Here is a 142,855-nt window from a genome sequence, read left to right as displayed (position 1 = left end):
TAAGTTGGGAAGTTTCCTCCTTTACTTTCTGGAAGAGTTTTTGAAGGATTAATTATATTTCTTCTTTAAATGTTTGCTAGAATTCCTTAGTGAAGCCACCTGAGCCTGGAATTTTACTGTGGGAAGATTTTCAATAAAAGCTACTTAGCATAGTTCTGTATAGATTTTTCTATTTATGTCAGTTTTGATAATTGGCGTCTTTCTAGGAATTTGTCCATTTCAACTAAATTGTGTCATTTGGGAGGATAAAGATTGTTTACAATATTCCATCATGAGGCTTTTAATGTCTGTAGGGTCAGTAGGGTCTTCATTCCTGATTTTGTTAATTTCTTGTCTTCTCTTTGTCCGCCTACCTAAAGGTTTTCAATTTTGTTGATTTTTTTAATGAACCACCTTTTTGTTTCATTGATTTTTTTTTTATGTTTTTCTGTTTTTTATTTCAATGAATTTTGTTCTAGTCTTTATTATTTCCTTTCTTATCCTTGTTTTGGGATTAGTTTAGTCTTATTTTCCTGCTTTATTAACGTGGAAACTTAGGTTATTGACGTCTTTCTTTTTTTGTAATAAGCTGTTTAAAGCTATACATTTTCCTCTAACCATTCAGTTTAGCTGTGTCACATTGATTTTTATATGTAGCATTTTTATTTTCATCTAGTTCAAAATATTTATGTTTTTAAAATTTAACTTGTAATTTCTCTTTTCACACCTAGGATATTCTGCAGTGTGTGGCTTAATAAGTCTTTCTCTATTGAATCTGCAGGGCCATTATCACAGAGTGGGAGGAATGCTTTTAATTTTTCGTCAAGGGCCCAAGTGTTATACAATTAAGGGCTTGAAATGGAGAAAATCTGTGAGTTAGTAGAAATACTTTCTACTCTGAACAGTATTTTGAACAGAGCTGTCCAGTGTTTAATGTAGAAAGAGTAGCACCCATATCTACCAGGGATTGATGAGGATGACCATCTGTTGTTAATTCATCTGGAGTGCTTAAGGATATGGCAGGTTATTGGGCACTTTTTCCTTCCTCAGAGCACCCTCATTGATCTGAATCGAAGGATTTTCTTTGTCTTGGTTTTTCTTTCATAAGATGGGACCATCTTTTTTCCAGTGTCCCTTCTATTTACAGTATGTTCAAGTGTCCTTGTCAATAGTTGGTTGGTTGGGAAATAGTTCCCTTAGCAGTTTGATCTGCAGGGATTCAATTTATCGTGGGTCTTATTTTTATTCTAAAACCCTTCAAAATGTACTGTCAGGTGTTTTAGTTAAGTAAAGGGGCTATTTTATTATTCTAATTTCTGTTTTCCAGTTAGGTCTCCAATTCAGGTTTAATACCATTGATAAAATGACATGAAACAGCTGCTGTTACATCAGCACCTCGTACTCCCAAATGTTGCAAGAAGATATTTTTCTAGTGTTAACTGAAATGAGCAGCTTTACGAGGCAAGGTAAAGTTTTAAAGAAAAGAGAGGCTTTATGAAAGGTTTGCAAACTGTGGATCTACACCTCAGCTTCTAAGTTGGTGAGTGAGCCTGCCCCAGTCTTTGAGTGGCTGGGTTTGTAAAGGCAAAAATTGCAGAGTATACAAGGCAGAGTCCATTTTCTGATTGATTGCCCTTTCCAGTTACAGTTTATCTTATGCTGGGGCTTTCTAAATGTCCTAACCACAGGAAGAAAAAAAACTTTTGCAGTGTTCTCTGGCCATCTGGGAACAGTCAAGGTTAAAATGCAATTTTCTATTTCTGTTCATAGTTCAGCCTAAAGTGGTCATGGTAACCATCTTGTCATCTCTGGTCTACTTCTTATCTCTTTCTTTTATCATTTCAACCTTTTGATCATAGGTTCGCCACTGTGACACCTTTTATCAATTTGGGGAGTATTCAACTCCCTTGATTCCCAAGTGCCCCTCAGCTGCTTGGGTTCCATCCAGTCCCACGTAGAAGGCACCAGAGGGTGGCATGGGCTGAACATAGGTGGTGACGTGAGCCAACATCATGCAGGTTGCCATTGGTGAGGTGGCATCCAGACACCGCTTAAAGCATGCAAAAATAAGTTTAAAGAGGAACCAAATGCTGAGTCCCAGAATAATAAGGATCATGATATTGGAGGCCTGATTGTAAGAACGAGCCTATTCCCTCAGGAAGCCAACTGAAAAGGTCTCCCGGGCCGGCCCCATGGCTTAGCGGTTAAGTGCGCGCGCTCTGCTGCTGGCGGCCTGGGTTCGGATCCCGGGCGTGCACCGATGCACCACTTCTCCAGCCATGCTGAGGCCGTGTCCCACATACAGCAACTAGAAGGATGTGCAACTATGACGTACAACTATCTACTGGGGCTTTGGGGGAAAAATAAGCTAAAAAAATTGTTTAAAAGGTCTCCCAACATTCCCAGTCCATTCCAGGTGTATGGTTTAGTTTTTTCCAGTATTTTATGTGCTTTTTAAGTATTTCTGGGGCACAAGTTTCCCCTGCTTCAGCTGTGAGTGTGTTAGGAGCTCCACAGTTCCGGAGGACTACCTCAGCTAGAGTCTATCATTGCTTGCTGATGGGTTATAGCAGAGCTTGTGGTTTTACAACATTGCTGAACCAAAACAGAAATGTTTCTTCTTGATTTTTCCAATTCTGGGATGCCTATGAACCAAAAGAATCCTGTATAGAAGGTGTGTCCTAGGCCACTTCTATCTATGATAGGGTTAGATGTGGACAAGATTCCAAAATGAAAGTCTCTTTTTCTCCACTTTTGTCACTGTTCACTTAGGGCCATAGAGAGAAAAGACCCGAAATTAGGGATGTGGGCTGAGAGTCCAAGAGAGGTTAAGTTATATACTTCAGTGAGCAGTGAGATGACAGTAGAGCTTCCTCTCCATCTCTTTGTAAGGACCATGTGAATGTTAGTGCCTCATAGAAATAAATAACCTGATCCCTGCAGAGATATGGCCAAGGTAGATCCCTGGGCCCAAACCTTTCTGTGGGCGGTATTAATTTGGACAGAAGCAGGAAGAATAGCAAGGTCCCGAGACTGCCAGGTCAGTTATCAGAGGGGTTTGTGGGTGGGTATATAATCATCAGCACCAAGTGGGTGGAGTGGCCTGTGACATTCGGTTTATGGGAGTGATTGAAAGAGGGGAGGGCCGGCCCCGTGGCTTAACGATTAAGTGCACGCTCTCCGCCACTGGCGGCCCGGGTTCGGATCCCAGGCGCACACCGATGCACCACTTCTCCGGCCGTGCTGAGGCCACGTCCCACATATGGCAACTAGAAGGATGTGCAACTATGACATACAACTATCCACTGGGGCTTTGGGGAAAAAAAGGAGGAGGATTGGCAATAGATGTTAGCTCAGAGGCGGTCTTCCTCAGCAAAAAGAGGAGGATTAGCATGGATGTTAGCTCAGGGCTGATCTTCCTCACAAAAAAAAAAAGAAAGAAAGGGGGGAAGATTTCTGTATGGAAGGATGAGAAGTTTTGGGGAATGCAATACGGTGGTGGAATTAGTAAGGTTATAGGAGACTGGTTGAATTGACCATCAACCAGTGGTTTCCTGAATGTTGATCTATTCCCCAGCTTTCATTAGTATTTGGGTCTGTAAAGGTTAATAGTTCAGGCATCCAGGCACCAGAAGCATTCACCAACAAGTTTCCCAAAAGAAGGGTAACAATTGAATCCGATTTGGTGACTTCATAATTGGTCTGATTGTTTACAGAAACTAAAGATATGTTCTATGGCATTGTATTCAGTAGTGTTATTGCAAAGCAAGATATGGTTGAGAAAACCTAGGAGTGGCCCATAGCCATGTACATTGCAAAAGCATAAGGAAGCTTTATAAGTATGCACTTGGCCTAAAATCTCAGGGTGCGAAGCTGCAGGGTCAGCCAGATTCCAGTCAGCATATCTGTCTTCCGTATGTGGCCTTGGTCCTGAACTACTCTTGTATGATCATGTAAGCTGCATAATCAAACCCAGTATATTTGCCAGAGGCCTTATTCAAGGTGGAGAACCACAGGGGCACCCCTAGGAGGTCGGGGTCTTCTAGGGAATGATTTCGATGTGTACAGATCCAACAGGAGGAGAGATTGGTCCTGACAGCAATGTTCTGTATGGTAGGAAGGTAAGGATGGGCAAAAAACAAATGTGGAGGGTGTATGGGAGTTAGGGTAGGAGTCAGAAGACCAGGGCATATGCAGGTGAAAAGGGTAGTTAAGTATGCCACTTTAAGGGGGGCCATTGAGGGGTCCATTATTAAGGGATTCAAACCAAGGAAGATACCATAGGTCCCAAACAGTCTCGGGGAGCTTTTGCTCTACTCAAGATGGATCCTACTGTAGCCTGTTTACAATATCAGGATTGTTTTTAAAATAATCTAGAATGACAGAGCAACAGTTAGGCAAATAGCATCATCAAGTCAATCTTGGAAAACAATGAAGAAAGGAAGTACCAGGAGGGCACAGGAAGATAAGAACAATAGCCAAAAGGAAAAACAACAGGAAGAGCATGTGAGCAGATTAAGCTGTTTTTCATATGAGGTCACGAGGATAGGGGGTTCCAGGCCTAGTCTGGAATCTTGGGTAAGCTGTCTCCAGATGTCGTCTGCTTCTGCTCTGATGGCAGGTCTGTGGCAGGGGTCTTGGCATGGGAAAGCTGAGGCCAGGTGTAAGATAAGGGAGTGGATTCCCATTGGAGTAAGGTAAGGAAGTTGATTCCCATTGGAGTGGGAGTCCCTCCGTTACTGAACCAGGTTCATTTTGCCTGCTGCACGATTATGCCAATCACGGAGACGACAAGTTTGCAAAGAGAAAGGATTTAATCACAAGGTAGCCAAGTGAGGAGGTGGGAGAAACAACGTCAAATATGCCTCCCCAAGAAATGGAGATTAGGAATATTTATGGGATAAGGGGGCAGGGTGGTCTGAAGTGGAGATAGATGATTGGAGGTGAGGAGAAGTGAGGTAATTGATGATCTGTGCAAGCATAGTCAAGCTTCATGGCTCTTCATAAGACACATGTTCACAAAATGGCAGTGTTACCATGCCCTAAGGATGGAGTTTTTGTCTCCTTGACATCAAAGGGTCATTTATCACTCATCCATGCAGGCCCAGTTGATGAGTTGGTGGTCTCAACTAGCCTGAACTGGGCAAGGAGTCAACTTTCAGTTCCTGAAAAATTTAAGCACCCCACCTGTTACCATGGTGACCCAAACATCAGAGGTGTTATCTATAGAGTGGGCTTTAGTAATGCATTATCTAACTACTTTTGCAAACAGACGACTAACTGAGTATAGTTAAAGCAAGTTGGTCCCCAGTTTCAGTTCCCCCTTGTCTTGGTTCATTCCTCAATCTTGAGGGATTTGGGGCAACAACTGCTCTGGCTACTTCCTGCTGGTAAGGGATGTAGGCATAACAAGGGCTTGAGGAATGAAATTCTTTAGCACTCATTTGGAAATATTCCCTTGTTCCTGGTTTTGGGTTGACATTTTGCATTATTAGAATTTTTCACCTCATTCAACAGTTTTAGTACAACATGTAAAATCACATTTTATAATCAAATATCTGGCCAGAACGATAAGAAGTATCAACAACCCAAATTTTAATAGTTCCTGAAGAACAGATCTAATCCCTTGGGAAATCCAAGATAACAGTTCTGAAAACCAGTCTAGACCTGGCACCTCTGGGAATACTTGCTGTAGCCAGGTAGCTTGTTGTCTGATTGGTTAGATGGCCCAAATGGACTCTGTATGTGACATGTTTATAGGTTATATTTTTAATTTCTAAGGGAGAAAGTCCAGTGACATCATAAACTGGAATTATCAAGGGGTCCCCATGGTCATAAGCTGAATAAGATTTGGGGTGATATATCCAACATCCGGAAAGATCACCTGCTTTTGCCAACATTTGAGAAATTCCAATCATTGAATTGTCCTTCCAGGCTTGGTGAGTCCAAGTCAACAAGGAATTATAACAGAAAAGGAAAAGGGCAATCATGTTTATAGTCCAATGTGTGATCTTTATCTCGCTGAAGCTATAATAGAATCTATTAATTAGGTTTAAATAGGAAATGGTTTAGCCCTTTGGGTAGTACACAATAAGTCATAAGCAAGTAGAAAATTAAGAAAAGACAAACAAATAGTCCAACAAGTAAGGTAAGAACCTGGCAGTCATTCATTACTTATCTTTAGGAGACCATCTTCTGAACAGCAACTTGAGGTCTGTCAAGGGTTCTCTTGTCCATTCAGAGAATTCAGTGTCTGGAGTATGTATGGTGGATCCGTGGCTTAATTCCTTTCAGCTTCATTGAGGAGTGGGTTATCAGCAGCACTTCACAGGGCCCAGTCCAGCGGGGATGAAGTTGATCTTCTGGGTGCTTGTGCTTCCAGGATTTCAATATGACCCAGTCTCCAAGACAAGGATGGTGCAGAGGAACATCTGACAGTGTCTAGTTCTTTAATTTGAGTTCCCCAAGGGTCTCCTGGATCAACAGGAAGGGTCTCCCAAAGTTAGGCCATTATTCTATAAGAAAGTAACCATGTATTTAATAAGAAGCACTTCTAGAAAAACAAAATAAAAACAAAGTTAATTGTTGGAGCAAATACTAAACCAGTTTCTGAACCCAGGGGACGGCCAGTCAAAATTTCTAGATATCAGGGTTGAAGCATCTTTTGCAGTTTGAAACGTCTCTGATGGTGTCACTGCGTATCTTTTTGAGTGGCTTACACAGCAACAGGCATGACTGTCTCTTAAGTTTATATCACTTTGTCCAGCTTCAGTTTGCAGGGCTTAATGGAAAAGAGTGGTTTTAGTTCTCAATGATTCCAAATGCAAAGGATTGAAAATGTTAGTTTGGAGATTTGTAGCTAGATATTTCAGGAGACTGGAAGAATTCAGGATCCAGTCCAGTTTACAGATGGAAAACGAAAACCTCAAACACAATGAACAGAACTAGAATCTAATATCCATGAATGTGTACTAAAGTTTTTATTGAAACATAATTTCTCTAAACTCACCCTCATTTTTAACAAAGATAGCCAAATTAAGACTCATTTGTTGGCAAAATAAATCTAATTTCAATAAACTTGGTCCAGTCATTTACATAAGGACAGCAAGAATAGCAATTGATTGTACAGGCTCTTTTAAATCTGCTTTGCTGGAACTTTTTATAATGAATGTCAGATTGAACTTTAAAGGCCTCTCGAGCCCAGGCCAAGCCAAGGACTTGTCATCAGACTGTGCCTGCATTCCCTATAGATTTGGGTGAATTCCTCTCCTCTTGAGGTTCCCCAAAACATCCTGAGATTCTTTGCACCTCCAGGGGAGTGACCTTCTTTACTCACCTGGTAAAGTTTCTGGGAACCCCAAGGTACCAGGCCAATTTCCAAGTGGCTTTATTTCATAAAGTCAATGCTTGTTCCCCAAAGCTCTGGTCATTTCTGAGTCTATGCATGTTTCTCTCAAATATGACATTCCAGTCAAAGCCTTGGCAATATAACCAGTGCTTCCAATTGTGTCCTGCTATAAGGAGAACAGATTCTTATTGAACTTATGCAAATAAGTATATTGCCATGAAAATAACAATATTCACTGACTAGGAGTTTCCAAGTTCTGGAGGGATCAGGTAGAGAGAAAAAGATAAATGTTTCAATTCTGCTTACAGAGGTATAACTTACCAAGTTGCTATAAGTCATAGTTAGCTTAAGAGAAAAGAGGAAAAGGTTTCCTTAAATCTGGAAAAACAAAACATTAATAATCAGCAATATCTCAAACAAAAAGTCATAAAAAATTATATAATCATCCTCATTAGTTTATTCAGTCCCACATAATCAACTATTGATCTTGATCTTCTGTTAGGAGTTTCATGAAGTCATCAGTTTCTCCATAAGAGTTTTGTAATTTTTTACCCAGTTCAGTTTTATGATCTGAAAGTTTATCAGAAACCTGTATTCTAGGGTAAGTGTCAGAGTCCTTTCCATGAATCTCTCTGAAGAGGAAACATTTGCAAGAGCATCAGAGTAAAACAATAACTATCTGTAAATGACAAAAGACTCGAAAAGGGCAATTCACAAAGAAACTTGGCTATTTCTGGGACATACAACACTTTATGATACTAACTAGAATTATGATTGATAACCAGGACAGATTGGAATTTTAAGAATATTATAGATATATATATATAACACAATATAACGTAAGAAGTTTTATCATCATTTATTTGACGTTTCCCATGTAATTTAACATACTGAATAAGCCTAATTAGTTCAATATCTTCCTCTTTATAGGAAAAGAGAACAAATTCTTTGAGAAGTCCCAGGGGAAGTTTGTCAAAAATATCAAAAAGTTTTAAAACACTTGGTCAAATAGGATCATAGGTTACTGTGAAACGATGCTTTGTTGTCCATAAGTGACAACAGAAGGTGTTAAAGGCAAACGTAGAGAGTTAAACAGTAAAAAACAAAAAACAACAAAAAAAGAAACCTTAGTTTCTTTAATAGAGACCTCAGCCTTTTAGAAAGTATGAAATTATTTTGACAAAACATAGAATTTCTGTCTTTTAGGTAGACTTACTCAAAGGTAAAGAAAAACCTTTTATAATCTCTTTATCAAGAGCAGATTCAAAGTCCAAGAAAATTATCCTTTTAAGAGAGAGAGAAAACCAAATTCTAATTTTTGCACTGTAACCACAGGCCCTCTAGGACCAGTTCAACTGACCCCATCTTATCAACAGTAATTAAGAGTGGTTTTTCAGGAACTGAGACCCCCTTGTCCAGTTCAGGCCAGTTGAGACCACCAACCCACAACTGGGTTTACACAAATGCCTGATAAGTGACCTGTTTGATGTCAGGGGGCTGAAAACTCTACCCTCCAATCATGCAAACACTACCATTTTATGAACATGTGTCCTCTGAAGAGCCATGAAGCTTGACTACCCCTGTGTAGATCATCAATTATCTCACTTCTCCTCACCTTCAATAATCTATCACCACATGTTTCCCCAAGCCATGGATTGGGAAGACAGATCTGAGAACATATGCCTCCTGTCTCTTTGCAGATCGATCTTGCAAATAAAGCTACTTTTCCCAAAGGCTGATGCTGTAATAATTGGCTCTTTATGTGCATTGGGTAGTGAACCCTTGCTTGGTAACAGCACTAGCTTCCTTTTTATATTAAAACTTACTATTTAATTAAATTCATTTTGATCTTAGCCAACTTGACCATGCACAAAACTCTTTCCTCAGGGTTCCTCTTCCACAAACCTTCTATGACCTTCATTTTAGCTTCAGAATTTTTCCCATGCCTTCTTTCTTCCCTTCTAATACTTTAGGACAAATTTATCTTTCTCAAGAAAACAAACAAAATTTCCATTCTTTATACCTCCTTTACTGAAGACATACGTCTTACTTTCCTTGAATACAAAGATGTTGTCCTTATTAATTTTTAGTAGCTTTAATCACATATATTAGCTAGAATTCTTAACCCTTACAGACCTTAATTTTTAGTGAAAACCAAGAAGTAAGCAATTATAAACTGTCTTTTACATTAGCATTCTGTGCCATGGCAAATTTACAAATACTTTTTATAATTTTAGAAACATGCTACTTCATAGTACAATCTTTTAATAAAATACATGACATAATTTACTAATAGTTCCAAACATCTTTTAGTTTCTCTGTAATAAGTCAAAAGTAGATAAACCTATATTTAGTATTGATGTCTTATATTTTATCTTATTTAGACATGATCTAGGTATTAAATGAATTTTCCATCACTTAATTAAATCTAGCAAAATTTCAAGGTTTCAAGTTACCAAGGAGATTTTGGAAGTTATTTTAAATACACACGCCATAAAATATAATTATCGCTAAAAGTTTATCTATAAACTCTTATCTCACATCTAAATAATTTGCTCCCACGAAAACTTCATGAGACATTAAACAAAATTAGCTTATCATTTTAAGTAATTACTTTTGCTGACAAATTTTGGAACAGAGATAACATGAGCTTATTTGACTAATAAAGCCTGCATGTCTACATCATATCTGATGTTTATGACTCTGATGATATGCTTATTTCAATCAAACAAATTTAAATAAGCTTTCATTTACCAAAGATTAATTTATATCATGTTAGCTTGAAAAACATTTGGGTTAGTTTCTATTACATTTAGGAATAATTTATATAAGTGCTTAGTTTAAGCCAATTAAATAGAGCTCTTAATTTTGGCCATACTATCTGGAGGTAGAAAAATGTCTCTCATTTACAACATATACACATAGACACACATGAGCACACAGGTAGACACAGACAGATACCTTATAGCTTCTGTTAAATTTTTGCTATGAATGAGGAGCAATGCAAAACTCACTAGTTTATAAAAGAGTTAGAGCCAAATTCTGTTTTGGCAGCTGGACAGGTTAAGTTTACCTGCTTAAATGGCTAAGGTTTTTTTTCTCTCTCTCTCTTTCTTTGAAATTTGCATTTCAAAGAATGGCTCTCAGGTGCTACAGAAGATGGGAGCAGAACATCTACATCGCAAAGGCACAGAGAAAGCATTCAAGTTTTCTCCAACATAGAGTTTCTGGAGCATATTTGCCTGATCAGTTTCTAATGTCCCAGTATCTATGAGCATTTTGAGAAGAATAGGGGAGGCTTTGGGATTGGCAAATGGACAAGTGAACTTTGAACTGCTTTCTAGAGACATACCTCTGGCCCTGTAGAGATTTGCAAGACAAAGATGGTTGTTTCCAGTTCCCCAAAGAACTGGATTACAGTCTAAATGATAAAAGAGATTGACCCACCCTTTCAGCTACATTTTTCCAATTGCTTCTTTATTTCAGGGATATTTTTAACTTAAGAGGTAAATCAAAAGACTTTTACATTCTAAAACTTCAGGACAATGTATCACACCTTTAAAAAGTCTGCACAAAGTGTTTAATAAAGGCCCTGTTTCCAAGTGCAGCTTTCAACTCTAGACCAATTTCCCCTGGGGGAGGTGGAGCTTTCATTAGCATCTGTAAGACCATGAGAGGAAGCTGAGACCCAAAATCTGATTAGGTTCTTAAGACTAGTCATTATGAGAGCTCTCTAAAAATTTTTTACAATTTAGAAATTTTTCCAATTTAAGGATCCATCGTCTGGCCATTGATGAGTAGCATCTTAATAGTGACTCAAACCAATAAATCTTTTATGGCTTAACCATGGACACAAGAATCATTCTCAAAAGAGAGTTCAAAAGAAGCAGCCTTCACAAGATCCAGAAAGTTAACTCCCCGAAATAGTCTAAGAAAGCCAAGGCCTTTGTTGCAGAGGCAGTAGTGCACTAACAAACAAAGAAGGTTGAGACGACAAAGGCTCCTGAGGGACTGCGACCCCTTATGACAAACTCCCCTGAGAGCTGACATAGCCAGACAGAGAGAGTATATCTCAGAATCCCAGTCTATTCGACTGGCCATCATGATGCACGTTGGTACATGCATCCTCTGGATGATGGAGACCAAAGAGGTCACAAAGCCAAACCCTCAAGACATAGAACAAGACAAAAGAAAAAAAACCTCATATGCACATTAACAGCTTTAGTGAAGCCTTGAGTCTCTCGGAGCCAAACTAATACCTGGGAAGGAGGTGCCGTGAGGTTGGGGATTATGTGTGTTTTACAGATTACCTTCTTGCACAGAAATTTTCTTGAGGTTGGTGGGGGCCCTGTGTCATTTTACCCTGTTCCGTGACCAACTTATCCTATCATGGGAGTCTTCTTGAGGTGGTGAACACCCTAATGGCTCTTAACTGCTCGGCCCATGCCCACCAATATTGTGGCCATTTTGGCTTCCAAAATGCCCATTAGCAACAGCTTTCACCTCATACACATATTAACCCACAGCAAAGATTTCTATGGGACTGGCCCAGACAACAGGCTTATAGAGATGCCTGTGTCTTGCCCTATCGCTTTTCTTTTTTATGACAAATGACACAAAAGATAGAGACAAGGAAAAATAGTGACCATCTCTGGGAGGAGAAGGACCAATAAACCAATGAGTACTCAAGCCAAATTTTCCAGAGTCACTGAATGATCCATCATCTGGCCATTTTCTCTGGAGTCTAAAGAATATTGTGGCCATGCAGTATTATAAAAGAATATCATCTTTTCCTTTTTCGTGGGCTCATAGCTAAAAGTCACCCAATTTTGGAGAATGTAGCCTAGAGGGCTACAGGTTGGGATTGAATTAGTGTTTCCCATTGTTTCAGAATTTATGCATGGCCAGTCAAAAGCATAAATATATATGCTGCAGCTAGAACCAGATCTTGAAACCAAACCAAGCCAAGAGAATTTCTGTGAGCGGATCCCCTAATTCTTCCTTAATATCGGCATCCCTGAAACCAAGACCCTCACAATGAAAGCCAAACCAAGGCTTCCTTTTCAGAAGTTGAACCAGAGGAAGAAGAAATAAGAATCTGATCATTTGTACCAAAGTTACTCACTGAAAAGATGTCTTCCAAACCCAAAAACTGTTTCTCTATTGCAAGGTGAAATTATACGCCAGACTCAGTGGCACCAAGCCAGGGAAGAACCACAGAATGGTCCCTAGGACAAGCAGTCCCAGGCAGCTGCTGGACAGATCCACAAGCTCTCCACACCAGTAAGGGGCCAATGAACTGCAGGCAAAAGGGTCCATCTGGACTTTCCTCCTGGCTGGCTTGCCAAATTATTACCAAACCAGGTTCATTTTGCCCACTGCACGATTATGCCAATCACCAAGATGATGAGTTTGTGAAGAGAAAGGATTTAATCACAAATCAGCCAAGTGAGGAGGCGGGAGAACCAATCTCAAATCTGCCTCCCTGAGAAATGGAGATTAGGGATATTTATGGGATAAGGGGGCGAGGTGGTCTGAAGTAGAAATAGATGATTGGAGGTAGGGAGAAGTGAGGTAATTGGTGATCTGTGCAAGTGTAGTCAAGCTTCATGGCTCTTCATAGGATGCATGTTCACAAAATGGTGGCATTACCATGATCTGAGGGTGGAGTTTTTATCTCCTTGACATCAAAGGGTCACTTATAGGTCATCTGTGCAGGCCCAGTTGATGAGTTGGTGGTCTCAAGTAGCCTTAACTGGACAAGGAGTGGACTCTCAGTTCCTGAAAAACTTAAGCACCCTATCTGTTACCATGGTGACCCAAGCGTCAGAGATATTATCTATGAGGTGGGCTTTAGTAATGTATAATCTAATTACTTTTGCAAACAGACAACTAACTGAGTATAGTTGAAGCAAGTTGGCCCCCAGTTTCACTGGTGCCCTTTTTAAACGAGAAACATGGGCTGGCCCTGTGGCTTAGTGGTTAAGTGCGTGCGCTCCGATGCAGGCTGCCCGGGTTCGGATCCGGGGTGCGCACAGACGCATTGCTTCACCGGCCATGCTGAGGCCGCGTCCCACATACAGCAACTAGAAGAATGTGCAACTATGACATACAACTATCGCCTGGGGCTTCAGGGGAAAAATAAATAAATAAAAAATTAAAAAAAAAATAAATAAACGAGAAACATGGATTCATGAGTCAACACCTTCTACTTTGACAGCATAAGGATTAGTCAACAGTACCTGGTAGGGTCCTTTCCACCAGGGCCATAATAAGTTCTTAAGCTGATGCCTTTTCCAGTAGAGTAGTCTCCTGGGTCAAGTTTTGTAGATCTTCATCTCACAGAATCTTGTAAAAAGAATCTTTGACTACTTTAGCTCTTTCAGTAATATTTTGTGTTAGGTTCTTTCAATAGTATTATCATCTCCCCTTTCAGGAGGGAGGGTGAATATAAGCCCTCAATCAGTCTCATAGGTCATCCCATGATAATTTCAAAATGAGACAAATGATATTGCCCTGTGGGAGTAGATCCGAGATTAAGAAGAACCAGGGGAAGGTCCAAGGCCAGGCTGGATCAAAGGCAGTTGCGAGTTTAGCCAATTGGGCTTTGATAATACTGTTGGTCATTTCAACTAACCCAGAAGACTAGGAGTAATAGGTGCAATGGAAATATTGGCAGATTGGCCAGATCTTACATATTTCTCTAACAATGAATCTCATGAAATGGGTTCCCTGATTGCTATGCAATTCTTTGGGGAGCCCCCAGCTGGGAATAATTTTTTCCAATAGAATTTTTGCTACTGCCCATGCTGTTGCCTGGCAGCAGGGAAATGCCTCAGTCCAATGTGAGAACATACAAATCATAACTAGTACGGATTTGTACCCCATAGAAGGGTGGAGCTGGATCAAGTCCAGCTGCCAGATTTCAAAAGGGCCTTGAAGTAAGGGGAAGTGTCCTGCTGCTGTGTGTGATTTTCCTGGATTGTACTGGGATATATAAGATACATTAGTGCACCTCTAATATATGTTATGTGCTATTTTAGGGGAAAGTTTCCAAAAATAGTCTGGCCCAAGAGACAATTTTATCGGTATTCTAGTGTGTTAGATTGTGCACATAGTCCAGTAGTGGTCTCTGCATGCTTTCTTGGAGATTGGTTTAGAGTTGGGGCCCAGCAAAATAGATTTATCCCTACGGTCCATCTGGCAGCCTTGCTTGATCCATTTCCCCCTTTCCTTAGATGACATGCCTGCTATGCTACAGGTAAAGTGTCTAAAGAACTAAGTTTTCCTTTTTTTGTTAGGTGAGCACAAAGAAGTGGGGAGGACTGTGAGGATGCCGCATTACTATCTGTAAATACAGTTAGGGTTTTACCAGAGGCCAGAGTGCAAGCCCAAATGAGGGTGTGCAGTTCTGCCTGTTGAACTGTGCAGACTTGGGGTATTGATCTAGATTCGACAGTTTCCTCCAGGGAGACCACAGTCCATTGGATTGTTCCATTTGGTCCTCGGAAGTAAGAGCCATCCATGAACCAGATGTCATCAGGGTTTTTGAGAGTGTTCTCCTGTAGGTCTGGTCGGAGGGTTAGGAATAAGTCAGTAATAATAATGCAGTCATGGTCCTCTGTCTCCCTCTCTGGCAGGGACATAAAAGTAGCCAGATTCAGAGGGCCACATCGGGCTACTGAAATGTGAGGGGAAGAAAGGAACTGCAGTGCAAAGTTGGCCAGTTGGCTAACCAAGAGATGTTGCGTATGATGAGAGTCCCAGAGTGTTTTGACCCCATGTGGGACAAAGACAGTCAAGGAGCAGTCAAGAACCAGTTTTTCTGTTGCAGAGATAAGGGCTGAAGAGGCAGCTAGTGATCGAAGACAGGGTAATAGCTGTCTTGCGACTGAGTCAAGCTGAGAGCTATAATAACAGGTCTATTCTGGCCTCCATGTTGTTGGTCTAGCACCCCCAAGGCATTTCCTTGTGTCTCATGGACAAAGAGGGAAAGAGGAGGATGATAACTGGGATGGCCAAGAGTTGGGGGTGAGATCAGCTGTTGTTTGAGACTATCGAAGGCTTGTTGTGCCTCTGGGGTCCAAGGCAAAGGTTCAGGAGTTTCCTTTATTAAGAGCCCATAGAGGGGTTGAGCAATCAGTGAGAAATTAGGGATCCAAGTGTTGCGGTAGCCTATTAGACTTCAAAAGCCATGTAGCTGGCATTTGGTTGTGGGGACAGGAAAATGAGATATCCTTTGGGTACGAGCCTGGTCTATATGAAGTCCATCAGGGGCTAGCTTGTGCCCCAAGAATATGACTGTGGGGTAACAGAGTTGTAGCTTGTCTTTGGAGTCTTTTTTTTTTTTAATTTTGTTTTGAACTTCACTTTTTGTGTGTGTGTGTGAGGAAGATCAGCCCTGAGCTAACATCCATGCTAATCCTCCTCTTTTTGCTGAGGAAGACCGGCTCTGAGCTGACATCTATTGTCAATCCTCCCCCTTTTTTTCCCCCAAAGCCCCAGTAGATAGTTGTATGTCATAGTTGCACATCCTGCTAGTTGCCATATGTGGGATGCGGCCTCAGCATGGCCGGACAAGCGGTGCGTCGGTGCAGGCCCAGGATCCGAACCCAGGCCGCCAGTAGCGGAGCACGTGCACTTAACCACTAAGCCACAAGGCTGGCCCTGTCTTTGGAGTCTTTATGCTCCTTTTCTGCTGGCTGCTGTAAGAGGTACAGGGTGTCAGAGACTGAGGAAGACTACGAGTTAGAGCAAAGTAAAAAATCACTATGAGTTAGAGCAAAGTAAAAGATCATCGATATATTGAAGGATAGTAGAGCTCCCAGGGAAGACAAGAGATTGGAGATCCAAATGTAAGACCTGAGAAAAGTAGGTGGGACTCTCTGTATACTCCTGAGGAAGGACAATCCAGATATACTGGCGATTGTCCCATGTAAAGGCAAACAGATATTGGCTTTCTTTAGCTACAGGAACACTGAAAAATGCATTGCAGAGATCAATAGCCAAACAGAACAGAGTATCGGAGGGAGTATGAGACAGCAAGGTATGGGGATCAGGGACTCAAAATTAGCCACCTCAAAATATGTATGTTTACCTTGATTATTTTCTCTGAAGGCCATTTGACCTTTCCCTCCCAAACTGCCTAAACAATTTAACATAGAAGGCCTGTTCCAGGAAGGAGCTGCTACTGTATGATAGCTGTAGTGTAATGTAAAAGAGGTGCAATAAGAAAGACACTAACAAGCCCATCTTACCAAAAATTCTGTCTCTCCAGCCACATTCTCTATAGGTGGCCCTGTAAAGAGTCATCTGACAAACATTTGCATTTCCATCTCCATGTGAATTGTCTTCTTCCCTTCTGAAATCCCAAACCACTACCCCAACAGCCTCCTTATCTTGAGCTGAAAAAGACTTAAGCGAGCAACTTTGTCAGAATGATGAGTTGCTCAGTTTCTATTTTCTGAGTTTCTCCCATGTATACATGTTATAAAGCTTTGTTTGATTTTTCTCCTGCTATTCAGTCTCATGAATCAATTTAATGTGTAGCCCAGCCAGAAAGGACCTAGAGTGGGTGGAGGATAGCCTTCCTCCCCTTCAGTTTGTCGTGGTATTACAATGTTATTAATAGCATGTAGGTCTTCAACGAAATGCCGTCCTCTACCATTTTGTTTTTTAACAGGTAGGATTGGTCTGTTGCAGGGACTGGTGGTGGGTACAATGAGCCCTCTTTCTATAAAATCCTGAACAATAGGTCTAATTCCTTGGTTGGCAGCAGGACTTAAAGGGTATTGCTTGATGTTTGGGAAAGGCTTGGAGGGATCTAGATTTATGGTTAGAGGAGCAGCAGAGATTATATGGCCTAGATCAAGTGGAAGAGGAAGCCCAAAGTTGACTGAGAAGGCTGGGAGACTATTTGTCGAAGGTGCAGTCAGGAGACAAATGGGTATAAGCAGCAAAGACATAGAAGTTTCATCTAAGAGTGGGGAGGATGGGACGTCCTTTACAGTTGAAAGAGATATGGGCTTGAGTGGTCTGAAGGAAGTTGTGCCCTAGGAGATGAGCCAGGGAAGAAGGGACTAACAAGAAAGGATGTGTTATGAGAGGTTCGGGGATTCGATCAGAAATGTAAAAGAAACTTTCCACTCTAAACAAATGGACTGAAGGTATATTTTATTATATAGAGGATAGTAAAGGCGATAGTCCACAAACAGATCCGAATAGGTCAAATAATAAGAGGGAAACACACCAGCTCGATTGGAAAGGGAAACACCAGATGGGCTGAGATAGTGGCAGATTTAAATAGGTCATATAATAAGAGGGAAAAACATCAGATAGATCGGAAAGGGAAACACCAGATCAACTGAAGGGAAATGACACAAGTCAACCGGAAAGAGAAACAGCAGGTTGACGGAAAAGAGAACACATCAGAGCGGTTACTCACAACATCCACACCCCACTGCCGGGAGAGTCCCTTCAATTGACACAGCTGGGCAGGAACCACATGTCCTGGGCAAGGCGTCCCTTCCACAGGTGAGACTCTCACCAGGCCTCAGTTTCCAGCAGTTTATATAAGCAGTTACAGAGTTTACACAGCAAGCATTCAATGTTCCCATGCACATATGGTTATCAGTGGCATACGTGCACTGAACCTCCTGGCTATCATCCCAGCCTGGCAGTTGTGTACATGCATTGTTTTCCCTGGTTATCGTCCCAGCCCAGCACAGATGGCCAGTCTGTCCTGGGCTGCGACGCACAAAGGACCTTGAAATTTTTACAAATTGCAACTATCTCTGTGGAAGAAAGGCCAGTTCCCACCACACAGAAAGCAGCTTTATATTTCTTTGTGTGCTAGTGGCTGTAGGTTAATGGAATGGCCAAACATGGCTGTACTCATGTCAAGACAGGGTGGCACCCTTGGAAAGGGCCTAACTGGAAACAAAGGGGTTGAGACATAGGCGCTATAAGCACCTGATTTGATTCCCCAACCATGCTAAATATCTGCATACTCTGGGGAAGGGGTCTAGAAAATCGGTTTGGGTTGAGGACAGAATAAGTGTCTCAGTGTCAATTAGAGCCATCAATGGTTGCCTTTCTACAGTCAAATTGATTTCACCAGATTGGTCAGCTGTCAGGGGGAGATAGATCCGTTTTTGTTCCCTGGAGCGGCCCTATTCTAGGTTGAGGCAATGGGTCTTTGGGTGGGTGGCCTCTGCCACCATGGATTATTCTGAAGCCATTTTTTGTATTTTAAACAATCCTTTTTGAAGTGTCTTGACTTTTTGCAAAAACAACAAGTCTTATCTGAAGGGAGCCTAGGGGCCTAGCTCAGCTGAGACAATTGCAAGGCCATCAATTTGTCCGTTTCTTCCTGGCATGCCAAGATCCTGGTGGCTCGATTTTCTTTGTCCTTCTCTAACGTCTTGGCTAGGTGATTTGCTGTAGCTGCCAGAGCATTGGAACTTCCGGCAGCCCAATCAGGGTAATGCTGCTTGAACAGGATGGAAAACTGGATTGGCTAGTCCATCCAGAAACATAGAATTAAATGATTTACTAGTTTCTGCCAACAATTTTTGTATTCCTGAATTGCGGGAGAATATTTTCTCAAAGCGATCGTAAAATTCAAGGACTGATTCATCTTTTTTGTGTGTGCATCTTTGAATTGCTTTTCAATTTATCTGAGGGGGAAACATTTGAGGTATAGTTTCTATTAAATTGGCGGTAATTTTATTTGCATTTTCAAAAGCCTCATTATAAGGAAGGCTGTAATCCTGTAGAGGATCCTCCCATCTGGCCATGGCTTCATGGACTTGACTTGCCCTGAGCAGCAAGGCACAAGGGACATCTGTGGGTTCCACACCTGGTGGAAGGCTGGGGTCTGCCTTCCGTATGTCAGTGGGACTTCCGTGATAACTATAATAGATGTAACATAGCTTCTACAGTGGGCACATCCCATTTATCTTGTTCTTTTGTCCATTGAACATTGATGAATGAGACACAGGCTCAACAGTAGTCTGAACTAGAAGACTGATGATGATATACAGGGTGGAAGTTCCTTACAACTTCTATTATTATTTTACCTTCTTACACTGAATTTATCTTAAACAATTATTTTTTCACTTGCTTTGATTCTAGTTGAGGAAATCATACATCTCTCATGTTTAACTGTTAGTGATGTTGATTTATATCTGTCTATCATTTTCAATATTGAATGAACAATTGCATACCACATGAAGACCTTGAAGAGGATTTTTACCACATTTAATAAATATCCACTCTTAAGGAAATTCATTGCAAAATTTACACTTGCATTTTGGTATTTTTGTATTCAGTATATACAAAAAATTGATAATAGCAACTTCAGCAAGAATAGAAAAGTTGCCTTTTCAATCTCATGGCTGTGTCAGTTCATCTCTCACTCACAAGTCCAAACTCAACTAAATGTAAACAGAGGTTGACCCATTGAAAGTTTTGCAAACTTGTGAAGTAACAGTGAATTGAACTTGGTATCTGCTACAAAAAAGAAAAAAGTGAACTTCCTATTTGTCTGCAAGGGAGAGTTCTAGTTGTCAGGCAATCTCCTCAAAAAAAGCCAGAGTTGCTCTCATTTAAGCTTTTGGGAAGTCTGGCATTCCAGAATTAGTGGGCTTTCAGAAACGGACATGTTTTAAGGATTGATGGACTTCGAGGTGTGTTACTGTGGTTGCTAGTGTTGACTAGTTGACTTTCAGAAGCAGGGTTACTGAAGTGAGGCACTTACTGATGGGCTGTTGTCTAGGAGCCTGGGCTGTCACTGATTGGCTGTCTTTCAGGACTGGGGCCTGAACACTGGCTGAATTTTAGAAGTTTGTGACTATCAGTGATTTGCTACTTATCAGAAGCTGTTACTGGGGTGAGGCTGTTGTTGGCTGGTTGACTATCAGAGGTCATCTGAAGTTACCTCCAATAAACCTTGGTTTCTGTTCATGACTGGAATTTGGCCACAGAACAGTCTTTTCCTTTGCTGAATATGAAAAATGAGCGCCTAATTCTTAGTCCTCCATTAACCTAAAAAAATAAAACAGCCAGTTATTTTACCAGAAAAGTGAGTTTATTCATGAACAGCAAAGAATTGCAATTGGGACAAGCAAGTTATAGCAAAAGCCATTGGCAAGTCCAACAATGAAAGCAGAGAAGTGTTATTTTATAGGGAAAAAGGAGGAAATTGGGACAGGTTGTTTTGAACAAAAGTCCATTGGAGAAAAACAGGAGTTCACTGTGGTGATGGTTTTTCATTGGCTGAGTTGCTGGGGTAGTCAATTTCTGTCTGGGATGCAATGTACATTTCTTCCTGTTGTGGTCTGTAATTGACAATTCTTCCTGTAATTGACTTCCAGTGGTAGTGCACCAGGGCTCCCCCTTCTGGCCTCCCGATTTCCCTTTATTAATTCCCACTCTTCTCTTGTTTTTCTTTAGCCAAACCTGCAGGAGAGATCACGGCATTGTCCGGAACGTTATTTATGGAGATATGTTTTTAAGCTAAAGTTGCCACCAAGTGATTTAATTGCCAATTACAGTGAGAGAAAAATAGCTGTAACTGCTGACTTTGTGTAATGTATTGTAAAAAGCTAAATACAGGATATTTAGGATGTCCTGAAAATGTCAATACAGGACACAGGACATGTGCTGTATACAGAGAACAGCTGGCAGTCCTATTCCCGATGTGTGCCATGCCCCTACTATTGCATCTGAAACCCTGTAAGTGCTCATTGAACATTTGTAGATCAGTAAATACACAACAGCACAACTTCCCTATTCATTTTTACCTTTTTGACAACTCTTTTTATTTTTTTTTTTAATTTCATTTCATTCCTCCAAAGCCCCAGTAGATAGTTGTATGTCATAGCTGCACATCCTTCTAGTTGCTGAATGTGGGACACGGCCTCAGCATGGCCGGAGAAGCGGTGCGTCGGTGCGCGCCCGGGGTCCGAACCCGGGCCGCCAGCAGCGGAGCGCGAGCACTTAACCGCTAAGCCACGGGGCCGGCCCGGGAGACAACTCTTTTTAAATATTGTCTTTACCTCTCCCTCCAAGCTGTTAACGAACGTCTTCAAATATTAAAAATAATCACATTTTGAGACCAAACCCTGAGTGCGGCCAAGGTTTCAGCAAGCCACAGTCTCAGCTTCATCTCTGACTTCTCAGACTCAGTGCCTCTTGTTCAAACTGCACTGAGATCTGAACTTTTTTCCCCATTTGTCACAGATATGTTTCTCTAGAACCATTTCTGCCACTTTCCTTGAAAAACTATAAAATCACTATTAATAACATTCAGTAATGTCCATTTCACAAATGTTTTTTCCAGAGACAATCTCAACTTGCTGTGCAGATAGTGCTGCTGCAGTTACAGGTGAAGTGATAACCCACCTCCCAGCAAGCAGATGAGATCATGAATACCCAAGCCTTTATCTCATGGATAAGATGCCCTTTTGCACACGTGGTCAAATTGTCAGAAAGGCATCCACTGTCTCAGCAGAAGATGGCATGTGATAAGTCCCTCTTCTTTTAGAGAGGTTTCAGATTCCTAAAAGAAATGGAATATATCTCAGATATGGAGTAATAAGTATTATCTGAATACAAATGTTATTCTCTTGCTTGGAACACCATCACAAACTATACAGGTGGGAAAGCTGTTTTCTGGGGGGACCACAGGCACAGCATCACTCTTTCTAATGACTTCAGTGCCTCCTGACATTCCTTCTTCAAGGTCCCCATCATAGCCCTGTCTGGGAGCTTTTCTTATTGTCCCTGACCGAACCTACTGAAGCTCATAAAAACTACTCCTGTGGCTGGCTCCGTGGCATAGTAGTTAAGTTCGGCATGCTCTGCTTCAGTGGCCCAGGTTCACGGGTTTGGATCCTGGGCATGGACCTACACCACTCATCAGCCATGCTGTGGCAGTGACCCAGATACAAAATAGAGGAAGACTGGCACAGATGTTAGCTCAGGGCTAATCTTCCTCAAGCAAAAAAAAAAAGAGGAAGATTGGCAACAGATGTTAGCTCAGGGCGAATCTGCCTCAAGCAAAAAAAAAAACTACTCCAAAACGTCAGTGTCCACGTCTTTGACAAGCAACAAGATAGCTGACAGCTACGAGGGGATGCCAAGTAACATTACGATATGCTGTGTCCCTTTCTATGAGCAGCCTTTGGGAATGTGCTGCAATTCATGCAGTCTAAAATAACAGGTCTGTCCCTTGTAATGCTTAAACCATATACCCATTTTATAATTGTTCCATTTAAGGTTTTCAGAATACTGTCATACTTAAAGAAAGTGATTGGTTTGGAACAGACTGGTCTTGAAGGCCAGGCATTTATTGGGTGGCTCCTAATGGAACTCAGTGGTTATGTGGAACAAACCTCTGGCCTTGACTACCACCCAAATGACTAGGACACTGCACCCTGGGCTTCCCTTGGATGCAGAGAAGGATTTGCCCTGAGCTAACATCTGTTGCCAATCTTCCTCTCCTCAAGGCCAGATAGGCTCATTCAGTGTTCCACTGGTATGACCACCTAGTGGCTGTATTTGTTCCTTCCTTGGGCCTAGATGATGTCATCACTTATAGAAGCCCTGACTAAATTTACTCAACAGGCACTTAACGATAGTCAAGCAAGTATAGCCTTATTAAATACCAAAATGTCTTTAATGAGCAAGGCTGTCTTTCAAAACAGAATGGTCTTAGATATTTTAACTGCATCCCAAGGTGGTGCATGTACAGTCATTCAAACTGAATGCTGATGAATCTTACAATGTGTCATCTTTGCTAAAGCACACATACAATGTTTGTGCAATAATCTAAAAATAGTTCACAATTTACATAACCTATGAGATGCTTCCCCTGTTAATATATACCTCTATGCTTGTCTACTAGATCCGACTATTTTCCCCCAATGTGGATAACTGGGATGAAATAAAAGCCTAGTACTGAGGGACATGATCGACCCAGGGCAGGTAGCAACCACCCTACCACCCTGGCACTGAGGGACAATATTTTGATCATCAATGCTTTCTATCAAAAGATTATTGATCAAAGGGGAAAATGACAAGAGATTTTCACATATTGAGGTATATGGGGTAACTGTGGGTTCAAAACTTATTCAGCTTAAACAAAGAAGCCTGAGTTATGGCCTATCAATCATTGTACATCTGCGTTAACCGTTAAAGAATGCACTCTCTTAAGATAAGGATGCATACTTCCACTCCTGTGCCCGATCCCTAATGCCCACATTAGTCCGTTTCTCGACATCAGGGTCATGTCAATCTGCTAATTTGCAAAGTAATACCCGTTTGAAACTTTGATTAATATGTATCCTGAGTGTGTTTAAAGTAGGTTCTTTGTTCTCAAAAGGTACGACTGTACTGAAAACTATGCTTCTCTGGGAGGCTTTAATCCTTTCTGGAAAAGGCCTTCCCAGATTATAATGCTTACTTTGGCTCAAGTAAAACTCACCTTATCTCTCTCAAAAAAACAAACAGCCCTGTAAACATTTCTGTGAAGTCCTAGACTGCACGCCAAGGAAATCTGGAACGACTCTTTTAAGACCACGCGCAGTCCCTCCCAAGTTGGAGCCTCAGAACTCCATTTCCAGGGCCCCTCACTTTGTCGCTTGCCCTTTATCCCTGAAATCAGGAACCACCTACACTCAGAGGCAGCGCGGGTAACGAAATGGAAACTACATTACCCAGAGAGCTGTGCGGCGTGCGGGGGCGACCGTGAGAGGCAATGACAGCTTTGCAAAGGGACGTTTTCGTGTGCCCGCATCGCGTGGAGGCGGGACTTCCGGCGGTTCCTAGTGGTGTCGGCCATGTTAGTGGTCCTAGCTCAGTTCCCTGGTTGAGAGCGTCCTGAGTTCCTATTAGGGGCCGAAGTAAATGAAAAGACCAGAAGAGACGTTGTCCCCGCTGCATAGAGGCGGCTGTGAGCCCCGACAGAGCCGGGTGGGGACGCGGCGGTCTTGCTCCCGGCCCCACGTTTCCCACAGGTCGGTGGCGGAGGCCGCGCCGATGAACTCGCCTGAGGTGGGTGCTGCGCCCCCGGCTTCCCCCGGTCCCACTCCCGCCTCCGAGCGCTAAAGCCCGGATTGAGGGGCGCGTCCTCTGTGTCCGGAACAGGGGGCGGCGGGTGTGCGGTTCCCGTTTGAGCCGGTGTGCTGAGGGCTGGAGGGAGTTCCCTCAGGGCGGCCTGGGCCGAGGCCTGCAGGTGCTCCTGAGTCGCAGCCTCGGGGTCGCCTGGGGGTTTCTTGTCCCCAGGGAACAGAGAGTGAGGAGGAGTCTCCCCTGCAGAGGAAGGTTGTGAGGGAGGGGAAAATGGGAGCACGTGCCCAGAGTTAGGCGCTTAAAGGGGAAAACCCAGGGTGGAGGACCCGGCGAGGAGGACGGGGCAGCAGACTGCAGGAGAAGGATGGGAGGGGCTGGCCCAGCGCCGTGGCAGTAGAGGAGGGATGTGAGGAGGTTTGGATAGATCTCGAAGATAGGGTCGACGGGATTTCCTGCTGCATGCAGTGCGGCAGTGAGCAAAAGTAGGGAGTGAGGACCATCTCCAGTTTATTTGTGCCTGAACATTTGAAAGAACGGACATGGGGAAGTCAATACGGGGAGCGGGCTTCACAGAGGAGATTAGGAGTTCTATTTTGGACATGGTGATTCTGAGAGGTCTCAAGATGGAGGTGTCAGAAGGTGGAGACATCACTTGGGTAGGTGGACATAGAGGTTTGGAGACCAGGGCAGAGGGCTGGGCTGGAGATGTGAAAGGGAGGAGGGTGTGGACTGGACCAGGGCGTGGCTTGGGGATCAGATTGAGAAGGGAGAGTCTTAAGGCTGTTGTTTCTGATGGGCCCTGTGTTGAGCAGAGGAGGGCTGAGACTTGGAGGACAAGGGACTGGGAGATGGGTATCCCTGCTGCGTCCTCCAGAAACGAGGCAACCTTCCCTGTGAGGGTTCTGTCCTGTGTCTCTAGGAAGTTCTAGACGGTAAGGAATTGGCCTGAGATGGAGACTGAGGTGTGAGGTGGTTTAGATTCTCCACCCTGTAGGCTGAGCAAACCCTGAGGCCACTCCCTGTGGAAGGTTAGCCTGGCTGGTGGAGTGGTTGGGTCCCAGATGAGGGCACTGCAGCCTCACCACCTCCAGCCTTGAGAGCAGGAGAGGACCCACTGTCCAGTCAAGGCCTCTCTGCAGGCTCCCCTCAGGATTATGGTGCAGGCAGGCCGGTTGCTGAAAGGAATAGTAGGTTGACCCGCCTGCTCAGCTCCTCCTTACAGCTCATTAACTTAAAAATGTATGAAACAGTTATTGATTGAAGTACCAGCTAAGCAGTATTTCTCTAAATATGTATAATTGGTAGGTAATTAGAAATGAACATATTTATTAAGTTAAACTTAAGCAAACACTTAATGATTGGTAGGAACTTAATTTACTTCTAGGTACTTCCGAACAGTGGAAAGTTTTATATATATATTATATGTTCTTAAACCTTAAAAGGTGGGAAAAATATCCAGAAGTTCAAAATCCTACCACTTCATTTGCACTGAAAACGTATATAAAACTGTTAATCCTATGGACAGTAATGTGTGATATGTAGTGTCTGCCATGCAGGTTTGATACCAAATCAGCCCTGTGAGGTGGAAACCATTCTTATCTTCATTTTAGATGAGGGCACTGAGTCTCAGGGAGGTTCAGTCCTTGTTCAGAGTTGCACAGCTGGTAAGAAGCAGCACTGAGGGGGCCAGCCCAGTGGCGCAAGCCGTTAAGTGCGCGCACTCACTGTGGCTGCCAGGGTTCGCCGGTTTGGACTCTGGGTGCGCACCAATGCACCGCTTGTCAAGCCATGCTGTGGCGGCGTCCCATGTAAAGTAGAGGAAGATGGGCATGGATGTTAGCCCAGGGCCAGTCTTCCTCAGGAAAAAAGAGGAGGATTAGCAGATGTTAGCTCAGGCCCGATCTTCCTCACAAAAAAAAAAAAAAAAAAGAAGCAGCACTGAGGTCTGAGGAGCTGAGCTTAGACCATCAGCCTGAGATCGCTTTGTACCAGGACAGTGCAGGGGAGGTAGTCAGCTCAGCCTGTAGGGTCCTACTATGGTTACCCATTTCTCATGGCCTTCCTCTACCCACAGGGTCCCACGTCGGTGGCAGAAATGCTTATGGACCCTGCACAGGTGAGTAGAGGGTGTCGCAGGCCTTCACTCACCTCACTTCTCACCCCAATGTTTTTGACATCCCGATATAGAGAAGGGTGGTGTCTGAGACGCTTCACCTCTCTTTCTCCTACTGTTGGGTCAGAAGACAGTGTGATTTCACCAGGCCAAGGGTCCAGAACTCAGTCCCAGGTTATATGGAGCTGTTCCCATTTCTGACAACTGTTGGGACAATGTGTGACAGGGAGTCCTGGGCACAGGATCCAGACAGTTCAAATGTTTGAAGGTGAGACTGAGCCGGAATGTTCGGAAACTGCAAGTATGTTGTATCTTCTGGGAATACAGAGCTGGCGTGGGGTGGTAGGAGTGCACAGGGGTCGGGCCTGGAACGACAACTTCAGCTTCTATGCCTCTAATGTGCAGCACGATGGGAGTGAGGGGACGGTTTGGAGCAGAGAAGTGATGTGATCTGATCCAGATTTGAATAGACTGTCTCTGGCTCAAGTGGAGGAGAGAATGTCGGGGTGAGGGTGGAGGAAGGGAGATCTGGAAGGAAGCTACTACCACAGTGCAGATGAGTGTTGGTGGGTGCTGGACAAGGGTGGTGGCTGTGGAGGTGGGAGGAGAGTTTGGCGTTTGGATCTGTTTTGAAACTAGAACTGACCCCATTTTATGATGTGAGTGAGGGAGCCTGGGAGGTGAGATGAAAGAGGGCGGGGGACTCAGGCCCCAAGATTTTTGGTCTTGTTTGTAAGGATGGCTGTTCCATCCATAAGATGGTTGAAGTCAGCAGTGGGACGCATTTTTAGGAGGAATATGAGGAGTCAGGTTTTGGACATATCACAGATGTTCCACAGGCTCTTATGTGGAGGTGTCCAGTTGGCAGTTGGACACACAGGTCTAGAGTTCAGGGAAGGCCTTCAGATTGGAGACAGCCATGACATAGTAGCCACTATGAACGGGAATGAAGCTGTGGGTCAGATTTGTGAGGGGTCCCATTTGGGCTATGATGTGATGCCATTAGGTAGCAAAGAAGGTGGAGGAGGCCAGGACTAGGTCTCTCAATTGGGCACCAGGATGGTGTTGGTGGGCGTCACAAAGTTAGGTGAGGAAGTGTAGTGGTTGTGAGGTGATGTGCATGTGAGAGGAAGGACGGAAGAGTAAGAAAGGCTTCCAAGAGGAGAAGGGTCATGAGATGGATGCTGAGACATTTCATTGCGGGAGTAAAGATGGCAGTAAGGTCAGTGTGGCTCTTATTATCTGTCTAATGACTCAGCAGTGTTTTGTGGTAACTGTTGGTGGGGCCTGGATTGTTTCAGGCTGGTAGATTAATTTAAGGGGAAATGCGATCACCAGTAGTTTACTAGGCCTGGGGTAATGATGGTGGTTGGGAGTCAGTGTAACTGAGCTTTGAATGATGTTCAGGTGGAGAGAGGAAGGTCCTGACTGCTTATGGGACAATGTGTCCGATGCAGAAGTGGGAGAGGGCCAAGAATCATGAGGTCTTCACATAGGTTTGGGTGACTGCATTAAAGCAAGAAGCAGGACCAGATGGGGAGACCTTCAAATCAGACCTAGAGGCTGTCCCAGGTGTTAGGGGACTTTGGTGTTCTTGGGCAGAATAGGTCACATGTTGCATTTGCTGTGCACTACGTAGATTCCACATGTGGTGTTGCACGTTCATAGGCCATGGAGATGTCTGTGGTGTGGTCCCGGGTGGCCAGAAAGCGTTGCAATGACGAGGTCAGAGACATGAGAGAGGTGCAGTCCAAAGAGTGATGTGTAGGTGAGGATGAGGAAGAGAGTGAATGGAAGGCCCTCAGGACTGGCACTTGGCTTTGTAGTTAATGGATGGCAATTAGATAAATATATATTCAAGCAAGCACAGAAGAAGAAGCTGCTCGTGGACTGAACTGTCCCAATTTTGACAGGGCTGTGTGGTCTTTGAGGACGTCGCCGTTTATTTCTCCCAAGAGGAGTGGGACCTCCTTGATGAGGCTCAGAGACGCCTGTACCGTCATGTGATGCTGGAGATTGTTACACATTTGTCCTCCGTAGGTAAGGCCCTCACACTCACCCCAGTGTCCTGGGCTGGGCTCTGTTCTTCCCCTTTTCCACGGGCAGCTCTCCCATGAGACCATGGGTACCACTACCTTTCCTGGTTTCCTGGCATGTGGATTGTTGGTGCTGGAGCTGGACTGTGTGCACTGTACCCGCTCTCCCCAAACGCCCATCCTGCTGCTTTGAAGAGCTTGCAAGACAGGGCTCAGGACTCAGTAACCTTGAAGTTTGTCTGAGAGATCCCACCAGTTTGTCCCCGGTTGAGTGACTCTGTCTTGATGCTCGGAAGCTCTGTGTCCCAGGCCTTTGCCCTCCCTCTTGTTGACATTTCTTGGGGCCTGCTTGTGCAAGTAATTTCAGGCACCACTGTGGTCACTACTTGTGGGGAGCATGGCATTGTTTTTTTTTTTTGTTTTTTTTTTTTTGTGAGGAAGATTAGCCCTGAGCTAACATCCGTTGCCAGTCCTCCTCTTGTTGCTGAGGAAGATTGACCCTGGGCTAACATCTGTGCCCATCTTCCTCTACTTTATATGGGGCGCTGCCACAGCATGGCTTGATAAGCAGTGAGTAGGTCTGTGCCTGGGATCTGAACCTGCGAACCCCGGGCTGCCAAAGCAGAGCGCACGAACTTAACTGCTACGCCACCGGGCTAGCCCCTTGGCGTTGTTTTTTTAAAGACCCTCTTGAAGTTTTTGTAACTTTAGAATGTGGGATGTCATGGGGTGGGTCACTCTGGGTGCCTGGTGGCCACTCCCTGGTGCCTGACAGGGTGGTGCACTTGCAGGAGAACAATGGCGGGAGAGGCTCACAAGGTCCTGGGCTGGTGCATGGGAGCTGGGAAAGGATTTGAGGTCAGAGCTGAGTTCACATCATGCTGGGAGCCTGTCCTGAGCCCACCATTGCATGACGCCAGGGACGGTGGCCACATCTTACTTCCACCTTTTCTTCCCCATTGTCATTTCTACTCTGACTTCTGTCCGTGTCTCTCCCCAAAAAACACACAGCTATCTGACCTCTGCCTCTCACCCATTCTCTTCCACTGCTCCCTTTGCAGGGCTCTCCAACATTTGACCTACACTGAACGTGGTGAGAGGTCTGTACATATTCTTGAATAGTCCTTGAGCACGAGCTGCTGTGTCACAGTCAGACATTTCTGGATCTGGACACATCTGCTCACTGCTTACCAGTCATCAGCAGCCATGGCCTTGTTCAAAGCCCTTTGCAGAAGAGTGAGTTAGGGACCCTGTCTCTCCTCCCACACTGTACCCCTTCCTTGTGTCCTTGCCTTCATGTGAGCTTCCCAGGCCCAGCTCTGCACAGAAAGCCTTCCTCTTGCTGGCTCTAGTCCTCATTGTCATTCACCAGTCCCATGGACTTATTCATGGATTGTCTGACACTCATTAGTGGGGCTGCCTTCTGCCACCAAAGTCAACCTACACTTCACTAGCATCTCTCTGCTTACAGGTTGTTGGCATGGAGCTCAGGATGAAGAGGCACCTTTTGAGCAAGGTTTTTCTGTGGGATTGTCACATGTCAGGACTCCAGAGCCAGGTTCATCCACCCAGAAGGCCCAGCCACGTGATAGATGTGCCTCACTCTTGAAAGACATTTTGCACCTGGCTGAGCATGATGGGACACACCCCGATCAAGGGCTGTACACTTATGGGACAAGGCTGCACCAGTATCCAAAGAAGCAGATTAGAGATAAACTTTCCATAAAGGACAGTGAGAACTCTTCATTTGTCACAGACCATGGAGTTCCCATGACAGAGAGGACCTCGACATGCACTGAAGGTAGGAAGTGCTTGCCAACCAGCCCAGTCCTTCTCCAGCCCCCGGCCCCTCACAGTGAGGGGAACCCACACAGGGAGACCGATTGCGAGGAGGCCTTTGAAAGTGGAAAAAATGATTACAAGTTCAGTCAGCGTAGAAAAGCCTTCAGCCATAAACAGATACTTGTGGAGCACCAGAAAGTCCACACTGGAGATGGACCTTATGAGTGCAGTGAAAGTGGGACATTGTTTAGGCACAACTCTGACCTCAGTAAACATCAGACAAAGCACACTAAAGAAAACAGTTTTAAGTGTAGGCAGTGTGGGAAATTATTTAGGTACAACTCCAAACTTATTAAACATCAGAGAATTCACACTAGAGAAAGGCCTTATGAGTGCAGAGAATGCGGAAAAGTCTTTATATACAACTCCAGTCTTATTAAACATCAGATGATTCACGCTGGAGAAAGGCCTTATGAGTGCAGTGAATGTGGAAAAATCTTTATATACAACTCCAGTCTCATTAAACATCAGATAATTCATACTGGAGAAAGGCCTTACGAGTGCAGAGAATGCGGGAAAGCCTTTACATACAACTCCAACCTCATTAAACATCAGAGAATTCACAGAGAAAGGCCTTATGAGTGCAGAGATTGCGGGAAAGTCTTTATATACAACTCCAGTCTCCTTAAACATCAGATAATTCACACTGGAGAAAGGCCTTATGAGTGCAGTGAATGTGGTAAAGTCTTTCTATACAATTCCAGTCTCATTAAACATCAGATAATTCATACTGGAGAAAGGCCTTATGAGTGCAGGGAATGCGGAAAAGTTTTTACAGACAACTCCAATCTTATTAAACATCGGAGAATTCACACTAGAGAAAGGCCTTATGAGTGCAGAGAATGCGGGAAACTCTTTACGTACAACTCCAATCTCATTAAACATCGGAGACTTCACACTGGAGAAAGGCCTTATGATTCTGGTGAATGTGGGAAAGTCATTACAGAGAACTCCAGTCTCATTAAACATCAGAGAATTCACACTAGAGGAAGGTCTTGTAAGTGCAGAGAGTGCGGGAAAGTCTTTACATGCAACTCCAGTCTCATTAAACATCAGAGAAGTCACTCTGGAGAAAGACCTTATGAGTGCAGTGAATGTGGGAAAATGTTTCCATACAACTCCAGTCTCCTTAAACATCAGAGAATTCACGCTCAAGAAAGGCCTTCTGAGTGCAGAGACTGCGGGAAAGTCTTTATGTGCAACTCCAGTCTCAATAAACATCAGAGAATTCACACTGGAGAAAGGCCTTTTAAGTGCAGTGAATGCGGGAAACTCTTTACATACAACTCCAATCTCATTAAACATCGAAGAAGTCACACTGGAGAAATGCCTTATGAGTGCAGTGAGTGCAGGAAAGTATTTACAGACAACTCTAGTCTCATTAAACATCAGAGAATTCACACTCGAGATAGGCGTTATGAGTGTAATGAATGTGGGAAAGTCTTTACATACAATTCCAATCTCATTAAACATCAGAGAATTCACACTGGAGAAATGCCTTATGAGTGCAGTGAATGTGGAAAAGTCTTTACAGACAACTGCAGTCTTATTAACCATCAGAGAATTCACACTGGAGAAAGGCCTTATGGGTGCAGTGAATGTGGGAAAGTCTTTACATACAAATCCAATCTTATTACACATCGGAGAATTCACACTGGAGAAATGCCTTACGCGTGCAGTGAATGTGGGAAGACCTTCATTAGAAAGTTCCAACTCCTTCAGCATCAGACACTCCACACTGGAGAACGGCCTTATGAGTGCAGTGAATGTGGTAAAGCTTTCCACAGCAATATTACACTTGTTGGGCATCAGAAAACCCACACTGCAGAAAAGTCTTATGAGTGTAGGGAATGTGGGATATTCTTTACGTGCAACTCCTACCTCATTAAACATCGGAGAGTTCACAGTGGAGAAAAGCCTTATAAGTGCAGTGAATGTGGGAAGGCCTTCTTCTTCAAATGTATGCTTGTTGAGCATCAGAAAATCCACTCTGGAGAAAGGCCTTATCACTGCACTGTATGTGGAAAGGCTTTTCTTAGAAAGCTTCAACTTGTTTATCACCAGAGAATGCACACTGGAGAAAGGCCTTATGAGTGCAGTGAATGTGGGAAATCCTATAGCTGTAACTCCAGCCTCAATAAACATCGGAAAATTCACGCTGGAGAAAGGCCTTATGTGTGTGGTGAATGTGGGAAAGCTTTCATCCTCAAATATAAACTTATTGAGCACCAGAAAATCCACAGTAGATAAAAGCCTTATGAGCGCAGTGAATGTGGGAAATTCCTTAGAGGCAATGCCAATCTCATTAAAGATAGGAGTTTTGCTGGAGAAAGGCCTTATGGGTGCTGCAAACGTGGATACTTTTTTAGGGACAGCTCAAACCTCCATATACATCAAGAGTTCACTGGAGAAACACCTTAGGAGTTTAGCCATTGTGGAAAGTTCTTGAGGTGCAGCTCCACACTCCTAAGCATTGGAGACTTCACCCTGGAAAAAGACTTATGAGTTTGCTTCCACTGTTTGGCTTGTGCGTAATATTACAAGCATGAGTGTAGCAATCTCTCTCTCTTTTTTTTTTTTTCCTTGAATGGATGCTGCTTTTTTAAAAAAATTTTTTGTTTATTGCAGTAACATTGGTTTATAAAACATTGTATAAATTTCAGGTATACATCGTTATACTTCTATTTCTGCATGGATTACATCACGTTCTCGTGTTCACCACCCAAATACTAATTACAGTCCATCACCACACACATGTGCCTAATGATCCTTTTCGTCCTCCTCCCTCTCCTCTTCCCCTCTGGTAACCACCAATCCAGTCTCTGTCTCTATGTGTTTGTTTGTTGTTGTTAGCAATATCTCTTTGAGGCTCTGCTTTCAGAACTGCTGGTTCATATGCTACTTCAATTTTTAGGTTTTTTGAGGAACTGTTTTCCATAGTGGCTGTACCATTTTATATTCCCACCAACAGTGCACAGGGATCCAGTTTCTCCAAATCCTTGCCAAAATTTTTTAGTCTTTTTTTGGTATTAGCTATCTTAATGTGTGTATGATGGTGTCTCATTGTGGTTTAGATTTGCGTTTTCCTCATGTTTGCTGGTGTTGAGTATCTTTCTATGTACTTGTTGGCCATTTGTGTATCATCTTTGGAGAAATGCCTGTTCAGATCCTTTGCCTATTTTTTTTTTTTATAATTTTATTTATTTTTCTTCCCCCAAAGCCCCAGTAGATAGTTGTATGTCATAGCTGCACATCCTCCTAGTTGCTGTATGTGGGACGTGGCCTCAGCATGGCCAGAGAAGCGGTGCGTCGGTGGGCGCCCGGGATCCGAACCCCGGGCCGCCAGCAGTGGAGCGCACACTTAACTGCTAAGCCACGGGGCCGGCCCCCCTTTGCCTATTTTTAAGTTGAATGGTTTTGTTGCTTACCTTTGGGAGTCCTTGTATGTTCTGATATTATCCCCTTATCAGATACATGATTTGCAAATATTTTGTTGTTTTGTGGGTTGCCTTTTCACTCTGTTGATTGTATCCTTTCATGTACAGAAGATTTTTCTTTTGATATAGTCCAATTTATCTATTTTTACTTTTGTTGTATGTGCTTTCGGTGTCATATCCAAGAAATCACTGGCATTGGGAATGTGGTCTTTAGTTTTTGTTTTTTCTTTAGATAAAAAGAAGAATGAAAAAAACAGTAGGAATTGAAAGATGAGGAGATAAAAGAAAGAAAATAAAGTAGGGACTGATAATATGATGCAGAAGGAATAGAGGAGAAAATTCAGATTTTATTGACTACCTGTTATGTGTCTTGTGTTCAGGGCTTTCACAATCACCATCTCAGGAAATCCGCAAACCAATTGGCTTATTTGAGAAAAGTCAACAGGGAGTATGATATAGTAAATGGAAAGAGAATAGTGTTAGAGATCTGGGAACCAATCTCAGATTTTAGTATCTGGTAGTATTGTGTTGTTGTTGTTGAGGAAGATTAGCCCTGAGCTAACATCTCTTGCCAGTCCTCCCCTTTTTTTTTTTTGGTGAGGTAGACCAGCCCTGAGCAAACATCTGCTGCCAATCCTCCTCTTTTTGCTGAGGAAGATTGGCCCTGAGCTAACATCCGTGCCCATCTTCCTCCATTTTATGTGTGGGACACCTGCCACAGCGTGGCTTGATAAGCAGTGCCTAGGTCTGTGCCTGGGATCTGAACCTGCGAACCCTGGGCTGCCAAAGCAGCGCACACGAACTTAACCACTACGCCACTGGGCGGGCCGCAATCCTCTTCTTGCTGAGGAAGATTGGTCCTGGGCTAACATCTGTGCCCATCTTTCTCTATATGTGGGACACCTGCCACAGCATGGCTTGATAAGCAGTGCGTAGGTCCATGCTCGGGATCCAGACCCATGAACCCTGGGCCACCGAAGTGGGGTGTGCGAACTTAACCACTATACCACTGGGCCAGCCCCTCTGGTAGTAGTTTTTTAATTCCACAGTGCAATGTATATTAGATGAAGAATTGATTGTACATCTAAATTTAATGCTTTCTGTTTTATAAAACTCATGACAAAATTTAGAGTTGCAGGATTGAGAGAAGACATTTAAAATATCTACATCTGCTCAGTATTAGACAAACAAGATTTAGATTTGTATTTCAGAGTATGTTGTCAAAGTCCCCACAAATGAACTAAAGTATGAGCATGTCCTCAACAAGAGAGGAAAACCAGGTGGCTGTCAAGGCAATGAATAGATGCTCAAGCTTAATAGTATTAAAGGAAAGCAAATTAAATGTAAGCATATTACTGTAAGTCCTTCTAATTTCTAAACTGGGAAGCAGGTGTGAGATGATGTGGAAGCAATCATGTAAACCTCACCAGAGGATCTAGGGCTGTACTGATGATGTATGTTTTATTTTTCTTTGTTAAATACCTGTGAATGGAATGGCATGGTTAGAGTTGGTGAATGATTTAACATTTTTTAAATTAAACTTTATATTTTGAGCAGCTTTCAGTTTACAGAGAAATTCAGCAGAAAGTAGAGAGTTCCCATATTCCCCTTCGCAACCACCATCCCCACACCTGAAGTTTCCCAATAAGGCATCTTGTTTTAGTGTGGTACATTTCTTACAACTGATGAGGCAAATGATGATTATTAACTAAAGTCCACAGATTACATTAAGGTTCAATCTCTGTGTTTTTCATCCTGTGGGTTTTGACACGTGTATAATGTCATATTGCCACTATTCCAGTGTGATACAGAGTAGTTTCACTGCCTTAATAATCCCCTGTGCTCCACCTATTTACCCACCTTCTTCTCTCTCCTCTCCCCTGACAACCACTGACTTTTTGTGTGGGTGTGTCGTACAAACAATATGAAATCAAACCAATGTTAGATTTGCAGTGCGTTATTATTGCCTATAGGTACAATGATGTACAGTAGGTATGTAGAGCCTATTCATGCGTGTGAACTGAAACTTTGTAACTTTGTGCCTGTTGATTGATAACTCCTCATTTCTTCCTTCCCCCAGCCCCTGGTAACCACCATTCCAGTCTTTGATTTTATGAATTTGACTATTTTATATTCCTCATATAAGTGGAATCATGTGGTACGTGTCGTTCTGTGTCTGGCTTATTTCACTTAGCATAATATCTTCAAGGTGCGTCCATGTTGTCACATATTGCAAAATTTCCTTCTTTTTAAAGGCTGAATAATATTCTACTGTATGTACATATCATATTTTCATCATCCATTCATCTGTTGATGGGTATTCAGGTTGTTTCCTCATCTTAGCTATTGTGAATAGTGCTTCAGTGAACACAGAACAGCTAATATCTCTTCCGGGTCTTGATTTCAGTTTGTTTGGATATATACTCAGAGGTGGGACTACTGCATCCTATGGTAGTTCTATTTTTAGTGTTTTGAGAAACCTCTGTACTATTTTCCAGAGCAGCTGCACCATTTTACATTCCCACCAAAAGTGTACAAGAGTTCCAGTTTCTCATATCCTTACCAAGACTTGTCTTTTGCTTTTTTGATAATAGCCATCCTGACAGGTGTGAGGTAATATCTCATTATGGTTCTGATTTGCATTTCCCTGATGATTAGTGACAATGAGCATTTTTCCCCATACCTGTTGGCCATTTGTATATCTTCTTTGGAGAAATGTCTAGTCAAGGCTTTATCCCATTTTTAAATCAGGTTAGTTTCTTGGTATTGAGTTGTAGGAGATCTTTCTGTGTTTTGGAGATTAACCCTGTATCAGATATATACTTTGCAAATATTTTCTCCCTTTCAGTTGGTTGCTTTTTCTCTCTGTAATCACTGATCTTTTTACTATCTCCGTAGTTTTGCTTTTTCTGGAATGTCATATACTTGGAATCATCTACTATGTAGCCTTTTCTGATTGGCTTCTTTCATTTAGTAATATGCAGTTAGGGTTCCTCCCTGTCTTTTCATGATTTGATAGTATATTTCCTTTTATCACTGAATAATATTGCTTGTATGAATGTATCAAAATTTGTTTATCCATTCTTCTATGAAAGGATATCTTGGCTGCTTCCAAGTTTTGACAACTATGAATAAAGCTGCTGTACATCAGTGTGGCGATATTGTGTGGATATAACCTTTCCACTCATGTGTATACATGTCAAGGAGCATGATTGCTGCATCCTATGGCAAGAGTATATTTCGTTTTGTGAGAAACTGTCAAACTGCCTTCCAGGGATGCTATACAGTTAGATTTACCACAAGCAATGAATGAGAGTTCTTGTTGCTCCACCTCCTTGCCAGCATTTGCTGTTGTCATTATTTTGAATTTTAGCCATTCAAGTGGGTGGGGGTAGTGGTATCCCGTTGTTTTTTAACTTGTTGGCTTTTTGTTTATCTCAGTTCCCTATTGACATATGATGTTGACCATCTTTTCATATTCTCTTAACAGTGTCTTTTGCAGAAAAGATATTTTTGATTTTAGTCAACTCCAGCTTATGCAGTTTTCCTTCATAAATTGTGATTTTGGTGTTGTATCTCAAAATTTACCACAAAACCTAAGGTCTCCTATGTTATCTTCTAGGGGTTTTATAGTTTTGTGTTTTACATTTAAGTCTTTAATCCATTTTGAGTGAATTGTTGTGTAAAGTGTAAGTTCTGTGTATAGATTCATTTTTTTTTTTCACTTGTGGCTGTTGAATTCTAGCACCGTATGTTGAAAAGACTATCCTTTTTCCATTGAACTGCCTTTGCTCCTTTGTCAAAGATAAGTGGACAATAATTGTGTGGATCTATTTCTGGGCTCTCTGTTTAAACTTTTTTGCATCTGTTGGTCATGTGGTAGGGTTTTTTTGTTTGTTTTGGTCTTTTATTCTCTTCATATGATACATTCCATTGATTGGTGTTCAGATGTTAAACCAATCTTGCATCCCCAGTTAGACAAATCCCACTTGCACATGATGTATTATCCTTTATATATCTTGCAGAATCAGGTTTTTTGATAATTTTTTATGTGTTTTAAATCTATATAGATAAGGGTTAATTAGTCTGTAGTTTTCATGTGTTGTCTCTGTCACGTTGAGATCAGAGGAATTCTCACCTCATAGAATGAGTAGGGATATGTTCCTTCTCTTTTTTTTCTGGCAGAATTTGTGAAGATTAGTGACGTTTCTTCTTTTTTTTTTTTTTTTTGTGAGGAAGATCAGCCCTGAGCTAATGTCCGATGCCAATCCTCGTCTTTTTTGCTGAGGAATATTGGCCCTGGGCTAACATCCGTGCCCATCTTCCTCTGGTTTATGTGGGACACCGCCACAGCATGGCTTGACAAGCGGTGCGTTGGTGCGCACCTGGGATCCGAACCTGGGAATCCCGGGCCGCTGAAAAGCGGAGTGCACGCACTTAACCGCTGCACCCCTGGGCTGGCCCCACATTTCTTCTTTTAAATGTTTGATAGAATTCCCTTCTGAAGGCATCTGGGCCTGGGATTTCCCTGTGGGAAGATTTTCAATGACTTATTTAGTATTAGTTCTCTATAGGTTTTCTCCCTGTTATGTCAATTTTAAGAATTTGTGTCTTTGAAGGAATTTGTACATCTCATCTAAGTTGTTTAAATTATGGTAGATAAGTTGTTCATACTATTTCCTTTTGATACTTTTAATTTTTGTAGCGTCACTAGTCAGATTTCCCCTCCATTCCTGATTTTCTTTTTTTCGTGTGTGTGAGGAAGATCAGCCCTGAGCTAACATCCATGCTAATCCTCTTCTTTTTGCTGAGGAAGACCGGCTCTGAGCTAACATCTATTGCCAATCTTCCTCCTTTTTTTTTTTTTTCCCCAAAGCTCCAGTAGATAGTTGTATGTCATAGTTGCACATCCTTCTAGTTGCTATATGTGGGACACGGCCTCAGCGTGGCTGGAGAAGTGGTGCATCGGTGTGCGCCTGTGATCCGAACCCGGGCTGCCAGTAGTGGAACGCGAGCACTTAACTGCTAAGCCACGGGGCCGGCCCTCTGGATTTCTTAATTTCTCTTTTTTCTTATGGTTTTGGCGGTCTACCTAAAGTTGTCAATTTCATTGATTGTTCAAAACAACCACTTTTTGTTTCATCACTTTTTTTTTTTTAATTCATTTTTTTCCCCCAAAGCCCCAGTAGATAGTTGTATGTCATAGCTGCACAGCCTTCTAGTTGCTGTATGTGGGACGCGGCCTCAGCGTGGCTGGAGAAGTGGTGCATCGATGCGCGCCCGGGATCCGAACCCGGGCCGCCAGCAGCGGAGTGCATGCACTTAACCGCTAAGCCACGGGGCCGGCCCTGTTTCATCACTTTTTATGGTATAGATTTTGTCTGTTTTCTATATCAATGAGTTTTGTTCTTCTCTTTATAAATAAAGCCTATTTATTCACCATCAGCTGCATTTGGCAGAGACTCAAAGGCAAGCAGAGGAGTGGGAATACTTTATAATGGAAAAAAGGTAAGGTTTCAGTCATGCCCTGATTATGGAATGCTGGTGTGGGGAAGCAGCAGGGGGCCTAAGTAGAACTAGGACTCCTTTGTGATTTGTTAGGGGTACATAGTTGGCTTTGTCTGGTTGGTCCTAAGAGGGAAGTGTGGGCCAAACTTAGGGAAGGTGCCAGGAATTAATCAAGTCCCTAACTGTCAACCATTTTGTGATGTATTGTAAAAAGCTGAATACAGGCTATTTAGGGCATCCTGACAAAGTCAACATAGGAAGCAGAACCAACTCATTAAATACAGGTCATGTCCTTGAATTGTGCCCAGGTCTTCATTTACAAAGGTGACTGAATGGCAGCATGGAGAGGTCAATGCCATTGAACGGCAAGTTGTGTTACTCAACACTTCCCTGTGTTATGAGTTTCTTACTTTTTAAATTTTTTTATTTATTTATTTTTCCCCCCAAAGCCCCAGTAGATAGTTGTATGTCATAGCTGCACAGCCTTCTAGTTGCTGTATGTGGGACGCGGCCTCAGCATGGCTGGAGAAGCGGTGCGTCGGTGCATGCCTGGGATCCGAACCCGGGCCGCCAGCAGCGGAGTGCGTGCGCTTAACCACTAAGCCACGGGGCTGGCCCGTGAATTTCTTAAATTAACATTTGCTAAGTGGAACACAGGGTGCCAGATGGTGAGTCACGGTTCCACAACAGACCGAGACCACAACAGAAGTCAAAATAGGGAAGTTTATTACAGGTCCTGGAGGAAGTACATGGCACACCTCCAGGGGCCACACAGGGAGGTCAAGGCAGGTTGCTGGCAGAGAGAGGCATGTGGCAGGACCTGGGGCACATGCCTTTATTAGGGTTTGTGGGTACAGTGCTTTGGGGTCCACGGGCTTAAGTCCAGGTTGGTCAATTCAAACCATAAAGAGCGGGGTTTTGTTAAGCTCCAAGGCGGGACATAGGGCATACAGGTGCTGGGAGGCAGGGGAGATTTGATCACAAGGGCCTTTGGGAAGTCATATCAGAAACTTATTTGATTGTGACTCTGTGGGCTGCTGTCTAGGGCAGCTATTTCTGTGAGGGGTGAGTGTCAGTTTAAAGTCCCTGCAGGCTGCTTGGCCACACAAAATGGAAGCCGAGGCGGCGATACCATGGAGTAACTTAGCTAAACTTGCAACACCCTGGAAATGAGACGCATGGCACACTAGGGAGGTCCACATGAAACCTTGTCACATACAGGAAGGAGGGGGTGGGGGAGAATCTGGGATTATGCTTTTATGAGTAAGGTGGCAGGGAGTACCTAGGTGGTCATCCCCTGTCGGGCAGGAAGCCAGAACACACATTGGAGTTTGTTCTCAGGGTGTTTGTAATAGGAGTTTTGCGAGCCTAGGAATGCTGACTTGCAACAGGGAGAAGTACACATCTTTCACTATTGTTTGGCCTTATGATAAATGAATGCTAAATAGACTAATACAGAATCTAAGAAGACAGAACAGTCCTATATATGCAGACAGCTGACAACCCTATTCCCGGTGTGTCCCAGGCACCTACTGAACATTGCTTAGATCAGTAAATACATGGCACAGCTTTCCTATTCATTTTCACTTTTCTGGCAAGTCTTTCAAAATATCGTTTCTATTCCTCCAAGCAATTAACGGGCCACGTTTTCAAGTGTGAAAAAGAATCACGTTTTGGAGACAAAAGCCTGAGTGTGGCCAAGGTTTCAGCATAGCCACAGTTCAGCTCCCTTCTCTGACTTTTCAGACTTCACCGTCTCTTGCTTAAACTTCACTGAGGTATGACCTTATGACCTTTTTTTTTCATGTCACAAGTATGTTTCCCTAGAACTATTTCTGCTACTTTCTTTGGATAACTACATAATCATTCTTAATACCTTCTAGTAATCTCCATTTCACAAGTGGTTTTCACAATAATTTGAACTCCCTGTGAAGACACTATTGGAATTTCAGGTGACATGATAAATCACTTCCCAGCAAGAAGATGAGATGATGGGATCCCATACGTTTGTCTTGGGGACAAGATGCTCCCAAGAGCACACACTGTGCCGGCAGAAAATGGCATGTGATAAGTCACCATTCTTTTCAGATAGGTTTCAGATTCTTAAAAGAATTGCAAAATACCTTATATGGAATAAATAAAAAATAAATATTATTTGAAGAAATGTGTTTCTCACTGAGTTCGAACACAATCACGGACTACACAGGCAGGAAAGATGTTTTTCTAGGGATCAGAGGCACAGTTACCCCCTTTCTCCGTGTTTCTGTGCCTCCTGTCATCCCTCCTCCATCTTTTCCACCGTGGCTGTGTCTGAAGTCTTTTCTTTCTTCTCCTGGGCCAAATATTGCAGAAGCTCATTAAGTTGACTCCCGAGCTTCAGTCTACATGTATTTGAAAAGTGACAAGATAGCTGACAGCTATGAGTGGTCATAGAGTGTCATTACAATATGGTCCCTTTGGATGTGTAGCCTTTGGCAACTTGCTGTACTTCACAAGGTCTGAAATAACAGGTCTCTAACCTTTTGGTGACTTCCTAGACTGCTCTCCGAGAAATCTGGGTATGTTCCCGTTAAGAGCAAGAGAAGCCCCGCCCCACCCTTGGAAGCTCGGAACTCCTTGTCCCGGGACCCCTGAACTTGCCACTTGGCCTTTATTTGTCACATCAGGAGCGAGTTTTGCTCTGAGATTCGGTCGGTAGTGGCTGTAGCGGAAACTACAATACCCAGAAGTCCCCACGGTGAGCGGCGGTGACTGAGCCAATGATGGGTTAGGAGAGCGAAGCTTACGTGATTGCGCGTCGTGTGGGGCGGGGCTTCCGGGATTGTTTCTCGTCCGCCGGGTTGCTCGCGGTTTTTCCCGGTTCAGGAGCCTGGAGGCGCTTGGTGGGCACCCAGGTGACGGAGCGAAAAAGCGTGACAGAAGACGTTCTCCCCGCTGCACAGAGGCTATTGTGAGCCCCGACAGAGCCGGGTGGGGACGCGGCGGCCTTGCTCCCGGCCCCGCCTTTCCCACAGGTCGGTGGTGGAGGCCGCGCCGATGAAGTCGCGTGAGGTGGGTGCTGCGTCCCCGGCCTCCCCCGGCCCGACTCCCGCCTCCGAGCGCTAAAGCCCGGATTGAGGGCCGCGGCCTCTGTGTCCGGAACAGGGGGCGGCGGGTGTGCAGTCCCGGTTTGAGCCGGTGTGCTGAGGGCTGGAGGGAGTTCCCTCAGGGTGGCCTGGGCCGAGGCCTGCAGGTGCTTCTGAGTCGCAGCCTCGGCGGCGCCTGGGGGTGTCTCGTCCCCAGGGAACAAGGTGAGGAGGAGTCTCGCCCGCAGAGGCAACCTGAGCAGCTGGAAGCCATGGGAGGTTGTGGGGGGCGGCGGTTGGGAGGGGCGTGCCTGGAGCTCGAGGTTGAAGTGGGTAAGAGCAGGATGCGAATGGAGGCCGGTGAGGTCACCGCCACAGACCCCAGGGGAACTATGGTAGGGGAGGGACCAGGGTGGTGGCCCGAGGGGAGATGTGATGAGATTCTGGATGGATTTCAACAATAGAGCCTCCAGGTTTTCCTGAAGCATCACGTAAACCTGTGAGCAAAAGTAGGGAGTGAAGGACCGTCTCAAGGTTTCTTTCCCTGAGTTCCCTAAAGTGTAAAGACGGGGGAGTCAGCGCAAGAAACAAGTTTCATGGGAAGATCATGAGTTGGATTCGGGACATGTAATCCTAAGATGTCTGAAGATGGAGATGCACTGAGGTAGAGACATCACATGAGTATGTGGACGTAAAGGTGTGGAGGCCCAGGAAGGAACCTGGGCTGGAGCTATCAGCGGGGTGGAGTGTGTGGACTGGACCGGGGCATGGCCTGGGTTCAGATTGAAGAGAGTGTCTTAAGATCATTATTTCTGATGGGCCTTGTAGTAAGTGTCAGGAGGGTTGAGACTTTGAGTGTGGGGCATAGGGGTTTCAGCATTTCTGATGCTCCCTCTGTAAAGGAGGATATCTGGCATAAGAGGTATTTTGGCCTGTGTGCGTGGAAAAGGATGCCTGGATGTGATAAGTTGGTGGCCTGGATGGAGATAGAGATGTAAGGTGGTGTAGACTCAGCCCTGCAGGTCTGCTGATCTTCGGGGACAATCCCTGTGGGACAAAGTAACAATCAAGTTTGTGGAGCAGAGGGGTTCCAGACAAGGGCACTGCTGTCTCACCTCCTCCACCTCTCAGGGCAAGAGGAATGAAGGAGTGCCACCCTCAAGGGGCTCCTGCAAGCGTCCTTCAGAGGATCGTGTAGCAGGTAGGCTTGTTTGCTGAAAGGAAGAGTAACTGAACTGCCTGCTGAGAGTCTCCCTACAACTCATTAAATTCATAATGTATGAAACACTTATTGATTAAAACGTTGGTTAACCAATATCCTTCTAAATCTGTACACATAGTCAATTAGAAATGAACATCTTCGGGCCGGCCCCGTGGCTTAGCGGTTAAGTGCTTGTGCTGCGCTGCTGGCGGCCCGGGTTCGGATCCCAGGTGCGCACCGACACACCGCTTCTCCGGCCATGCTGAGGCCGTGTCCCACATACAGCAACTAGAAGGATGTGCAGCTATGACATACAACTATCTACTGGGGCTTTGGGGGAAAAAATTAAATAAATAAAATTATAAAAAAAAAAAAGAAATGAACATCTTCAATAAATTAAATATGCCAACAGTTTATAAAAATTGTTCGAAACGTTAATTTCCCTGTAGTATTTTCTAACAGCGGATGTTATATATCCCATTCTCTGAAAACCTTAGAAAGTAGAAAGTCGTGCCAACCCAGATTTTCAAAACCCTGTCCCTTCGTTTGCGCTGAAGACGTACAAAATTGTTAATCTTATGAATAGTTACAGCTGACAGGTGGTGTGTACTGTTTATATTTAATACTATTATCAGCCCTATGAGGTGGAAATCATTGTTATCCCCATTTTATAGTAAAGGAATTGAGGCTCAGGAAGGTTCAGTCCTTATGCAGAGTCGCACAGCTGATAGTAGTGGCACTGAGGTCAGAGGAACTGAGCTTATACCATCAAGCTGAGATCATTTTGCTGTAGGGCAGGGCAGGGGTGGTAGTCCACCTCAGCCTATAGAATTTTACCATGGTTGCCCATTTCTCATGGCCTCCCTCTTCCCACAGGTTCCCATGGCATTTGCAAAAATGCTTATGGACCCTGTACAGGTGAATGGAGGATGTGTCAGACCTTCATCCACCCCAATTATCACCCCGATGGTTTTGCCACTCCCATATAAAGAAAGGTGGTGTCCCGCGATTGTTCGCCTATCCTTCTCCCTCTCTTGGGTCTGAAGTCGCTGTGGTTTCTCCAAGGCCCAGGGTCTTGCACTCAGTCCTGGATTTTATGGAGCAGTTCCCATTTCTGACAGCCAGTGGGGTAAGATGTGGAAGGGTGTCCTGGGCACAGGATCCAGAATGTTCAAATGATTGGAGGTGTGATAGCTGGATTGTTCAGATAAGTGCAAGTTTGATGTCTGGTGGGAATACAGGGCAGTGGGGGGAGTGTTTGGAGGGTAGGTGTGCACAGTTATCAGGTCTAAAATTACATCCTGAGGTTCTGGACCTCTAATCTGAGGGAAGTAGGAGCTAGGGAAAGTTTGGAACAGAGGAGCCAGTGATTTGACCTGGATTTTAACAGGTTATGTTTAGCTGCAGAAGGGAGGAGTTGCTGTGGGAGTGAGTGAAGGTAGAGGCAGAGTAACCTGGGAGGAAGTTACTGTGATGGTGCGGGTGAGCATTGGTGGTGGCTGGACAAGAGTGGTGGCTGTGGAGGTAGAGGAGTGGTTGCCTTCTTGATGTGTTCTGAACAGAGCTGCCCCCATTTAGGGATATGGAGAGTGAGGGAGCTGGGAGATGAGCTGGAAGGGGGAGTCAGGGATGGCCCAAGGTTTTTGGCTTTCTCTGGAAGGATGGATGTCCTATCAGTTGAGATGGGAAAGTCAGCAGTAGGAGAGATTTTCAGAAGGAATAGAAAGAGTCAGGTTTTGTCACAGATGTTCCAGAGACTCCAAGTGCAGGTGCCCAGTCGGCAGTTGGACACACAGGTCTGGAGTCCAAGGGCTGTGTTCAGGTTGCTGACAGCCACAATATAGTGGCCAGTATGTGGAACGAAGTGTAGCTGTGCATCAGTTTTCAGAGGGCAAGTTGTTAGGTTATGATGGCAGGCAGGGGAAGGAGGAGCCTGAGGTTTCTATCTCTATTGGGAGCCTGGATGGTTAGTGGTGGTGGACATCACAAAGAGAGATGAGGAAGCAGAGTGGCTGTGGTGGGGTGTGCCACTATGGGATAAGGGTAGAGGAGTCTGAAAGGCTTCCAAGGGGGGCTGAGGATATGAGATAGATGTTGAAGCATCTCCATGAAGGAGATCAGATGTCGGTCAGCTCAGGTAAGGTTTACTACCCTTCTTGGGATTCAGAAATGTTTTGTGGTGACTCTTGGTCAGGCCTAGGTTGTTTCGTTCAGGCTAGTAGATTAACTTATGTGAAAAAGGATCAGCTAGGAGTGTTACTAGGCCTGGGTTGGGGATGAGGAGTTTGATGTAGCTGTGCTTTGAGTGAGGGTCAGGTAAAGAGAGAATGTTCATGACTGCTTATAGGACAGCATGTGCAGTGAAGACATGCTAGAGGGCCAGGAGTCCATGAGGCCCTCACATTAGGTTTAGAGGGCTGAGTGTGACACAGGTGACAGAGCCAGGTGGAGAGAACTGCAAAAGGAGTCTGGTGCTAAGGAACATGGGCATTCTGGGGCAGGATGGGGCAAAATAGAATGCTGATTCCATTTGCAAAATACTGCCTGGATTCCACGTGCACAGTGGCACGTTGGGAGGCCACAGAAATACCTTTAGCATGGGCGAGTGGGTCTCAGTAACCGAGTTGCAAAAGTGGAGGAACCAAGTATGTAGAGAGGTTCAGTCCAAGAATGATGTGTGAGTGAGGAGGAGTGTTGATGTTTAGCCCCAGGCCATGGCACTAGACACTTAAGGGAGAAAGATGAGTTCAAGTTTCCTTTTCTGGGAGGCAACTTCTGGGGGACCTGAGGATAATTTACTGATAAAAAGAGAGGTATAGCCCTCATTTCAGGCCCGGAGTTTAGATTATAGTTTTCTGCGTCCTCCCCTGCCATTTTTACTGTGTGCTGAACACAGCGGTCACTGGAAATGAGGAGAGGGCAGGCACCAGTGCCATCAGACCTGGCATCTCTTCCACTTGGGAAGTTGGAGTGGAGGGTGAGGAGGGCATGGAAGTGTGGGGAGAAAGACTGAAGATCCTGGAGAGAGAAGCTGTACATTGATTGAACTGTCCCCATGTGGGCAGGGACTTGTGGTTTTTACAGACGTGGCCATACATTTCTCCCAGGAGGAGTGGGGCCTCCTTGATGAGGCTCAGAGAAGCCTGTACCTCGATGTGATGCTGGAGAACTTTGCACTTTTGTCATCACTAGGTAAGCCCCTCACACCCACCCCAGTGTCCGGGGATGGGCCCTTTTCTTTCCCGCAACAAGACCATCGGTACCACTATCTTTCCTGGTTTCCTGGCATTTGTGTTGTTGGTGCCAGGGCAGGACTGTGTGTACTGTACTCGCTCTCCCCAAGCAGCCCCTTCCCTGCTGCTCTGAGGCCTTGCAAGACAGGGCTCAGGAGTCAGAAATCTTGAAGTTTGTCTGAGAGATCCCTCAGATCTGGCCTGTTCCTGGTTGGGTGACTCTGTTCAGATGGATGGAAACCAAGGCCTTCTCCCTTCTTCCTGACATTTCTTGGGGCCTGCCCTTGCCAAGAATTTCAGCCACCAATGTGGTCACTACTTGTAGAGACCAGTGGTTCTGCAAGACCCGCCTCTGAAGTTCTTTTGATTTTAGACTGTGGGCTGTCATGTGTTGGATCGCTCTGGGGGCATGCTGGCCATTCCCTTGCCCTGCATTTCACCTGGGTTGGCCTCTTCCAGGTCCCATGTAGCTGCTTACCATGAAGAAGGGGGAGGGGCCTGGGTACCTGACAGGTGGACGTTACTCCATCAGTGGCAGCAGGAAATAGCCCTGGAAGCTGGGAAAGGGTGTGTTGTCAGAGCTGGGTTCCAGTCACACTGGGAACCAGGCCTATGCCCACCATTGCATGATGCCAGGGACAGTGGTCACACCTCATTTCTGTCTTTTCTTTCCCATTGTCATTTCTAATCTTCCGGCCCCCAGGTCTCTAGCTCCCCAACTTTTGTGGCCTCCACCTCTCATCCTTTCCTTTCCACTGATCCCTTTGTGGTGCTCTTGACATGTGACCTACACTTAAGGTGTTGTGAGGTCTACAGATATCCTTAAATAGTCCTTGAACATCAGCTACTGTGTTGCCATCAGACATTTCTGCATCTGGACACAGCTTCCACTCAATGCCCACCAGTCACCATCAGCCTTGGCCTTGTTAAAAGCCATTTGCAGAGGAGTGAGTTGGAGACCCTGCCTCTCCTCCCTGCACTGTACCCCTTCCTTGTGTCCTGCCCATCATGTGAGCTTCCCAGGCCCAGCTCTGCACAGCAGGCCTTCCTCTCACTGTCTCTAGTCTCCATTGCCTGTCAGCAGTCCCATGGACTTATTTGTGGGTGTGTCTGACACACATTTCTGATGGGGCTGCCTCCTCCCACCAAAGTCAATGTGTACTTCACCAGCATTTCTCTGCTTACAGGTTGTTGGCATGGAGCCCAGAATGAGGAGGCACCTTCAGAGCGAGGTGTTTCCATGAGAGTGTCACAGGTCAGGACTCCAAAGCCAGGTCCGTCCATCCAGAAAGCCCAGCCCTGTGAGACATGTAGCTCACTGTTGAAAGACATTTTGTGCCTGGCTCAGCACGATGGAACACACCCTGAGCAAGGACTGAACACTTGTGGGGCAAAGCTTTACCAGCGCCAAAGGCAGCAGATTAACAAGAAACTTTCTAGAAGGGACAAGGGGAGGCCTTTATTTGTGAAGAACAGCAGTGTTCACATGACAGAGGGGACCTTGATGTGCATCGAAGGTGGGAAGGGCTTCCCAGCTGGCAAAGTCCTTTTGCATCCCCGGGCCCCTCACAGTGGAGGGAAGCCACACAGGGACACTGAGGATGGAGAGGCCTTTGAAAATGGACAAAATGATTACAAGTGCACTCGATGTGGGAAAGCCTTCAGCCATAAATGCATACTTGTTGACCATGAGAAAATCCACCCTGGAGAAAAGCTTTATGAGTACAGAGAATGTGTGATGGCCTTCCTTAGAAAGTCCCACCTTGATCAGCACCAGAAAGTCCACACTGAAGCTGGGCTTTATGAGCACCTGGAATGTGGAGTATTCTTTAAACAAATATCTGGCCTCAGTGACCACCAGAGAATTCACACCAGGCCAAGGCCTTTTGAGTGCAGCCAATGTGGGAAGGCCTTCCTTAGACTGTCCCGACTCATTGTTCACCAGAAAATCCACACTGGAGAAAGACCTTATGGTTGCAGTGAATGTGGAAAATTCTTTAGGAACCACTCCACCCTCACTAGACATCAGAGAGTTCACACTGGAGAAAGGCCTTACAAGTGCAGTGAATGTGGGAAAGCTTTTACCCGCAAACATAAACTTGTTGAGCATCAGAAAATCCACAGTGGTGAAAAGCCTTATGAGTGCAGCGAATGTGGGAAAGCTTTCAGCCGCAAGGACAAAGTTGTTGAGCACCAGAAAATCCACACTGGAGAAAGGCCTTTTGAGTGCAGCGAATGTGGGAAAGCTTTCAGACGCAAACATAAACTTGTTGGGCATCAGAAAATCCACACTGGGGAAAGGGCTTATGAGTGCCACGAATGTGGTAAATTCTTTATGGACAGTTCCTCACTCATTATTCATCAGAGAGTTCACACTAGAGAAAGGCCTTATGAATGCAGCAAATGTGGGAAGTTCTTTAGGTACCGCTTCACACTTATTAGACACCAGAGAATTCACACTAGAGAAAGGCCTGATGAGTGCAGCAATGTGGGAAATTCTCTATTTGTGGCTCCACGCTCATTTGACATTGGACAAATCACACTAGAGAAAGGCCTTATTAGTGCAGCTAATGTGGGAAGTTTTTGTGGTACAGCTCCAGACTCATTACACATTAGAGAGTTTAAGTTGATGTAAGTCCCTGTGAGAACTGCAAACATGGGAACATCTTTACATATGACTCCAGCCTCGTTAAACATTGTTGAATTTGCAACAATGGAGAAATGCCTTATGAACGCAGTGAATGTGGGAGAGTCTTTAGCCAAAACTCTCACTTATTTGGCTTCAAAAAGTTCATACCGGAGAAAGAACTTAAGAGTGCAGCAGGGGCCAACCTGGTGGCATAGCGGTTAAGTTCGTGTGTTCTGCTTTGGTGGCCTGGGGTTCACCTCTTTGGCTGTTGGGCATGGACCTACGTACTGCTCACAAGCCATGCTGAGGCGGCATCCTACGTAGAACAACTAGAAGGATGTGCAACTATGACATACAACTATCTACTGGGGCTTTGGGGTGCAAAAAAGGAGAAAAGGAGGAAGATTGGCAACAGATGTTAGTTCAGGGCCAATCTTCCTCAAAAAAAAAAAAAAGTGCAGCAAACGAGGAGAAGTCTTCAGCCAAAAGTCTGTTCTGATTGGCACTATGAAGTACTGTTATGTACTTTTGGATTTGTTTTCTTTTCATTGTGGTAAAATACACATACATAGAATTTGCCATTTAAGTATTTTTAGTGTACGGTACCATTAAGTACATTCACGTTGTTGTGCAACAAATATCCGGAACTCTTCATCTTGTAAAAGTGAAACTCTGTACCCATTAAACAACAACTATTCTTCTCTTCCTCCAGCCCCTGGCAACCTCCACTGTTTTCCGCCTCTGAATTGGACTGCTCTAGCTGCCTCATGTGAGAAGAATCATACAGTGTTTGTCTTTTTGTGAGTAGCTTACTTCACTTAACATAACCTCAAATTTCACGTGTCATGTAGCACGTTTCAGAATTCCTTCCTTTTTAAGGCTGAATAATACGCCATTGTATGTGTATACCATGTTTTCTTTATCCATTCATCCACTGGTAGATGCTTCCCTTGCTTCCACTTTTTGGCTATCCTGAAGAATGCTGCCATGAGAATGAGTGCACAAATATCTCCTTGAGACCCTGCTTTCCGTTCTTTTGGGTATATAGCCAGAAGTAGAATGGCTAGTTCACATGGTAATTCTATTTTTAATATTTTGAGGAACTGTTTTCTATATCGCTGTACCATTTTACATTCCTGTCAAAGGTCCACAAGAGTTCCAGTAGCTCCACATCCTCATCAACATCATTTTATTTTCTGTGTTGTTTGTAATAGCAGCTATCCTTATGGGTGTGAGGTAGGATCTCGTGGTTTTCTTTAGCATTTTTCTAGTGATTAATGGTCATGGACTTGTTGGCCATTTGTTGTATTCTTTGTAAAAATGTCTACATTTGTCCATTTTTTAAATCCGGTTATTTTCTTATTATTGACTTATAGCAGTTCTTTATATAATCTGGACACTAACCCATTGTCAAGTATGATGTGTAAATGTTTTCTTCCGTTCAGGAGGTTGCCTTTTCACTCTAGATTGTGTGCTTTGATGCACAGAAGTTTGTAATTTTGATGTAGTCCAATTTATCTATTTTTGTTTTTGTTTCCTATGCTTTTGGTGTCATGGCCAAGAAATTATTTCCAAATCCAATGTCATGAAGCTTTTTCCCTGTTTTCATCTAAGCATGTTATGGGTGTACATCATCCACTTTGGGTTTGTTTTTGTGTTTGGTGTAAGGTAAGGGTCCGACTTCATTCTTTTGAATGTGGATATCCACTTTCCCCTATACCATTTGTTGAAAAGACTGTTCTTCCCTCATTGAAATGTCTTGGCACTGTTGTCAATTATTTGACTGAATATGCTGGCTTTCATGTCTGGGCTCTCTGTTCTGTTTCACTCGGCTATGTCTGTCTTTATGCCAGCACCACAGGATTTTGATGTATAGTTTTGTGAAAATACTGTCTTGATTCAGTTTTGTTTTTTTGTTTGTTTGTTTGTTTTTGCTGAGGAAGATTTGCCCTGAGCTAACATCTGTGCCATTCTTCCTCTATTTTGTATGGGGGTCGCCGCCACAGCATGGCCACTGACAAGTGGTGTAAGTCCACACCTGAGAACCAAACCCAGGCTGCTGAAGAAGAGCATGCTGAACTTAACCACTAGGTCCCAGGGCCGGCCCTTGACTCAGTTTTGTTTTGTTTTTTTTTGTGAGGAAGATCGGCCCTGAGCTAACATCTGCCAATCCTCCTCTTTTTTTGCTGAGGAAGACTGGCCCTGGGCTAGCATCCATGCCCATCTTCCTCTACTTTATATGGGACGCTGCCACAGCATGGCTTGACAAGTGGTGCATCCGTGCATGCCCGGGATCCAAACTGGTGAACCCCGGGCTGCGGCAGCGGAGCACACCACTGGGCCGGCCCCCCTTGACTCAGTTTTGAGTCCCTGGCTTGATGCTGGTCGTTTTCTCTTTTGGAGCAGCTGATTAAGTCCATGTCCCCAACCACTGTCTTTATCTGGCACTCATACTCTATACACCATCCATTATGTCTCAGAGCCAGATACCAGGCAACTAGGAACAGCCCCTGTGGCCCAGAGCCCATGAAATTATTCAAATTAGGCAATCCACAGGAAGCCTGGGGGACCTAGCTAGCCCCAGGCCACTTGCTATACAGAGGGTGCCACCTACAGCCCCAGGTTGCTTACCATGACCCCCTGTGCAACCTGCTGTGTGGTCCTGTCTGATTCCCTTTTCATTCCAAGCCCTAATTAATACAGAATTCTGCCTTTTATCTATCTGAGTGTCATTGTGTTGTGTCCCGCCATCAAGAACCTTTAAATCTTCTAAAACAGCCACACACACGGGCTGGCCCCGTGGCCTAGTGGTTAAGTTCGGTGTGCTCCACTTCGGTGGCTGGGGTTCAGTTCTCGGGTGCAGACCTACACCACTAGTGGTGGCCATGCTGTGGCAGTGACCCACATACAAAATAGAGGAAGATTGGCAAAGATGTTAGCTCGGGGCAAATCTTCCTCAGCAAAAAAAATAAATAAATAAAAATTAAAACAGCCACACACCCAGAAGAGCAGTATGAGTGCAGCAAATGTTGAGAATTATTCAGCCCTTAGCCTAACCTCAAACAGCACTAGTAAACTCAAACTAGAGAAAGACCTTAGGAGTGCAGGCTACGTGCTCTTTCCTTGTTCTACATAATAACAGAGCAAAGCTCTGGAGATTAGTCTTCATGAAGGAGATATCAGCCAGAAATTGAACCTCATACATCCAAACATCCTAGGGAGATTCTCTTAAGTACCAAGTATATTGGAAGCTTTCATAATACACCTCGCACTTCTTAGCCTGCCTGGAGTCCTTGCTAGAATTAAGTCGCTACCTGTGTCTATTACAGAAGCCTTCCCTCCTCTACCACATGGCTGGGTGCCACAGTGTGTATGTGTCACCTTCAAGTGCTCAGAGGAGGCAGAAAGCTCTGCTGTCTCCCTTCATCTGGAGGATTCACCAGTCATTTGGCTTTTAGGGTGCCTTATTCCCTCCTTGCTGACTGGTTTGGGTGTGGATATTACCCAGCTTTAATTTTTATTTATATATTTATTTATTTATTTCCCCGAAGCCCCAGTAGATAGTTGTGTGTCATAGTTGCACATCCTTCTAGTTGCTGTATGTGGGACGCGGCCTCAGCACGGCCGGAGAAGCAGTACGTCGGTGTGCGCCTGGGATCTGAACCCGGGCCGCCAGCAGCGGAGCGCACGCGCTTAACTGCTAAGCCACGGGGCCGGCCCGACCCAGCTTTAGACAAGAGGACTGCCGCCAGCTTCTGCAGGCAGCTTGTGGAGATTTCCCTTCTTCGTGAGTATATTTGGTTGCCTTGTGATGCTTGGGTTGATTTTCCCAGCTTCAAACTTACCCAACCTGGGACTCCCCACCTCACATTGCTGGTTTTTGTGATTGTAAAGTTCTTATTGATTAAGCTGTGTTTACTCAGGGGGGTTTTATTCACTGTGTGCTGTGGACTGAGATCAGCATTAGGCTCTGCCAGAATGAAAAGGTGAACGGTTTTTGTGTGGGGACCTTTCCTTTGTTTGTGCAATTCAGGACGGAATAGCAATAAGATAAAGAATAGCTGTCAGTCCCTATTTGGCCCAGTTTGCATTGCTGCACAAGTCCTCCTGGGAAAGTCTGAAGGACTTCTGCACCAATTTCCTTGCTCTGGGTATGAAGATTATTTGTTTCCCAGAGTCAGCTTGAGGATGGGACAGTTGGCTTGCTAATCTTCAGGGCATTTGGCAGCAGTGTGAGTTAGGTCCCTTGTACACAGGGGATGTCCCATATTTCTCAGCATTGTTGGGGGATCGCTGTCTCCCATGACCTGCCAAGGAACCGTGTGTCCTGAAGTCAAAAATGTCCTTGACTGTAAGACATACAGGGATCAGAAGGTAACCATATTCTGTACAGAAATAGTGATTGGATTAATAGGAAGTGGGAGAGACTGAAGTAAAGTTGATGAGCCCCTTCTAAAGCAGCTTCCACGAATGTCTCAGTCACTAGGGCTGTGTGTGATGAGAGTGCACAGAAATTCTCCAGACCTATAGGGTTGTGTATTTCCTGTAGCCAGTGTCACTGCCAGAGCAAATAAGCCAAAGGTTTTATGGAGTCCTCTAGCCTGCCTGGGTTATTTGCTTTAAACCATAGCTGCACAGGCAGGAAATTCATGACTGAGGAAGGGAGATCTTAGAGTCTAGTGATGGGTCTTTTCTGATCTAGCCATCCTTCCTGGTGCTAGATGGACATGACCGTCATGGCTTTCCAGGGTTTGCTGCCTGGAATCAGAGTTGATCCACCTAAGACATGGGAAGAGGGTGATAATGGAGTCAGTCCAGCTTTGCAAGTCTTTTGATATTCCAAGAGGAATGGGAGATCCAAATTTTATACAGAATGTGCTTATAAAGCAACTTTACTGAGGGATTATTCACATACATTGAACTGCACATATTTAAAGTATAGATTATAGGGCCGGCTCCGTGGCTTAGCGGTTAAGTGCGCGCGCTCTAATGCTGGCGGCCCGGGTTCGGATCCCGGGCGCGCCCCAGGGCACCACTTCTCCGTCCAGCACGAGGCCGAGTCCCACGTGCAGCAACTAGAAGGATGTGAACCTATGACATACAACTATCTGCTGGGGCTTTGGGGGGAAAAAAATGAATAAATAAAATCTTTAAAAAAAAAAAAATAAATAAATAAAGTATAGATTATAATAGGGCCGCCCCTGTGGCTTAGTGGTTAACTGCGCGCGCTCTGCTACTGGCGGCCCAGGTTCGGATCCCGGGCGCGCACTGACACACCACTTCTCTGGCCATGCTGAGGCTGCATCCCACATACAGCAACTAGAAGGATGTGCAACTGTGACATGCAACTATCTACTGGGGCTTTGGGGAGAAAAAGGAGGAGGATTGGCAATAGATGTCAGCTCAGAGCCAGTCCTCCTCAGCAAAAAGAGGAGGATTAGCATGGATGTTAGCTCAGGGCTGATCTTCCTCACCAAAAAAAAAAAAGTATAGATTATAATATACTCCCATATATGTATGCACATAGAAACTATGACCAAAGTCATGATAATGAACGTATCCATTGGCCCAGTAGTTCCCCTGTACCCTTTTTGGTTCTCTCCACCCCTCCCTTCCCGACTTTACATCCCCAGGTATACATTGATTTGATTTATGTCACTGTATGCGAGTTTGCGTTTTCTTGATGTTTATATACTTAGAATCCTACAGTATACTCTTGCATGGCTGTTTTTCATTCTGTTCCATTCTATTTTTACATAAATGGAATCCTATAGTATACTCTTGCATGGCTATTTTGAGATTTTTCTCTATTGTGTTCATTCCTTTTTATTGCTGAGTGGTATTCCGTTAAGTGTCTATGCCACAATGCATTTATTCATCTATTAGTGGACATTTAGATTGTTTCCGGTTTTGACCTATTACAAATGAACTCCTATGAACATTCATAAATGAGTAAATACCTGGGAGTGGAGTGTTGCTCATAGATGAATGTTTAACTTTTTAAGAATTGGCCAAACTGATTTCCAATGTGAATGCACCATTTTATATTCCCTCCAGCAGTGTATCAGAATTCCATTTGGAATACATGTTTGCCAGTGATAGTTATAGCCAGTCTTTTTTTTTTTTTTTTTGCTGAGTAAGATTCACCCTGAGCTAACATCTGTGCCAGTCTTCCTCTGTTTTGTACGTGGGTCGCTGCCGCAATATGGCCACTGATGAGTGGTGTAGGTCCGCCCCTGGGGAATTGAACCTGGGCCACTGAAGCAGAGTACACTGAACTTAACCACTAGGCCACGGGGCCAGCCCCACCAGTCTTTTTTTTATTAGCAATTTAAAGAAGTGTGTCATGGTCTTGTGGTTTTAATCTGCATTTCTCTAATGAATAATGATATTAAGTATCTTTTTATATGCTTATTTATTGTCTGTAATTTTGTTCTTTGGAAAACTATCCCAATTCATTAACTTTTTAAATTACCTAATTAACTTTTTAAATTACCTAATTAATTATTTATTTAAAAAATTTTTTTGAGGAAGATTGGCCCTGTGCTAACATCTGTTGCCAATCTTCCTCTTTTTCTTTTTTCTCCCCAAAGCCCCAGTACGTAGTTGTGTATCATAGTTGTAGAGTTGTAGCTCTTCTATATGGGATGCTGCCTCAGCATGGCTTGATGAGCGGTGAGTAGGTCCGTGCTAAGGATCTGAACCGGCGAGCCCCAAGCTGCCGAAGCAGAACGTGTGAACTTAACCGCTAAACCACTGGGCTGGCTTCTCCCTAATTATTTAAACAGATGGTTAATTTTAGATTATTTTAGATTTAGAGAAAAGTTGCTGAGATAATACAGGGAGTTTCCATATACCCCACACCCAGTTTTCCCTACTTGTTAACATGTTATGTCAATATAGTAAATTTCTTGCAATTAATGAATGAGTATTGATAAATTATTAATAACAAAAGTCTGTGTTTGGGCCGGCCCCGTGGCTTAGCGGTTAAGTGCACGCGTTCTGCTGCTGGCGGCCCGGGTTCGGATCCCGGGCGCGCACTGACGCACCGCTTCTCCGGCCATGCTGAGGCTGCGTGCCACATACAGCAACTAGAAGGCTGTGCAACTATGACATACAACTATCTACTGGGGCTTTGGGGGGAAAAAAAAAATAAATAAAAATTTAAAAAAAAACAAAAAACCTGAATGTTCTGCATCTGGGTGATGGTTACACCTCTAAGTAAGTTAAAAAAAAAAAAAAAAAAAAAGTCTGTGCTTGATTCAGATTTCCTTAGTTTACCCAAATCCATTTTCTGTTCCAGGATCCCTTCTAGGAGACCACATTACATTTAGCCCTCATGTGTCCTTAGGCTCCTCCTGGTTGTGACAGTTTCCTTGTTTTTAGTAACCTTGATAGTTTTTTTATTATTGTGATAAAATATATATATAACATAAAATTTACCCTTTTAACCATTTTTCAGTGTACAAGTCAATGGCCTTAAGTACATTCACAATGTACTACCGTCACCACTATCCATATCCAGAACTTGTTCATCATTCTAAGCAGAAACTCTGTACCCCGTAAATAATCCCCATTCCTCACCCCATCTCCAGCCTTTGTAGTCTGTATTATACTTTCTGTTTCTGTGAATTTCTTATTCTAGGTACATCATAGAAGCAAAATCATACAATGTTTGTCCTTTTGTGTCTGGCTCATTTAAGCATGTTTGCAAAGTTCACTCATGTTGTAATATACATGAGACTTTCCTTCCTTTCTAAGATTGAATAATATTCCATTGTATGTATGTGCAACATTTTGATTTTCCATTCATCTGTTGATGGATATGTGAATTGTTTCCACCTTTTGCCTGTTGTCAGAAATGCTGCTCTGAACTTTGGTGTACAAGTGTCTGTTTGAGTCCCTGCATTCACTTCTTTTAATATATACAAAGGAGTGGAATTGCTGGGAGATAGGGATCGTGGGGTAATTCAGAATTTTCAAGATCCACCAAAGTGTCAGCACCAAAATATTAAGCTTAAATATTTTTCTTATGTCCAGTGCCCTCACATTATTCTTGGTTTTCTTTTTTTTTTTTTTTTATTTAAATTTTTTTTTTTTAATTTATTTTTCCCCCAAAGTCCCAGTAGATAGTTGTGTGTTATAGCTGCACGTCCTTCTAGTTGCTGTATGTGGGACGCGGCCTCAGCATGGCCGGAGAAGCAGTGCGTCTGTGCGCGCCCAGGATCCGAACCGAGGCCGCCAGTAGCAGAGCACGCGCACTTAACCGCTAAGCCACGGGGCCGGCCCATTGGTTTTCTTTTATTGTGCTTCTCAAACTTTAACTTTCATCAGAATCTGATGAAAAACACAGATTGCTGGGTTCCACCCCCAAAGGTTCTGATTCAGAGGTAGGACAGAAAATTCACATTTCCAACAAGTTACCAATTGATGATGTTGCTACTGTGGAGGGACCACATTTTGAGGACTACTGTTCCATTTTTATAAAATTGTACATATTCTGTATATATTCCTTGTTTCCATATATATATTCTATTCTATAGTCATTTCATTGACTAATTTCTTCCAGGATTTACAACTAGGAAAGAAGTTGGCATCTTTCTTAAATATACATCTTTGTAAAATAGCAAACCAGTGTCACCATGAGCAGTTGCACACTGTATCCCTTGGGTCCTTTTCCAATGCAATTCCTATCTAGATACTTACCAATGTGTAATCTTGTATGAGAATGTATTTTAGTAAGACTATACTAAATTTTAAGGGATTTATTTGAAAGCACAAAATAGAGCAATTAATTTACTTACGCACCTGCCCCCCTCCCTGGCAGTCAGATCCCTCTCAGTGGAATGGTGAGCTCTCACTGACTTTGCTCTGCTTCTTTCCTGACACTTCCCTATCTTCATGTGTAATTTCTCCTGACCTTACCTGTTAATGAGTTCTACTGCAGCAAATAGAGATTATTTTATGGCCAAAAGAGATGGAATCTATCAGGTAGGATTTGTGTTGCTGTGAATAATTACACAAAACTATAAATTATCTCATGGGATTTGGGGAATTTTTTATTGGGACACTCCCTGTGGCTATTCTGTTATAATAAAAAACACAGCATCAAGGGAAAAATTTTAGTTTTCCAAGAATAAGCAAGACTGCATCATGTATTGGAACTGCATCGTGTATAAACGACAAAAGAGCTTTTAAGTGTGGACAATAACTTGGAGCAAAAGAGTTCTTTAAAGTGAGGAAGTGAAGTGTAAGCTTAGTTACTCAAATTTAAGTTACATATGAAGTGATTGTCAGTAAAACTTTATGAACCATCTGCCTTCTACACAAATGTCCACCAAAGCATCATTCTAGAATTTTCTCTTCATTTTTAAATACTTTTTTTTAGTGTCTTCAATTTATGTCTTTGGGTCATGAAAATTCTTAGAAACTTTTAAAATAGTTTGTCATTTTTTATAGTGATAAAAAATACATAATATAATTTACTATTTTAATCACTTGTAAGTATTCAGTTCTGTTGTAATTAGTCAGAATTATCCAGAGAAACAGAACCAAACTAATGTGTTTGTATGTGTGTGTATACATATACATATGTATATAGACAGATTTATTTTAAAGTATTGGATATCATGATTATGTTGGCTTGGCAAGTCCAAAATCTTCAGGGTAACCTTGCAGGCTGGAGACTTAGGGAGGAATTGCAGTGCAAGTCCAAAGGCAGCTGGGAAAATTCTTTCTTGCTTATGTAGGTCACCTCTTTTCTATTAATGCCTTCAAATGATTGGATGAGGCCTACTCACATAATGGAGGTAATCTGCTTTACTCATAGTCTATTGATTTATACGTTAATCTCATCTAAAAAAACCCCTGAAAGAAACATCCAGAGTAGTGTCTAACCAAATATGTGGGTGCCATGGTCTAGCCAGGTAGACACACAAAATTAGCCCCACATGTGGTATTAAGTCCATTCACATTGTACAGTCACCACTACCATCCATTTCCAGAACTTTTTCATCTTCCCCAACTGAACCTCTTTTTGTACCCGTTGAACACTGTCTCTCCATCTCCACTCCCCCCGACCCCTGCAAACCATCATTCTACTTTGTATCTCTCCTTTCTCTGAATTTGACTAGTCTAGGAACCTCATATAAGAGGAATCATACAATATTTATCCTTTTGTGACTTGTTTATTTCACTTAGCATAATGTCTTCATTTTGGGCATTTTGACTGTTAATCTCTCTTTTAAATAATATATTGCTTAGAAAAAAAGATCTTGAATTAAAAGATTATTATTTCTTCATTTTTTAAGGATATTATTCTAGACTTGCATTCACTGTTTTTGATCAAAACTCATGGCTCTCATTTTTCTTCCAAAGTGATTGTCAACTTGTAGAATTTTCTTTTTATCCTTGATAAAGTACTTTATTTTCATGTGACTAGTTATGGATTATTCTTTTCTAAATATTTCTGTCTCATTAAATTTTCCTCTATTCATAGAGTCTATGTTCAGGTTCCTTATTTTTTTTTTTAATTTTCTCTCATTAGGTTTTTACAGCGTCCTCTGCTCCTTCATCTGAACTTCCAGCATTGTAATCTATAGCTAGTTGTATCCATTTTGTTATTCCTCCCACCTACTATATGTTTTATATATTTTATATTTTATAGTTATTATTTTGAGTTGAAATCCTCATTACTTATATGCCTTTACTGTTGTCCCTTCTGTTTTTGAATAAAATATACATGCATACTTGATTTTATAACTATTTTAATCTATTCAAACAATATTTTTCAAGTGTTGTGTATAGTAAACTTTATAATGGCTTTACTTTTCGGGTAACTAAACTGCTTCCCTTGAGGCCATGATCCTCTGAGGGATGTCCTGTCCAGTCATATCCTGAGGATAGGATTGAGTTCAGGCCTTAGTTTTTGCCCCTTGAGTTGGGTGGCAGCTGGCAAGAATGAGCCCCTGGCAACCCAACACTGTTGGTAACAGCACCCACTTCCTACAGGCAGAAGTCTCTCTTAACTTTAAATATTTGGAGACTGATGAACATAGACACAAAAATCCTCAACAAAACGCTAGCAAGCCAAATTCAACAGCATCTTAAAAGGATTATACACTATGATTAAATTGGATTTATCCTTGGGATGCAAGGATGGCTCAGCATACCCAAAACAATGAATGGGATACTCTACATTAACAAAATAAGGGATAAAAATCATGTGCTCATTTCAGTAGATGCAGAAAAAGCATCTGACAAAATTCAGCATCCTTTTATGATAAAAATTCTTTACAAATTAAGTATAGAAGGAATATACTTCAACATAATAAAAGGTATATATGACAAGTGCACAGCTAACATCATACTCAATGGTGAAAAGCTGAAACCCTTTCCTCTAAGATCAAGAACAAGACAGTGGTGCCCACTCTCTCCACTTTTATTTAACACAGTGCTGGAAGTCTTAGCCAGAGCAATAAGGCAAGAAAAAGAGTTAAAATGCATCCAAATTGGAAAGGAAGAAATAAAGATGTCTCTGTTTGCAGTTGACATTATCTTATGTATAGAAAACATTAAAGGTGCTACGAAAAAACTTAAAACTAATAAACGAATTTAGTAAAGGTTCAGAATACAAAATCACATGCAAAAATCAGTTTTGCATTTCTGTACACTAACAAAAAATTATCTGAAAAAGACATTAACAAAACATCCCATTTACAATAGCAACAAAAAGAATAAAATACTTTGGAATAAATTTAATCAAGGAGGTGAGCAATCTGGCAGTGAAAACTATAAAACTTTGATGAAAGAAATCAAAGACACAAATAAATGGAACGATATCCCATGTTCATTGATTGGAAGAATTAATATTGTTAAAATGTCCGTTCTAGGGGCCAGCCTGGTGGTGCAAGTGGTTAAGTGCGCGTGCTCCGCTTCAGCAGCACGGGTTTCGTGGGTTCGAATCCCGGGTGCGCACCGATGCGCTGCATGTCATGCCATGCTGTGGCGGCATCCCATATAAAGTGGAGGAAGATGTGCACGGATGTTAGCTCAGGGCCAATCTTCCTCGGCAAAAAAGAGGAGGATTGGCATCGGATGTTAGCTCAGGGCTGATCTTCCTCACCAGAAAAAAAAAAAAAAAGTCCATTCTACCCCAAGTGATGTACACGTTGAATGCAATCCCTATCAATTTTTCCAGTCACATTTTTCCCAGAAATAGAAAAAACAATCCTAAAATTCGTATGTAATAACAAAAGGCCCTGAAGGGCTAAGTCTTGATTTAGGAGAACAAAGCTAGAGGCATCAAACTTGCTGACTTCAAACTATATTACAAAGCTATAGTAACAAAACCAGTATTTGGCATAAAACATAGTACTGGCATAAAACAGACACATAGACCAGTGGAACAGAAGAGAGAGCCCAGATATAAACCCAAACATAAAAATCCAACTAAATTTTTGACAAAGGCACCAAGAATATACAGTGGAGAAAGGATAGTCTCTAATAAATGATGTTGGGAAAGCTGGATATCTACATGCAAAATAATGAAATTGGACCCCTATCTTGCACCATACAGAAAATGAACTCAAAATGGATTAAAGACTTAAAAGCAAAACCTGAAACAGTAAAACTAGGAGAAAATGGGGAAAGCTCCATGACATTGGTCTTGGAAATGATTTTGTGGAATTGACCCCAAAAGCACGAGCAACAAAAGGAAAAATAAATGGGACTACGTCAAACTAAAAAGTTTCCACACAGCAAAAGAAGCAACCGACAAAATGAAAAGGCAACCTACAGAATGAGAGAAAATATTTGCAAACCATATATCTGATAAAGGGTTAATATCCAAAGTATATAAGGAACTTATACAACTTAATAGCAAAAGAGGGCCAGCCCCATGGCTTAGCGGTTAAGTGCACGCGCTCCGCTGCTGGCGGCCCGGGTTCGGATCCTGGGCTCGCACCGACGCACCGCTTCTCTGGCCATGCTGAGGCCGTGTCCCACATACAGCAACTAGAAAGATGTGCAGCTATGACATACAACTATCTACTGGGGCTTTGGGGGAAAAAATAAATAAATAAAAAATTATTTAAAAAAATAGCAAAAGAAACAAAATCCAATTGAAAAATGGGCAAACTAAGGGCCAGCCGCATGGCTTAGCGGTTAAGTGTGAGCGCTCTGCTACTGGAGGCCCGGGTTTGGATCCCGGGCGTGCACCGATGCACCACTTCTCCAGCTATGCTGAGGCGGTGTCCCACACACAGCAACTAGAAGGATGTGCAACTATGACACAACTATCTACTGGGGCTTTGGGGAGAAAAGGGGGGGGGGAAAGGAGGATTGGGAATAGATGTTAGCTCAGGGCCAGTCTTCCTCAGCAAGAGGAGGAGGATTGGTGTGGATGTTAGCTCAGGGCTGATCTTCCTCACAAAAAAAAAAAAAAAACAAGCAAAGAAAAATGGGCAAAGTACCTGAATATTTTTCCAGAGAGCAATCTGGTTTTGCCCAAGTGGCGTGAAGAGCCCGAAATGACCAAGTAGCTGTCTCATGTTCCAATTCAATGTTAATAATATTCTGGGGAAGGCTTTCCATCCTTCTGAGAACAAAAGCTTCCCAACCAGCAGTACTTACAGTTCAGGGAATGAAGAGCAAAAATTATTTGAGTGGGTTATTAGGTGTAATAATGAGGACGAGTGGGATTATAAGGTTTAGTAAATAATATATGGCCCAGTTAAATTTGATTATTTCTAATTCCCTATCTGTATGCACACTAAGATCAAAGGAAAATATTGCATAGGATATACTTAGTATAAAGATTATTTGTTGTTTATCTGACATGAATTTTAAGTATCTAAATGACTTTCTTTAGTTATATTTCCCTAATAGTTTGCCTCTCCTTGCAAGTTCCTTGTTTTGCAGAATTTGCTTACAAAACTCCTTGCTGTTATGGTCCACGTTCCATTTACACTGTAACATGGCTTCTGCAGTAGTCACATCCATTTTGTTCCTTTGTCCACTGAACATTTCTTAATGAGACACAGGCTCAACAGTAGCATTGTGAGCTGGAGGACTAAGGATGATATACAGCATGGAAGGCCATTACAATTTCTGCTGTGATTAGATTTTTATCTTCATCAAATTTCTCTTAAAAATATTATTTTAATCATTTTCTTTGCTAATAGTTGAGGAAATGATACATTTCTTACATTTAACTCAGTATATGCTGGTTTATATTTGACTACCCATCATTTTCAATATTGAGTGAAGAATTGCATACCACACAAAGACCTTTAAAAGGATTTTTTCTTCATCTAATAATGCCGACTCTTCAGACAATTCACCACAAATTTACACATGCATTTTGGTATTTTGTTCTTCAATATACACGATAAGTAGATAACATCAATCTCCACAAGAATAAAAAATCTTGCATTTTCCAACCTTACATCTGAGTCAGTTTGTGTCATTCACGAATCTGAACTCCTAAATAATCATAAACAGAATTGGCTGAGGAAAGCATTGCAAATTGTGAACTAACAGTCAGTTGAACCTGAAATCTGATGCAAAAAAAGGTGAACTCTCCTTTTGCCTGAGAAGGAGAGCCGTAGTTGTCAGCATTGTCCTCAAAGCAGGTGCTGCTCTTATACAAGCTTTTTGGAAGTCTGACATTCAGGGATAGGTGGACTTGCTGAAGCTGGAGTGTTGAAGACTCATGGAGTTTCAGGTGTGTTAGTGTGGCCCCTCCTGTTGACTGTCAGAAGCCAGTCACTGGAGAGAGAACTGTTGACTTTCAGAAGCCAGTCACTGGAGAGAGGCACTTGCTGATTGGCTGCTTCCTAGGAGGCTGGGGTTGTTACTGATTGGCTATATTTCAGAACTTGGGATTGATCACTAAATGGCTGAATCTTAGAAGCTTGGGTCTAGAAACCAACTTTCAGAAGCTTAATTACTTGGCTGAGGCCTTGTTGATGGGCTCACTTTCAGAGCATATATACTAATGTGAAGTTATCTCTAATGGTTGATACTAGTTCAGACCCTTGGACTTGAGCCAAAAAATGGCCTTTTCATTCAGCTTCATTCTCTGACTTCTCCAACTTCATTGCCTCTCACTTAATCTCCCCTGAGATCTTAACATTTTTTTACCCATCACAGATATTTTTCTCTATAACTATTTGTACCAAATGTCTTTGAAAACTAATCATTGTTAATAGCTTTTGGTAATTTCAATCTTGCAAGTGTTTTCCAGAGATAATCTCAATTACCTGTGCTGATACTGTTGCAGCAGTTACAGGGGCAATGATATATCATTTCCAAACACGGAGATGAGATCATGGATTCCCAAATCTTTATCTCAGGGAAAAGATGCCCCTTTTGCCCATGTGGTCTATTACAATAGGACACACTGTCATGGCAGGAATGTCATGTCATAAGTAGTTCTTTTCAGAGAGCTTTCAGATTCTTAAAAGAAGAGAAAAATAGTTCAGATATACAGTAATATTATCTGAGTAACAATATTGTTTGCTACTTTAGGACACTATTATTGATTAACAGGAATGAAAGATGTTTTCAGTAGGAAGGAGACACAACATCACCATCTCTCCTCCAACTTCCCTGTCATGGCCATGGCTGAATTCTCTCATTGTCCCTGACTGAAGCTACTGAAGACTATAAAAATGACTCGAAATCTTAAGTCTACATGTATTTGACAAACAACAAGATAACTGACTGGGATGAGTGGACACCAAGTGACATTATGGTTTTGTTACCACCCAACGTGGGGCCTTCTGCTCGCTGCAAGACATGCCAATAGTCAAGAGGCAAAGTGGTAGGAGAAAAAGGACTTGTTTATTACAACTTGCCAGCAAGAGGGAAGATGGCCTACTCATGTCCAAAAGAACCATCTTAATGGGGCATGAAATCTTACAGTAGTTATATAGGCCATTGTGTTATTGGGGAGGGGGTAAGGAATGTTGACCTTCTGGTGTTACAGACTGGGAGTGCCACACTAGATCTTTCAGTTTTCACTGATGATGGCTATCAGCATAAATTTTCTGTTTAGGGGTCATGACATTCCTAAGGAACTCGAAAAAACGAAGTTATCATCTTATCGCAGCTGGGAGGTACATGCACAAGCAGGGGTTGTAAAATCTACGGAGCAGTTAGAGCTCCTGGAGGGTGCGTATCCAGCTGGGTTAGTTTGTCAGAGGTCGTTCAAAGTTACAATAGTTTTTCTTTTCTACAATATGGCTTCCCTTATGTCAACCCTGTCTTGAGCCGATATCAGTTCCAGTGTCCCTTTGGATATGTACCCTTTGGAAACATGCTCCAATTCATACAATTTGAAAGAGTAGGTCTGTCAACATTTCTGTGACATTCTAGACTGCATTCCAAGGAAATCTGGAACAGCTCCTTTAAGACCCAGTGCAGCCCCTCCCAGGTTGGAGCGCCGCAACTCCATTTCCCAGAGCCCCTCACATTGAGGCTTGGCCTTTATCCCCAAAGTCAGGAACCACCTACATTCTGAGACAGCGCGGGTAATGGCGAGGAAACTACATTACCTGGATGGCGCTGCAGCGCGTGCGCAAAGACCAACTAAGCCAATGAGGGCTTAGCATACAGACAATTCTGTGCGTGCGCATTACGTCTGGGCGGGACTTCCCGCGGCATCCTCTTGGTGTCGCGCGTCGTAGGCGCTTTTGGGTTTTTTTTTTTATTATTATTATTGATGTTTTGATGGTTTTTAACATTGTGAAATTTTGGGTTGCGCATTTTTGTTTGTACATCACCATATATATGACTCCCTTCAGCCCTTGTGCTCACCCCCAACCCCCACTGCCCCTGGTAACCACACTACAGTTTTCTCTGTCCATGTGTTGGTTTATATTCCACATATGAGTGAGATCATACAGTGTTTGTCTTTCTCTTTCTGGCTTATTTCACTTAACATAATACGCTCCAGGCCCATCCATGTTGTTGCACATGGGACGATTTTGTCTTTTTTTATGGCTGAGTAGTATTCCATTGTGTATATATATACCACATTTTCTTTTTTTTTTTTTTAAAGATTTTTTTATTTATTTATTTTTCCCCCCAAAGCCCCAGTAGATAGTTGTATGTCATAGGTTCACATCCTTCTAGTTGCTGTACGTGGGACTCGGCCTCGCATTGGACGGAGAAGTGGTGCCTTGGGGCATGCCCGAGATCCGAACCCGGGCCGCCAGCATCAGAGCGCACGCACTTAACCGCTAATCCACGGAGCCGGCCCACTATATACCACATTTTCTTAATCCAGTCGTCAGACGAGGGACACTTAGGTTGCCTCCACTTCTTGGCTTTGGTGAATAATGCTGCAATGAACATAGGGATGCATAAGCCTCTTTGGATTGTTGATTTCAGGTTCGTTGGATAGATTCCCTGTAGTGGGATGGCTGGATCATAGAGCATCTCTATTTTTAATTCTTTGAGGAATCTCCATACCGTTTTCCATAGAGGCTGCACCAGTTTGCATTCCCACCAGCTGTGTATGAGGGTTCCTGTTTCTCCTCATCCTCTCCAACACTTCTTGTTTTTTGTCTTGGTGATTATAGCCATTCTAACCGGTGTGAGGTGGTATCTTAGTGTTGTTTTGATTTCATTTCCCTGATGATTAGTGATGTTGAACATCTTTTCATGTGTCTATTGGCCATCTGTATATCTTCCTTGGAGAAGTGTCTGTTCATTTCCTGTGCCCATTTTTTGATCGGGTTGTTTGTTTTTTTGTTGTTCAGTTCTGAGAGTTCTTTATATATTATGGAGATCAACCCCTTGTCAGATGTATGTTTTGCAAATATTCTCTCCCAGCTGGTTGGTTGTCTGTTCATCTTGATTCTGGTTTCATTTGTCTTATAAAAGCTCTTTAATCTGATAAAGTCCCACTTGTTTATTTGTTCTTTAGTTTCCCTAGTCTGGGTAGGCATGTCATCCGAAAAGATTCCTTTAAAACCAATGTCAAATAGTGTGTTGCCTATACTTTCTTCTGTGAGTTTTATAGTTTCAGGTCTCACCTTCAGGTCTTTGATCCATTTTGAGTTAATTTTTGTGAATGGCGATAGCACATGGTCCACTTGCATTCTTTTGCATGTGGCTGTCCAGTTTTCCCAACACCATTTATTGAAGAGACTTTCCTTTCTCCATTGTATGTTCTTAGCACCTTTGTCGAAAATTAGCTGTCTGTATATGTGTGGTTTTATTTCTGGGCTTTCAATTCTGTTCCATTGATCTGTGTGTCTGTTTTTGTACCAGTACCATGCTGTTTTGATTACTATTGCTTTGTAGTATGTTTTGAAGTCAGGGATTGTGATGCCTCCTGCTTTGTTCTTTTTTTTTTGGATTTCTTTAGCTATTTGGGGTCTTTTGTTGCCCCATATAAATTTTAGTATTCTTTTTTCTATTTCTGTGAAGAATGTCATTGGGATTCTGATTGGGATTGCATTGAATCTGTAGATTGCTTTAGGTAATATAGACATTTTAACTATGTTTATTCTTCCAATCCACGTGCATGGGATATCTTTCCATTTCTTTAGGTCATCATGAATTTCTTTCAATAATGTCTTGTAGTTCTCGTTGTATAGGTCCTTCACCTCCTTGGTAAGATTTATTCCTAGGTATTTTATTCTTTTTGATGCAGTTGTAAATGGTATTATCTTTTTGAGCTCTCTTTCTGTTAGTTCATTATTAGCATACAGAAATGCAACTGATTTTTGTAGATTGATTTTGTACCCTGCAACTTTGCTGTAGTTGTTGATTGTTTCTAATAGTTTTCCAACAGAGTCTTTAGGGTTTTCTATATATACAATCATGTCATCTGCAAATAGTGAGAGTTTCACTTCTTCATTACCTATTTGGATTCCTTTTATTCCTTTTTCTTGCCTAATTGCTCTGGCCAAAACCTCCAGTACTATGTTGAACAAGAGTGGTGAGAGTGGGCAGCCCTGCCTCATTCCTGTTCTCAGAGGAATGGCTTTCAGTCTTTCCCCATTGAGTATGGTGTTGGCTGTGGGTTTGTCATAAATAGTCTTTATTACATTGAGGTACTTTCCTTCTATTCCCATTTTGTTGAGAGTTTTTATCATAAATGGATGTTGTATCTTGTCAGATGCTTTCTCTGTGTCTATTGAGATAATCATGTGGTTTTTATTCTTTGTTTTGTTGATATGATGTATCACGTTGATTGATTTGCGGATGTTGAACCATCCCTGCATCCCTGGTATAAATCCCACTTGATCATGGTGTATGATCTTTTTAATGTATTGTTGTATTCAGTTTGTCAATATTTTGTTGAGGATTTTTGCATCAATGTTCATCAGCGATATTGGCCTGTAATTTTCTTTCTTTGTATTGTCTTTGTCTGGCTTTGCTATCAGGGTGATGTTGGCCTCGTAGAATGATTTAGGAAGTGTTCCATCTTCTTCTATTTTTTGGAATAGTTTGAGAAGGATGGGTATTAAATCTTCTTTGAATGTTTGGTAAAATTCACCGGAGTAGCCATCTGGTCCTGGACTTTTATTTTTTGGGAGGTTTTTGATTACTATTTCAATCTCTTTACTTGTTATTGGTCTAGTCAGATTCTCCATTTCTTCTTGGTTCAGTTTTGGGAGGTTGTATTAGTCTAAGAATTTATCCGTTTCTTCTACATTGTCCAATTTGTTGGCATATAATTTCTCATAGTAGTCTCTTATAATCCTCTGTATTTCCGTGGTATCCGTTGTAATTTCTCCTCTTTCATTTCTGATTTTATTTACTTGAGCCTTTTCTCTTTTTTTCTTAGTAAGCCTGGCTAAGGCTTTGTCGATTTTGTTTATCTTCTCGAAGAACCAACTCGTTGTTTCATTAATCCTTTCTACTGTTTTTTTGGTCTCAATTTCATTTATTTCTGCTCTGATTTTTATTATTTCTTTCCTTCTGCTGGCTTTGGGCTTTGTTTGTTCTTCTTTTTCTAGTTCTGTTAGGTGTAATTTAAGGTTGCCTATTTGGGCTTTTTCTTGTTTGTTAAGGTGGGCTTGTATTGCTATGAGTTTCCCTCTCAGGACCGCTTTTGCTGCATCCCATATGGTTTGATATGACATATTATCATTTTTGTTTGTTTCCAGATAGTTTTTGATTTCTCCTTTAATTTCATCAATGATCCATTGGTTGTTCAGTAGCATGTTGTTTGATCTCCACATTTTTGTCACTTTCCCAGTTTTTTTTTCCTGGTTCATTTCCAGTTTCATAGCCTTATGGTCTGAAAAGATGCTTGTTATGATTTCAATCTTCTTAAATTTATTGAGGCTTGCTTTGTTTCCCAACACATGGTCTATCCTAGAGAATGTTCCATGCGCGCTTGAGAAGAATGTGTAGTCAGCTGTTCTTGGATGGAGTGCTCTGTATATGTCTACTAGCTCCATCTCGTCCAGTTTTTCATTTAAGTCTACTATTTCTTTATTGACTTTTTGTCTGGATGATCTATCCATTGATGTAAGTGGGGTGTTAAGATCCCCTACTATTATTGTGTTGTTGTTGATGTCTCCTTTTAGGTTTGTTAATAGTTGCTTTATGTACATTGGTGCTCCTATGTTGGGTGCATATATATTTATAAGTGATATGTCTTCTTGATGGAGTGTCCCTTTTATCATTATATGTTTCCCTTCTTTGTCTTTCTTAACCTGTTTTATCTTGAAGTCTACTTTGTCTGATATGAGTATGGCAACACCTGCTTTCTTTTGTTTGCCATTAGCTTGGAGTATTGTCTTCCATCCTTTCATTCTGAGCCTATGCTTGTCTTTAGTGCTAAAATGTGTTTCCTGAAGGCAGAATATTGTTGGGTCTTGCTTTTTAATCCATCCTGCCACTCTGTATCTTTTGATTGGAGAGTTCAATCCATTTAGATTTAGGGTAATTATTGATATATGAGGGCTTAATGTTGCTGTTTTGTCACTTATTTTCTGGTTCTTTTGCATTTCCTTTGTTTCTTGTCCCATTTGTTTCGGACTGCCAATTCAGTTTGGTTGTTCTGTCTTATGACTCTTCTAGTTTTCTCTTTGTTTATCATATGTGATTTTGTTTTGATTATTTGTTTAGTGGTTACCTTGAGGTTTGGGTAAAAAATCTTGTGTATGAGATAGTCCATTATCTGATGGCCTCCTATTTCCTTATACTAAGTCAATTCAATCACTTTCCTCTTCCCCTTCTCAGTTTTTCTTGTTATACCTTATTCTATCTTGTGTTGTGGCTGTGTGATGTGATGAGGTTAAATTTATTTTTGATGAGTTTCTTCCTTTGATCTTTGAATTTAGTATTTAAGTGGTTGCTAGCCTATTCCGGTAAAGATCTACTATTTTTCTGAGTTTATCTACCTATTGTTCTCCTTGCTCCAAGCTTTGTATTCCCTTTCTCTTCTTTTTTTCAGGCCTGAGGGCCTTCTTGAGTATTTCTTGTAGTGGGGGTCTCGTGGCCATGAACTCCCTTAGCTTTTGTTTATCTGGGAAAGTTACTATTTCTCCATCATATTTGAAGGATATTTTTGCTGGATAGAGTATTCTTGGCTGAACGTTTTTGTCTTTCAGCATTTTGAATATATCATTCCAGTCTCTCCTAGCCTGTAAAGTTTCTGTTGAGAAATCCGCTGAGGGCCTGATGGGAGTTCCTTTGTACGTTATTTTTTGTTTTTGTCCAGCTGCCCTTAATATTGTTTCTTTGTCATTGACCCTGGCTAGCCTTACCACTAGGTGTCGTGGAGAGGGCCTTTGTCTGTTAATATATTTAGGTGACCTGTAGGCTTCGCTTACTGGTATTTCCTGCTCCTTCCCCAGATTTGGGAAATTCTCAGCTATTATTTCCTTGAATAGGCTCTCTGTTCCTCTTTCCCTCTCTTCTCCCTCAGGAATACCTATAATTCTTATGTTACATTTTCTAATAGAGTCAGATATTTCTCGGAGTCTTTCTTCATTTCTTTTTAGTCTTAGTTCTCTCTCCTCTTCCATCTGGAGCATATCTGTATTCCTATCCTCTAAAGTGCTAATTCTTTCCTCCATATGGTCAGCTCTGTTCTTTAAAGATTCCAGATTCTCCTTTATCTCCTCCATTGTGTTCTTCATCTCCATCAGCACTGATTGGTTTTTCTTTATGATTTCAATCTCTTTTGTGAAGAAACTCCTAATCTCATTGAATTGTTTGTGTTGTCTCGTATTTCATTGAGTGTTTTTATGATAGCTATTTTGAAATCTCTGTCATTTAGATTATGGATTTCTGTGTCTTCGGGGTTGATTTCTGGGTGCTTGTCATTTTGTTTCTGGTCTGGTGATTTCCTATATCTTTGCATTGTGGTTCCTGTGTTGGTTTTGTTTTTCCTCATCCTGGAAATCTCTGGTTGCAATTTCCACCCACCGCCACTGTGTGGTGGTAAAGGGCTGTGTAGTCTAAGCCCCCTGCGCTCTGCCCCGGTTTTTCTGCTGCAATCCGCAGTTTTTTTGTTTTTGTTTTTTTTCCGCTGCGATCTGCAGGTCGGTGGTTTGATCTGGTTTGCCGCAGATCGCTTGGTCTGGTCTGCCGCGGATCGCTTGGTCTGGTCTGGTCGGTTGAGCTGCAGGGGCCGGTTTGGGGGGGGGGAGCTCTCTCTTTTGCCCTCTGGGTCCCTGACGTGGGAGGCTTCTCGTTCACCCCTCTTTATCTGCTCTCTGGTGTGCTCAGATGTTGATGGTAGCCCTGTGGCTCTTCTGAGTCCTCTCTGTGGGAGTTTCCCACTGGCTGAGAGAGCCCAAGTGCTATTGTTTCCCCGCCGAGGGCTGCCCCTCCCCCCTCTCTGGGAGCCATGTGGACGGGGATCGCTGATCTGATGAGGCGGGAGAAGAGTTCTCCTTACCTCTCCCCACTTCCTCCGGAGACCCAGCACGTTCCACTCTCACATGTGCGGCAGTGTGGATCTTTCCGATCTAGCTTTTCACTGTCTGGGATTCCCTTGTTGGTCTGTGACTGTTCCTTTTGTTGTATCTTGTCTGGGGAAGAGTTCACGGGAAAGCTCACTCCGCCATGACGCTGACGTCAGAAAATTGAGTTTGTTTTAAACGTTCTGGGAGTACGGAACCCGGGATACGGATTGAAGTGATTGGAAAGTTGGAAAAGAGATGTTGTACCCGCTGGGCAGTGGTGGCTGTGAGCCTCCACAGAGCCGGGTGGGGACGTGGTGGCCTTGCTTCTGGCCCCGCCTTTCCTGCTGGTCCCGGGGCCGTGCCAATGAACTCGCCTGAGGTGGGTGCTGCGTCCCTGGCCTCCCCCTGCCGGACTCCCGCCTCTGAGCGCTAAAGCCTGGATTGAGGGGCGCGTCCTCTGTGTCCAGAACTGGGGGAGGCGTGTGTGCAGTCCCCGTTTGAGCCGGTGTGCTGAGGGTTGGTGGGAGTTCCCTCAGGGCTGCCTGGGCTGAGGCCTGCAGGTGCTCCTGAGTCGCAGCCTCGGGGTCGCCTGGGGGTTTCTTGTCCCCAGGGAACAGAGAGTGAGGAGGAGTCTCCCCTACGGAGGAAGGCTGTGAAGGGAGGGAAGAATGGGAGCACGTGCCCAGAGTTAGGCGCTTAAAGGGGAAACCCAGGGTGGAGGACCCAGTGAGGAGGACGGGGCAGCAGACTGCAGAAGGATGGGAGGGAATGGCCCAGCGCCGTGGCAGTGGAGGAGGGATGTGAGGAGGGTTTGGATAGATCTCTAAGATGGGGTCGACGGGATTTCCTGCTGCGTGCAGTGGGGCAGTGAGCAAAAGCAGGGAGTGAGGACCATCCCCAGTTCATTTGTGCCTGAACATTTGAAAGAATGGAGATGGGAAAGTCAGTGCAGGGAGCGAGCTTCACAGACAAGATTAGGAGTTCTATTTTGGACATGGTGATTCTGAGATCTTGAGAGGTCTCAAGATGGAGGTGTCAGAAGGTGGAGACATCACTTGGGTAGGTGGACGTAAAGGTTTGGAAACCAGGGCAGAGGGCTGGGCTGGAAATGTGAAAGGGAGGAGGGTGTGGGCTGGACCAGGGTGTGGCTTGGGGATCAGATTGAGAAGGGAGAGTCTTAAGGCTGTTATTTCTGATGGGCCCTGTGTTGAGGCAGAGGAGGGCTGAGACTTAGAGGACAAGGGATTGGGAGGTGGGCATCCCTGCTGCTTCCTCTAGAAACAAGGCAACCTTCCCTGTGAGGGTTGTGGCCCGTGTCTCTAGGAAGAAAGTTCTAGACGGGTAAGGAATTGGCCTGAGAGGGAGACTGAGGTGTGAGGTAGTTTAGATTCTCCACCCTGTAGGCTGAGCAAACCCTGAGGCCACTCCCTGTGGACAAAGGGAAAGGTTAGCCCGGCTGGTGGAGCAGCTGGGTCCCAGATGAGGGCAGTGCAGCCTCACCACCTCCAGCCTTGAGAGCAGGAGAGGACCCACTGTCCAGTCGAGGCCTCTCTGCAGGCTCCCCTCGGGATTATGGTGCAGGCAGGCCGGTTGCTGAAAGGAATAGTAGCTTGACCTGCCTGCTCAGCTGTTCCTTATTAACTTAAAAACGTATGAAACAGTTATTAAATTAAGTAGCAGCTAAGCAATATTTCTCCAAATATGTAGAATTGGTAGGCAATTAGAAATGAGCGTGTTTATTAACTTAAGCAAACACTTAATGATTGGTAAGAACTTTAGTTCTAGGTATTTCTTTACTGTGGAAAGTTTTATGTATATATCATATCCTCTTAAACCTTAAAAAGTAGGAAAAATACCCAAAATTTCAAAATCCTATCACTTTATTTGCACTGACAACATATACAAAAGCGTTAATCCTATGGACAGTAATTGCAGATATGTGGTGCCTATCATGGAGGTTTGATAACAACATCAGCCCTATGAGGTAGAAACCATCCTTATCCTCATCTTAGATGAGGGCACTGAGTCTCAGGGAGATTAAGTCCTTGTTCAAAGGCACACACCTAGTAAGAAGCAGCACCGAGGTCTGAGGAGCTGAGCTTAGACCATCAGCCTGAGATCACTTTGTACCAGGACAGGGCAGGGGAGGTGGTCAGCTCAGCCTGTAGGGTCCTACTGTGGCTACCCATTTCTCATGGCCTTCCTCTACCCACAGGGTCCCACGTCAGTGGCAGAAATCCTTATGGACCCTGCACAGGTGAGTAGAGGGTGTCCCAGGCCTTCGCTCACCTCACTTCTCACCCCTGCATTTTTGACATCCTGTTATAGAGAGTGGTGATGCTCCGAGACCCTTCACCTCTCTTTCTCCTACTGTTGGGTCAGAAGACAGTGTGATTTCACCAGGTGCAGGGTCCTGAACTCAGTCCCAGGTTATATGGAGCTGTTCCCATTTCTGACAGCTGTTGGGATAACATGTGACAGGGAGTCCTGGGCGCAGGATCCAGACAGTTCAAATGTTTGCATGTGATACTGAGCTGGAATGTTCAGGAAACTACAAGTCTCTCTTGTTTCTTCTGGGAATACGGAGCTGGCGTGGGATGGTGGGAGGGCACAGGGATCAGGCCTGGAATGACAGCCTCAGGTCCTGGGCCTCTAGTGTGGGGTATGATGGGAGTGAGGGTTGGTAAGGAGCAGAGAAGTGTGATCTGATCCAAATTTGAACAGGCTGTCTGGCTCAAGTGGAGGAGAGAATGTCGGGGTGAAGAGAGACTGTAGGGGTGAGGGTGGAGGAAGGAAATCTGGGAGGAAGCTACTGCCAGGGTGCAGATGAGTGTTGGTGGGTGCTGGACAAGAGTGGTGGCTGTGGAGGTGGGAGGAGAGTTTGGCCTTTGAATGTGTTTTGAAACTAGACCTGACCACATTTTATGATGTGAGTGAGGGAGCCTGGGAGGTGGGATGGAAGAGGGGGAGTCAGGGAGGCCCCAAGATTTTTGGCCTGTTTGTAAGGATGGCTGTTCCATCAATGAGATGGTTGAAGTAGGACCTTGGTTAAAGTAGACCAAGGAGTAGGTCTCTCACTTGGGCACCTGGTCAGAGGTGGTGGGCATCACAAAGGCGTATGAACAAGTGCAGTGGTCGTGAGGTGGTGTGCATGTGAGAGGGAGAATGGAGGAGTCAGAAAGGCCTTCTAGAGGAGAAGGGTCGTGAGGTGTTTGCTGAGGCCTCTTATTGCATCAGTAAAGATGACAGTAAGGTCAGTGTGGGTCTCATTACTCCTCTGACTCACCACTGTGTTGTGGTAACTCTTGGTGGGGGCTAGATTATTTAATTCAGGCTGCTAGATGAATTCGAGGGGAAATGGGATGAGCTAGAACTTTGCTAGGCCTCTGGTGAGGGTGGTTGTTGGGAGTCAGTGCAACTGGGCTTTGAATGAAGTTCAGTTAGAGAGAGGAAGGTCCTAACTGCTTATGGGACAATGTGTCCAATGCAGAAGTGGGAGAGGGCCAAGAATCATGAGGTCCTCACATAGGTTTGGGTCACTGCATTAAAGCAAGAAGCAGGACCAGGTGGGGAGACCTTCAAATCAGAGCTACAGGCTGCCCCATGTGCTAGGGGACTTTGATGTCCTAGGGCAGGATTGGGGCAGAAGAGGATACTAGTGGCATTTGCCATGCACTATCTAGATTCCATATGCAGTTTTGCATGTTCAGAGGCCATGGAGATGTCTGTGGTGTGGTCCTGGGTGGCCAGAAAGCATTGTGACAATAGAGGGGCTGGAGACATGAGAGAGGTGCAGTCCAAAGAGTGATGTGTAGGTGAGGAGGAGAGTGAATGGAAGGCCCTCAAGACCTGGCACTTGGCTCTGTAGTTAATGGATGGCAATTAGATAAATATATATTCAAGCAAGCACAGAACAAGAAGCTACTCATGGACTGAACTGTCCCAATTTTGAGAGGGCTGTGTGGTCGTTGAGGACATGGCCATATATTTCTCCCAGGAGGAGTGGGACCTCTTTGGTGAGGCTCAGAGACGCCTGTACCATCATGTGATACTGGAGATCGTTGCACATTTGTCCTCCATAGGTAAGGCCCTCACACTCACCCCAGTGTCCTGGGCTGGGCTCTCTTCTCCTTTTCCAGGGGCAGCCTCGTCCTTCCCACCACGAGACCATATGTACCACTGTTTTTCCTGGTTTGCTGGCATGCCAGGGCTGGACTGTGTGTACTATACCCACTCTCTCCAAGAAGCCCCATCTCTGCTGCACTGAAGAGCTTGTAAGACAGAGCTCAGGAGTCAAAAATCTTGAAGTTTATCTGAGAGATCCCACCAGCTTGTCTCTGATCGAATAATTCTGTCCCAGTGTTTGGAATCTCTGTGTCCCAGACCTTCGTCCTCCCTCTTGCTGACATTTCTTGGGACCAGCTTGTGCCAGTAATTTCAGGCACTGACCTAGTCACTACTTCTAGAGATCACAGGGTTGTTTTTTTAAAGACCTCTGAAGTAATTTAGAATGTGTGATGTCATGGGGTGGGTCACTCTGGGTGCCTGGTGGCCACTCCCTGGTGCCTGACAGGGTGGTGCACTTGCAGGAGAACAATGGCAGGAGAGGCTCACAAGGTCCTGGGCTGGTGCATGGGAGCTGGGAAAGGATGTGAGGTCAGCGCTGAGTTCACATCACGCTGGGAGCCTGTCCTGAGCCCACCATTGCATGATGCCAGGGACGGTGGCCACATCTTACTTCCACCTTTTCTTCCCCATTGTCATTTCTACTCTGACTTCTGTCCCTGTCTCTCCTCAAGAGACACAGCTATCTGACCTCTGCCTCTCACCCATTGGCTTCCACTGCTCCCTTTGCAGGGCTCTCCAACATTTGACTTACACTGAGAGTGTTGAGAGGTGTGTGCATATCCTTAAATAGTCCTTGAGCACCAGCTGTTGTGTTACAATCAGACATTTCTGCATCTGAACACCTCTCCTCACTGCTTACCAGTCACCAGCAGCCATGGCCTTGTTGAAAGCCGTTTGCAGAAGAGCGAGTTAGGGACCCTGTCGCTCTTCCTGCACTGTACCCCTTCCTTATGTCCCTCCCTTCATGTGAGCTTCCCAGGCCCAGCTCTGCACAGAAAGCCTTCCTCTCACTGGCTCTAGTCCTCATTGTCAAGCACCAATCCCATGGACTTATTCATGGATTGTCTGACACTCATTAGTGTGGCTGCCTCCTGCCACCAAAGTCAACATGCACTTCACTAGCATCTCTCTGCTTACAGGTTGTTGGCATGGAGCCCAGGATGAAGAGGCACCTTTTGAGAAAGGGTTTCCATGAGAGTGTCACAGGTCAGGACTCCAGAGCCAAGTCCATCCACCTAAAAGGCCCAGACATTGATGCTTGTTGTACACTCTTGAAAGACATTTTGCACCTGGCTGAGCTCGACGGAACATCCCCTAATCAAGGGCTGTGTGCTTATGGGACAAGCCTGCACCAGCATCCAAAGAAGCAGACTAGAGATAAATATTCCATAAACGACAGTGAGAACACATTTGTCACGGACCATGGAGTTCACCTGATAGGGTGGAACTTGACATGCATGGAAGGTTGGAAGGGCTTCTCAACTGGCACAGTCCTTTTCCAGCCCCCGGCCCCTCACAGTGAGGGGAAGTCACCTAGGGACACCAACTGTCGGGAGGCCTTTTAAAGTGGACAAAATGGTTACAAGTGCACTCTGGAAAGGCCTTCAGCTGCAGACAAACGCTTGTGGGCACCAGAAAGTTCACACTGGAGATGGACCTTATGAATGCAGCGAAAATGGCACATTTTTTGGCACAACTCTGACCTCATTAAACATCAGAGATATCACACTAAAAAAAAGGTTTTTAAGTGTATCCAATGTGGCTACTTATTTAGGCACAACTCCAGTCTCATTAAACATCACAGTGGTAGTGCAGTGAATGTGGGAAAGTCTTTGCATACAACTCCAGTCTCATTGCACATCAGAGAATTCACACTGGAGAAAGGCCATCCGAGTGCAGAGAATGTGGGAAATTCTTTAGGTTCATCTCTAAACCTAACTACACATCAGAGAATTCACACTGGAGAAAGGCCTTCACTACAAAGTCCATACTCCATCAGCATAAGATAATACATGGTCAATAACAGTCTTATGATTGCAACAAATATGGGAAAGTTCACAGACTACTTCAGTCTCATTAATCATCACAGAATTCATGCTGGAGAAAGGCCTTATGAGTGTAGAAAGTGCAAAGTAGGTACATCTCCAACCTTAGTACACATCAGAGAATTCACACTGTAGTAAGGCCTTATGAATGCAGTGACTGCGGGAAGGTCTTTACATGCACCTCCAATCGCATTAAACATCAGAGAATTCATACTGGAGAAAGACGTATGAGTACAGTAAATGCAGAAACCTCCTTACATGCAACTCCAGTTTCATTAAACATCAGTTCACAGTAGAAAAAGGTGTTTTCAGTGCAGTGAATGTGGGAAGGCCTTCTTCAAACACATGCTTGTTGAGCATCAGAAAATCCACTCTGGAGAAAGGCCTTATCACTGCAGTGCATGTGGAAAGGCCTTTCTTAGAAAGCTTCAACTCGTTCACCACCAATCAGTGCACACTGGGGAAAGGCTTTATGAGTACAGTGAATGTGGGAAATCCTATAGCTGTAACTCTAGCCTCAATAAACATCGGAAAATTCACACTGGAGAAGGTTTTATGTGTGTAGTGAATGTGGGAAAGCCTTTGTCCTCAAACTTTTTAAGCATCAGAAAATCCACACTGGATAACAGCCTTATGAGTACAGTGAATATGGGAAATTCCTTTGGTGCAATGCCAATCTCATTAAAGTTAGGAGAGTTTTGCTGGAGAAAGGCCTTATGGGTGCTGCAAATGTGGACAGTTTTTTAGGGACGGTTGTAACCTTGGTATACATCAGAGAGTTCACACTGGAGAAAGGCCTTGGGAGTTTAGCCATTGAGGAAAGTTGTTGAGATGGAGCTCCACACTCCTAGGCACTGGGACTCCACATTGGAAAAGGACTTAATGAGTTTCCTTCCACTGTTTAGCTATTGTGTGTAATACTACAAGCATGAGTGTAGCAATATCTCTTTGAGACCCCACTTTCAGTTCTTTGTAAGTACATGCCCAGAAATGGAATTGTTGGTCCATGTGGTAATTCAGCTTTTAGGTCTTTTGAGGAACTGTTTTCCACGGTGGCTATACCATTTTATATTCCCACCATCAGTGCACAGGGATCCACTTTCTCCAAATCCTTGCCAAAACTTTTTAGTTTTGTTTTTTTGATATTATCTATCCTAATGTGTGTGAGGTGGTGTCTCATTGTGATTTAGATTTGCATTTTCCTCATGGTTAGTGGTGTTGAGCGTCTTTCTATGTGCTTGTTGGCCATTTGTGTATCATTGGAGAAATGCCTGTTCGGATCCTTTGCCTATTTTTAAGTTGAATTATTTGTTTTGTTGTTTACCTGTAGGAGTCCTTGTATATTCTGATATTGTCCCCTTATTAGATACATGATTTGCAAATATTTTGCCACTCTGTGGGTTGCCTTTTAACTCTGTTAATTTTATCCTTTAGTGTACAGAAGTTTTTTCTTTTGATATAGTCCAATTTATCTACATCTCCCCTTGTTGTATGGGCTTGCGGTGTCATATCCAATAAATCATTGCCATTGGGAATTGGATCTTTAGTTTTTGTTTTTTTTTTTAATTTCTTTAGATAAAAGGATAGGAGAATGAAAAAAACAGGAGTTGAAAGATGAGGAGATAGAAGAAAGAGAAATTAATGTAAGGGCAGATAATATGATACTGAAGAAATGAGAAAATTTGATTTTTATTGACTACCTGTTGTGTAACATGTCTTCTGTTAGGGGCTTTCACAAGACCATCTCACGAAATCCTCAAACCTGTTGGGTGATTTGACAAAAGTCAACAGGGAGTATGATACAGGAAATGGAAAGAAAATAGTATTAGAGATCAGGGAACCAATCCCAGATTTTAATCCCTGGTAGTATTTTTTAATTCCATTGTGCAACATATATTAGATGAAAAACTGATTGATTACCTCTAAATTTAATGCTTTCTGTTACATAAAACTCATGACAGAATTTAGATAGAGTTGCAGGATTGAGAGAAGTCATTTATATATCTATATCTGCTCAGTGTCAGACAAACAAGATTTAGATTCTTATTTCAGAATATGTCATCAAAGGCCCTGCAAATGAATTAAAGTATGAGCATATGGTCACCAATAGAGGAAAACCACATGGCTATCAAGACTATGAATGGATGCTCAAAGTCATTAGTTTTAAAGGAAAGCAAATTAAATGTAAGCGTATTTCTGTAATTCTAATTTCTAAACTGGGAAGCAGGTGTGAGGTGATGTGGAAGCAGTTATGTATACCTCACAGGAGGGTCTAGGGCTGCAGTGATGATGTATGTTTTATTTTACCGTGTTAAATACCTAGGAACAGAATGGCAGGGTCATCGAGTTGGCGAATGGTTAACATTTTTTATTTTTACTTATTATTTTTAATTTTTGCTTTTTGAGGAAGATTGGCCCTGAGCTAACATCTGTTGCCAATCTTCCTCTTTTTTTCTCTTTTCCCCCCAAAACCCCAGTACATAGTTGTGTATCATAGTTTTAGAGTTGTAGCTCTTCTATATTGGACACCGCCTCAGCACGGCTTGATGAGTGGTGAATAGGTCCGCGCCCAGGATCCGAACCTGTGAACCCCAGGCCACAGAAGTGGAAGGGGCGAACTTAACCGCTACGCTACTGGGCTGGCCCCCTGGTTAACATTTTTTAGATCAAACTATATTTTGAGCAGGTTTCAGTTTACAGAGAAACTCAGCAGAAAGTACAGTGTTCCCATATTCCCCTTCACAACCACCATCCCCACACCTGAAGTTTCCCAGTAAGGCATCTTGTTTTAGTGTGGTACGTTTCTTACAACTGATGAGCCAAATGATGATTATTAACTAAAGTCCACATATTACGTTAGGGTTCACTCTCTGTGTTCTTCATTCTATGGGTTTTGATACATGTATAATGTCATATTGCCACTATTCCAGTGTGATACAGAATAGTTTCACTGCCTTAATAATCCTCTGTGCTCCACCTGTTTAGCCTCATTGCCCTCTGCCCTCTCCCCTGGCAACCACTGGGCTTTGTATTTGTTTTTGTTTTTGTTTTTGTTTTTGTTTTTCTGGTAAGAACACTTGAGACCTAACCAATGTTAGATTTGCAATGCATTATTCTTGCCTATAGGTACAATGATGTACAGCAGGTTTCTAGAGCCTGTTCATGTTACTTAACTGAAACTTTGTGCCTGTTGATTAATAACTCCTCATTTCCCCCTCCCCCTCAGCTCCTGGTAACTACCATTCCAGTCTTTGATTTTATGAATTTGACTTTTTTAGATTCCTCATATAAGCGGAATCATGCAAAATACGTGACTTTCTGTGTCTGGCTTAGTTCACTTAGCATACTGTCTTCAAGGTGCATCCATGTTGTCACGTATTGCAAAATTTCCTTCTTTTTAAAGGCTGGATAGGCCCAGTGGCACAAGCGGTTAAGTGCGCACGCTCCTCTGTGGCGGCCCGGGGTTCGCCAGTTCGGAGCATGGGCTCGCACCAACGCACTGCTTGCCAAGCCATGCTGTGGCGGCGTTCCATATAAAGTAGAGGAAGATGGGCATGGATGTTAGCCCAGGGCCAATCTTCCTCAGCAAAAAGAAGAGGATTGGCAGATGTTAGCTCAGGGCCGATCTTCCTCACAAAAAAAAATAATAAATAAATAAAGGCTGAATAATATTCTACTGTATGTATATATCACATTTTCATCATCCATTCATCTGTTGATGGGCATTTAAGTTGTTTCCTCATCTTAGCCATTGTGAATAGTGCTGCAGTGAACACAGAACAGCTAATATCTCTTCCGGGTCCTGATTTCAGTTCGTTTGGATATATACGCAGAGGTGGGACTACTGCATCTTATGGTAGTTCCACTTTTAGTGTTTTGAGGAAACTTTATACTGTTTTCTATAGCTGCTGCACCATTTTGCATTCCTACCAAGAGTGTGCAAGGGCGCCAGATTCTCACATCCTTACCAAGACTTGTCTTTTGCTTTTTTGATAATAGCCATCCTGACAGGTGTGAGGTAATATCTCATTATGGTTCTGATTTGCATTTCCCTGATGATTAGTGACAATGAGCATTTTTTCTCATACCTGTTGGCCATTTGTATGTCTTCTTTGGAGAAATGTCTAGTCAAGGCTTTATCCCATTTTTAAAACAGGTTAGTTTTTTGGTATTGAGTTGTAGGAGATCTTTCTGTGTTTTGGAGATTAACCCTGTATCAGATATATAGTTTGCAAATATTTTCTCCCTTTCAGTTGGTTGCCTTTTCTCTCTGTAACCACTGATCTTTTTACTATCTCCATAGTTTTGCCTTTTCTGGAATGTCATATAGTTGGAATCATCTACTACGTAGCCTTTTCTGATTGGCTTCTTTCATTTAGTAATATGCAGTTAGGGTTCCTCCCTGTCTTTTCATGATTTGATAGTATATTTTCTTTTATCACTGAATAATATTGCTTGTATGAATGTACCAAAATTTGTTTATCCATTCTTCTATGTAATGATGTCTCAGTTGCTTCTAGGTTTTGACAACTATGAATAAAGCTGCTGTATGTCTGTGTGGCGATATTGTGTGGATATAACCTCTCCATTCATGTGGGTATGTGTCAAGGAGCACGATTGCTGCATCCTATGGCAAGAGTATATTTCGTTTTTTGAGAAACTGTCAAACTGCCTTCCAGGGATGCTATACTGTTAGGATGTCCCATGAGCAATGAATGAGAGTTCTTGTTGCTCCACATCCTTGTCAGCATTTGACGTTGTCAGTATTTTAAATTTTAGCCTTTCAAATGGGTGAGTAGTGGTATCTCATTGTTTTTTTAACTTGTTGATTTTTTGTTTATCTTAATTCCCTAATGACACATGATGTTGACCATCTGTTCATATTCTGTTAACAATGTCTTCTGCAGAAAAGATATTTTTGATTTTAATCAACTCCAACTTATCCAGTTTTCCTTCATAAATTGTGATTTTGGTGTTGTATCTCAAAATTTACCACCAAAACCTAAGGTCACCTAGATTTTCTCCTATGCTATCTTCTAGGGGTTTTATAGTTTTGTGTTGTACATTTAAGTCTGTGATCCATTTTGAGTGAATTTTTTTGTACAGTGTAAGTTCTGTATATGGATTCTTTTTTTTTTCCCTGCTGAGGAAGATTGGCCCTGAGCTAACATCTATTGCCAAGCCTCCTCTTTTTGCTTGAGGAAGATTGGTCCTGAGCTAACATCTGTGTCAGTCTTCCTCTATTTTGTATGTGGGTCGCGGCCACAGCATGGTCGCTGACGAATGATGTAGGTCCGCACCTGAGAACCAAATGGGGGCTGCCGAAGTGGAGCATGCCGAACTTAACAACTAGGCCATGGGGGTGGCCCTGGATTAGTTTTTTTTTTTAACATGGCTGTTGAATTCCAGCACCGTATGTTGAAAAGACTATCTTTTCTCCTTGGAACTTCCTTTGCTCCTTTGTCAAAGATAAGTGGACGATACTTGTGTGGATCTGTTTCTGGGCTCTCTGTTTCAGTTTTTTTTCATCTGTTTGTCATGTGGTAGGGTTTTTTTGTTTGTTTTGGTCTTTTATTCTCTCAATATGATATATTCCATTGATTGATTTTCAGCTGTTAAATCAATCTTGCATTCCCAGTTAGACAAATCCCACTTGCACATGATGTATTATCCTTTATATATGTTGCGGAATCAGGTTTTTGGATAATTTTTTATGTATTTTAAATCTATATCGATAAGGGTTAATTGGTCTGTAGTTGTCATGTGTTGTCTCTGTCTCACTTTGAGATCAGAGGAATTCTCCTTCATAGAATGAGTAGGGATATGTTCCTTCTCTTTTTTTTCCCAGCAGAATTTGTGAAGATTAGTGACATTTCTTCTTTTAAATGTTTGATAGAATTCCGTTCTGAAGGCATCTGGGCCTGGGATTTCCCTGTGGGAAGATTTTCAATGACTTTTACTTAGTGTAGTTCTCTATAGGTTTTCTCCCTGTCATGTCAATTTTAAGAATTTGTGTCTTTGAAGGAATTTGTACATTACATCTAACTTGTTTAAATTAGGGTGGGTAAGTTGTTTATACTATTTCCTTATACTTTTAATATCTGTAGGGTCAATAGTCAGATTTCCCCTTCATTCCTGATTTTCTTCTCTTTTCTCTTATTTTTTTGGTCAGTCTACCTAAAGTTGTCAATTTCATCGATTGTTCAAAACAACCACTATTTGTTTCATTGCTTTTCATGGTATAGATTTTCTCTGTCTTCTGTTCCAATGAGTTTTGTTCTACCCTTTATAAATAAAGCCTATGTATTCACCATCAGCTGCATTTGGCAGAGACTCAAAGGCAAGCAGAGGAGTGGGAATACTTTATAATGGAAAAAAGGTAAGGTTTCAGTCATGCCCTGATTATGGAATGCTGGTGTGGGGAAGCAGCAGGGGTCTAAGTAGAAGTGAGACTCCTGTGTGATTTGTTAGGGGTACATGGTTGCCTTTGTCTGGTTGGTCCTAAGTGGGAAGTGTGGGCCAAACTTAAGGAAGGTGCCAGGAATTAATCAAGTCCATAACTGTCAAATATTTTGTGATGTATTGTAAAAAGCTGAATACAGGCTATTTAGGGCATCCTGACCAAGTCAATATAGGAAGCAGGACCAACTCATTAAATACAGGTCATGTCCTTGAATTGTGCCCAGGTTTTCATTCATAGAGGTGACTGAATGGCAATATGGAGAGGTCAATGCCATTGAATGGGAAGTTGTGTTACTCGGCACTTCCCTGTTTTTTGAGTTTCTTAAATTAACATTTGTTAAGAGGAGCACAGAGTGCCAGGTGGTAGTCACGGTTCCACAACAGACCAAGAGCACAAGAGAAGTCACAATAGAAAAGTTTATTACTCACAGGTGCTGGAGGAAATACACGCCACACCTCCAGGGGCCGCACAGGGAGGTCAAGGCAGGGTGCAGGCAGAGAGAGGCAGGACCTGGGGCACATGCCTTTATTAGAGTTTGTGGGTTCAGTGCTTTGGGATTCACAGGCTAAGTCCAGATTGGTCAATTCAAACCGAAAAGAGCGGGGTTTTGTTAAGCTGCAGCGGGGGACATAGGGCACACAGGTGCTGGGAGGCAGGGGAGACTTGATCACAAGGACCTTTGGGAAGTAATATCAGAAACTTACATTTGTTTGTGACTCCGAGGGGCTGCTGTCTAGGGCAGGTGCTTCCGTGAGGGGGTGAGTGTCAGTTTAAAGTCCCTGCAGGATGCTTGGCCACACAAAATGGATGCTGAGGCAGCGATACCATGGAGTAACTTAGCTAAACTCTCAACTTAGCTAAACACCCTGGAAGTGAGAGGCAGGGCACACCAGGGAGGTCCACATGAAACCTTGTCACATGCAGGGGGTGGGCAGGGAAGAATCTTGGATTATGCCTTTATGAGTAAAGTGGCAGGGAGTACCTAGGTGGTCATCCCCTATCGGGCAGGAAGCCAGAACACACATTAGAGTTTGTTCTTGAGGTGTTTGTACTAGGAGTTTTGCGAGCCTGGGAAAACTGACTTGCAAGAGGGAGAAGTACACATCTTTCACTATTGTTTGGCCTTGTGATAAATAAATGCTAAATAGACTAATACAAAATCTAAGAAGACAGAACAGTCCTATATACGCAGCCAGCTGGCAACCCCATTCCTAGTGTGTCTCAGGCACCTACTAGTGTTCCAAAACCCGTAGGTGCTCCTTGGACATTGCTTAGATCAGCAAATACATGGCACAGCTTCCCTATTCATTTTCACTTTTCTGGCAAGTCTTTCAAAATACCATTTCCATCCCTCTAAGCAGTTAACGAGCCACGTTTTCAAGTGTGAAAAAGAATCACATTTTGGAGACAAAAGCCTGAGTGTGGCCAAGGTTTCATCACAGCCACAGCTCAGCTCCATCCTCTGGCTTTTCAGACTTTACTGTCTGTTGTTTAAACTTCACTGAGATCAGACCTGTTCCCCCCCCCACCCATGTCACAGGTATGTTTCCCTAGAACTATTTCTGCTACTTTCTTTGGATAACTACATAATCATTATTAATACCTTTCAGTAATCTCCATTTCACAAGTGGTTTTCACAATAATTTGAACTCCCTGTGAAGACGCTGTTGTTGCAATTTCAGGTGACATGATAAATCACTTCCCAGCAAGGAGATGAGATGAGACACCTTTGTTTTAGGGACAAGATGCTCCCAACAGCACACACTGAACCGGCAGAAAATGGCATGTGATAAGTCACTATTCTTTTCAGATAGGTTTCAGATTGTTAAAAGAATTGCAAAATACCTCATATGGAGTAATAAATATTATTTGAAGAAATGTGTGGCTCACTGGGTTCAAGTACAATCACGGACTACACAGGCAGGAAAGATGTTTTTCTGGGAATCAGAGGCCCAGTTTCACCCTTTCTCCATGTTTCTTTGCTTCCTGCCGTCCCTCCTCCGTATACCCCACTGGGGCTCTGTCTAAAGTCTTTTCTTTCTTCTTCTGTGCCAAATATTGCAGAAGCTTGTTAATGTGACTCCAGAGCTTCAGTCTACGTGTATTTGAAAAGCGACAAGATAGCTGACAGCTATGAGTGGTCATAGAGTGTCATTACAATACGGTGGTCCCTTTGGATGTTTAGCCTTTGGCAACTTGCTGTACTTCATAGGGTCTGAAATAACAAGTCTCCAACCTTTCGTTGACTGTCCTCCAAGAAATCTGGGTACGTTCCCTTTAAGAGCAAGAGAAGCCCCGCCCCATCTTGGAAGCCTGGAACTCCTTGTCCCAAGACCCCTGAGCTTGCCACTTGGCCTTTATACCTCAGGTAGGGAGTGACTCATGCTCTGACGTTTGGTTGGCGGTGGCTGTACTGGAAACTACAATCCCCAGAGTCTCCACGGTGAGCGGCGGCGGCTGAGCCAATGAAGGGTTAGGAGAGAGAGCGTGCGCATCGTGTGGGGCGGTGCTTCCGGCGTTCCTTCTCTCCCGCTAGGCTGCTTTCGGGTTGTTGGCGGGTTTAGGGCCTGGGAGTCGCCTGCTGGGCATAGAGGTGATGGAGGGGAAAAGCGCGGGAGGAGACGTTGTCCCCGCTGCACAGAGGCTATTGTGAGCCCCGACAGAGCCGGGTGGGGACGCGGCGGCCTTGCTCCCGGCCCCGCCTTTCCCACAGGTCGGTGGTGGAGGCCGCGCCGATGAAGTCGCGTGAGGTGGGTGCTGCGTCCCCGGCCTCCCCCGGCCCGACTCCCGCCTCCGAGCGCTAAAGCCCGGATTGAGGGCCGCGGCCTCTGTGTCCGGAACAGGGGGCGGCGGGTGTGCAGTCCCGGTTTGAGCCGGTGTGCTGAGGGCTGGAGGGAGTTCCCTCAGGGCGGCCTGGGCCGAGGCCTGCAGGTGCTTCTGAGTCGCAGCCTCGGCGGCGCCTGGGGGTGTCTCGTCCCCAGGGAACAAGGTGAGGAGGAGTCTCGCCCGCAGAGGCAACCTGAGCAGCTGGAAGCCATGGGAGGTTGTGAGGGGCGGCGGTTGGGAGGGGCGTGCCTGGAGCTCGAGGTTGAAGTGGGTAAGAGCAGGATGCGAATGGAGGCCGGTGAGGTCACCGCCACAGACCCCAGGGGAACTATGGTAGGGGAGGGACCAGGGTGGTGGCCCGAGGGGAGATGTGATGAGATTCTGGATGGATTTCAACAGTAGAGCCTCCAGGTTTTCCTGATGCATCACGTAAACCTATGAGCAAAAGTAGGGAGTGAAGGACCGTCTCAAGGTTTCTTTCCCTGAGTTCCCTAAAGTGTAAAGACGGGGGAGTCAGCGCAAGAAACAAGTTCCAGAGGGAAGATCATGATTTGGATTTTGGACATATTGATCTGAAATATTTCAAGATACAGATGTCACAAGAGAAGTGAGAGATCATATGTGTAGGTGAACGTAAACGTGTGGAAGCTGAGAAGGGGGACAAGTTTGGAGATATCACAAGAGTAGACAGTGTGGACTGCAGCAGAGCATGGCCTGGGGATCAGATCGAGATTGTTATCTCAGATGAGCCTCGTGAGGGAGGAGAGGGCTGTAAGTTGGAGGGCAGGTCATTGGGAGTGGGTGTTGGCATCCCTGATACTCCCTCTAGAAAAGAGCAGACCTGACATAGGAGGAATTCTGGCCTGTATCAGTAGAAAGGGAGGCCTTGATGGCGTAAGGAGCTCCCCTTCAGTGGAGGCTCTGGTGTGTGTGCTGGTGTAGATTCTCCCCTTTTTGGGTTAGTGGACCCTCAGGATCACTCCCTATGGAACAAGGGAAAGGTCACCCTGGCTGGTGGAGTCACTGGTTCCTAGACCAGGACACTGCTGCCTTACTTTTACTTCTCATGGCGAGTGGGATGATCCACTGTTTCAGACAAGAGCCGCCAACAAGCTTCCTTTTCACAATTATTTAGCAGGTAGGCCTGGTTGCTGAATGGACTGTAGCTGACTTGTCTGCTCAGCCCCTCCCTACAAATCATTATGAAAAGTTATGAAAAACATATTAATTTAAACAGTAGTTACCCAATATTTCTCTAAATATGTACACACAGGTTGGCAATTAGAAATGAACCTATTCGGGGCGGCCCCATAGCTTAGCGGGTAAGTGTGCACGCTCCGCTGCTGGCGGCCCGGGTTCGGATCCCGGGCGAGCACCGATGCACCACTTCTCCGGCCATGCTGAGGCTGCATCCCACATGCAGCAACTAGAAGGATGTGCAGCTATGACATACAGCTGTCTACTGGGGCTTTGGGGGGAAAAAATAAATAAATAAATCTCTATTAAAAAAAAAAAAGAAATGAACCTATTCAATAAGGTAAATTTATACAAACACTTCATACTTGATTTGACATTGATATACTTCTAAGTATTTGCTCACAGTGTAGAGTTTTATATACTTTTTTTTTTCTTGCTGAGGAAGATTGGCCCTGGACTAACATCTGTGCCCATCTTCCTCTATTTTGTACAGAAGATTGGCCCTGGGCTAACATCTATGCCCATCTTCCTCTATTTTGTACGTGGGACGCTGCCACAGCATGGCTTGATGAGCGGTGCGTAGGTCCATGCCTGGGATCCAAACCTGCGAACCCCGGGCTGCCAAAGTGGAGCACATGAAGTTAACCACTACACCACCAGGCTGACCCCTGCTTTTTTTTAAATAGAGGTTTTATTATAGAGTTTTATATATGTTTAAGATTCCTTTGAAATCTTAAAAAGTGGTAAAAGTAAAGACCCCAGATTTCAAAACCGTACCACTTCATTTGCACTGAAAATATATACAAAACTGTTGATCCTATGGACAGTAATAGCTGGTACATAGTATGTACTCCTTATATTTGATACCAGTATGAGCCCTATGAGGTTGAAAGCATTTTTATCCTCATAAGCATGTTCTTTTCCCTGAGGCTCAGGGAGGCTCAGTCCTTCTTCAGGGTCACCCAGCTGGTAAGAGGACACACTCTTTTCTGAGGAGCTGAGCTTAGACCATCAGACTGAGATCGCTTTGTTCCCGGGCAAGGCACGTGGCCCAGCTCAGCTTGTAGGATCCCACCATGGTCACCCATATCTCATGGCCTCCCTCTTCCAACAGGGTCCCATGGCAGAGGCAGAAATGCTTATGGACTCTGCACAGGTGAGTGGAGGGTGTCCTACCTTTCACCCACCCCCTTATCACCCCAGTGGTTTTGGCACCCCAATATATGTATCCTGAGGGAATGGTAGTGTCCTGGGACTTCTATCCTTCTTCCTTTCTTGAGTCTGAAGACCATACAATGTACCTTCACCAGGCCTAGGATCCTATATTTAGTCACAGGCTATAAGGAGCAGCTCCCATTTCTAACCTGATGGGGTAAGATGTGGCAGAGAGTCCTGGCCACAGAGTTCAGAGTGTTCAGATACTTGCAGGTGAAACTGAGCTGGGATGTTCAGGGAACTGCAGGTCTCTGTTATAACTGGTGGGAATGGGGAGCCGGGTGGGGTGTGGGTGAGAGTGCACAGGTATCAGCCTGAAGTCCTGGGCCTCTAATCTGAGGGAAGGTTTGAAGCAGAAGACAAAGATGCTACAACCCGGATTTTAACAAGCTCCCTCTGGCTACAGTGTGGTAGACTAGGGATGTGAGTGAAGGCAGGGAAAGCTGGGAGGAATTTCATGCAGCGGTCCAGGTGAGCGTTGGTGGTGGCTACACAAGAGTGGCGGCTGTGGAGGTAGAGGAGTGGTTGGTTTCTGGATGTGTTTTAAACTAGAGCTGCCCATATTTTATGATGTGGAGAGTAAGGGAGATGAGGTGGGATGGAAGGAAGAGTCAGGCATGGCCCCAGGTTTTTGGCCTTGTTAGGAAGGATAGATGTGCTTCATCAACTAAAATGGGGAAAGTCAGCATTATGAGGAATTTTCAGATGGAATATGAATAATCAGTTTTTTTCCACGTCACAGATGATCCAGAGACTCCAAGGGGCACTTTTACACAGAGGTCTGGAGTTCAGGGGATGGATTCAGGTTGGAGGCAGCTACAACGTGGTGCCCTGTATGTGGACTAGGATGAAACTGTGGCTCAGATTTAGGAGGCAACATCTCTAGGTTATGCTGGTGATGCCATTAGAGGACAAGGAATGGGAGTGAAGAACCTGAGTACTGGGTCTCTTGATTGGGCGCCTGATGGTGATGGTGGGCATCACAGAGACACATGAGGAAGCAGAGTTTCTGTATATGTTTGTGATGGTGGAGTGTAGGAGTGAGAAAGTCTTCTAAGGCCAGAGTGGACATGAGATGGATGTTGAGGGGGGGAAATGGGATCAGCTAGGAGAGTTGCTACCCTAGGGTCGGGTAGGAGTATGGCTGGGGAGGTCAGTGTAACTGGGCTGCAGTGAGGAGAGAGGAAGGTTCTGACTGCTTATGGGACACACAGTGCACTGCAGAAGTGGGAGAGAGATAAGGGTATGTGAGGTCCTCACATAGGAAGAGTGGCTGAGGATGAAGCAAGAAACAAGGCCTGGTGGGGAGACCTTCAAAGCAGGGCCTGAGTCTGGCTCTGGCACTAGAGGACTGTGGCGTTCAGGGAAAGGACTGGGGCTGAATTCGGTGCTGGATGCGTTTGCCATGCACTGCTTGGATTCTGTGGGCAGAGTGGCCTTTCAGGAGGTGAAGGAAATACCTATGGTGTGGGCTGGGGGTGTCTCTGGAGTTGTCACTGTGGAGGGGTCAAAATCATGAGGGAGGAGTCCAACAAGTGATGTGCAGGTGAGGAGGAGTGCAAATGGTTGGCCCCAGGCCCTGGCACTGGGCAGTTAAGGGAGAAGGATGAGTCCAAGTTTGGTTGTCTGAGAGTCAAGATCTAGGGGACTCCAGAGAAATTGGCTGGCAGGAGAGAGGTAAGGCCCTGCATGCCAGGCCCACAGCCTAGATGGTGCTTCTCTCTTCCCTCCCCCACGTGTTTTATGCTGTGTGCTGGACCCGGTGATCAATGGTAATGAGAAGAAAGCAGGCACTGGTGCCACTAGGACCTGGTAACTCTTCCACGTTGGGAAGTCAGGGAGGATGAGCAGGGGTGGATGTGTGGGGGAAGGATTGAAGATCCTGGAGAGAGAAGTACATCGATGATTGTACCCACAGGATTTTAATTTATGGAGGTGAGTGAGTGATGACACAGAGAGACCAATGACGTTGAAAGAAGGTTTTTATTACTTATATTTCTTATACTTATAGAAGGCCCCGGGGGGCACACCATGTAACATGGGGCCACATGGGAAAGCACCAGGTTTGGTCAGGAGGCATAAGCATGAGCAAAGAGAAACGTTAGGGCAGGGCCTTTATTTAACTTTCAAGGGAGATGCAGGGAGGGCAGGATGAAAAGCTTAGGGATGGCTAGTTTGTACAATTCTAGTGTACCTGGGGTAATGGGGCTGTCCCTGGTTGTCTGGTGCCTGGCCCTGGGCTGATTTAGGGTAGGAGAAATACTGCCTTGGTGTGTAAGAGTTAGTTAAGGAGTTGGTTCAGAACATGGGCTCTGGATTGCAAGGGGAATGTAAACAAAGTTGGCCGTTAGTTTAGCCCTGTAATTAATGGATGGCAAATAGATAAATACAGAATCCACAAAAACACAGTTAAAATGAGAAGCTGCTCATGAACCACACTGTTCCAATTTTGGCAGGGCCCTGTGGTCTTTGAGGACGTGGCCATATATTTCTCCCAGGAGGAGTGGGACCTCCTTGATGAGGCTCAGAGACTTTTGTACCATGCTGTGATGATGGAGAACTTTGCACTTTTGACCTCCGTAGGTAAGGCCATCACACCCACCCTAGTGTCCTGGGTTGGGCTCTGTTTTTCTCTTTTTCCAGGGGCGTCTCTGTCCTTCCCACAACGAGACCATGGGTATTATTTCTTTTCCTGGTTTCCTAGCATGTGTGTTTTTGGTGCCAGAGCTGGGCTTTGTGCACTGTACTCGCTCTCCCCAAGCAGCCCTATCCCTCTGCTCTGAGTACTTGCAAGACAGGGCTTAGGAGTCAGAAATCTTGAAGTTTGTCTGAGAGATCCCTCAGACCTGGCCTGTCCCTGGTTGGGTCACTCAGTCTAGATGCTTGTAACCTCGGTGTCCAGGCCTTCCCCCTCTTCTTGCTGATATTTCTTGGGGCCTGCCTGTGCCAAGAATTTCAGGCACCAGCCTGGTTGCTAATTTTGAGAACACTGGGTTGTTTCTATAGTCTGTCCTGTGAAGTTCTTGTAATTTTAGAATGTCAGATGTCCTGTGCTGGCCTTTTTCAGGTGCCACATCATTGCTCACCTTGAACAATGGGGAGGAGGACCCTGGGTGCTTGATAGGGTGGGTCAGTGGCAGGAGACACTTAAAAGTACGTGGCCCTGGTGTGAGGGAGCTGGGAACCTGTCCTTTGTCCACCATTGTTTGATGCCAGGACCAGTGGCCACACCTCCTTTCTATCTTTTCTTCCCCATTTTCATTTCAACTCTTGACTTCTAATCCTTTTTCTGCCGCACTCCAACCACACCTATGTGGCCTTCACCTCTCACCCGTTTTGTGTCATTTCTCCCTTTGCAGGGCTCTCCAACATTTGACCTATACTTAAGGTGTCATGAGGTCTGCACATATCCTTAAATAGTCCTTGAACTGCAGCATCTCTGTTGTAGTCAGGTATTTCTAGGTCTGGATACAAACTTCTACATAGTGCTCACCAATCACTAGTAGCCATGACCCTGTTGAAAGCCATTTGCAGAGGAGTGATTCAAAGACCTTGCCTCTCCTCCCTGCATAGTACCTCCTCTGGTCTGAATGTTTGTGTCTCCCCAAGGTGATGGTATTAGGAGATGAGGCCTTTGGGGCGTGATGAGATCATGAGGGCACGACCCTCATGAATCAGATAAATGCCCTTATAAAAGAGACTCCACAGAACTCCCTAGGCCCTCCACTATGTGAGAACACAACAAGAAGTCTGCAACCCAGAAGAGGCCCTCACCTACCGTGCTGGCACCATGATCTCGGAATTCCAGCCTCCAGAACTGTGCGAAATAAATTTCTGTTGTTTATAAGCCTCCCAGTCTGTGGTATTTTGTTATAACATCCCAAGTAGACTAAGACAGTACCTCTTCCTTGAGTCCTTACCTAGGACTAGGTCTGTCCCATTATGAGAGCTTCCCAGGCCCAGCTCTGCACAGCAGGTGTTCTTCTCATTGGCTCTAGTTCCCATTGCGTCTCAGCAATCCCATGGACTTATTCGTGGGTGTGTCTGACACATTTCTGATGAGGCTGCCTCCTCCCACCAAAGTCAACTTGCACTTTACCAGCATTTATCTGCTTACAGGTAGTTGGCATGGAGCCCAGGATGAGGAGGCACCTTCAGAGCAAGGTGTTTCTGTGGGAGTGTCACAGGTCAGGACTCCAAAGCCAGGTCCATCCATCCAGAAGGCCCAGCCCTGTGAGATGTGTCGCCCACTCTTGAAAGACATTTTGCACCTGGCTGAGCACGATGGAATGTACCCTGATGAAGGGCTATACATTTGTGGGGCAAACCTTTACCAGCACCAAAAGGAGCACATTGGAGACAAACTTTCCAGAAGGGTGGAGGGGAGGCCTTCACTGATGAACAGCAGTGTTCATGTGACAGAGAGGACCTTGACATGCAGTGAAGGTGAGAAGGACTTCGCAGCTGACACAGGCTTTCTCCTACACCTGGCCCCTCGCAGTGCGGGGAAGCCACACAGGGACACTGAGTGTGGGGAGGCCTTTGAAAGTGAACAAAATGATTACAAGTGCACTCAATGTGGGAAAGCCTTCAGCCATAAAGAGATACTTGTTGACCATGAGAAAATCCACCCTGGAGTAAGGCCTTGTGAGTGCAGCAAATGTGGGATGGCCTTCCTTAGAAAGTCTCACGTTGTTCAGCACCAGAAGATTCACACTGGAGAAAGGCCTTTTAAGTGCAGTGAATGTGGGAAATTCTTTAGGTACAACTCCACACTCATGAGTCACCAGAGAGTTCACACTGGATTAAGCCCTTATGAGTGCAGCAAATGTGGAGAATTCTTTAAGTACCATGCCAACTTCATGAAACATCAGAGAATTCACAATGGAGAAAGGCCTTATGAGTGCAGAGAATGTGGAAAATTCTTTAGGTACAACTACAGACTGGTAAGACATGAGCGAGTTCACACTGGAGAAAGGCCATATGAGTGTAGCCAATGTGGGAAATTCTTCAGATACAGCTCCACATTCATTAGACATCAGAGAGTTCACACTGCAGAAAGGCCTTATGAGTGCAATGAATGTGGGAAGTTATTTAGGTACAACTCCACACTCATTAAACATCAGAGAGTTCACACTGGAGAAAGGCCTTATGAGTGCAGTGAATGTGGGAAATTCTTTAGGTACACCTCTACACTGATTAGACATCAAAGAGTTCACACTGTAGAAAGGCCTTATAAATGCAGCTTATGTGGGGAATTCTTTAGGTACAAGTCCAAGCTCATTAAACACTGGAGAAATCACACTGGAGAAAGGTCTTACGAATGCAGCGAATGTGGGAAAGCCTTTAGGTACCACTGCAGACTCATTAGACATAAGAGAGTTCACACTGGAGAAAGGCCTTATGAGTGCAGCGAATGTGGGAAATTCTTTCGGTACAACTCCAACCTCCTGAAACATTGGAGAAATCACACTGGAGAGAGGCCTTATGAGTGCAGCGAATGTGGAAAAGCCTTTAGCCACAAGCATATACTTGTTGAACATCAGAAAATCCATACTGGAGAAAGGCCTTATGAATGTAGCAAATGTCAGAAGGCCTTCATTAGAAAGTCCCACCTTGTTCATCACCAGAAAATTCACAATGAAGACAGGCCTATGGCACCGTGAATGTGGGGAATTCTTTAGATACAACTCCAACCTCATTAAGCAGAGAATTCACACTGATAAAGATCTTATGAGTGCAGAGAATATGGTAAATCCTTTAGTTACCACTCTAAACTCATTACACTGGAGAAGTGCCTTATGAGTTCATATTGGAGTAGGGACACGTGAGTACAGTGAATGTGGGAAATTGTTTTGGTATAGGTCCCCATGCATTAGACATCAGGAGTCCCCACTGGAGGACAGCTTGAGTACAGTGAATGTGGGAAAGTCTTTAGGTGCAACTCCAGCCCCATTACACGTCAGAGATTTCACAATGGAGAAAGACTTTTTGAGTGCAGCAAATATGGGCATGTGTTCAGCCAAAACTTCCATGTCATTCGGCACCAAAAAGTTCACACCAAGAAGAGTATTGCAAATGGGGAAAGACTTCAGCCAAATGTCTGCTCTAATTTATACCTGGGAGCTACTGTAATATAGTTTTTTATTTTACGTTTCTAATTGTGGTAAAGTACATGTAACAAAATTCACCCTCTACCATTTTAATTGTACAGTTTAGTAGTGTTAAAAAATACACATATTTGTGCAACTAATCTCCAGAATTCTTTTCATCTTGCAGAATTGAAACTACACACATTAAACAACTTCTACCACCTTCCTACAACAATTGACAACTTTGTTTTTACACTCTGTCTCTGAATTTGACTACTTTGGATACTTCATATAAGTGGAATCATATAGTATTTTTCTTTTTGTGACTGGCTTATTTTACTTAGTGTAATATCCCCATGTTGAAGCATTTGTCAGCATTTCCTTCTGTTTTGAGAAGGGATCAGAGTTGACCCACCTAAGACAGGGAAATGTGCTGATGGAGTCAATACAGCTTTGCCAAATGTTATGATATTTCTAGAGGAAGAGAAGATCCAGATTTTATATGGAATCTTTATTTCTTTACAGCTTTATTGGGTATTGACATACATTAAACTTCATTTGTTAAAAGTGTAAAATATATTTTCATATGTGTGCACAACATATCCATTGCCCCTATAGCCCTATAGTTTCCATGGGCCCCTTTGTATTCTCTCTCCCAGCCCTACCCAACTTGCTGTCCCCGGGTAGATACTATAGTTTGCATTTTCTAGAATTTTATATAAATAGAATGCTACAGTTACTCCTTTTTTTTTTTTTTTTTGCTGGGAAAGATTTGCCCTGAACTAACATCTGTTGTCAATCTTCCTCTCTTTTTTTTTTTCCCCTCCCCAGAGCCCCAATACATAGTTGTATATTCTAGTTGTAAGTCCTTCTAGTTCTTGGTGAGCTGCCGCCACAGCATGGCTACTGACAAATGGTGTGGTTCTGAACCCAGGCCACTGAAGCGGAACCAGCTGAACTTTAACCACTAGGCCATCAGGGCTGGCTCCCTACAGTTACTCCTTTTTGTGTGTGTGAGGAAGATTAGCCCTGAGCTAACATCCATTGCCAATCCTCCTCTTTTTGCTGAGGAAGATTGGCCCTGGGCTAACATCCATGCCCATCTTCCTCTACTTTATATGGGATGCCGCCACAGCATGGCTGACAAGTGGTGTAGGTCTGCACCCAGACCCAAACCCTTGGACCCCAGGCTGCCGAAGCGGAGCACGTGATCTTAACTGCTACGCCACTGGGCCAGCCCCCCTACAGTTACTCTTGAATGGCTGTTTTCACTAATGCATATATATACATATTTAGTATTATCCATGTTGTGTGCAAAAGCATGGCATCAAATAAGAATAAGGAAGGCTCTGTGTTTCATATATTAGAGGTGCATTGTTTATAAACAACAAAGGTGCTTTTATGTTCTGACAGTCACTCTGAGAAAAAGTTGTTTAAAAGTGGGAAAGTGAAGTTTAAACTGAGTAACTTAAATTTAAGTTGAGTTTCATTTGAATTCATTATCAATAAAAAATTTTGAATCATTTGCCTTGTACACAAGCTTCCACTGAAGCATCTTTCTAGATTTTTCTATTCTTATTTGACTTCTTTTTTCTAGTAGTGTCTTTAAGTTATGTCTTTGTGTCATAAAAGTTCTTACGGCATTTTTTAATCATTACTCTTTTTTTATTGTGGTAAAATACACATACATAAAATTTACCATCTTACCATTTTTAAGTGTTCATTTCTGTGGTGTATTAGGTTCTCCAGAGAAACAGAACCATCAGGGTGTGTGTGTGTGTGTGTGTGTGTGTGTGTGTGTGTGTGTATGTATAGAGAGATGTTTTTTAAGGAATTAGCTGACGTGATTATGACAGCCTGCCAAATCCAAAATCTGCAGTGTATGCCAGCAGGCTGGAGACCCAGGGAAGAGCTGCAGTTCAAGACCAAAGGCAATCTGCTGGTAGAATTTCTTCTTGTTTGAGGTCGTCTTTTTATCATGTAATTCTCAAACCAGGTGGCTCATTTGAGAAAACTGAAATTTAGAATCAACAGGCATTATAGAACAGGAAATGGAAAGAGAACAGTTTTGGAGTGAGACCTGGGAAACAATCCCAGATTCTGCTCTCCTCTGGTTGTATTTTTTAATCCCAATGTGCACAAAATAGTGAAAAGTGGATGAAGATAATTATATCTAAATTTATGTCTAAATTTAAAGCTTTCTGTTTTATAAAGCTCATGACAGTCAAAATTTAGAGGGATTTGAGGGATTGAGAGAAAATATTTAAAACATCTAAATGTGCCTAATTTTAAATAATTTGAGACATACAAGTTTTAGATTCTTATTAAGGAATAAGAAGTCAAAGACCCTAGAAATGAATGAAATATGAGCAGACAGAGGAATTTCCGTTTTCTCTTCTGGCATGATAGAAACGCAGGAGCTGAATCCTCCCCAGGAACTCCAGTGCTGGGGTCGGAAAACCTAAACTGTAGTTAACGAATTGCTGGAGGCTCAGTGTGGACACATCAGAGAGATAACAACTCCAGAGGGACCCAGTCATTGGGTGCCCCACACTTTTCTGAGTTTTCCTCACAGTGAATATCAGAGAAAAGATACTCTTGTGTGTGAGGAGGGGGAGAGAGGAACCATTTTGAAATACATCAGAACGTTCTGTTCTTAACAAGGTCTGCCATCTGAAGAAACTAATTAACCAGAGCCTAATCAGCTGGGGTTTTATCAGAGCCTAACAAACCTGGGGGAAGGGAAATACCCAACTCTAGCCCACTCTAGCCATCCTGGCCCACCTAAATGGGGGTAGTGAAACTGGGAAGAATGTATGAAATTCATAGTCCAGAGGCAAAGGCTCACTAAAAGATTGAGACCTAATCATAATACTATATAGCATATTTCCCCTCTTCCCACAGTTTACCATCACCTTACTAAAGGCCTATTTTCAACAGTTCTCTTTACCAGTATGTGTCCAACTATTAAGAAAAAATTACAACACATACTAAAAGGCTGAAAACAGAATTTGAAGAGACAGAGCAAGCATCAGAACCAGACTCAGATATGGCAAGGATGTTGGAATCATCAGAACAGGAATTTAAAAAGCTGACTCAGATGGTACGGGTTCTGATGGAAAAGTAAACAGCATGCAAGAACAGATGGGTAATGTAAGCAGAGAGATGGAAATTCTAAGAAAAAAAAACAAATGTGACAGATCAAAAACACTAACAAGGGGGCCATCCCCGTGGCCTAGTGGTTAAGTTCAGTGTGCTCTGCATCGGCGGCCTGGGGTCCAAGGGTGCAGATCCCGGGGGCAGACATACACCACTTGTCAGCCATGCTGTGGCAGTGACCCACATACAAAATAGAGGAAAATTGGCATAGATGTTAGCTCAGGGCGAATCTTCCTCAGCCAAAAAAAAAAAAAACAAAAAACCACTAACAAAAATGAAGATTGCTTTTGATGCGCTTACTAGTAGACTGGGAATGTCTGGGGAAAGAATCTCTGAGCTTGAGGATATCTCAATAGGAATGGCCAAAACTGAAAAGCAAATGAACAAAAAAAGACTGAAAAAAATAGACTATCCAAGAACTATGGGACAACTGAAAAGGTGTAACATGCATAATGGCAATGCCAGAAGGAGAGGAAAGAAAGAAAAGAAGAAATGTTTGAAACAGTAGTGACAGAATTTCCATCAAATTCAGACATCAAAGTATAGATCCAGGAAGCTCAGAGAACACCAGCCAGGAAAAATGTTAAAAGAAAAAACTACACCTAGGCATATCATTTTCAAACTAAAGACAAAGATGAAGAAAAATCCTGAAAGAAGTCAGAGGAAAAAAACACTTTACCTATACAGGAGCAAAGATAGGAATTAAATCCAGAAAAGAGTGGAAGACAAAAATAGGAACAAAGTACCAGGGCAACAAAAACAGTAACCAATATGGCAGATATTAATCCAACTCGATCAGTAATCATTTTGAACGTCTAAATGCACCAATCAAAAGACAGATTGTCAGAGTGGATCAAAACACAAAACTCAACTGTATGTTGTCCACAAGAAACTCACTTTAAATATAAAGACATATATATAGATTGAAAGTAAATGGATAGAGAAAAATATCCCATGCTAACACTAACCAAAACAAAGCAGGAGTAGCTATATTAATTTTAGACAGGGAAGACTTCAGATGGAGGAAAGTTATCAGGCATAAAGAGGTGTATTACATAATGATAGAAGGGTAATTTCTCTACAATTTCTTTCAGAAGATAGAAGCAGAAGGAATACTTCCTAACTCATTCTGTGAGGCCAGCATTACCCTAATACCAAAACCAGATAAAGACATTACAAGAAAACTACAGACCAATATCTCTCCTGAACATAGATGCAAAAATGCACAACAAAATATTAGCATATTGAATCCAGCAATGTATAAAAAGAATTATAGAACATGACCAAGTGGGATTTATCCCAGGTGTGCAAGGCTAGTCCAACATTCAAAAACCAATGTCATCCATCATATCAACAGGCTAAGGAAGAAATATTACATGATCATATCAATAGATGTGGAAAAAGCATCTGACAAAATCTAAAACTCATTAATTATAAAAACCCAGTCAACTAGAAATAGAGGGGAACATCCTCAACTTGACAAAGAGTATCCACAAAAAACCTACAGCTAACATCATATTTAATCATTTTTCCCCCCAAAGCCCCAGTAGATAGTTGTATGTCATAGTTGCACAGCCTTCTAGTTGCTGTATGTGGGACGTGGCCTCAGCATGGCCGGAGAAGCGGTACGTCGGTGCGCGCCCGGGATCCGAACCCAGGCCACCAGCAGCGGAGCGCACGCACTTAACTGCTAAGCCACGGGGCCGGCCCCATATTTAATCATTTTGATAATTTGTTTCTTTCTGGGAATTTGTGTATTTCAACTAAGTTGTCTAATTTCAAGGGATAAAGATTGTTCATAATATTCCCTTATAATACTTTTAAGTATTTAAGTATTTATTAAGTATTTAACATTTAAGTTCTATAGCATCAGTGGTTGTGTCTTCCCTTCATTCCTGATTTCCTAAATTTGACTTCTTCCTTATTTTACTTGTCAGCCGACCTAAAGTTTTATCAATTTTATTGATTTTTTTTTTTTTTCCCCCCAAAGCCCCAGTGGATAGTTGTATGTCGTAGCTGCACATCCCTCTAGTTGCTGCATGCGGGACTCGGCCTCAGGATGAACGGAGAAGTGGTGCCTCGATGCGCACCCGGGATCCGAACCCGGGCCACCAGCATCGCAGCGCGCGCACTTAACCACCAAGCCACAGGGCCGGCCCTTATTGATCTTTTGAAAGAACCAACTTTTTTGGTTCAAAACCAAGTGTTTTTTGGTTTTCTATTTTAATGACCTTATTCTAATATTTCTTGTTTCCTTTCTTCTCCTTGCTTTGGGGTTATTTGGTTTCATTTTTCTGTTTTTTTTAACCTGGAAGCCTAAGTTATTGAGATCTTTTTTCTTTTGTAATACAGCTGTTCAAAGTTGCATTTTCCCTCTGTCTCATCAATTCTGATGTGTAGCATTTCTATTCTCATCCAGTTCAAAATTTATATGATTTAAACTTTTACCTTGTAATTTCTTCTTTTACTCATAGGTTGTTAGGCAGTTTGTCATTCAACAAGTCTTCCTATTGCATCTGCATGGCTGGTATCACAGATCAGGGAGGGATGTTGTTCAGTCAAAAGCCCTAGTGTTTTGGTTGAGGGCTGGGAGATGAGGAAAATCTGTGGGTTATTTGAAATACCTATCACATACTTGGTGTGTTTACTCTAAAGAAGAGGTTGAGCAAAAGTGGCAGGGTTTAATGATCTGTTGTGCAGCCTATCTCCTGAATTGTTTTCTTCTTGCAAAACAGAAACTCTGTACCTATTAAACAACAACTCCCATTACTCCCTCCAGTCCTTGGAAACCAACATTCTATTCTACTTTGTGTCTCTATAGATTTATCTATTCTAGGGACCTCATCTAAGTGGAATCATACAGATTTTGTCTTTTGGGACAAGCTTACTTCACTTACCATAATGTTTTCAAGGTTCATCCACATTGTAGCATATGTAAGAAGTTCCTTCCTTGTTAAGTCTAAGTTATATTCCATTGTAAGTATATATTTTCTTCTCATTTTCCACTCATCCATCAGTGGACACTTGAGTTGCTTCCACATTTTGGCTATTGTGAATAATGTTGCTTTGAACATGGGTAGAGAACTATGTCTGACCAACAATCTGTGTCCCCTGGCAGGTGGTAAACCTTAGAGAATACTCTCTCTGGATCAATGTCTAGTTCTCAGGACAAAAAATGGAGAAAAAGAGAGAGACAGAGAGAAAGAGAGAGAGAGAAAGAGAAAGGAAGGAAGGGAAGGAGGGAGGGGAACCTCATGCAGTTTTATGGTGACTCCATGGACTGTGAGGCTGGCTCAAACAACAGTCTCTAGGGCTTATGCCTATGTTCTACCCTGATTCTCTTCCTTATGACAAACAACACTTGTAAATGAGATGGCGTAAAACTGTTCCACAAAAGACAGCAAAAAAGCAATGGAAAGGAATGGCCTAATTTCAACAAGTATGTGAATCTAATGGAAGCCCCAAACCAACCAACCAACCAACCAGGGACCAAACTGAGAATAAATAGCCAAGGAACTTTGCGTTGGCAAATAGAGCAGCATTCAGACCTGGTGATGGCTCACCATGTCTTGACAAGCTGTGAGCAGAAAGGCACAAGGGACCCCTGAGGGTACCACACCTGGATGAAATCTGGGGTCCACAAGTGAGGAACAGTGAAGGTCATAGCTCAGTGGGAGCTCTCTGATAAATATGATACATTGTAGCATAGCTTCTATAGTGGTCACATCCAACTTATATCATTCTTTTGTCCATTGAAACTTCATAATGAGAAACATGATCAACAGTGGCATTATTGGATTTCAAACATAGATAACTGTGGAAATAAGAGAATACTCAAATGAGAATGAGCAAAGCCTATTTCTTCAGAGCTTGCTGTAGCAAGGGAGTCAGGCACCATCACTTGCATTTGGGAAAGATTCAAAGGTGGGCAGAGAAGTGGATTAAAGTCAAGGTATCTGGTGTGCCCTGATTGAGGGCTATCATGCGGCAGTTGTAGGGGGCTAGGTAGAAGTGGGAATCTTTTTTTTTTTTTAAAGATTTTATTTATTTTATTTTTTTTCCCCCCAAAGCCCCAGTGGATAGTTGTATGTCGTAGCTGCACATCCTTCTAGTTGCTGTATGCGGGACTCGGCCTCAGGATGAACGGAGAAGTGGTGCCTCGATGCGCACCCGGGATCCGAACCCGGGCCACCAGCATCGCAGCGCGCGCACTTAACCACCAAGCCACAGGGCCGGCCCTAGAAGTGGGAATCCTATATGATTGGTTAGTGGTGCAAATTTGTCTTTCTCCAGTTGGTCCTAAGTTGGAAGTGCGGGCAAAATTAGGGAAGCTGTCAGTTATTAATCAAGTCCTGGATGTTTTGTGCTAACCATTACATAGGTTATTGTTTGGCTTCCTGGTCTGGTTGCTGGAGATAGTAATCTGACTTCCTGGACTAGGTATTATAGATACCAGGTTGGCTATTTTGACAGGTTGGTGCAGATTGTGGGTTAGAGTTCTAGTTTAAATTTGGCGTGGCCATTGTCTATTTGTATCGTCAATCTCTCACACCTAAACAAGGAAGAAAATATCCACAGTAGTGATATTTCTTGTTTTCTTACCTGGTCACATGTTGAGCAGTAGTTTAATTTCCATTCGTTTTCCATCACCCATCCTACCCCTTTGCCTCTGCCAGAGCTTCAGCTTGGCAGAGGATTTTTTGTTTCCTTTTGATTTTTTTAACCTGGTGGGTGAAACAAAAATTCAAAATCAGGGGGGTCTTGGGCCGGCCCCGTGGCTTAGCGGTTAAGTGCGTGCGCTCCGCTGCTGGCGGCCCGGGTTCGGATCCCGGGCGCGCACCGACGCACTGCTTCTCTGGCCATGCTGAGGCCGCGTCCCACATACAGCAACTAGGAGGATGTGCAGCTATCACATACAACTATCTACTGGGGCTTTGGGGGAAAAAATAAATAAATAAAATTATTAAAAAAAAAAAAATCAGGCGGGTCTAACTCTCCAAGGGGTCTTGCCTTCATTGTGTTGCTGCAGGTTTATTTTTGGACATAAACTTAGTAACACATTCCTCAGAGAATCCCCCGATTCCAGACCTAGTGCTCCAGGCTTCCCAATGTGAGCAGCAACTTAACTTCCTCTTGGTAATAAAGAGTAATCATAATCACCCGAGGCAGTAGAGAATTTCCTTTTTTGCCTAAGTGGCATGGGGAGCCCAAAACGACCATGCAGTCTCATGTTCCATTTCAAGTTTAATAATATTTTTCTTCTGGTGGAAGCTTTCTCCCTTAAGAACAAAGGCCTGCCAACAAGCAGAACTTACCATTGAGGGGATGAGTAGCAGAAATTATTTGAGTGGTTTAGTAGGTATAATAATGTGGAAAAGTAGGCTTGCCAGATTTAGTAAATAATATCCAGTAAAATTTGAATTATATCTTATTCCCTACGCATAACGCACACTGAGATAAAAGAAAAATATTGCATGGGACATATAAAAATTATTTGTTGTGTATCTGAGAGAAATTATAACTAAGTTTCATACCTCTTTCTTTAATCATAATTCCCTGGTAGTTTGCCTCTCCTTAACAGTTCCTTGTTTTATAGTATTTGTTTATAAAATTCCTTGTAGTTACTGTCTATGTTCCATTTACTTTGGAAAATATCTCAGATATGGGGTAATAAATATTATCTCAAGAAAAGTGTTGCTCAATAGATCGGAACACAATCGTTGATTACCTAGGCAGGAAAGATAGTCCTCCTCCAACTCCCCCACATGCCCTGTCTGGGGTCTTTTCTTTCTTGTCCCTGAGCAAGCATTGCTGAAGGTTTATAAAACAGCCTCCAAAACTTCAGTCTACATATATTTGACAAGCAACAAGATAGCTGACGGCTATGAGTGGACGCCGAGTGTCATTATGGTTTGGTGCGTCCGTTCAGTTGTGTAGCCTTTGGGAATTTCTCGTGCTTCAGTCTGTAAAAACAGATCTTTCTTTCTGGTACTTGTCCTAGACTGCACTCCGGGGAAATCTACGTCCCTTTTAAGAACCAGCGAAGTCCCCCTGCATCCTAGGAGTCCGGGAACTCCATTTCCCAGCGCCCCTCACGTTGTCCCTTCGGCTTTATCCAGAAAGTCAGGAAGGACCTTCGCCCCCGGATGGAGTGGGTAGCTGGGGGGGGGGGGGGGTGGGGGGTGAGGGAGACTACACTACCCAGAAGGCTGTGCGCCAAGCGATGGCTGCGAGCTGAGCCAATGAAAGCTTACCATAGAGCCGATTACTACCGACGCGCAGGTGAGGGCAGTACTCCCGGCGGCGTCCTCTTGGTGGTGGCGGTTGGCATACGCTGTGGTCTGTTTTCCGCGTCCCAGGCTCGTGGAGCTCTGGGGCAGGACCAAGGAGACGGGAGCTGGAAAGTTCGAGAAGAGACGTTGTCTCCGCTGCAGCGAGGCGGCTGTGAGCCCCGACAGAGCCGGGTGGGGACGCGGCGGTCTTGCTCCCGGCCCCGCCTTTCCCACAGGTCGGTGGCGGAGGCCGCGCCGATGAAGTCGCCTGAGGTGGGTGCTGCGCCCCCGGCCTCCCCCGGCCCGACTCCCGCCTCCGAGCGCTAAAGCCCGGATTGAGGGCCGCGGCCTCTGTGTCCGGAACAGGGGGCGGCGGGTGTGCAGTCCCGGTTTGAGCCGGTGTGCTGAGGGCTGGAGGGAGTTCCCTCAGGGCGGCCTGGGCCGAGGCCTGCAGGTGCTCCTGAGTCGCAGCCTTGGGGCGCCTGGGGGTGTCTTGTCCCCAGGGAACAGAGGGTGAGGAGGAGTCTCGTCTGCAGTGGCAACCTGAGCAGCTGGAAGCCATGGGAGGTTGTGAGGGGAGTGAGGAAGAGTGAGGCTGCGATATTGTGTTTTATAAGAAACATGTATTTGGTCATTCATGTCCCCAAACCCTTGGAATTTCCTGAGTGTTGAGAGTGATAAAGGTGTCTTGTTATGTGAATGAGGTGATTTTTGGAAAGCAGCTAAGGATGGGAGCTGGTTGCCAGGAGGACCAACCATGTGAAAGAGGGTTGAAACTTTGAGTTGCCTCCACCTCACGTCCGGATTTGGGCAGAGGGACTGGAGGTTGAAGCAATGGCCGAATGCCAATGATTTAATTAGTCTTTCTATGTAGTGAAGCTTGCATAAAAACCCAAAGGGACAGGGTTCCTTGTGCTTCCGTGTTGGTAAACACTGGAGATTTGGGGAGAGCAGCAGCCTGGAGAGGGCATGGATGCTCCATGCCTTTTCCCCATACCTTGCCCTGTGCATCTCTTCCATCTGGCTGTTTTTGAGTTAAAATCTTTTATAATAAGCTGGTAATCTAGAAAGTACAATGTTTCTCTGAGTTCTGTGAGCCGCTCTGGCAGATTAATCTAGCCTGAGGAGGGGTCTTTAGAACTTTTGATTTACAGTCAATCAGAAGTATAGGTAACAACCTGGGCTTGCGACTGGTGTCTGAATTGAGTTGCCAAGGAGGGTATCGTTGGAACCTTCAACGTGAGCCTGTGGGTTAGAAGCACAGGTAACCACTTGGGCTTGCAACTGGCACCTGAAGTGGGCGAGAGGGCAGTCTTGTAGGACTGCACCCTTACCCCGTGGAATCTGATGCTATTCCCGATAGAGAGTGTCAGAATTGAGTTGAATTCTTGGACACCTTGCTGGTGTCTGAGAATTGCTTGGTGGTATGTGGAGAGCTCCTCCCATGCACATGTTGGAATTGGGTCCAGGAACCTAATTTAGGGGCAGATCCAGATTTGAAGTTTAAAGTTGTTAAAAAGTGGATGGGAAATGGAGGCAGGGAGACTGGTGAGGAGGACACAGCGATAGACTCCAGAAGAGTTATGGTAGGGGCTGGACCAGAGTGGTGGCAGTAGAGGAGAGATGTGACAAGATATTGGATAGATCAGAAAGATAGAGTTGACAGGATTTCCTGCTGCATCAAATATGACTGTGAGCAAAAGTAGAGAGTAAAGACCATCCCAGATTTTTTCACCTGAACATGTAAGGAACGGAGATGAGGAAGACAGTGCAGTGAACAGGATTCAGGGAGAAGATTATGAGTTGTTGGACTTGGAGTTGGACTTGTTGTCTCAAGATGGAGATGTCAGAAGATGGAGACATCACATGGGTAGATGGACATAAAAGTCTGGAGGCAGGGGTGTTGGCTGGTCTGGAGCTTTCAAAAGGTTGGAGAGTGTGGACTGGACCAGGTCATAGCCTGAAGAAGACTGAAGAAGAGGAGCGTCTTAAGGTTGTTATTTCAGATGGGCTGTGTGGTGAGGTGGGGGGGGCTGAGACTAGAGGGCAGGGCACAGGTAGGTGTGCATCCCTGTAACTCCTTCATAGAGTAGCAGTCCTGGTGTAGGATGAATTCTGGCCTGTGTTTGTAGAAGGGGAGGTCCAGATGGGGTAAGGAGCTGACCTGGGATGGAGATTGAGGTGTGAGTTGGTGTAGATTCTCCCCCCTGTAGGCTAAACAGACCCTCAAGACTACTCCCTGTGGAACAAAGCAAAGGTCAACCAGGTTAGTGGAGCAGCTGGGTCCCAGATGAGGGCACTGCTGCCTCACCTCCTGCCCTCAAAGTGAGAGGGGTGATCCACTGTCCAGTCAAGGGCTGCCTGCAAGTTCCCTTCAGAGGATTATGTTGCAGGCAGGCTGGTTGCTGAAAGGACTAGTAGCTGACCTGCCTGCTCAGTGCCTCCCTGTGACTCCTTAAGTTAAGCATATATGAAACAGTTATGGATTTAACCACTCTTTTTTTTTTTTTTTTTTAAAGATTTTATTTATTCAGTTTTTTCCCCCCAAAGCCCCAGTAGATAGTTGTATGTCATAGGTTCACATCCTTCTAGTTGCTGTACGTCGGACTCGGCCTCACGTTGGACGGAGAAGTGGTGCCTCGGGGCGCTCCCGGGATCCGAACCCGGGCCACCAGCATCGCAGCGCGCGCACTTAACCGCTAAGCCACGGAGCCGGCCCTAACCACTCTTGAACCAATATCCGTCTAAATATGTACACATAGGCAGGCAGTTAGAGTTGAACGTATTGGGGCCGGCCCCGTGGCTTAGCGGTTAAGTGCACGCGCTTTGCTGCTGGCGGCCCAGGTTCAGATCCTGGGCGCGCACCGACGCCCCGCTTGTCCGGCCATGCTGAGGCGGCGTCCCACATACAGCAACTAGGAGGATGTGCAATTATGACATGCAGCTATCTACTGGGGCTTTGGGGAGAAAAAGGAGGAGGATTGGCAATAGATGTTAGCTCAGAGCTGGTCTTCCTCAGCAAAAAAAAGAGGAGGATCGGCATGGATGTTAGCTCAGGGCTGATCTTCCTCACACACACACAAAAAAAGATGAACATATTGAATTAGTTATATTTATCCAAACACTTCATAATTGGTCTGTGTGTTTATTTACTTGTATTTGCTTACCGTGTAAAGTTTTATGTATTATATCCTCTTAAAATCTTAAAAAGTGGGAAAAATGCATGGCCACATTTTCAAAACACTCCCACTTCATTTGCACTGAAAACATACACAAAACCATTGTGTGGACAGTAACAGCTGATACATAGTGTATACTACTTATGTTTGATATCACTGTCAGCCCCAAGAGTTGAAACTATTCTTATTCCCATTTTGCAGATGAGGGCACAGATGCTCAGGGAGGTTCCCGTTCTCCAGAATCACACAGCTACTAAGAGGCAGCACTGAGGTCTGAGGAACTCGGTTTAGACCATCAGGCTGAGATTGCTTTGCTCCAGGGCAAGACAAGGCTGGTGGCCCAGCCAAGCTTATAGGATCCTTCCATAGTTGCCCATTTCTTCTATCTCCCTCTTTCCACAGGGTCCTATGGTGGTGGCAGAAATGGTTATGGACCCTGCACAAATGAGTAGAGGGTGTCCCAGGCTCTCACCCACCCCAATTATCACCTGATGGTTTAGGCGTCCCAGTATAGGGAATGGCGATGTTCTGAGACTGTCACCTATTCTCCGTCTCTTGGGTCTGAAGACCCTGTGGTTCCACAAAGTCAGGGGTCCTAAGCTCAGTCCTGGGTTATAGGGATCAGTTCCATTTCTGACAACTGACAGGGAAAGATGTAACATGCATCCTGGGCACAGGATGCAGAATGTTCAAATACTTGCAGGTGAGACTTAATTGGGATGTTTAGGAAACTGCAACTTCCTGGTATATCTGTTAAGATAGGGAGTGAGTTGGTGGGGCAGGAGGTCGGGGCATGCAGGGATCAGGCCAAGAATGATAGCTTTAGGTTCTGGGCCTCTAATCTGAGGACGGTGGGAGCTAGGGAAGGTTTGGAGCAGAGGAATAATGTGATCTGATCCATATTTTAACAAACCCCTTCTGGCTACAGAGTGGAGCATAGACTATGGGGGTGAAGTGAGAGCGAGGTTGACCTATGAGGAAGTTACTGCCCCAGAGCAGGTGAGTGCTGGTGGTGGTGGGACAAGATTGGTGGCTGTGCACTTGGGAGGAGGGGTTGGCTTTTGGTTGTGTTTTACACAGAGCTGCCCACATTTTCTGATATAGAGAGTGAGGGAGCTGGGAGATGAGATGGGAGTGGAGAATTAGGGACAGCCCCAAGGTTTTTGGCCTTGTTTGGAAGAATGGATGTTCTATCAATTAGGATGTAGGAAGTCAACAGTAGAAGGAATGTTCAGAGGAAATATGAGGAATCAGGTTTTGGCCATGTCACAGATGTTCCAGAGATTCCGAGTGGACGTGTCCAGTCGGCAGTTGGACCTACAGATCTGGAGTTCAGTGGAGGTGTCCAGGTTGGAGACAGCCACAATATAGTGGTTGGGGTGGGGACCCCAGTGAAGCTGTGGTTTGGATTTCAGAAGGGCGTCTTTATGTTATGGTGGTGGTGCCATTAGGGATAAGGTAGGGGAAGGAGGGGGCCAAATCTGTGTCTCCACTGGGCACCTGGATGGTGGTGGTGGGCGTCACAAACGTAGCTGAGGAAGCACAGTGATTGTTTGTGGGGAGGTGCCTACCAGGGGGAGGCGAGAGAGTCAGAAAGCCTTGTGAGGAGACAGGACATGAGACGGATGCCGAGGTGTCTCCACAAAGAAAGTGAGATGTCAGTGAGGTCAGAGCAGGGCTTTTTACACCTCTATGGACTCAGCAAGGTTTTGTGGTGACCCTTGCCTGGATTGTTTCATTCAGGCTGGTAGATTAGTTAAGGGCAAAATGGGATCAGCTAGAAGTATTGCTAGTCTGGGGCTTTGCCTGAGGGTCAGGTGGAGAGAAAAGACCACTTAGGAAACAGCGTGTGCAGTGCAGAAGCGGGAGAGGCCAAAAACCTTGAGGTCCTCACAGAGGTTTTTGTGGCTGAGTTAAAGCAAGAAGCAGGGTTACGTGAGGAGACCTTCAAACGAGGGCTTGGTGCTCTCTGCTGCTGGGGACTTTGGCTTTCTGGGGCAAGACTAGGGCAGATTAGGGTGCTGGTTGCATTTGTCTTGCACTGCCTGGGTTCCATGTGCAGACTGGCATGTTGGAAGGCCAAAGAAAGGCCTATGGTGTGGGCCTGGGGATTTTGGTGGAGTTGCCACCTTGGAGGAGTCAGAGTCATGAGGGAGATGAGTCCAGTGAGTGATGTGGAGGTGAGGAGATGTGTGCATGGTTGGCCCAGGGCCCTGGCACTGGGCACTTAAGGGAGAATGACGAGACTGAGTTTGGTTGTCTGGGAGGCAAGATCTGGGGACCCGAGGGAAATTGGCTGGCAGGAGAGAGGTGGGGCCCTGCATGCCAATCCAGAGCTAAGTGGTGCTTTGCTGCCCCCTCCTCATGGGTTTTTACTGTGTGCTGGACGCAGTGGTTGGTGGAAATGAGGAGAGAGCAGGCACTGGTGCCACCAGGACCTGGTAACTCTTCCACATTGGGAAGTTGAGGAGGAGAGTGAGGCAGGCATGCATGTGTGGGGGAAAGACTGAGATCCTGAGAGAAGTGTATGAATGATTGTACCCACAGGATTTTAATTTATGGACGTGAATGGGTAAGTGACAACACAGAGAGACTAATATTTGCTGAGTGTACAGTGAATGCCACCTCACATAGGGCCACGTTAGAAAGCACTGGATTTGGTCAGGAGGCAGAAGAAGGAGCGAGGGGAAACCTAGGCCAGAGTTTTTTTATTTGGGTTGCCTTGGAAAAGATGAAGAGAGTAAGGTGAAGAGCTTAGGATTGTCTGGTTTGCACAATTCTGGCAGGTCTTCCAGTTTAGGGGCTGTCCCTGGTTGTCTGGTACCTGGCCCTGAGTTGATTTAGGGCAGAGGAAAAGTTGACTTGATGTGTGAGACTTAGTTAAGGAGGTGGTTCACACAGTGGACTCTGAATCGTAGGGGAGCTGTAAACAAATGTGGCTGTTAGTTGGGCCCTGTAATTGATGAATGGCAAATAGAGAAATACAGAATTGAAGAAAACACAGAACAAGAAGCTGCTCATGGACTGAACTGTCCCCGTTTTTACAGGGCCATGTGGTCTTTGAGGACGTGACTATATATTTCTCCCAGGAGGAGTGGGGCCTCCTTGTTGAGGCTCAGAGAAGCTTGTACCTTGATGTGATGCTGGAGAACTTTACACTTTTGTCCTCCATAGGTAAGGCCCTCACACTCACCCCAGTGTCCTGGGCTGGGCTCTGTTCTTTCCTGCAATGAGACCTTGGGTATCACTTCCTGTCCTGGTTTCCTGGCGTGTGTGTTATTGGTGCCAGGGCTGGACTGTGTGCACTCTACCCGCTCTTCCCCACGCAGCCCCTTCCCTGCTGCTCTGAGCCCTTGCAAGAGAGGGCTCAGGAGTCAGAAATCTTGAAGTTGTGTCTGAGCAATCCCACTGACCTTGCCTGTCCCTGGTTGGGTGACTCTGTTCCAATGCTTGGAACCTCTGTGTCCCAGGCCTTCCTCCTCCCTCTTGCTGACATACTTTGGGGCCTGCCTGTGCCAGTAATTTCAGGTACTGACCTGGTCACTACTTGTGGGGATTGTTTTTTTTAAGGACCGTCCACTGAAGTTCTTGTAACTTTAGAATGTGGGGATGTCATGAGGTGGGTGACTCAGTTTATGTTGGCCACTCCCTTTCCCTGTCTTTCCCCTAGGACTGGCCTCTTCCAGGCCCAGGTAGTTGCTCACCTTGAGCAATAAGGAGGGCCCCAGGTGCCTGACATGGTGGACATTACTTCTGCAACATCAGGAGAGGCTCAAGGGGCCGGCTCAGTGGCGTAGTGGTTAACTTCGCGCGCTCCACTTCAGCGGCCCGGGGTTTGCAGGTTTGGATCCTGGGTGCAGACCTACACGCTGCTCATCAAGCCATGCTGTGGCGGCGTCCCACATAGAGAAAATAGAGGAAGATGGGCACAGATGTTAGCTCAGGGCTAATCTTCCTCACCAAAAAAAAGAGAGGCTCAAAAGAATGTGGTTCTGGTTCATGGGAGCTGGGAAATGGTGAGCTGTCAGAGCTGGGTCCCAATCACACTGGGCATCTGTCCTGTGTCCACCATCATGTGATGCCAGGGACAATGGTCACACCTCATTTCTACCTTTTCTTTCCCATTGATATTTGGATTCTGGCTTCTGGCCCAGACTCTCACCATTCCTGTCCACTGCTCCCTTTGCAGTGCTTTCAACATCTGACCTTCACTTAAGCTGTTGTAACATCTGCACATATCCTTTTTTTCTTTCTTTTTTTTTTTTTTTTGAGGAAGATCAGCCCTGAGCTAACATCCGTGCTAATCCTCCTCTTTTTGCTGAGGAAGACTGGCTCTGAGCTAACATCTATTGCCAATCTTCCTCCCTTTTTTTTTTTTTACCCCCCAAAGCCCCAGTAGATAGTTGTATGTCATAGTTGTACATCCTTCTAGTTGCTGTATGTGGGACGCGGCCTCAGCATGGCCGGAGAAGCGGTGCGTCGGTGCGCGCCCGGGATCCGAACCTGGGCCGCCAGTAGCGGAGCGTGCGCACTTAACCGCTAAGCCACGGGGCCGGCCCTGCACATATCTTTAAGTAGTCCCTGAACACCAGCTACTATGTCACAATCAGACATTTCTGAGCACTACTTAGTGCTTATCAGTCACCAGCAGGCCTTTTTGAAAGCCATTTGCAGAAGAGTGACTTGGAGACCCTGCCTCTCTTCCCTGCACTGTACCCTTTCCTTGTGTCCTTCCCCATAGTCAAGGCTCTCCTATCATGAGCTTCCCAGGCCCAGCTCCACACAGTAGGCCCTCCTCTCACTGCCTCTTGTCTCCCTTGCCTGTTAGCAGTCCTGTGGACCTATTTGTGGGTGTATTGACACGTTTCTGATGGGGCTACCTTCATCGGCATTTCTCTGTTTACAGGTTGTTGGCATGGAGCCCGGGATGAAGAGGCACCTTCAGAGCAAGGTGTTTCTGTAGGAGTGTCACAGGTCAGGACTCCAAAGCCAGGTCTGTCCATCCAGAAGGCCCATTCTTGTGAGATGTGTGGCACACTCTTGAAAGACATTTTGTGCCTGGCTGAGCACGATGGAATACACCCCAAGCAAGAGATGTATGGATATGTGGCAAATCTTTCCCAGTACCAAAAGGAGCAGAGTAGAAAGAAACTATCCAGATGGGATGAGGGGAGGCCTTCATTTGTGAAGAAGTGCAGTGTTCACATGACAGGGAGGACCTTGACATGCAGTGAAGATGGAAAGGACTTCCCAACCGGCACAGGCCTTCTCCGGCCCCTGCTCTCTCATAGTGGGAGGAAGCCACACAAGAATACTGAGGGCAGGGAGACCTTTGAAAGTGGACGGAATGGTTACAAGTGCAATGAATGTGGGAAAGCCTTTCGCCACAAACATATACTTGTTGAGCACCAGAAAATCCACACTGGAGAAAGGCCTTATAAGTGCAGCAAATGTGGCAGGACCTTTATTATAAGGTTCCACCTGGTTCAGCACCAGAAAATCCATAATGAAAAAAGGCTTTATGAGCACCTTGAATGTGGAGGATTCTTTACACAAAGGTCTGGCCTCATAGAACACCAGAGAAATCACACTAGGCCAATGCCTTATGAGTGCAACCAGTGTGGAAAATGCATTAATGACAACTCCACATTCATTATTCATCAGAGAGTTCATACTGGAGAAAAGCCATATAAATGCAGCAAATGTGGGAAATTCTTTAGGTACAGCTCCACACTTGAGAGACATCAGAAAGCTCACACTGGAGAAAGGCCTTATGACTGCAGCATATGTGGTAGACTCTTTAGCCAAAACTCCCACCTCATTCAGCACCAAAATGTTCACACCAGAGAAAAAACTTATCAATGTAGTGAATGTGGGAAATTCTTTATGGACAGGTCTACAGTCATTATTCATCAGAGAGTTCACACTGGAGGAAAGCCTTATAAGTGCAGTGAATGTGGGAAAGTCTTTAGATACAACTCCAGCCTCAGTAAACATCAGAGAATTCACACTGGGGAAAAGCCATATAAATGCAGCGAATGTGGGAAATTCTTTAGGTACACCTTCACCCTCAAAAGACATCAAAGAGTTCACACTAGAGAAAGGTCATTTGAGTGCATTGTATGTGGGAAACGTTTTTTGGACAGCTCCACACTTCTTATTCATCAGAGAGTTCACACCAGGGGAAGGCGTTTTGAGTGCAGCAAATGTGGAAAATTCTTTAGGTATAGCTCTACACTTGAGAAACATCAGAAAGCTCACACTGGAGAGAGGCCTTATGAGTGCAATGAATGTGGGAAACTCTTTAGGCACAACTCAAATCACATTAGACATAGGAGAAATCATACTGGAGAAAGGCCTTATGAGTGCAGCGTATGTGGTAGACTCTTTAGCCAAAACTCCCACCTTATTCGGCACCAGAATGTTCACACTAAAGAAAAAACTTATGGATGTAGTGAATGTGGGAAATTCTTTATGGACAGGTCCACACTCATCATTCATCAGAGGGTTCACACTGGAGAAAAGCCTTATGAGTGCAGTGAGTGTGGGAAAGTCTTTAGATACTACTCCAGCCTCAGTAAACATCGGAGAATTCACACTGGGGAAAAGCCTTATGAGTGCGTCAACTGTGGGAGAGGCTTTAGCCAAAACTCCCACCTCATTAGGCACCGAGAAGTTCACAGCAAAGAGGATTGCAAACTTTTTTTCAAAGAAAACTCTGTTCTGATTTAGCACCAGGAAGTACTGTTATGCAGGGTTGTTTTTCTTAATTTGTAGTAAAATACATGTAACAAATTTTACAATCTTAACCATATTTAAGTGTAAGGTTTGGTAAAAAAACAAAATCAACCAAGTAAATTTGAAGATATAATTGGATTTATTCAATGATTGGACATAATTGACAGAATCTCGTAGCAAGCAGAGAGATACTCTGAGGAATTATACACAATGTAAGGTTTTTCTAGGAAGGAAGGTGAGGCAAAGAAGTTATTAGTGAAAGAAAAGAAAGGGTTATTTTGGGCCAGGACATCTCTGGGGTGGGGGTGGGGGTGCGGGCACAGCATAGGTTTTATCATGCAGATTGCCTCTTCCGTAGGTATGGAGGGGGCCCACTGTACAGATTACCTCATTGGTACTGACCAGAAAATTCCAGACTAGTTGATTAAGATTATACTTCTGGGGAAGGTCAAAATTGCAGTTAGCTTAGGTATTAAATCTAGGTTTGGAATCATGGGCTTTAGCACAGTGACACCATTTTGGGCCTATGGATTTCTTTTTAATAGTGCCCCCCTTTTGATTAGACTTAGCTTGACTGAGAGATGTGATCAAAATTTAAGGCATTAGCACCAATTTCAGCTGCCACTCTGTAGTTATCACAGCTTTGTCACTCTTTGGTGTGGCATGATGTTTTTGCTTAATCCCTGTGATATGGGTCACTGCCTTATGTGTGTAGTGAGTGTAGGAAAGCCTTTGTCCTCAAACATAAACTTGTTGAACACCAGAAAATCCACACTGAAGAAAGGCCTTATGAGTGCAGTGAGTAGGGAAAGACCATCAGAAAGTCCCACCTCATTTAGCACCAGAAAATTCACACTGAAGATAGACTTTTTGGGCACTGTGTATGTGGGAACGTCTTGACACAAATATCTGGCCTTATGAGTGCAGCAGATGTGGAAAGTCCTTCATTAGAAAGTCCTGCCTCGCTCAGTATCACAAAATCCACACTGGGAAAAAGCCTTAGGAGTGCAGCAAATGTGGCAAGTCCTTTAGGCACCGATCCAACCTTATTAGACATGAGAATTGACAGCGGAGAAAGGTTATGAGGACAGTGCATGTGGGGAATTCATTAGGTACAACTCCACCTTCATTCATTTTCAGAGAAATTTCACTGGAAAAAAGCAATTATGATTGCAGTAAACTTGGGAAAATGGTTAGCTACAGCTCCACACTCATTAGACATGAATTCATATTGGAAAAAGTCCTTATGGGTACAATGAATGTGGGAAGGCCTTTTTTCTAAGTCCTGCCTGGTTCATCACCAGAAAATCCACACTGAAGACAGTCTTTATGAGCACCATCAATGTGGGGAATTCTTTTTTTTTTTTTTTTTTTGTGAGGAAGATCAGCTCTGAGATAAGATCCATGCCAATCCTCCTCTTTTTGCTGAGGAATACTGGCCCTGGGCTAACATCCGTGCCCATCTTCCTCGACTTTATATGGGATGCCGCCACAGCATGGCCTGACAAGCGGTGCATTGGTGCACACCCAGGATCCAAACCCGGGCCACCAGCAGCAGAGCGCCTGCACTTAACCGCTACACCATGGGGCCGGCCCCAATGTTGCGAATTCTTTATACAAATATCTTGCCTTATTGAACCGCAGAGAATTTACACCAGGCAAAGGCTTTATGAGTTCGACAAAAAGCAAGGCCTTTGTTAGAAAGTCTCACCTCATTGGTCACCAGAAAATCCACACTGGAGGAAAGCCTTGATGAGTGCAGCTAATGTGGGGGAATTATTTAGGCACAATCCAACCTCATTAAACTTCAGAGAATTCATGCTGGGTAAAGGCATCGTGAGTGCAGGGAATGTTTGAAATCCTTTACAGCTCCTGACTTAGACATCAGAGCATTCACACTGGCTAAAGGCCTTATGAGTGAGTGCAAGGAATGTGGGAGTCTTTAGCCAAAACTCCCACCTCATTCAGCACCAGGGAAAGAACTTGTGAGTATGGCAGATGGGCAAAAATTTTAGCCAAAAATCGGTTCTGAATTAGCACCGGAAACTACTGTAATACGGGTCTGTTTGTTTTTTAGTTGTGGTAAAATACACATCACATAAAATTTACCATCTTAACGTTTTAAGTGTACAGTTCAGTAATGTTAAGTCCATTCTCATTGTGCAACAGATATCCATAACTCTCTTCATCTTGTAAAACTTTCTTAACTCAACGTTCTCGCCTTCCCCTAACCCCTTGCAGCCACCGTTTTATTTTGTGTCTTTATGAATTTGACCACTCTAGGTCCCTCAGAGAAGAAGAAACATAAAGTTTTTGTCTTTTTGTGACTGGCTTATTTCATATTGCATAATATCCTCACGGTTCATCCATGTTGTAGCTTGTGTCTGAATTTCCTTCCATTTTAAGGCTTAATCATGTTTCCTTGTATGCCACTTTTTCTTTATCCATTCATCTGCCCATGGACACTTGGGTCACTTCTACCTTTTGGCTATTGTGAATAATGCTTCTCTGGGTATGAGTGTACAACTATTTCTTTGATGACTTCCTTTCGGTTCTTTTTGTGTATATCCCAAGATGTGTAATTGCTGGATCATATGGTAATGCCATTTTTAATTTTTTGAGGAACTGTTTCCCATAACGGTGGCACCATTGTACATTCCACTAACTGTGCATGAGGTTTCCAGTTTCTCTTTGTCCTTGTCAACACTTTTTGTTCCTTTGATAGTAGCTATTCTAGGGGTGTATCTCATTGTGGTTTTGATTTGTATTTCTCTAATGATTAGTGGTGTTGAGCATGTTTTCATATGTTTTTTGTCTTTTTTTTTTTTTTCCTGCTGAGGAAGATTTGCCCTGAGCTAACATCTATGCTGATCTTCCTCTATTTTTTAGTATGTGGGCTGCCAGTACAGCATGGCCTCTAACAGTGGTGTAGGTTCATGCCCGGGAACTGAACCTGGGCTGCCAAAGCGGAGCGTGCTGAACTTAACGACTAGGCCAGCGGGGCTGGCCCTCAAGCCCATTTTTCAATTGGGTTATTTGTTTTTTTATTTTTGAGTTGTATGAGTTCTTTATGTATTCTGGATATAAACTCCCATTAGATATTTGCAAATATTTTCTCTCTTTCCGTATGTTGCATTTTCACTCTGTTGATTGTTTTCTTTGCACAGAAGATTTTGATTTTGATATAGTTCAATTTGTCAATTTTTACTTTTGTTGTATGTGCTATATATCCAGGAAATAATTGCCAAGTCCAATGTCAGGAAGCTTTCTCTCTGTTTTCTTCTAAGTTACTTAGTTTTAGATCTTATGTTTAGGTCTTCCATCCATTTTGAGTCTATTTTTGTATAATGGTGTAGGGTGCTGTCCACCTTCATTCTTTTGCATGTGGATCTTCCGTTTTCCCTGTGCCATTTGTTAAATGACTGTCCTCTCCCTACTGAACTCTTTTACACCCATGTGAAAAATAACTTGACCGTATATGTGAGAGTTTATTTGTGTGCTCTCAGTACTATTCCATTGAGGTATGTGTGTGTCTTATGCTAGTAGCACAGTATTTTGATATATAGTTTTAAAAAAATACCATCTTAACTCAGTTTTGAAGCCCTGGCAAGAGGCCAATTAGTTTCCCCTTTTTGGAGTAGCTGATTAATTCTACATCCCAAACACTTCCCTTATAGGGGTCTCACACTCAGGGCCACTCTATGACAGTCCTAATCACCCCAGGACCAGGGACCAGAAAACTAGACACAGCCCCTATGCCCCGTGTGAGAAATTATTTAAATTGTTCAATCCCCAGGGACCCTGAGAAACTGAGCTTGCCATACATAAGCTGCCCCCTGCACCTCCAGCTTGCTATTACCCTGTCCCTCACTACAGCCTCCTGTTGGGTCCTGCCTGAACTCTTGTTCCTAGATGTAAGTTAGGAAGAGTTTTGCCTTTCATCTATTCAAGTGGCATTGTGTTGTGACCACCATCAAAAGAACCTTTAAATCTTATAAAACAGCTACACACTGGGAAGGGTACTGTGAGTGCAGTGAATGTGGGAAAGTCTTCAGCCATTAGCCTGTCCTCATTCAGCACCAGGAAGTTCCCACTGGAGGTAGACCTTAGGAATGCGGACAATGTGCCGTTGTCAGCATAACTCAACAGAGCAAAGCTCTGAAGATTAGCCTCTAGGAGGGAGGTATCAGCTAGAAACTGCACCTCATATATCCAAACATCCACACTAGGGAGATTCACACTAAGTGCCAGGTATGTGGGAAGCTTTCGTGAACTGCTTTGCACTTTCAGACCTGCCTGGGGCCCTTGATGGAGTTCTGTCACTACCAGTGTCTTACAGAAGCCATCCTCCTCCACCGGGGAGCCACAGTGTGTGTCACTTTAGTCTATAAAATGGTCAGGAAGAGCAGGTTGCTGTGCTCCCTCGCTTTATCTGGAGTATGCACCAGTCTTTTGAGCCCTTTGGCAAGGCCTCATTCCCTCCCCCCTGACCGGTTTGGGTGTGGACATCACCCAGCTTTGGACAAGAGGACTCCAGCTGGCTTTGGCTGGCGGCTTACAGAGGTTTCCCTTCTTCAGAGGCATTATTGTCTCGTGATGGTTGTGATGGGTTTTTGCAGCCACTCTCCTTCACCCCAGTGGTTTTTGTGGTAATAAAGGTCTTATTGTTTAAGCTGTTGTTTAAGCTACATTTGCTCTTTGGCTTCTACTCACTGTGTTCTGTGGGTAAGAACAGAATTAGACTCTGCCAGAATGAAAGGGTGAATGGGTTTTGTTGGGCCGTCTATTTGTGTTTTAGAGGAGATAGGAGGATAAAGAACAGCTCTCAGTTCAGATTTGGCTCAATTTGCATTGCTGCACGAGATCTGGGAAAGTTGATAGGACTTCTGGCCCAAATTTTGTGCCCTGGATGCAAAGATTATTTGTGGTTCTGCAGTCAGCTTGAGGATGGGGCAGTTGCCTTGACACTTGTCGTTGTGTTTAGCAGCAGAATGAGTTGGGTCGTTTGTACTCAGAGGGTGTCCCATATTCCTGGCATTGCTGAGGATATCTATCTCCCCTGACCTCCCTGGGAGCCATGTGTCCTGAAGTAAAAAATGTAGTTATGTGTCCAGGGGTGTAAGACTTAATAAGGCCCAGGATGGGAACCATATTCTGTACTGAAACTGGTTGGATTACTGGAAGTGGGAGAGACTGCAGCAAAGTAGAGTGGATGAGCCCCTTCCAAAGGAGTATCCATAAATGTCCCAGTAACTATGACGATGTGGGCTGAACTTGTACAGAACTCCTCGGGACTACATTGTGTATGTCCTGTAGCCATTGTCAGGGCCAGAGCAACTAATCCAGAGGTTTTATGGATTCCTGTAGCCTCCCTAGGCTGTTGCCCTCAAACCATAGTTGTACAGGCAGGAACCTGTTAGTGGGTTCTACTGAAGCAAATAGATTAACACCAAGGGAGATAGAACCTATCAGATAGCCTGTGTGTCCCCCTGAAAAACTACAGAAGGCTATAAATTGTCATATGGGATTGGGGAAATTTGTTGCTCTCCCTTTGGCTATTCTGTCATAATCAAAGATATAGCATCTAATTTTCCAAGGGTAAGTGAGGATCTGTGTCATGTGTTAGAACTTTCTTGTCTATAAACAGGAAAGGTGCTTTTAAATTCTGACAATTGCCTGTGTGAGAGAGTTTAAAGTAGGAGAGTGGAGTGAGCTAAGGAACTTAAAGTTCAGTTACGCATGAGGTGGTTATCAACAAAAATTTATGAATCATCTACCTCCTACACGAGTTTCTACTAAAGCATCTTTTAGGTTTTACTCTTATTTGAATACTTTTCCTAACAGTGCCTTCAGTGTATGTCTGTGTGTTGTAAAAATTCTTACAGCATTTTTTTATTGTTAATCATTTTTTTTATTGTGGTAAAATACACATAACATAAAAAGAGGCTGACCCTAATCAGAGCGACCATCCCACTCACCTAGATTTTTGTAATAGTCTTATAAATGGTCTCCCAGCTTCTAACAGTTCTCAGCACAATAGTCACAGTAATTCATTAACAACATAGGTTCCGTTCTGTTCAGATCCTTGTCACAGCTCCCCAATTCACTTAGAGCAAAATGAAAACTCTTCAAAATGGCCTGCCCTGCCTACGTGTCTGGCCCCTAGAACATCCCTCAGCTCATCTCTTTCTACTCTCGTGCTCACTCACCTGGTTGAACTTAGTTTACTGGAAGGGAACAAACATGATCTGAATTTAGTGTCTTTGTTCTGACTTTCTCTGCCTGGAACTAATTCCCCAAGATATCCACAAGGATCAGACCTTCACTCCTTCAATTTTTGCTCAAATGCGTTCTTACTAATGAGGTGTTCCCTTAATAATCTATTGAAAACATTTTTTAAGTTGCAAAAATATAATTCTCCATTTACTAGCACCCTTTCTATTTTGTTTTGAATATTTTTACTCATCATATGTAAAACTATTACGTAATTGACTATGTTGTCATTAATATTCATTGTCCATCTCCTTTGACTAGAATGATGACCTCATGAGGGCAGGGGTCTTGGACTCTTTGGATCCAGATGTGTCGCATGCAGCCACAATTGCAACTGGAATGCAGTCGGCATTTAATGAGTATTTATTAAGGAGGGGATAAATATACCACAGATGCCCTGTTCTTTTTAGCATCCGGCAAAGCTGTCTACTCTCTTTAGATCTCCCTGCAGGCTGGTATTGCTCAGTGTACTCAAAAAATGATTTAAATAAATAAATAATCACAATTTAGGAAGCCATAACCTCATGCTAGCCAAGTTTCCTGTGTAAACACGTGCTCAGCTTCAGTCTGTTACTTCTCAGGCTTCAGTGTTCCTTCAAACTTCAGAGATCCTAACCTTGTTGACGTGGCCAGGAGCTATTTTGGCCACCAACTTTGAATAACTAAATAATCATTGATTTCAGCAGTTTCAACATTTCACAAATATTTTTCTGAGATAATCTCAACTCCCCATGCATTGTCACTGCAATTGCAGGTGAAATTGTATTTACTTCTGTCAAATGTAAATACAAAATAGGGAGTTATTTTGCCAGCCGAAAGAGTATATTCAGGAATACCGGAGGAAGTGCAATTCAGGTCATGCAAACTATGGTGAACCATAGGCAAGTCTGGAGAACAAAGGAGAGGGGCTTGCTTTTAGAGAGGAAAGGAGGGAGTTGGGAGAGGCTGTTTCCAACAAAAGTCCATTGGAAGAGAGGGAGATCCAGGGTTGTGACAGTGTCTCATTGGCTGTGTGTGGTGATTTCTCATTGCCTGAGTTGTTGCTGGGCAAGGAGAAAAATCTTCCTTCACCTGCTGTAGTAAAGTAAGCTTCTTTCTGTTTGGGGATGTAAGGTAAGCTTCTTTCTGGTGCAGTTGGCCAAAGGCAGCAGCGAGTGGTAGTGCGTGAGAGCTTCCCCTTCCTACTCCATTTTAAATGAGGTTTCCCTTTCCTCATTTTCACGTTTCCCAGCAAGGAAAGGAGATCATGTAATCCAATCCTTTGTCTCAGGGTTCAGATACCCCCTTTCCAGATACACTCAGACTGTGACCACAGAGTCACTGTCCTAGCAGAAAATGGCATGTGGTAAGTCACTCTTTTCAGACAGGTCTTAGCTTTTAAAAAAGAATACATATCAGGATATGGAGTTTGGAGTAAGAAATATGTCGGTCCTTGAGTCAGACACAATCACTGGCTCTACGTTTTTTCTGAGGGAACCAGAGACTCAGCTAATTGCCCACCTGCCTCAGTCTGCTCCGCATCCCTCCTCGGCCTTGCCCACCACGGCCCAGCCTGGAGGCTTTGCTTTCTTCACACTGACCTAACAGTGCAACTCATACAATTGATTCTAAAGCTTCAGTCTGCGTGTATTGAAGAGGAATAAGAGAATATTTATTAGATCCCACCTATGGGAGGACGCACTTTATGTCTGAATGACAATATGGTATCGTGTCCCCATTTGGTTTGTAGCTTTGGGGAACATCTGAAATAATATGTTTCCGTACATTTCTGTGATCAGTGCAGACTACAGTCCACGGAAATGTGGGTGCGTCCCCTTTAAGAACAGTGAAACCCCCGCGCGGTCCTCAGAGCCTCCAGACACCCCTTCCCCGCACCCACAACAGTGCTGGCGGGACACTACAGGAGATCCGGAGCGCCTCGGGTTGCCGGGGCCGGTGGCGCTGTGGGAACTACATTACCCGGAAGGCACTGCGGCGTGCGTCGGCAGCGCTGGGCCAAGGAAGGCTCGGGAGAGGCGTCTCCGTGCGAGCGGACGGCGTCTGGGCGGGCCTTCCGGCATCGTCCTTGGGCGACATTTTGTAAACCCAGTTCTGTCCACCGGTCGGAGGTTTCGGGTTGCTGGGGGGTCTGGGGTGACGGGACCAGGAGAGCGCTGCGTCCCCTGCCCTGAGCCGTCACCCAGGCTGCCCCGGTCGCGGGGTCCGGCTGCGGGCGGCGGTGCGTGGCCCCCCGCCCCGCTCGCCCGCGTCTCCCGGCCCCGCTCCGCTGACAGACTGCGGTGGTGGCGGCCGCTCGGATTCAGGTAAATGCTGCGCCCTCCCGGCCCTCACCCGACTCTTCCTGTTTCGCATTAAAATTCGAGATTTGATATTGTTCTTACCGGTGTCGCCTTCATGTTCATATTTGCTTACCCCACTCGTTTCTGTCTTCCGAGTTTTGAAATATGACGCGTGAAGAAAACCGCACAGAACTTAACGCGTGCGGTGGAAAAACCACCCTAAAATTAGTGTCTGTTTGCTGCCCGGGTCCAGAAATGGGATACAGATAGGACCCCAGAAGCCACCTGTGCAGTCCTTCCAGAACAAGTATGCTATGTTTCCAGTAAGCATTTCCTTGCTTGGTAATTTTACCACGTATGTGGGAAATACTCGACGAACGTAGTTTCGCCTGTTTTTAAGCTTTCCCTGAATGGAAGCATGTGGTCAGGATTATGATGTGTTTTACCTCATTTGCACAATATATTGTGATCTTACCCGGGTTTTTCATGTCTATCCGGTTCATCTTTTGCGCGGTATTCTGTTGTTTGGATTTAGGAATAAAATATCTTTATTCTCCTGTTCAAGGGTTTTCTTTATGTTTTCTGCATGTATAAACATTGCTATTGTAGCCATACCTGCTGTGTGTTCTGGCGTATATAAGCACACATTTGTCTACCATATATGTTAAAGACAGGAATTTCTCCCCCACAAGTAGTCAAAGGTTTAAATTTACTTTATAATGCCAAACTATTTCCCCAAAATTTTACCAGTCTATACACCCACTAGTAGTTCATAATATTTACTAATTTCTACAGTTGGCGATGTTAGTAGCCTTACTGAGTTTTACCAATCTGATAGTTTTGTTTTAATTTGCATTTTCTTGATTACCATTAAGATTAAATTTGCATTTTTTTTCCCCCGTGAGGAGGACCAGCCCTGAGCTAACATCCAACGCCAGTCCTCCTCTTGTTGCTGAGGAAGACTGGCCCTGGGCTAACATCCGTGCCCATCTTCTTCCACTTTATGTGGGACACCGGCCACAGCATGGCTTGACAAGCAGTGCATCCATGTGCCCCCTGAGATCTGAACCCGAGAACCCTGGACGCATACTTAACTGCTTGTGCCACCGGGCTAGCCCTAAATTTGCATTTTCAAAAAACTGTTTGTTTGCCATCTGGAATTCTTATGTACTACACAAGCTCTTTGAACTCTTTTTGAGTTGATTTTTTTTTGGGCATTAACTTTTTAAAATTTTTATATCGTTTACTTATTTATATACTAACTTTAACAGTTATAGAGGTTTCAAATCTTTTTTCAATTGTGTAGTTTGCCATATCATTTTTTATAATAAATTATGATAATAGGAGCCTTTTATTTTAATGTAGTTGGATTTATTATATGTCTTTATTGCGATGCTTTTTATCTTTGATTTGAGAAATGTGTGCTACAAATGTTTTGTTTTCTATTGTGGGAGATATAATTGTTGTCTTCCCAGCTAAGCCTACCCAGCTGAAATTACTTTTCTGCATCATTTAAAGTGGAGGTCTAGAGGTCTAAATGTATATTTTGCCATTTAGATAGACCATTGCCACAGAACAATTTATTTAAAAGCTGTCATTTCTAGAGTTCTTGAGCACCACTGCAGCCATAAATCAAGATCCACACTTGAGCTCTGTAGTTTCTAACATTCGTTTTTTTAACGTAATTTCTACGCCACTGCGCCAATATCACCCGGTTGTCTTACTGTAGCTTTATAACGTCATAATCTCTTTTGGAGCAATTACTCTAATCTTCTATGTTAAAATGACTTTTGTTTATTCTTTATAACCTTATGACTTTTTAGAAATATTTCCTTGAGTTCCAAATTACTTGTGATTTTTATACTTGTAACTATTACTGGCCACTTCCTGTGAAACAAGTATTGTAGCATAATTTCATGGTCATTTTGTATTAGAGCAACACCAAGCATACCAGATTAATCATTGATACTGTCAAGAATGCATTTTTATCCATTTTTTTGGATGACAATAAAACTCATTTTGTTTCTCTTACTTTCCATACTTATTCTAGGACCTTACTGACTTGATTATCTTTTCTCATTTGAATATCTCCTCCAAGATATTCATCCTGCTATTCATTATGTGGAAACATTTTTAAAGCATGTACTAAGGTTTTTGCTTTATTCTGAGTCTTTTAGCACTTTGACGGTATTGTCTCTAATCCTGCACTTCTTTTATTTTGAGAAGTCTGAGTTTTATCTTTGACAAATTTGACAAATTTATTTGTTTGTCCCTCATTGTTTTCTTTTCCTTTTTGTTTTTTTGCTTGAGTAAGATTCGCCCTGAGCTAACATCTGTGCCAGTCTTCCCCTATTTTGTATGTGGGTTGCCGCCACAGCATGGCTGCCAATGAGTGGTGTAGGTCGGCGTGCAGAAACTGAAGCTGGGCCACCGAAGCAAAGCACAGCAACTTTAACCTCCAAGCCACAGGGCCGGCCCCTCATTATTTTCAATATGTTGGGGTGTGATTTTTTTTCCATTTGCTTCTATGATATTTTTTCTCTTTCTTAGCTCTTTATTTTGTTTGACTGCATATTTTGGGATTCCTTCTGGCTAATTGTGCAGATTTCTTTTTTTTTTTTTTTTAATTTTTATTTATTTATTCATTTTCCCCCCAAAGCCCCAGTAGATAGTTGTATGTCATAGCTGCACATCCTTCTAGTTGCTGTATGTGGGACACGGCCTCAGCATGGCTGGAGAAGTGGTGCGTCGGTGCGCGCCCGGGATCCGAACCCGGGCTGCCAGCAGCGGAGCGCACACACCCAACCGCTAAGCCACGGGACCGGCCCTAATCATGCAGATTTCTAAATTGTGATTTAGATTTGTTTATATTCTTATCATCCAATTGAATATGTTCTTTGTAGAAATTATTATATTGTTTTGTGCCATGTTACTAATTTCATTTTTAGCTCTTTGATGAAATTATGATACTTATTTTTATTATGCTTATTCTTCTTAATCTATTCCATAGTTATTTTTCAACACACACTTACATATTTAAATTTACAACTTTACAGTATACACACACGTAAAGGGTTTTCATTTTTTAAGTGGTTATAGTCTTCTAGTAACATTTATTTTACTGTTAAATTATCGTCTTTTGGTATTGCGAGAGAAAATGATTAAGGTATTTTGCTAAAATAAGGGGCAAAATTTAATCATTGTAAGAATAAAAAATTGGGGCTGGCCTGGTGGCATAGCAGTTAAGTTCACACACTCCGCTTCGGCAGTCTGGGGTTCACCGGTTTGGATCCTGGGCACGGAGCAGTGCACCACTTGTCAAGCCATGCTGTGGCGGCGTCCCATATAAAGTAGAGTAAGTTTAGCTCAGGGTCAACCTTCCTCAGCAAAAAGAGGAGGATTGGCGTCGGATGTTAGCTGAGGGCTAATCTTCACACACACACAAAAAAGAATAAAAAGTAATAATGCCTTGAAACTCGAACAGGATGTTTAGAACTCAAGAAGATATTTCTGTTTTTATATAATGAGGTTGGACCAGAGGTTAGGTCCTAGCTTGTTTCCTTAAGTTGAAACAGTGAGAAATGAAGTTTAGTTGCCCCAAACTGCTAGAGGCCAAGCACCTTTACTGTGATTCCAGCAACAACCCCTTTATTGGAGATTCATTTTGAATGTGTGGTCAGTATATGGTGGTTCAGTTCTCTACCACAGGAGTGAAAAACATATAGGAAATTAAAGGTATGAAACAGCATTCACAATAGCAAATCAAACAGAAAAGAATATAAATAATATTTATGGGAAAATTTGAACATCAAAAAATATGAATTAATATAAAAAGTACATATTCTTCAATTCTGTTATTTAATGTGTTATAAATAATTTCAAATCTGTCAGAATTTACTTAGATCAAATTTATGACTTAACCTGTGAATTAACTAAGTTGGAATGTTGGAGATTTTCATAAATTATTCAAAATTTTATACAAAACAATAATTTATAATAAAACCACAGTGAAATTTGAAAGGAGGTATGAAAAGGAGTCACATGCCTGACCAACAAGCTACAGGAAGAGAATTTTGATATGTGTGGCATAAGACTGTAATGGTGTTATATGACCTTCCACAACCATTTCCTCCCGAACACCATCCCTTAATCTTCTGGCTCAATGGGCTCCAGCCATACAAGCTCATGGATGCTACTCAAACATACCATACCTGACCCTGAAGGACTTCGCATCTGTTTTTCCCACTTCTGGAAAGCCTTTTTTCAAAATACCCACATGACTTTATAGCACAACTCCATAACTCCAAAACTTCTTTTGTACGCTTTATTTTTCCCTTCAGTATTTATCTTCACCTAAAATATAAATGTTTCACTCACGTGTCTTCTTTTTTGTCTGCATCCCTGATGAGAGTCAAGTAACATGGCCCTGCTCTTCCCACAGGTTCTTTCAGCAGAAGCACTTATGGACCCTGTACTGGTGAGTGTCCGGTGTCCTTGAACTCTTTTGCTGCCACTCTTCCTGCCTCTGGCGTCTGGAGAACCTAGAGAAACCCTAAGTCCAGGTTCCTTAGTCCAGGCCAGAGGTTATATGGCGAGATACCCAATTTTTGGCAACCAGTGGAGTGAGGTGTGAAAAGTTGTCTTAGGTACAGGGATCAGTATGTACAAGTGCTTGGAGGTGAGACTGAGATGGTGGAGTCAGGCTTGGAGTGGTAGCCTGAGAAGTTAGGTTACTGTCCTGAGAGTGATGGCAGCCCTGGAATTTTTGGAGCAGAGGAGAAAAGTGATCTGACTCAGGTCTTAACAGGCTACCCCTGGCTGCAGAGTACAGAGCAGACTAGGGGAGAGGGAGACCATCAAGGAGGCTACTGCAGTCATCCAGTCATCCAGGTGAGTATTGGTTGTGGCTGGACCAGAGGGATAAATGTGGAAGTAGAAGAAATATTTGGCTTCTGGAATTGTTTTTAAAGTAGGGCTGACCAGATTTTCTAATGTGGAGGGTGACAGACAAGTGAAGGAGTCACAGGTGACTCTGAGGTTTTTGCCCTCAGCATCTGGAAGGATGGAAGTGCTGTCAACTGAGATGGGGAAGTCAGTAGTAGGAGTACTTTTTAGGAGAATATTAGGTTTTGGCCACATTGAGTCTCAGATGTTCCAGATACTCTCAGGTATAGGTGATGAGTAGAGAGCTGGACATGTGGGTCTGGAGTGCTAGGGAGGGCTTCAGGATGGAGACATCCAAAATGTGGCACCTGGTGTGTGGACCAGGGTGGAACTCTGGATCTGATAACAGGATGGGGCATGTTCAGGTCCTGGCGGCATTGCCATTAGGGGACAAGGGAGGAGAGGGTGGGTGCTGTGGATAGTCTCTTGCTTGGGCAACTGGTGGGGGTGTCACAAAGATGGACAAGGAAGAGGAGTGGTCATTAGTGGGAAGGTATAGGAGGGGAAAGTCCAGCAGGTGGTCAAGGATTTTCTGGGGGAGTGGACGTGAGATGGATGCAGAGGCAAAGCAGTAATGGAGGTGAGGTCATAGGGAGATCAGGCTGGTGCTTAGTCACCATTCTATGCACTCACCAGGTTTTTGTGGAGGCTCTTGTGGGACTTGGGGAGTTTCTGTCAGAATGTCAGATTAGCTCACCTAAAGTGTATCAGCGGGTGTCGGGTTTGAATATGTGTTATGGGGACAGAGATTATAGATGTAGATGAGGAGACATAATGTGCAGCATAGAAATGGAATGTGACCAGTGCATGTGGTTCTGGGTGACTAAGGTTGACACCAGGAACAAGGCCAGGTGGGGCAGCATTCTGAGCAGGACTGGAGGCTGCCATTGGAGGTTTGGGGTATAATGGGGTCCTGTTGGATCTGCCAAGCACTTTCTGGATGCCATGTGCAGAAGGGTATGTGAGGAGGCCAGAGAAATGCCAGTATTGTGGGCCAGGTGGTAGTAGTGTTGGAGATGTGGTCCAATGAGTGATGTGCATGTGGGGAAGGAGTGTGAGTTAATTGCCCTAGGACGTTGGTACTAGGAGTTTAAGAGAGAAGGATGTGCCCAGGGTTGGTTGTGTCTGGGAGGCATGATCCTGGGGACTCCCAGGCTATTGTCTTGCAGGAGTAATGGGGTCCTGCATACCAGGTCCAGAACTTAGATGGCATCTGTCTGCCTACCTACCTGTTGTTGCTGAGGGTTGGACCCAGTGATCAGGGGAGCATGAGGAGATACTGGGTACCACTGCTGTCTTTAGTTGGGGAGCTAGGGAAGATGATAGCAGGGGGTAAATGTGGGCTGGGGTTGGGGGTAGTTATGGAGTCCTGGAGAGAGAGGCTGCTTATGGACACAACTGTCCCCACCTTCACAGGGCTCTGTGACCTTTGAGGATGTGGCTGTATACTTTTCCCAGGAGGAATGGAGGCTTCTTGATGAGGCTCAGAGATGCCTGTACCGGGATGTGATGCTGGAGGTCTTTGCGCTTTTTGCATCATTGGGTAAGGCCCTCACCCCGATGCCAGCATCCTGGGCTGGTCTCTGCCTTTCTCCTGTTTGTTGAGTGCCCTCCTTTCACAAGTAGCTCCAACACCAGCTGTCCTAAAGCTTTTGTGGGTAGAGACTTGGAGTTAGTCCAGTGGATCCCATCTGCCATGGCCACTCCCTGCTAGGTTGACTCTCTAGATCCATACTGCCTCTGTGCTGCAGGTTCTGCCCCTTGTAGCTGATGTTTCCTGGGGCCTGACTGTACCAGGAGTTACAGGGACCCAACATGGTCACTCTTTATATGGCCACTCAGCTGTTTCTGCAAGGCCCTCCTCAGAGATTCCTTGTGTGGTATTATTTTTCTTTCCTGAGGTTGTTTCGGGGTTGGTTGCCTTGGGCCAGTGCTGACCACTCACCTGTCCTGTCTTTCCCTTAGGACTTGCATCTTCTAGGTCTCATGTTGTTCTCTAGCTGGAGCTAGGAGGAGAACCCTGGGTCTGTGACAGAGTGGACATGACTCTGGGCACAGCAAGAGGGCCTCTGAGTGGGCCTGGCCCTGGTGGTTGGCATCAGGGGGTGGGTGTGTTATTACAGCTGGGTTCAGATCGTATCAGGAACACGTCCTGTGCTGAGGCCAGTGGGTATATCCCTCATTTCTATCTTTCCTCCCCATTCTTGACACTTTGCCCACCTGTCATTTCTACTCTTGAGAGTGACCCAAGATTATCCCTCACCTCTCTGCCTTCCGTCACTCGTTGGTCCTCTCCCTTGCTTCCTCTGCTATGTTCTCCAGTATTGGCCTACACTTAATGTGTCATGTGGTCTGTACATATCTTTTTTTTTTTTAAAGATTTTATTTATTTATTTATTTTCCCCCCAAAGCCCCAGTAGATAGTTGTATGTCATAGCTTCACATCCTTCTAGTTGCTGTATGTGGGACGTGGCCTCAGCATGGCCGGAGAAGTGTGTGTTGGTGCGCGTCCGGGATCCGAATCCGGGCCGCCAGCAGCGGAGCGCGAGCACTTAACCGCCAAGCCACGTGGCTGGCCCAAAAAATCACCTAGATCAATTTTATTTTTTATTTTATTTATTTTTTGTGAGGAGGACAAGCCTTGAGCTAACATCCAATGCCAATCCTCCTTTTTTCTACTGAGGAAGACTGGCCCTGGGCTAACATCCATGCCCATCTTCCTCTACTTTATATGGTACGCTACTTTATATGTTAAGCCACAGCATGGCTTAACAAGCGGTGTATTGGTGCGCGCCCGGGATCCGAACCAGCGAACCCCAGGCCGCCACGGCGGAGCGCGCACACTTAACCCCTTGCGCCACCGGGCCAGCCCCTGTACATATCCTTAAAATAGTCCTTGAACACCAGCTACTCAGTGACAGATTTTGCTAGGCCTGGACACACCCTTCCACACAGCACACATATGTCACCAGCAGTCAAGGCCCTGGTGAAAACCATTCCCAGAGGAGTGAGTTGTGGACTCTGCCTCTCCTCCCTGCACTACACCCCATCCTTCTGTCTTTTGCCTGGTGAGTCCTCCCTGTTCTGTGATGTCTAGCGGCCCAGTACTGACAGCAGCCCTTTCCTCAACCTGCCCCCAGCTCCCTTGTCCTGAAAACAATCCCATGGATTTATTCCTTGGTATGTGAGATATGCATTTGTGATGGGGCTGCCTCCTCTTACTGAAGTCTACATGAAGTTCACCAGCATTTCTCTGCTTTCAGGTTGTTCAGGTGGAGCAGAGGATGAGGAGATACCTTCTGAGCAGAATGTTTCTATAGAAGTGTTACAAATAAATACTCCAAAGGCATATCTGTCCACCCAAAAGGTCCATCCCTGGGAGATGTGTGGCTTGGACTCAGAAGGTGATTTGCATCTAGCTGAGGACCTGGGAGCAAACCCTGAGCAGAAACTATGTGGGGCATGTGGGAAATTTCACCAGCACCAAAACCAGCACAGTGGAGAGAAACTCTTCAGAAGGAACATGGACAAGGCCTCCTGTATTAAGAGCTGTATAGTCCATGTGTCAGAGAAACCCGTCACATGCTGGGAGGCCAGGAAGGACTTCTCTGATAACCTGAGCCTTCTCCAGCACCAGGTCACTCACAGCCAGGGGAAGCCACAAAAGGACATTGAGTGTGTGGAGGCCTTTCACAGTGGGCAAAGGCACTATAAGTGCAGTGAATGTGGGAAAGCCTTCTGCCGCAAATACAGACTTGCTCAGCACCAGAGAGTCCACACCGGAGAAAGGCCCTATGAGTGCAGTGAATGTGGGAAAACCTTCAGCTACAAACACATACTTGTTCAGCACCAGAGAGTCCACACTGGAGAAAGGCCTTATGAGTGCAGTGAATGTGGTAAAGCCTTCAGCAACAAACCCACACTTGTTCGGCACCAGCGAATTCACACTGGAGAAAGGCCTTATAAATGCAGTGAATGTGGGAAATTCTTTAGCCAAAGCTCCAGCCTTAGTGAACATCAGAGAATTCACACTGGGTCACGGCCTTATAAATGCAGTGAATGTGGAAAATTCTTTACCTCCAACTCCAACCTAATTAAACACCGGAGAGTTCACACAGGAACAAGGCCTTATGAGTGCAGTGAATGTGGGAAATTCTTTAACCAAAGCCCTAGCCTCATTAAACATCAAAGAATTCACACTGGTGAGAGGCCTTATGAGTGTAGTGAATGTGGTAAACTTTTTAGCCAAAGCTCTACTCTCATTAAACACCAGAGAGTTCACACTGGAGCAAGGCCTTATAAGTGCATTGAATGTGGAAAACTTTTTAGCCAAAGCTTTGGCCTCACACAACACCGGAGAGTTCATACTGGAGAACGACCATACGAGTGCAGAGAATGTGGAGAATTCTTTAGCCAAAGTACCCAACTTACTCAGCACCGAAAAGTTCACACCAGAGAAAGGCCTCATGAGTGCAGCAAACATGGAAACGTCTTCAGTCAAAGGTCTTCTCTGATTGAGCACCAGAAACCTGACAGCCCAGATAGACCTTATGAGTGCAGCAACTGTGGGAAAGCCTTGAGCTGAAGGTCTAACCTCATTCGACACTGGAAAGTTCATGCTGGAGAAAAGGCCTTAGAATGAGATGGTGAAGGTGGGGAATGAGCTATCTCCCTATTTAATGTAACACGCTGGAGAGCCTTTGTGCGAGAGCCGTCAGCTGGAATCTGAATGCCATACACCTGAACATCCATAGTGTGGAGGTGGCCTGTGATTACGAGGTCTGTAGGAAGCCTTTAAGAAGCCATGTTCTGCTTTCTAACCTGCCCTGGCCCCTTGCCAGATTTATGTCACTGCTAGTTTCTGTGGTAGAAGCTGTCTTACCTCTCCCAAGTGGCAGATCCACACGTTGTGCATCAGTCATCTCAGTGTGATCAGGGTCCGCAGAGCTCTGTGCTCTCCCATCCCCTGGAGGGAAGCATGAATACCCTGAGCCCTTGGGTGTGTCATTCCCTTCCATCTAACTGGCTAGGACATGGACCTAACAAGCTTTGGATCTGCTGGTGGCTTGCAGAGGTTTGGGTTCATGTGATGCTCATGATTTTATTAGCCTCCCAGTCTCCCTGTCTGGGGAGTCTCTGCCTCAGTTTGCTCTAGTTTGTGCAATAATAAAGACTTTGCTTAAGCCAACTTTTATCTTGGAGTTTCTGTTCACTGGTGGAGTAGGGTTGAAAACAGAATTGGATTCTGCCAGGATGAAGAGGTGAGCAGCTTTTGTGGGTATTCCAAACAGTGTGCCTCAGTGGGGATAGTATCATGGCAGAGAATAGTTTTTACTGCAGTTTTGGCCTGATTTGCGTTGTCCAAGGCCTCCACATCACCTGGATGTCAGAATTTTTTGTGAGTCCTGAGAGGACGGTAGTGAGAACTATTAGTACTCTTTTGAGCAGCGTAAGTTGATTCTCTTTTTCACATGGGGTATCACATAATGCTCCCGGCACTCTTGAAGAGATGTTCTCTAGGTTCTGCAAAAGAGCAATGTGCCATGTTGTCTAGTATTTGGTAGGATTTTAGGCATCAGGTGGGAACCATATTTGGTATAGAAACACTGGGTGAATCAATAGGGAGTGAGAGAGACTAGCTAACTAGAGGAGATGTGCCTGTTCTGAAGTTCAAATGTTCCAGTGATTATGGCTGTTCAGGATAAGGTTTTTGCCGAAATTCTCAGGAGCTACAGAGCTATTTCTCTCCTGTGGCCACAATCCCTGCCAGACCAAGTAATGTAAAAAGGCTTTTAGGATTCCTGTTGCATCTCCAAATTCTTCATCTCAAGCCTGTTGCTGCAAAATCAAAAAAAAAAGGACTGAATGGAAATCTTGTAGTCCAGGCATGTGATTTTTATGACCCAGACAGAGTTCCTGGGTTACTTAAGTGGAAACATCTTTCATCGCCTGCCAGTTTCTGTTGCTACTGCAGTGGAGCTCGCCTCCTGTGAGGTGAGGAGAGATTGTAACATATAGGGCTGCCAGATTTCTACTTTTCCAAAAATGAGGAGTTTCAGATTTTTATGTGAAATCTTTTCTATTAAAACTTTATTGATTTAGAAATGGGCATGCAGTAAACTAAACATTTAAAATGTACTGCTTAGTAGGTCTTAATATGTGTAAACACATGAAACTATCATCATAATCGTTAATGAACGTGTCCATCACTCCCATATTTATCTTGTGACCTCTCTCTCCCTGGACTCTGAGGAAACTGTTGTATACAATTGGAATAATTGGAATCTGAATGTGTTTTACTCATTCTTTCATGCTGCGTGATTATTTTGAGAATCATCCTGGTTGCAAATGTGCATTTTGTTAGCCTTGAAAATATTCTATTTGGGTATACCGCTGTTTGTTTATCCATTCATCTGATAATGAATGAATGGGGTTTTTTGGTTCGTTTCCCGTTTTGCTATCACATATAGGCTTACCAGGAACGCATACATACAATTCCTTATATGAATATATATGGCTCCATATTTTTTGTTTTAAATCCCAGGAGTGTAATGCCTGAGTCAAAAGGTAGGTAAATGTTTAGCTTTTTAAAGAAACAGGCCAGACTTCAGTGATTCATGATGTTGAACATTTTTAATGTTTATTTTTCCACCTGCATATTCTTCCTTGATAAAATCTGCTGGTTTTTTTTTTTGTAATGAATGTTGACTGATACTTTCCTTTTTATTGACAATGAAAAAAATATGTTGAAACTTCATTCTTCAGTGACTTTGGTTAGTGGAATAAATGTTCTTGAATACCGGAAGAGTATTTCCTCAATTGTTTGTGCTAGTCACAATGTAATGGCCACATACACTTTAAAGTTTAGTCCAGAGTTAATAAGTAATCTTAAGAAGACAACTACTCAAACCTTGCTTGTAGTGTTTGCCAATTTCCCTGCTGTAAAAATTCCAGCGGTGGCCAGTTTCAAGCTGTGAACATGAGGTCACCAAATGTGGATTTGGAAAGAGGTGTGGAGTAGCACACCGTTGTATTCTGTTTCCATTGTGCAGATAAATAGCCATAAACTGGAGAACATAGATAATAGTATAAAATAGGAAGAGACAAGTTTTGAGCGTTACTGTGCAGCAAAAGACTAAGTCAGCAGGCTTGACTTGTCTAACCTCGGCGCATTCCAAAGAAAGGTTTAGCATGTGCCTGGCCCCTGAGAGAGACCCTCTAAGCCCTTGAAACGTTCTGCCTGGTAAGTGTCTTTGTTTACTTCTGGGGCTTTGGGCCATGCCAGAGAGTTTATGCTAATAATGTGACTTAGTCTCTAGCTTTTCCAGAGGGAAAACTAAGGTCAGCCACACGGGTGCTCCTTGTCTACATGACAGACACTCAAAAAAACCTAGACACCGGGGCTTGGCTGAGTGTCCCTGGTTAGCAATACTTCATGTGTGTTGTCACATGTCATGTCTGGGAGACTTAAGCACTGTCTAGGTGACTCCACTGGGAGAAGACAACCGGAAGCTGGCATCTGGCTTCTGTGTGCCTTCTTCCTTTGCTGATTTCCATGTCTATATCCCTTCACTGTAATAAACTGCCACCACTCCACTTTCCTGAGTTCTGTGTCTTTCTAGCGAATCAATGAACCTGAGGGTGGTCTGGGGGATTTCAGAACATAATTTTCTTTTTAAAAAGATTTGTTCAACTATAACTGACTTACACTGCACTTGAAGTACACTTTGATAAGTTTTGACACATGCTTACACTTCTGAAACCAGAAATCTTCTTCATGCAATTTGTAATCCATCCCTTTTAACCTATAAAATAGGTAGTAGATCCTAGAAATACTCTTTCTTTTGCAATGGACACTTTCAAATTTATGCAGAAAAGGAAAGGACTGTGCTTGAAGCCTGTGGAACCTATCTCCACTCTTCCATCATTGCTGATCATTTCTTGGTTGGTCGTCTGTCATCTATTCCCCACCCACATTACTGGGTTACTTTACATAGAATCCCAGATATGTCACTTGAATCAGAATGCATTTTAAGAATGTGAGCACTTTTTCATAAACTTCACTGTTGATCAACACAAAATAATGTGTTGTATTCATTTTCTATAGCTGCTGTGACAAGTTATCACAAACTTGGCGGTTTGGAACACACATTTTATTCCCTTATTCTGGAAGTCAAGAGTCTGAAATCACAAGGATGGTGTCAAGGCGGCGGTAGAGGTGCAGTACTTCAGGGTTGAATGCTTGTCCTTGCTTTTCCACAGTCTAGAGCTGCATTCCTTGCCTCAGGACTACTTCATCTTCAAAACCAGTAGTGTAGCATCTTGTTTGTCATCAAATTGACTTCCTTTGTGTAGTAGTATCTATCTCTACCTGCCTCTTTGTAAGGACACTTGCGATTACATCTGGGGCAGTAAACATAGATAATGGAGGCTAATCTCATCTCAAAATCCTTCATTACATTTGCAAGGTTCTCTTGCCATCCATATAAGAGAACATTCACAAAGTCTGGGGATGAGGACGTAGACATCTGAAGATGTTAATCAACCTGCCACAAGGGGTAGGTTTAATTCGACTGTTTTAAATGTGTTTTTAAGGTATATTCATTGCAATCAGGATGCAAAATGTCTCCATGTAAACTTGTAGTAGGTGGGTCTCATGTCTCTAACCTATAGGAATGACTATTCCTTTTTATTGTAATTGGTTAAAGTCACTAGGTCACTTACCTATTAGAGATTTGCCACAGTCTAGATTTCGCTTATTGGTTCTGATACTGCTTAAACTGTTGTTGGCGAAATTAACAAACACCGTGAAACCAGAAAATCTCCACAGCTTTATTATTGAATTTAGCACAAAACTAGAATGTGCTAGTTTGCACATCACAGACAATCTAGTAAAGAGACTACAAAAATAGAACTCTCACCTTTTCATAAAGCCAAGTAGATACAGCCCATTACAACATACAAGTTCTCAAAACAAATCGTAACTCCATGTGAGGACAGCATCGTTTGTTACAGTTTACTCTAAACGTACCTGGCAACTTGGGTGGTCCTCTGTGGTAGCTATTTACCGGCCTTTGTCCAAAGGGATAACAATTTCTCCTCTGTGATGATAGGTAGATAGGTACGATGTAGAGCCCGGTGCCTCAGCTAAACCCCATAGAGACGGGAGACGGGGCGCTATCTTCCTTGCTGATTACTTTGCAGAGACGTGGCCCCAGGCCTTTACAAACTATTCCTTGGTTATTCTATGTGTTTTTAGAATCTGTATTGGCTACTTGGCATCTTACTCCTAACCTTTCCATAAGTCTCGTGACTCCCAGGACCAGACTACCGACCAAAGTTGTTAACTTGTCTCCTACAAATCAGCTTCCGTGGAGCAGGCCTCTGGTGGGGTGGGGGGTTTGGCAGGGCGGAGGCACCGGATTTGCACTTAGGAGGGCAGAGGGCCCACCTCTGCCACCTTCCCGGATGGTCACCGCCAGCTGCTGGGGTGGGCGGGCAGGAGGGCTGCAGGACGGGACCTGCGAGGGAACCCCAGCCGCGCTCTCCAGGGAGGCAGCACACGCGGGTGGCGGTTGATCGTCCAGCGACGCTCAGACAGACGCAGCCCCCGGAGGAACCCGGGGCCGCAAGTGGGAAGTGTCCATGACTCATGTGTCCTGCAACTCACACTAATTCTGGGAGCTAGTTGCAGTCTTCATCGATGAACGGGATCCACCGCTGAGCCATTCGCGTTTACTGGCGGCTTCCCCAGAGGGGGAGCCCCCCTGGCACAGCACGTCCCCGGGGGTGCCTGTGGCCGGCCAGGAAGAGAAGAACCCAAACCACTAACGTGTGATGATGGAGGTCCGGCAGCGCTAGGTAGCGCCCCTCAGAGGCCATGGGGACCGTGGCGCGGCGCCCCCGCCTGGGGTGACAGAGCATGAGGGAGAAGGGTCAGGCCTCCCGACTCTCGAATGGGCGAACCCCAAAAGGCTTTAAATCTCTGCACCGGGACATGCTAGGTACCGGCAAAGAGCGCCACACAGCCATAGTCTGACGCCAACTCGATCCGAAGGATGCAAACCTTGGCTCTGCCGGCGGTGATGGGGCCAGCCCAGCAGGCGCCGCCGCCACCTAGACCCGCTGCCGTCCGACGTGACCCCACGGGCGGTCCTCTCCGCACACGCAGCCCAGGCCCCTCACCACCGAGGTGGGGGCTACGGCGGGAAGCGGGGCGCACGAGGGCAGGGCACGGGGCTGAAGAGCTGGACCGGCGAGCCATCGAGGGCGGGGAGAGACTTGGGGGGCGGGATCGGGGCGGTTAGCCGATGACCAGGGAACTGTCCAGGGAGGGCATCGAGGGCCCGGTGTGAGCCGGCGGTCTAAGGCCCCGCGGGAGCCCCGACCCTGGGACTCCGCGGGGGCCCCTGAGCCTCGACCTGCCTCCCAGGAGGTTGGGACACGCCAGCCTGGACGGGAGATGGGGGACCAACGGGGCGGCGGGTGACAGGCAGGGGAGAGCACGGAGTCCCCGCTGCGCCACCGTCTCTGGCCGACCGCTGAGGCCACGGCAGGTTCCCGCCTCCGGACGCCCCCAGAGGGCCGGCGCCGCACCGGCCGCCGGCACCACCTGGTCGCTCCTGCCGGCCCATCGCTCGGCGGCGCAGGGGCTCTCCTTAGTGATCCTTCCCCGCAGGTTCACCTGACGGAAACCTTTCCATGACTTTTACCTCCTCTGAAGTTCTAGCGTCTTCTCAGCGATCCACCAGAGTCATGGGCCGATCCATGGGTCTCACTAAGCCATTCCCTCGGTAGTAGCAACGGGCGGTGTGGACAAAGGGCAAGGACTTACCACCCTCACTGGGAATTCCTCAGCCATGGGGAACAACTGTACCCCCCCCCCCCGCCCCCCGCACCATCACGAATGAGGTTCAGCCAGTTTCCCGCACCTGCTGGCGCTGCGTAGGCACGCGCGGAGACAGTCACTGTAGCGAACATGCAGCCCCGACCTCTGAGGGCATCGCAGACCTGTTATTGTTCAATCGCAGGTGGCTGACCACCACTGTCCCTCTAATAAGTTGTGGGATGCAGACTGTCTGGGGGGTCACATAACTAGTTAGCATGCTGGAGTCTCGTTTATCACAATTAACCAGACAAAATCGCTCCACCAACCAAAAATGGCCACGGGCCACCCGCCCACGGAATTGAGAAAGAGCTATCAACCCTGTCCGTGTCCAGGCCGTTTATGGTAGGAAATACGACCTTATTTGATCGTCTTCGAACCTCCGACTTCGGTTCTCGATTAATTAAAACATCTTTGGCGAATGCTTTCACTCTGGTCCGTCTTGTGCTGGTCCAAGAATTTTATCTCCAGCAGCGCAATTCGAATGCCCTCAGCCATCCCTCTAAATGATGGCCTCAGTCCCCCAAACCAACTAACAGAAGGGTGGTCGGTCCCTTTTCCCTTATCCCTTGCTGCAATATCCAGGCGGCTCGGGCCTGAAATACTATTTTCAAGGCTCAGGCCCCAGCCGGACACTCAGCTAAGAGCATTGAGGGGGCGACAAGAGGCAAGGGGCGGGGACCGCCGGCCCCACTCCTAGAGATCCAGCAGCAATTTAGTATACAGGTTATTGGAGTTTGAGTTACTGCGGCTGCCAGCACCAGACTTGCTCCCCAAAGGATCCTCTTTAAAGGACTTAAAGCGCACTCATTTCAAGGACTCCGGGAGTCTTGTTACTCTCTAGATCAGCAGTGAGTAATTTGCGTACTCCCGCCATCCTTGGATGTGCTAACCATTCTCAGGCTTCCTCTCCGGATTTCCCATCACCCGTGGTCACATGTCAGGCATGGTGAAAGCCATCAAGAATTGATAAGGTAGGGCTGGCCCTGTGGCTTAGCGGTTAAGTGCACGTGCTCCGCTGCTGGCGGCCCAGGTTCGGATCCCGGGCATGCACCGACGCACCGCTTGTCCGGCCATGCTGAGACCGCGTCCCACATACAGCAACTAGAAGGATGTGCAACTATGACATACAACTATCTACTGGGGCTTTGGGGAAAATAAATAAATAAATAAACAAATAAATAAATAAATAAAGAATTGATAAGGTAGACACTGGACTGGGTCGTCGACGCCACACGGGGGTGGGGTGGGGAGGGGTGGGGGTGGGGGGGGTGGGGAGGTGCGGTGTGCGATCGGCCCGAGGTTATCCAGTCACCAAAGCTGCAGCCGGGGAAGGCTGGCCAGGTTGGCTTTGGTCTGACAGACGCACGTCCTTGGGGGCGGCGCGGCCACAGCGGTCACGACGGCTGCTCGGGACCTGACTCGCGCCCAAGCGCGTGCAGCCGACAGGGGCCTGGCGGGGGCAGTTCGCCGCCCACGAGCAACGTCGCTGTCGAGCGGCTGCGGACAAGAAGGCGCCACAGGAAGCGACATGCACCGGGCGCAACCCCATGTCGGCAGCTGGATGGGAGGGTACGAGGCGGCGGGCGGCGGGCAGAGGCGCCGGAAAGGCGATGGCAAGAGGACGGGGGCCGCTGCGAGGGCTCGGGAAACCTGGGACACGTCAGTCGCCAGGGCCCACACGGGGTCTCACTGAGAGGTCTCCTCCAGTACAAGGGCGGCACCACGGCACCCAGGACGCCGACTGGCCTCGGTGACCCCCGCGCCTCACGGGCTCGGCCCTGCCTTCACTGCAGTCACGGCCGCCCCCAGAACCTTCTCCCGCACACACGCCATCCCGCGCCGCCCGCGCACCGCGGTACTTTGCCTGTGGTGGCCCGGGCGACACCTGCGGTTTCGTCCCCAGGGGGGCAGCACGGGCAGTTGTTTGGGCGGGGGAACCATCGGCGGTCACGGAAAGGGAACACACGCGCAACGACGGGCGCGGGCGCGCGACGAGTTGAAAAACGCCTTTGAGCACAATCAAGGCTCCAGGAAAACACACGCGGGATCTCACCGCCACAAACACGAGGGCGGCCCCGTGACGCCTGGAGTGCCGGCGGTCTCAGCACCCTCGAGCCTCCCAGGGCCGCCCCTCGCGCGACCCCCCGGGGGCCCACTCCTCCATCCATCTGTCCACGGCCTCCTCCAGGATGACGCCTCGGAACGCCCCCAGCCAGGTGCCCTGACCGGTGCCCGCGCTGCCGGCTAAGGCTCGGGACCGGAGCCGGCAGACAGCTGCTTGCGGCGCGGGCGGGCGGGACGGGGCCCCTTGACACGCACCAGGAGCACCGCGCGCGCACCGCAAGGCGCGCCCGACGCCGCCCAGCGGGACCCTCCCCCGACTCGGGGAGTTGGGCAAAGAGCGGCCATCAACCCCACAGAGGCCGCCGGCCCGGGGCAAAAGCGAGAAACCGCTCACATCCAGGGGGAGTCATGTCAATGACTACTCCGCACGTAAAGGGGTGGCGGTGGAGAATTCCAGCCTCCAAGGCACCGTCAAGGTTCGCTACCAAAGGCGTACCCACCGCCCGTGCCCACCGGCCCCGTCGGGCCGCAAGGGCGTTCCGAGAGCCGGGCCGGTGGGCTCTGCGGTGCGGGGCAGCACCTGAGCGCTCGCGGTAGGGCCGGGGCCTGCGCTGCCTCGGCTCCCCCGCTTGCCTCGCGTGGCTCATCTCGCTTACGGAGCCCCAGATGTTACTTGTATAATTTACGTCGCCAGCGAATAATCGAAACTAAAGCACTTATGCCTACAAGACGGCATCTCT

At 44.5% G+C, this 142,855-nt stretch overlaps 5 protein-coding genes and 1 pseudogene across 7 annotated transcripts; all 6 read left to right on the top strand.

The window, feature by feature from the left end:
- Positions 1-24,156: 24,156 nt before the first annotated feature.
- LOC101403705 (zinc finger protein 549-like) lies at positions 24,157-80,066 on the top strand. Of its 3 annotated transcripts, XM_087421000.1 has the most exons (8): positions 24,161-24,385; positions 26,478-26,519; positions 28,430-28,556; positions 30,024-30,353; positions 50,180-50,267; positions 53,061-53,254; positions 74,569-74,610; positions 77,621-80,066. In XM_087421000.1, exons 1-8 carry the CDS (start codon positions 24,239-24,241, stop codon positions 77,674-77,676), a joined length of 1,026 nt encoding a protein of 341 aa, XP_087277126.1. In that variant the 5' UTR covers positions 24,161-24,238; the 3' UTR covers positions 77,677-80,066. The 3 variants fall into 3 exon arrangements, with proteins under 3 accessions (XP_087277127.1, XP_087277126.1, XP_087277125.1); XM_087421001.1 differs by lacking the exon at positions 30,024-30,353 and having other exon boundaries at positions 24,157-24,385; XM_087420999.1 differs by lacking the exons at positions 50,180-50,267; positions 53,061-53,254; positions 74,569-74,610; positions 77,621-80,066 and having other exon boundaries at positions 30,024-32,804.
- LOC101403966 (uncharacterized) lies at positions 44,030-50,184 on the top strand. The gene is made up of 3 exons (XM_014794398.2): positions 44,030-44,734; positions 46,671-46,797; positions 48,026-50,184. The coding sequence occupies exons 1-3, from the start codon at positions 44,528-44,530 to the stop codon at positions 49,471-49,473; spliced, it is 1,782 nt and encodes a 593-aa protein (XP_014649884.2). The 5' UTR covers positions 44,030-44,527; the 3' UTR covers positions 49,474-50,184.
- LOC147912696 (uncharacterized) lies at positions 77,677-80,066 on the top strand (annotated as a pseudogene).
- A 6,675-nt stretch (positions 80,067-86,741) lies between these two features.
- LOC101404752 (uncharacterized) lies at positions 86,742-96,164 on the top strand. The gene is given in 5 exon segments (XM_014794386.2): positions 86,742-87,739; positions 90,127-90,168; positions 92,684-92,810; positions 94,347-95,887; positions 95,890-96,164. Coding segments are annotated over 5 exon segments (1,800 nt in total). The 5' UTR covers positions 86,742-87,724; the 3' UTR covers positions 95,965-96,164.
- Positions 96,165-105,720: 9,556 nt separating this feature from the next.
- LOC106800065 (zinc finger protein 416-like) lies at positions 105,721-131,163 on the top strand. Its single transcript, XM_087422314.1, has 6 exons — positions 105,721-106,023; positions 111,977-112,103; positions 113,836-113,903; positions 128,661-128,696; positions 130,580-130,706; positions 131,129-131,163. Exons 1-6 carry the CDS (start codon positions 105,721-105,723, stop codon positions 131,161-131,163), a joined length of 696 nt encoding a protein of 231 aa, XP_087278440.1.
- On the top strand, positions 116,030-137,032 carry LOC147912695 (uncharacterized). Its single transcript, XM_087421006.1, is given in 2 exon segments — positions 116,030-124,243; positions 132,427-137,032. A coding segment is annotated over 1 exon segment (1,260 nt). The 5' UTR covers positions 116,030-124,243; positions 132,427-132,545; the 3' UTR covers positions 133,806-137,032.
- Positions 137,033-142,855: the final 5,823 nt, after the last annotated feature.

Source organism: Ceratotherium simum, chromosome 33 (assembly GCF_057802395.1).
Source record: "Ceratotherium simum simum isolate JZ-2026a chromosome 33, ASM5780239v1, whole genome shotgun sequence".
NCBI classification, from domain to species: Eukaryota; Metazoa; Chordata; class Mammalia; order Perissodactyla; family Rhinocerotidae; genus Ceratotherium; species Ceratotherium simum.
Note: the sequence above shows the minus strand (reverse complement) of the source record. Positions and strands in the feature narration are given on the sequence as shown.

Bases quoted from the DNA above. Each gene is read 5' to 3' on its own strand.
- LOC101403705 (XM_087420999.1), top strand. From the start codon at position 24,239: ATGAAAAGACCAGAAGAGACGTTGTCCCCGCTGCATAGAGGCGGCTGT. The intron at 24,386-26,477 runs GTGGGTGCTGCG...CTCTACCCACAG, and splicing joins CGCCGATGAACTCGCCTGAG to GGTCCCACGTCGGTGGCAGA. The intron at 28,557-30,023 runs GTAAGGCCCTCA...CTCTGCTTACAG, and splicing joins TACACATTTGTCCTCCGTAG to GTTGTTGGCATGGAGCTCAG.
- LOC101403966 (XM_014794398.2), top strand. From the start codon at position 44,528: ATGGAGGATGTGTCAGACCTTCATCCACCCCAATTATCACCCCGATGG. The intron at 44,735-46,670 runs GTAAGATGTGGA...CCATGTGGGCAG, and splicing joins CATTTCTGACAGCCAGTGGG to GGACTTGTGGTTTTTACAGA. The intron at 46,798-48,025 runs GTAAGCCCCTCA...CTCTGCTTACAG, and splicing joins TGCACTTTTGTCATCACTAG to GTTGTTGGCATGGAGCCCAG.
- LOC106800065 (XM_087422314.1), top strand. From the start codon at position 105,721: ATGAAAGCTTACCATAGAGCCGATTACTACCGACGCGCAGGTGAGGGC. The intron at 106,024-111,976 runs GTGGGTGCTGCG...CCGTTTTTACAG, and splicing joins CGCCGATGAAGTCGCCTGAG to GGCCATGTGGTCTTTGAGGA. The intron at 130,707-131,128 runs GTAAGGCCCTCA...TCTTTCCCTTAG, and splicing joins TGCGCTTTTTGCATCATTGG to GACTTGCATCTTCTAGGTCT.